We start from the raw sequence: 144,179 nt of genomic DNA, 5'->3' as shown, positions 1-144,179 counted from the left end.
TACGTTGTCTTCTTTGAGAACAATCAACTCCAATGGGCCCTCCTTTCAAGATTGAGTCCATAGGAATTCCCTTGGTTTCCTCCCCATTCAACCTAATAAACAAGTTTAAGAGCGTGTCCAGTTAAATATATTCTGCTAATGGTGCTGCCTGCTATGTTTCACATAGTTCTTGAATTGTTCCTGCTACTAGATATTTTTCAGATAATCTTAAAATAGCAGGAGCTTTCATCTTTCTATATCAATAAAAATCCTATTGACTTTCTCATTGATAAAGAAAAAATAAGAAGAAAACATTGATGTTGAACTTGTATGCACACCAAGAATGTAATATTACATCATGTGAAACGAAGAAGATTTCTTTAATTTTGCATTAAATTATTATAGAATTTGGAGTTTGGACCCAAATGCCTCAGAAAACATGAAACAAGTAATAAATATAAAGTGCAACAAAAGAATAATACAACTGCAATCAACTCTTCTGCTTTATTTGTTAAAATGTAGCAAGATTATGCAGAAACAAATGATCCAAACGATGAGATATTCTGGCATGGTGTTGAAAGGGACAATCTTATTTTTGTCCAAATAAATATTCAGTAATATGAAACTCAATTTCATTGTACTTCGTAATGAGCATGGGCTATTAAAGCCAAAGAAGCACCACCAAAGACTATATGATAGTGAATTGAAGTGAACCACTAGAAAGTAAAAAACGAGACAGAATCCATAGTTGAACAAATCAGCCTACCAAGATTAAACAGCAGTTTTCAAGTTCAATGACCAAAAAAATTTCAAGCTCAGGAATTTACTTCAACATAGCTGATTTTGAACTCAACTCAATAAAAATGATAATAACAAGTACAAAGTCCAGATTCTCCTAAAAGGAACCTAACCAAGACACTCAGGTTTAAAAAGTAAAGAATTTGTATTTGAAACTGGGAAAAAAACATATCTTTAACCATTGCAGACTAAAAATTAAGATTTAACATTCTTGTGAAGAGAACGGAAAAAAAGTGTACATCTCTTAGAGAAAACTTTGTAATTAACCATAGCAATTTTTGCCAGGCTGTGACAGAGATATCTGATAAAAATATGGAAGGAAATAGCAAGAAGTCATGCTCACACATTTAAAAATCAAATAAAAATGTATCAGAAGTTCGTATTTGAGAAAGTTTTAAAGATGTCATATGGAACTAAGTCAAAAAATAATGTATACATCAAATAGGGGAAACTTGAGTCCTCTTTTCGAAGAACAAGATAAAAAGACCACATAACAAGGATATATGTAAGACAAGAAGTACTTACTTAGCATCAGATGATATCTGAATGATAATGAGCCTCAAAAACACCCATTATGGCTATATGGAACCACAGTTCCTCATAAAGATGACTCCCTTGAATTGTTTGCAATAAGTAGTCAAGCAAGACATTCTTAGACTAAAAGTTCAGAAGTTGAGAAACTAGAGGAGTGACACCACCTGGCTGAGAAAGTGAGCATGCTCAAAAGGCATAAAACAATGCAAGTTAAACCACTTCCATACAAGTTCCAAGGACAACATATGAAGGCATCAGGGCACCAAACCCAAATTTCACTGCAATTTTAGCAATGCTCCATCCTAATGGAGCAAAACTAGTGGAAGGAAATGATTTCCCTAAAAATGGAATGGAACCAAAGATTCTTTTCATTCTCAAATATAGCTCTTTATTTTGCAATTTCAAATGAATCAGCGCGGGAAAACTTTGCCCTTCTGCCTGCATGTCAACATTAGAAAATCCACAAATATAAACTAATCTACATATTGTCTCCTGTGTCTAGTAATTCAATTGATGACAGGGTTGTTATGCTATGCAACATGGTGGAATCACCAAGTGTTGAAGACACAACCGCCTCTGGGCTGGTTGTTGTCTCCACCGAGCCATCTTCCATCTCTTTACATCCCAAAGGTACTGCTTGCCTTTCTATTACATCCTCCTCAGATTTACAAGATTGATGCATCAAATCAACAATTGAATGAACAGTAGCATGCCCTTCTGGTTCTGTTTCACAGTCCAACATAACAGTCTCATTAGGATCTGGAATAACCTCTGATTTCTGTTCCCCATTAACAGAATCTGGAATTTTATCTCCTTTCCACTCATTATTAACTGATTCAGACCCCTTTTCTGACTTATTCATGCACGCCAGCGTGAAGTTCTCTTTACTATCTGGAGATAGATCTATTTTCTGCTTCTTAAGAACAGGTTCATGCATGAAAGATGAACCTGGGAACTCTTCACATGAAGCTTTCTCCTTTTCAGCTTCCTCCCTTGGAAGGATGTCAATATCTGATACATCTTGAGCACAACCTTTCCCTGAATTAACCCCATCAATGGCCATATTTTGTCTATGTGGACAGTTAGGGGGGTTCCTCTTACGGCATTTATGGCATCTAAACCCAAGAAGACCATCAATTGTTTTGGCAGTAAGCCCAAATGCATCTGCATGAAACCAATCTGCACAATAGAAAAGAAGCATGTACTTTAGCAAATGAAAATCTTTAGTTACAAGGCCTTGGGAGAAAAAAAAAAAAAAGAAAAAAAAAAACTAAAGGTATTGAGGAACACCAAAAACTAGTACCTTCACAGTTTTCACAACCAACATAAGCCAAGGAAGGTGTATGTCCAGCCTCAAAACAAAGGCAGCATTTGGGTTGCACAAGAGTGTCACTTGAACTTTTGGATGGAAGAATAAGCTTTCTTTCTCTAAAAGGCAGCATGCGATCATCATTTGCTTTGCGAGAGAGATGCAGACCATTCAGCCAGTAAGTATGGTAAATTTTTGTTCTTTTCCTCTTGGGCCAACAAGTTTCCTTCTTAGACTTATTGGACATCCTCTTTTTTGTTTGACTTTTTTTCCCTTTCTTGTGTCTACCAATTTGTTTGCTTTGCAGAGACAAGTACTTCACTTTCTTGGTTAAACACTTTGGCTTTCCCTCTGCAGATGATTTCTTGCTGTTCAGTGCTCCTACCAGCTTTCCATTCTTGGAGGCTTTTCTACCATTTTGTGATCGTAATGGCTGTACCTCTGTAGAGACTTTCTTATTGAATCTAGATCGTAAAACCCGTCCTTCCATGGGGGGCTCCTTACTGACTTGTGTCTGTATTAGCCGTCCATGCATGGGGGTCTTCTTACTGGTTTGTGATTGTACTGGTCGTCTTTCCATGGAGATCTTCTTATTGGCTCGTAATCGTACTGAACGTCCTTCCGTGAGGACTTCCTTGCTAGACTGTAGTCGTCCTAGCTGCCCATCTGCAGAGGCTTTTTTGCTCTTCTTTGATTTTGTTTTTCCCCGGCGTGTTTTTCCCTTCATATGCTTAATATCCTGATTGATGCATTTGTGGCATGTATATATGCTTTCAGAAAAGGTGGTCCCTTTAGATTTCTTGACATGCCTTTTATGGAAAAAGCCTGAAAAAATGAATGTTTTAGAATAGAAATCAGACCAGGCCAATAATTGCAAAAGATTGGCAAATGTAACACCACAGAGAAGAATGCAAGATTATATCTCATGAATCATTTATATCAGTTTTTATGAAAGAGAACAAGGCTCCTTGTTCAATCTGCTTTGTATGACCAAACTTCTATGCATAAGTAGGCATTATCTGAATTCCAAAGTAGCCCTGCTATTTTAGAAAGATCAAATCAGTTCAGTTGAATTCCTCATGTTCCCACTAAGAACTAGCCACTGAAAAGGTTTAGATTCTAATATGAACATCACAAATTGCAAAATGCCAAATATCATTAACCACAAGGATATGTACCTTGATGTGAAACAACAAAGCAATCCAAAAATAATAATAACAAAAACAGAAGAGGTTTCCAATCCCAATCAGGAATTTCAGTGGCTCTTTCTTCATTTTTTCCTATGATACCAAGAGATTACTTGCCTATTTGATTTACTTAAGATAGTAAATTGATTTATTTTCAATTTCAAACTGCAGAATGGTCTATTTATGGTACATATCATGGCAAAGGTTCAATTTTGAATTTATTAAGTGTGTTGCATTTGTAATTTTATATTTCTATATAGGCAGTACTATTTTTCATTTGCCTGTCCAAAAAATGTACTTTATGTTTTTATCTTCTTCCAATGCTATAAGACAGATTTACTGTAGTAGTGTAATTCTCACTTATCAGGGAGATAAGAAAATTGGAGAGACAAAATAGTTATCTTTTTCAAAAAAAAAAGTTTTTCTTTTTTTACTCATAAAAAGAAAAAAAAAAAAAAAAACAGGGAAAAAAACATTCTTAACAGTTATCCTGGAACTACACTACAGCAGTAACAGGGAAATGTTTGATCTGGACAAACTGATTAGAAGGGGATTTGACATATCAAATGTTCCTTGGGCTCTTTGACAAGAGGTGACAGAGTCATCAAATCACTTGTTATGTTACTCATAACTGGAAATTTGGGGTGTTTGTATGAATATAGTTTCTACAGATTTTAGCAGTACAGCAATGCCTTCCAGACTCCTTTATTAGGCAAATTATATAGTCAGCAGATAAAAAGTTTAAAGGGACCAAGGCTCTATGGACATCTTTCCTTTTGCAATCTTTAGTTTCTGTTTGATATGGTAGAAACTTGCATATCTTTAAGCACCAAAAAATAGCAACAAAAAAGGCAAACACATGGTTTACCCATGGATATAGTGCTGCATGGGTACAAACATAGGAGTAGGAACCTGGAGTGAAACCAAAAGTCTGACTCAGCAAGCTAAAAATTTAAGAATTCAATTAACACACAAAAAAAAGTGTATGTGCATTATGTGTGTATATACTATACACATATAAGTACATAAGTATCAAAGTGTGTGTGTGTGTGTGTGTCTAAAGAAGGCTTTTTAAATATGCTTTGAACCAAAGAAAAAACAATGCTCTGGAGCTATAAAAATCAAATGATAAAAAGACCTTATAAAATTATTATAATTCCTTTACTTTGTTTTTCTTCATATAACACATCCATATAATAGAATCACAAATACCACTTTATGCATGTCACTTATACCATATTTTAGTAGTTATAAACCCTAACTATGTTGTACATTTGGTCACTGTTTGATGTAATGTGAAATAAATATTTTTCTTTAATTACAAAAAAAAATAGAACTGTTTCTTTTTACTTTTTCTATTTGTAGTATAAGAATATACATATAAAGTAAATTTAAGGCTGTATAATTAAGCATGTAATAAATTAATTGTTGATTCATCTACCATGTTATGAGTTAATGTGCCTCAGATATCAGATCAGAACAACATAGCAGGAGAGAAACATAAGGAGACAACAGGATTCCCATCAACCAAAATATAAAGATGATGAAAGAAATTCCATTGCACATTGATTGGATACAAACTTTGAACATCAACACATAATAGTTATGACATGATTTATCAAAAAGGTAATAGTTATCGCATGTTCATCTTGCCAATGATTTTTTTGGTCATTGAAGTTATTGTTTCCTAAGATGTTTAAGTTGGTTTCCTTTTTCAGTATACATTGTCAAATTTGTCAATTTTCAAAGCATTTAGAACTTCAGATTTTCCATTTGATACATACCGATGTTTCAGGACCATGCTATCTTCCAATTATCGGTGGTTATCAGTACTTTATCCTATTTACGGATGATTATTCTCATTTGATATGACTGCTTTCGTTACATTCTCATGATAAAGTATCTAAGATAATCAATAATTTTTATGCTAAGGTGAAAGTCCAATTTGAGAAAAAAATTAAAATATTTTGTTCTAATAATGCAAAAGAATTTTGAAAGAACCTTTCTTCTTTCCTTGAAAAGAAGGGGGTAATCTATCAAAGTTCATCTGTATATACTCCTCAACAAAATGGTATAGTAGAATGGAAAATCACCATTTTTTGGAAATTGCAAGAGCATTAATGTTGAGTCCCTACATCCCACTTCGGTTTTGTTGTGATATTTGGCAAACAACTGCTTGCCTTATTGACTGAATGCCATCCAGGTTCCTGCAATTTGCATCTTCTCATCAACTATTGTTTCATGATCAATCACCTTTTTCACTTCTTTTGAGAGTGTTCAATTATATTTGTTTTGTTCATGATTTGAGTCCAAGTCAGTCAAAATGTGATCCTAAAGCCGTAAAAGGGATTTTCTTGCAGTATTGATTTGTTTAAAAGCAGTACTATTGTGTTGACCCCACATCAAGGAAAAGATTTGTTATCAAAGATGCACCTTTCACTGAGTCCACACCATTCTTTTCTACTCATTTTTTCTTCAAGGGGAGAATAGTCATGAAGAGAGAATTCACTTTATCTCTTCCTATTGTTCCTGTTAATACTATTGATGCTCCTCTTGATGCTACTACTACTACTAAGTTGCCAAACAAGGGGTTGTAGGTATACTCTCATTAACTAAAGTAGATGGATTCCATTGCCATCTAAGACCTTAGACACAGCTTCCACTTCTACTATTATTCCTAAAGATATTCATTTATTTATTGTTGTATGAAAAGGTAGCAACAAAACTCAGTAAGGTTTTAAAAGGCTAAAAGCAGAGGCAAGGCAGTTCGGTGTCAGGCATAGACCCCTAGGAATTTTGAGGCATAAACTTCAAAGTGAGTGTGTGAAAACTCACTCATTCCAATACCACTTAGATTAAAAGGAAAATTGTATAAAACAGTTGTAAGGCCAGGTATGCTGTATGAAGCAGAGTGTTGGGCAGTCAAGAAACAATATGTTCAAAAACCGTAAGCGTGGCAGAAATGGGCATGCTGAGATCAATGAGTGGAAAACTAGAAAGGATATGATCAGAAATGAAGTCATTTAAAAATACCTAGGAAAAGCTCCAATAGGTGATAAAATGAGAAAAAGTAGACTAAGACGGTTTAGTCACATGCACATAAGACCATTAACAGCACCCATAAGAAAAGTGGTTTGTTGCAAGTTGAAGGGGCTGGGGTAGACAAGAAAGAACATGGATAGAAGTAGTAAGAAATAATTTAAGCACCAATAATTGAACAATGGATTTGGCATTAAACAGAATGGAATGGCAACAGAATCACGTAGCCAATCAAAACCCCCTTATACTTATTAACCCACAGGTGCTTCTTCACATTCGGGACAGAGTTGACAGACCACTACTCCCAACCCCAACTTCCCACATTTCACAGTTCAGGAGATAGATCTTCTCAATCAAGCTATGGCTCAATTGAAACATGCTTCATTTGCCAAGACAAGTATAGTCTCTGCCTTCAATATTTGTTTATTCCTCACCTCCTTGTTCCCGGTTTATTGACTTTGGGGCATCAGGACATATGTCAAGTGTGTCTTTTTTGTTTACATCATATCACCTCACTTCTGGTTAAGATAAAGTGGAAATTACTGAAAGCTCTATTTCCACCATTTCTAGGAAGGGAGACATTATCCTTGGAAAAGTCCTTACCTTAAAATCCATGCTACATGTTCCTAACTCTACCACAAAATCTATTGTCTGCATCTAAGATTACCAAGGATTTAAATTGTTGTGTAACCTTTTGTGTGTTTAAAGACCAGGTGATGAAACAAACGATTGGGAGTGGTCATGAAGCTAGAGGTCTCTACTTCTTGAGTTGTTGCTTTACAGGCGTCTAGTGGTGGTACTTTTGATAGTCAGAGTCAGTTACCAGAGTTCATTTGCGGCATGCTAGACTTGGCGATTTGTCTTTTCTTTCCTTGAAAAAATTTTTTGGGTAATATATTTATTAAAATAAAAAGGAAGATATACAAGGAGAGTGACCACAAGTCACGAGAGAGAGAGAGAGAGAGAGAGAAACAAAGCAAGCAACAGCTCCCAAAAAAGCCCATACTACAAACCCAAAAGGAACAAATCTGAGAAGACCAAAACCCAAAACACCAAGAAAAGAACTCGCTAAAACAAACAGGCCTGCAACATAAGACAAACAACCAAGCCCAAACACAGACTACAAGAAAAAAAAAAAAAAAAAAAACCTTCAACCCAATTCCACCCTAAGAAAACTACCCTTACAACTACGACCCAGTTCAACAATGACAAAAAAAGACACCCCAACAAAACACAACCAAGCCCTCCTTCTTTGATGCTCTCTTGAATTTTAACATTTTCTTATTTGGTCCAACCCCAAGAAGACCTCAGCCTAGCAAAAACTTTTGAGGCCAAGACATCTTTATGTTTCTTATGTTTTCTAAATCTTTTAACTGCTAGAGCGTCCCTTCCAGTTCCAAGACAGAATTTTTCTGAAAAAACCTAACACCATCATCCACTATACTTTTTTCGTTAACAACTTCTTTGAATCTATCTGCACATGAAAAATTATGAGCGTCATCAGGCACTAAGGGGCACTCAAAAGTATCCCCAATGTCCTCCCATGCAGGCATTGGAAAAATGTTTTCTAAGTCCTTGAACATCTTTCTAGTATAATCTTCTCCCCAACAAAACAAAAACACCCAATGCCTTCCCACTTCTAATCCTGTATTTAGGATCTTCTCTACATCTATTGATTTGTCAATAACATAAGTCTCATATATCGGAATTTTTTCATTCTCTAAAACTGAATCCTTTTCTTCCTTCTCCATTCTCCCTTTCTAGAGCATCTTCATCATCCTCTTGTAGTGGCTTTGTTCTATACTGTCTCTTTCTCTTGAAAACCTTTGAAGAGGGAATAATTAAAGCTTTCTCATTTTCCCCCTTCATTACTCTCCTCCCTTTCCAAGGAACCCGTAGTTGCATTTTCTACAATCTCCATCTCTAAGCAAACTCTTTCCTCTCCCCTACCTCTCCTTCTAGCTTATCCACCCCTTTCTTTTTCTTCCATATGTCGCTTCTACATTGGTTTCTTTCTAGAGCTCACCTTCTTCCTGCTGTGATATACAACCACAATCATAGTTGTCAAGGCGACACCTAGGCGACAACGTGCCCTTGGAGGCTCACCTCGCCCGGTAGCCAAGCTGTTTTGTGCACTGTGTTATAAAATACTTTAATATTTTTAATTTTTGACATTATAATTATAAAATAGACATTATTAAACTAGAATATTCATTTTATGTGTTTATATACTAATTTCTTTTTATTATTTTCCTATTTGTTAGGGTTTAATCAACACGAACATTACTAACTTCTGTATTTTTTTATAAATACATTGCTAACTTCTGTATTGAACCCATGGTTCAAAGTATTGATACACATGTGTATCGGCAAGGGTGTATCGGTACTTATAACAATACTCCCCCTATTTTTTTTTATTTCTTTGGTTTTCAATTTCATTTTTAAATATATATATATATATATATTATTTAAAAAAATGGGTCCCCGAAAACACCTGAATTTTGATCCTTGATTGAACCCTCAATGATTTCAAAACCTGAACCAATAAGCAAGGGAAGAACTTAAAATTTTGTCTAATCAACACATTTTCTTCTTCTTCCACTTTTTCTTTTCTTCTTTTCCTATAACAAGAGTAGGGGTTCAGCCCCTATATTTTTTGAAATTTCCTTCCTTTGTTCTTTTTTCATCCCATAAAATGTTGATTTTCTAGACTTAAACATGAAATTTATACTTCTCTTATGAAAATTATGGATAATTATTAAGGAAAGATGGTTATGGAACCTAGGGAACTATCCTAGGATATATGGTTTTACATAAAAAAAAAAAAAAAAAAAAATCCAACGCCTAGGCGACTAGGCAATAAAGCGCCCCCCTATCGCCTAGCCTCGCCTTGGTGCCTTGAAAACTATGACCATAATGAATAGATGAAGCAACAATCCCAGCTATAGCCACATCCTCTTTACTCTTGTAATGCCTCTCTTTTGTTGGCAACAACTTTTCTCTAGGTCGGAATTCAAGGCCTACATTTCCAATGCATAGACCTGAATCCCCACACCTCAAAGTTGGAGAAACCCCAATTTCATTATAGAAATATTTTGTAGTTCTCCAAAAAAAGTCGTCGGTGTCCTACACTTCTGTTCTTACTGTCGTAGTTTCAAATTTTCTTTTTAACTTAGATGGAGACGAAGACGGACCCATATTCAGGCCTGTCGACCACTCCTCCCTAAACGGGCCCACTTGCTTTGAAATCTTAAAAATGTCGATTCTAATAGTGCCAATCGAGCTAGCTTCTAAAGGCTTCACAAAAATATGCCCAAGATAGTTTAAATCCATCCTCCCTCACAAGATCCAAAGTATCGAAAACACCAAGTGTATTGGAAATGCAATTACAAGGAATGTATCAGGATACGCCTTGGATATTCATGTGTATCAAAGAAAAATGAAGATATGCATGGAAAAACTATAAATACTTCAATAAAACATAAAAATACATAGTTATTGGGTTTTAAGAAGAAATACATTGTAGTCAATTATAATTTTCATTAAAAAAACCCTATGCTTAACAATAATTTATAAATTATAATTATTGTTTTAAGGATGGGAAAAGCCCAACTATCCTATCCAACCATAAAACATGCATTGGCACAACTTCTAAGTGAAAATATAATTAATAATTATTTCTTATTAAAATAATTATTATCTATTTTTTAATTTCAAAAATTACAAAAATAAAAAATAAATAAACATTGCACAATATATTCAAAAAATAATTATTGAAGAAGAAATTTCAATTGCTTTATGAATTGCTCTAGCGCTGTTACAAGGTCTAAAACTCACTAAGCAAGCAAACTTTCAAAATTTGGAGGTAGAAGGGGATTCAAAATTGGTTATCTCTTGGACTACTACAAGGTGCAACAGTCCCTGGATATATAGAGACACACTAAGAGAGATAGAAAGTCTGGCAACGGAACTCAATGTTTCATTCACTTGGATCAGAAGGACTGCAAATGGAATGGCTGATTCATTAGTTAAGCAGGGGGTCCATAGGCAGCAGTTGTTTTGGGCACAACTGTAGTTTCTTTTGTCATTGATAATAAAATTAATTCTTTGCTGATCAAAAAAATACATTTTCAATTTTTTGTTATTTTATGTTTTTCCCAAATCTCTTTATAAAATTTCCATAGATCTACTCATAACACCAAAAAAAATTGTAATTTTCAACACAAGAAATGTAGATCAACATAGATTTAAACATTTTTAAGCGTTCAAGCAAAAAAACAAAGAAATCACAAGATATTATCAAAAAATTGAAAAAAAAAAAACTTACCTATTTTTGCAATATTTTTCAGAGCTTGGAAAACCTTCAAAAACCTTGATGGTTCACACTTGTTTCTTGTGTTTTATTGCATATCTAGCACTCTAGAAATGAGATTTGGAGTTTTAGAGTTATTTGGGGTGAAAAAAGGCCATTGATACACCACCTTTTTTACCCCCTTTTTTTCATTTCCTGCATGTATCTTTTTCGCAACATATCAACTGATATGCCATTGATACACCACCGATACATGTCCAATACAAGTACGATAAGATGGGAAAAGATGATACCACCTATTTCCCACCGTATCCCATATCAAGCTTTCAAAGATACAATACGATACACCCTGTACTAGGTGTATCGAGTCAAAATTTTAAAGTTAGTTGTTTGTTCTCAGATTCATCATTTCCATCTTCTCCTTTTGATCAGCCTTTCTGTCCTGATCATCCTCCTTGTTTTGATCCTCCTTGTCCAAATGATATCCCTACGACTCCTACTACCACTCATTCACTTGTACAAGATGGGAAAGCAAATGACATTGAGGTGAGTGTTTATACAAGAAAGACAAGGAGGGAAGTTTATCATCCCTTTGAAAGAGATCCTCTAGCTAAAGGCTATGACCAATCGAGTGTCTCTCAACCTGGCCAAGGTACTATTTCTCACCCTAACATGGATTTACCTATTACCTTGCTTAAGCCAATCCGCTCATGCACTTTGCATCCAATATCTAACTATCTATGTTTATCTCATACACTCACCTTTTTCCTACCTATTATTCTTTTGTGTCTACCTTGTCCTCTACTTCCACTCCCACTAGGTACTCAAAAGCTATTCTAGACCCAAAATGGAGAGAAGCAATGAATGAAAAAAATAAAAGCCTTATTAAAGGCAGGAACGTGGGAGTTAGTGCATCTACCAAATGGGAAGGAAACTATGGGTTGCAAGTGGATGTACACTATTAAACACAAAGCATATGGGTTTGTGGAAAGATATAAGCCAATGTTGATTGCTAAAGGTTTTATACAAAGGTAAGGCATTGACTATAAGGAGATGTTTGCTCCTATTGCAAAATTAAATACCATACATATCCTTCTCTCATTAGTTGTATTTTGTAAATTTCCCTTGGGAATTTCACCAATTAGATGTCAAGGAGATATTCTTAAATGGAGATCTTCAAGAAGGGGAAGTTTATATGGATCGTCTTCCTAGATATGACATGAAAGGGAAAGTGTACAGGTTAAAGAGAGCTCTATACAGCTTGAAGCAATCTCCAAGAGCATAGTTTGAAAGGTTGTGCAAGGCCATGAAGAATGTGGGATATAAGTAGAGCAATGTTGATCGCACACTATTCTGTAAGCAGGCAAATGATAAGCTAATGACATTGATTTTGTAATTTGATATGGTGATCACTGGAAATGGCTCAAAGAAAATTCAAAAGTTGAAGGATTGTTTTAGCACTAGAATTCGATATTAAAGACTTGGGTCTTCAAAGGTACTTCCTTAAAATAGAGGTTGTTAGGTATATAGTGAAGGGATATACATTTGTCAAAGGAAATATGCCTTAGACTTGCTGAATGAGACAAGAAAGCTGGGAAGTAGACCTACTAATATTCCTATTGAGTATAGCCATGGGCTACAGGAAAGTGATGATGATAAATTGTACACTAATAGAGAGAGGTATTTGTCCCTTACCAAACCTGATACTGCCTATGCAATACATATTGTAAGCCAATTTATGCATGAACCTAGAATCTCCCACATGAAAGCTATTGAACCACTTCTAAGATACCTTAACACATGCCCAAGAAAGGATTGGGCAGAGTATATTTGGGATAGGAGATCCACATTTGGATATTGTACTTTTGTTGATGGGAATTTGGTTACTTGGAGAAGCAAGAAGCTACCTGTTGTTGCTAGGTCCAGTGCTGAAGCCAAGTAAAGGGCAATGGCTCATGGTGTAGTTGAATTTTTATGGATTAGTATTCTGCTAAAGGAGTTAGGGATCCAGATTGATGGCCCCTTAAGGTTGTATTGACAATCAGGACACCTATGCATTCCCTACTTGCCTTCTGGAAAACAGCTAACTGATGTTTTTACCAAAGGATCACCAGAGACAATATTTCATGACTTGTTGGGCAAGTTGAGCATAATGGATATCTATGCTCAACTTTAGGGGGAGTGTTCTAAGACATAGTGCTATTAGGCTGCGCTCATCAGTATATTAGTTTTCTTATTTTGTTATTAGGGCTTGTGGGCCTAGGCTTACATGTTTTAAACATGTCATTTATACCTACCTACTGAGGGGTATTTTGTACTTGCACCTTTCTTTACAATTTAGTTTAAATACCAATTAGGGTTAGGCAGAAACTAAGTACTGCCACTCTTCTATTCTCTCTTCTCATCTCCTCTTTTCTCTATCTTTTTTCCTTTCTTTCTCAAAACCTTCAAGAAGCTTCAAGATCCATGTAAGTGGCTTAAAAATAATAAACTTGGGCTCATACATAATGCAGAAAAAATAGAAAAATTACTTTAAACCTAAAAAACAAGCCAAGCAAGAAGAATTTGAGTAAAAAATAAAAGTAATAAAGAAGATGGTCCATAACATTCATTGCCAAGAAAAAATTGCTAATTTGGTCAAGCAAACAAATAACAAATATTTCCTTCTACTCTATTGACCATGGAAAAAATTGTATCATCCCTCCCCCACCCCACCAAAAAAGGATTATCATAAAAACAAATGAAAGGAATAAAAGCAAACAATAAAGTATGACCAAACTATGAAAAATATCAGGTACTTGCCTTTGCAATGCTGACAGTCCACCGCTTCACTGCAAATAGAAAAGGGGAATTAATATGTAAATAGCATAATGTAACACAGTAAAGTCAACAAGAACATAAAAAGGTTAACAAGAGCATCATAAATTTGATATGCCATATGCTTTCCATAATCCAATTGCTAAAGTAATATGTAAATAGCATAATGTAACACAGTAGAAGTAAACAAGAGCATAAAAAGGTTAACAAGAGTACCAAAAATTTGACATGCCAAATGTTTTCCTTAATCCAATTGCTAAAGTGAATAAAAGCTAATCAAGAATTTTCCAATAGTTTGAAGTAACTCAGATGCAAGGGAAAAGAAACAATGATGCCAAAAACATAAAATGCTCCAAATGGAAACATAATTACAAGTTGTTAAATGTAATTACAAAAATGGAATAGAGTATAGGAAAATTATCCTTTAAAGGCATGTACGCATGTCCTCCCACCAAAGATTTAGTCCTATCCCAATATAGAGTGTTGTATCTAATGAAACATAAAAGCAAAAATCTATGATGCAAGAAAAGTGCAAGGGGCTTGTCGCACCCAAGGCACAAGACAAGGCAAGGCGGACTCCTTTTTGAAGCAAGGTGCGAAATTTTTAAAAACTCAAAAAATATTAAAAATATTAATTCAAAAAATGAAAAATTGAAAACTTAAATTTAAAAAAAAAAAGTGTTTTGAAAATGCTTATTGGATCAAATCAAAATGCATAAGAATAACAATTAAAACGTATTAAAAATGAAAAATGTAAAAAGAAAACCAAACATTTTCAAGCACGCAATAATTCAAGCATATGGAACTTTCAATCTGTTTATTTCTCTCCCAACTGCAGTACTTCAAGTAGCTAATGTGATGTCAACCATTTTGCATTCTTAATTCTACAAGCCGCCTTTGCACCAAGCCCCTTGAAGCAAGCCCAAACAAATTCAGACTTCAGAGAAGGGTCTTGAATTCTTTCCTCATATTGATATTAGTTTTGTAGTTTTAGTTGTAGTTCCTTATCATTTAGGATTATGAATCAAATGTTGTTTGATGAAGAATGTCTTGTATAAAGAAGAATAAGCAAATACTAGCAAACAAACAGAGCCCCTAGCACAACCACTATGCTTGAAAAGGTGCACAAATTGACTAAGGCACACACCTGGGCTGAGGCACAAGGCACACCAGATGCACACCATTTCAAAGGGCTGCACCTAGGCCTAGGTAAGGCGAATACCTTGAAATGCACCTCACCTATGGCCTAGGCACACCTTTTAAATCACCGGATAATAAAAAATATCCATTCTAACCACTGAACACAAGCATCTTAAAAAAGTAAGGAGAATAAGACTTCTAGAAAGCAATAGCCCGGACTAGATTAATTTACACACTACATTATGTATGTATGATCAGCAACAAACCTTTTTTTGAACCACTCAGCAACAACAATTAACATATATATGCATATTGTTTGATCATGTGCGTATGTTGACTGCACTAGTGACAAGGGTTAACTTGATGCAAGTATTAAGGCTCTAAAAGAGCAAGGGGATAGCAATGAAAATGCCAGCTAAGAATGGTAAGAAATTATATGATTCACAATTTGGCAAAATATTATATATATATATATATACATATATTTGTGTGTGTGTGTGTGTGGCTCTTGATAGAGTATAATGACAGGACAGAATTTGTGTATCCAACTCCAAATAGTTGGGGTTAACACTGGGCTGAGTTTAGTTAAGCACATTCATGCACAGTAAATGGATTGAATTTCTTAGAAGTTAATCAAATTGACCAGAACAATAGATTGAAAATTTCCACCATGGTACCTGACCAGCACGTCCTTGTTAGCAATGAAAATAGATTGAACAATAGATTGAATTTCTTAGCAATGAAAATGCGAGCTGAGAATGGTAAGAGTAGAAATCACTATTTGTAAATCAGGATGAATTCCTTGTAAAGAGAAAGAAGAAGAAGATGAAGAGTTTCAGCAGTAGAGAAGAAAAGAGAGGAAAGAAAGAGTGGGATGATAACCAGAATTGAATTAGTTCTGGCCGCCAACCCCTCATTATATTTTATATTTAACTTAAAAGAATGAAAGATTACAAGAATGCCCTTAGTAGGGTGGCTACTAAAGTAGCTGAACAGTCACAACTTTAAAAACATAAGCTAATGGGCCTAGAGCCCAACAACTTCTTAACTTAACAACTTAAAATAAGAACAAAACAACTGGGCCCAATAACTAGAAATTGGCCCAACTCAACAGTAAGAAATGATATGATTCACAATTTGGCAAAATATTTTATATGTGTGTATGTGTGTGTGTGTGGCTCTTGATAGAGTACAATAACAGGACAGGATTTGTGTATCCAACTCCAAATAGTTGGGTTAACACTGGACTGAGTTTAGTTAAGCACATTCATGCACAGTAAATGGATTGAATTTCTTAGAAGTTAATAAAATTGACCAGAACAATAGATTAAACATTTCCACCATGGTACCTGACCAGCACGTCCTTGTTACAGTGCCCACACTGGTAGTTCTCAGATTTTTCTCCTTTTGACATAAGGTAGGAAAGTCCAATTCTTCTGGAGTGATTCTTCAGGACTGTGACAACTGCATCCTGAAGCTTTGCAGAATTCTGCTTATTGGACGTTCGAGATAATTTCTTTTCTTCAAAGGCCTTCAAGATGTTCAAAGGAACATGAGACTCATCCAACCAATATTTCTTCCTTTCACTAGAGGACACTTCAAGCATGACCCCATGCTTGAGAACAGCATCTGGGATGGTTTTCCTCTTGCCAAAATCTAGAAGATACTTCACTTGAGCTCCTTCCATACATTTCCTCCTTATTGTCACCTTCTTGAATGGCCTCATTAATTTCCAAAGTTCCTTAGACATCTTAAACAAGAGCATATTGTTTTCCAGGTCATCCCACCGAATATTTGAGTCTAGCTCTCTAACCTGGAAAATATGACATCATAGAAGTTAAGGGGATTTTAATAACATGAGCCTTATCATTGGAGTAGTAAAGACAAAATTAGAAAAAGGATGGACCTTAGAAGATTAATACCTGAAAAGCAAGTTGTGGAACACTTATACACATCTCAAGTGCAGCTCGCCAGGCAATGTATTTACTTCTCTTAGCTAACTCTGATCCATCGGGATACAATATGCCAGGTATCTTTATGCATCCAGCTGCAGAAGATCAAGCTTAAAACATGTTTAGAACCATATTAATAAAACTAAAGCTACAAAATTTCATATATTACAATGAAACCAAAGAAAAAATGCCTACCTTGTCTGCCAGCTTTGTATGCCAAGGTGTGGGGTAGAAACATCCAATGGTATACTTGACGTGAAAGCCTTCCACCCCTCCACCAAAAGATACCTGAACCAGCAGTATTTGAAGAAAAACTGGAATCAGCATCTGAAAATCTGCCACGTTTCCTGCCAATCCCATGTTTTGAAGGCAGGTTTACGGAGGTGGTCAAGACATGAGAAGCTGATCCCATTGTAAAAACAGAATCCACCTGTTTCAACCATTCTTCTGAAAGTGCAATGCGGCGCAAACTCGACTCTAACTGTAAATTGTAGTTATATATGTAAATTAATCACATACAAAGCAGGAAAGGAAAAACAAAAGACCAACTTTTGACAAAATGACAATAGCTGTAATTCATAAGTTCAAAATGCAGGACTCCTTACAATGAGCAGCAGACGTTTTACTGATGCAATATCAGATGCTTTAAGGACACTTTTGCGCCACTGCATGCTATAAAGGGGATTCTGCCATGGACCAGAGAGAAGCCCAGACAAACGATGTTCAATGGAGAGAATATGATGTATAACATCAAAAAGATGGTTTTTCCTGTTCTTTTTAGAATGAAGGCCAACTGCACCACTTTTAGGACCTTCTGGAGGATGCTTCTTATTAAACATGTTAAATAAGCAATTCCCACTGTCAGTGGGATTTTTACATGAGAAGCACCACCCGCAATTTTCTTTCTGCAGATCCTTGTAAAGATTCTGAATATTTGACCAACAAAGCTTTGTTGACTTCTTAGAAATGACCTTTAGCTGTGCTGAGACTATCTCGTCAACAGATGAGTTAGGGTCTTCATTTATCCGTTCTGATGACTTGTGCAGTAACTCTTCTGCAACAGATGCCGCTGTCTGAGCAAAAATGTAACAATTAACATAAGAACCAGATTCAAACTGCATTGGAGATGGCACCACTCGTTTAGTATTATTTACTGGGGATGTATGAATGGGAACAGCAGGTGCTAAACCCTTTTCTTGTTTGTCATTTAAGTCAGCAGGTTTGGATAATTGCTCCCCAATGAAACCCTCTTCTTGTTTAACACCCAAGTCAGCAGGATTGGGTAAGTCCTCTCCAATGGCAGATTGGAGCTTCACAGGGATTTCAGAGTCCGCACTTTGAATTAATTTATTGGAACAATCAGCACCATTTTTCTGAGATGTTTGCTTGCCTGCATTGACCTGTGAGATATCAGCAGAGCCTTCAGAACTTGCAAGTGGGCTTGCCATCTCCATAAACTGGTTCACGGTTGCTGAGTTGAGCCTGCTAATAGAATCTGAAATCTTGCTGCTTTGATGGGCTAAACCTTCACTTATAACAGAACCTTCATTTGGCCTTCCTTCATTAATTGCCTCATTTTTAGCTTCACCCATCACTGAAAGTGGCACCATTGAAGAAGAAAGATGGACAATGGAGATTTGTCCTCCCAAATCTATGTCTTGGGATACAGTATGAGCATGAGACTCCAAATTACCTGCTCCAGTTGAATCACTAGAAATGCCCCAGTATGATGAGATTGTACTTATTATTTGACCATAGACAGTATCTGATGACTTTAGCACTTCCAGTACAGCATTCAAATCATCCTTGTGGTAACAGTAATAAGATGATTCTGAATCACATGAATCAGACCTGCAAATTCAGCAACATAATAAAAACTCGGGCAAATCAGAATCATAGTTGTTAAGGCAATGCCTAGGCAATAAGGTGCTCGTGGAGGATTGCCTTGCTTAATCACCAAGATATTGTTCACATGGTGCTCTTGGATACTTTTACATTCTTAATTTGAGATTATAATGATAAAATAGACCATTTAACTAAATTATTCAGTTTAAGTTAAAATACTAGTTTCTTTTTATTATTTTTCTCATTTGTTAGGATTCAATCAACATACATACTGCCTTCAATCCCCAAAGACTTCAAAACTAGAACTGATAATCATGGAAGAACTCAAAATTGTATCCAAATAACACATTTTTTTATAAATATCCAATCAACACATATCGATTCTTCTTCTTCACAATAAATAGAGGCTCAACCCCTCAATTTTCTAAAATTTCTTTTCTTAGGAAAAGAACACCCATCAACTAGGCAGACTAGGCGATAATTAACAGTGAAAGATGGGTTGTATTCAAAAGAAGTCACCTAGCCTCACCTTGACGCCTTGAAAACTATGCCTCTAGGGCCCACTGCCTTACTTTGACAATCAAGAAATACAAGGATAGCTTAACATGTGGAGCAATGAGTTTGTATGATGACAACACTTTCTTTTGACCCTCCAATAAAACATAACATGCTATCAACAAATCACCTAATGAATGCTTGCCTGGGTGATTTGGTTTTAATGTGTTCACATGGTCACTACACTTACTTGTGCTCCTCTAATAAAACACAGATATGTTATTAATCAAGTGAAAAATTAAATCATCCAGTGTGTGCATCCTTTTGTTGCTACCCCAAATGACACATTAACAACCCACTAACATATGAAGAAATAGAGATTGCCTCTAGGGTCTAATACCTTACTATGACAATTTAGAAATATCAAGGTAGCCTAACATGTTTTTTTTATAATTGAATAAGTATTTTATTAAATAGAGAAGAAACTTTACAAAGGGTAGCCTAACATTTTAAGCAATTAGCTCAAACAACCCCAAATCACCTAGTGAGTGCATGCCTAGGTAATTTGGTTTAGATGAGCTCACATGGTCACAACACCTTCTTGCAAACCTACAATAAAACACAAACATGATAACAATAAAATAAAAAATAAATCATCAAATGAGTGTATGCCTTTTTCCTACCCCAAATGATACAAAAATAACCCACTAACATATGAAAAAAATAGAGACTACCTCTAAGGTCTACTACCTTACTATGACAATCAAGAATTGCCAAGGTAGCTTAACTTGTATTGTGATGTGTTCACATGGTCACAATGCTTTCTTGTGACCTTCCAATAAGACATTAACATGCAATCAATCAAAGGAAAAACCAAATTACCCAATGAATGCATGCATGGGTGATTTGATTTGGATGAGTTCATGTAGTCACAACACTTTTCTTCTGACCCTCCATTGAGTCATGAATATGCTTATAATCAAATTTTAAACAAAATCACCTTGTAAATGCATGCCTAGGTGATTTGCTTTCAATTAGTCCACATGGTCACAACACTTTTTCAACCCTCCAATAAAACATAGATATTTTTTTGCTCAATAACTAGATAAATTCATTCGTTAAAAATTAAAAGAAGTACAAGGGAGAGATAAACTCTCTTAACTCTCCCCAGACAGCAAACAAGGTTACAACATAGCCCAGAAAATTTGATTCCTTCCTACCCCTTGTTTAGCCAATGTGTCTGCAAAGCCATTAGCTTCTCTTTTCACCTAAATCAGCTTCAGCTCCATACCTTGTGTTAGCCACTTAAACTTCCTATTTTCATAAATAGAATCCCACCAGCCCAGCTCCTCCTCCTTTTGAAGCCCAATAAAACATAGACATTTATCAATCAAATGAAAGACGATATTACATAGTGAGTGCATGCTTGTTGTTGCTACTCCAATGAATACACGAACTGGCCGCTATCATATGATAAAATGGAGACTACCTCTGAGATCTGCTACCTTAGTAGGAATATCAAGAAATACAAAGGTAGCCTCTAAGAAACCCCAAGCATGCTCTAAGTCAAAGGATAAGCCAAATCACCCAGTGACTGCATGCTTGGGTGATTTGGTTTTGATGAGTTTACATAGTCACAACAATTTCTTGCAACCATCCAATAAAGTACAAACATGCTACTATCAATCAAATGAAAAAACAAATAGCCCAGAAAAGATATGTCTAACATTGCTACACCAAATGATACAAGAACAGCCCGCTATCATATAAAAAAAATATTACCTCTATAAGATGCTACCTATGACAACTAGGTAATACCAAGGTAGCTTAACATAACAAGTAGAGAGATGCCTAGGCGATAATGCACTCATGGAGGGTCACCTCGCTTAATCACCAAGATATTTTTTACACAGTGCTCTTGGATACTTTTATACTCTTAACTACTTCTCAAAAAACAGATACTTTTATATTCTTAACTTTCCAAGATTATAATAATAAACAATACTTGGGAGAATTTACAAAAGAAAAGGCCTTTTGGTGTTAATCCCCAAACTAGTGTGTTTTGTGCAAATGTCACAGTGAGGACGGTTACCACTTACTAGTTTCTTGTTCCTTTGCTGCAGCTCACTGGGATTGGATATTTGTTTTTTGTTTTTTTTTTTTGATAGATAACAGAAACTTTTATTAATAAAGAGATTAAAAAGGAGGATACAACAGGAGGGAGGGGTAAAATCTCTTAACCCTCCCAAAAGTTTACTTCAGATTACAAAGTTGCCCAGAAAAAAATAGCTCTTCCCACCCCTTGCTTAGCCAAAGAATCTGCCAAGGAATTGGCACACCTTTTAGTCCACTGAAACTGAACTTCCATGTTTTGAATCAAATGCTTAATTCTCTTTTTCTCATTTAGGTATTTCCACAAACTGAAGTCATCCTTCTACAACCACCTAATAACCAGGCTCAAATCACCTTCCACCACCAGTTTTCTGATATTCAGCTGACGTGCTCTTTTAATCCCTTCCAAGACTGCCAGTATTTCAGCCCTCAGAGAATCCCCCATCCAATAGGCCCCGAATACATTCCAATAATTTGACCTTCTTCATCCCTGAAGAGCTCCACCCATACCTGAAGGACCTGGGTTTCCTCTGCTGCTTCCATCAAAGTTCAACTTAGTGTAGCCCAAGGGTGGAGGAACCCAAACTGGAGAAGGGGCAGTTCTCAGGGGAGCTGACCAAGCCACTTCCAACCAGTTCTTAATGATATCTCCTGCTGTGTAATCTTCAAAGAGCTTCAAGGTCTTAACCCAATGAACCACCCTAATGGAAATTACTTCAATGATAGCTTCCTTATTTCTTTCTTTCTCAAGGAATATTCTTTGATTTCTTTCCTCCCACACTGTCCAACATATTGCTGCTCTTACACATCTCCACAGAAATTTACCTCTCTTTTTTAACCCTCTCACTAACGAAATGTTAAACAACCTTTGCACACTTGGAGGAGAGGACCACCTGCAACCGAAGAGAGAAAAAAACCAGCACCAGATTTCTGATACAAAAGGACAGGAAACCATTAAGTGATAGCAGCTCTACCCATTCTCCTTACATAGGATACACCAGTGCGGGGACAAACACCAATTTGGCCTTTTCCTTTGAAGTACGTCACAAGTGTTGCACTTTTCCAAGAATGCTTCCCAGCAGAAAGCACCCACTCTGGGAGGAAATGGTATACCCCAAATTTCCAAGACTGGGAAAGGGTGTCCGAAAGCCGGTTGAGACTGGGTTAATTCTTCGAAAAAGGAAGAGCAAGTAACTACACCCGAGGAGGAAGGAACCCAAATCCTATTATCTCTTCTAGAGGGATCAATAACCACCTCATCTAGGATCTTAAGCAAATCAGAAATGGTGTTCAACTCAGAGTCTCTAAGAGCCCTTCTAAAACCCAAGTTCCAAATAGAAGCAGACAAAGTAGGGGATAGAAAGGTGGAAACAGGCTCATTTTTAAAACTCGATAGGGAGAACAACGCTGGAAATTGCACTTTCAGAGGTGAGTTTCCTACCCAAGTATGTTCCCAAAATTTCACAAAATTATCGGAACAAACGTCATACCTGATGAGTGGAAGGAATGAAGGTAAAATAGCATGGATGGACTTCCAAGGGGAAGCTCTTGTAGCCCTAGATGAGACTCCAGCATCCCAGACGTCCACTGCTTGCCCATGGATACTTAGAATTACTTGGATGTTTGTTTTGTTTGGATGTAGGTGAAATCATTCAATAGAGGTAAAATTATTGTTTTCCCCATCTACCTTTGTTTTCCCAACAAAAAGGAGCAGTATGTGGAGAGCAGCTACCTTATAGACAATTTGGTAAGAAATAAGTGCTAGAATTTTCCAAGATAAGGAGAGATCCTTTATAGAAGTGAAGGATTGTATTTTAACTAGGGCTATCCACTGGCTGAAATCCTGGGCTTCTTTGAAATCTTTCTCTTTTGATGATATTTGGAGGAATTGACTGCAGTAGCACACGCTTTGGTTAGGAAAAACAGAGCTGCAACAATTTGGGTAACTCCTCCAGAAGGGGTTATTAAATTGAATTTTAACGGAAGAAGTGAAGGCAACCCAAGACCGTCTGGTATAGGAGTCATGAGGAATGAGAATGGCAACATCATATCCTTATTCTCAAGCCCAGTGGGGAGAGGGGATTCCACAAGAGCCGAGTTGTAGGCTGCAGTACAAGGGATTCAGATCGCTAAGCAATTAGGAGTGGAGAACTTATTAATTCAAGGGGATTCTGAGGTGATTGTGGGATTCTAAAGTGTAGATTCCAATGGGTGGGTAGGGAGGCAAATGCCTTGGCTGATTCTCTTGCTAAACATGAAGGGATGAGAGATCCATCGTATGGACGCCCAAATCTTGCGGAATAAGGTGGGCGAATTTCAAAAAAATTTCTCTCCCTTTCAATTGGGAATCGAATTCCCTATTTAGAAAATCATATTTTCAATGATCAATCTTGAACCATAAACTGAACCAGATCTGAACAAAAGCAGTGGGAGAGAATTATACCTGATACGGAGAAGTAATATCTCCCAATGGAGGTGTTCACGCCCAATGAAAGATCCAAAGACTGCTCCCACTGAAAATGGCGTAGTGCAAGATGGAGCAGAATCAGCAGTGTTCTTCTCCAAGAACCTATTCCTTCGCAAGAAACAGTAGGATGGCACATGAGCACAGCTTCCTATCAGTCCTTTCACAAAAAACTGATATCAAGATCAAATCTTGACTTCTCCCTCAACTGGAGATCGAACTAGCAAGGTAGGCGACAAGAAGAAGGAGGCAGCAAAAAAGAATTCTGCAAAGTTGCTTAATTCTTTCTTCTGTGATTTCAGCTCTGAAGAGGATGTGAGTATGTGTCTTCTAAAGGCTGTCGCCCCTTCCTTCTTTTGTAACCCTAAAGGATCAGCTCCTAATCCAATTAGGAGTTGCTGATCCAAATCATATTTGGATCAGACATCCCTTTAGGTGATAAGGATAAACCCTTATCTTATCTGCAAATTAGATCAGCCTTCTCCTAATCTCATTAGGAGGTTTCTAGATCTGAATCACATTCAGATCTGGACTCTCTGAGTGGATAGGGTTAAGACCCTATCCTATCTGCTAATCCATCTCAGAATTCGCCCCATAATTAACTCATTAAATTAGCCCAGTTCGAAATGGGCTTAAGGCCCATTAAGGTTATGTGTTCACTTAGTCTTCCTATCTGTTGCCCTTGTATGGCGTGGGACCCAAGCATTGATCTACACATCAGCCACATGGGTTCGGCCCAGCCTTTATTACAAGGCCTGGCCGAATACACTGTTATGTACAGTGCACCCCCTGAAACCCATCGAATGGGCTCTATGGGCCCAACACTTACCCTAAGTGGTCCTTGGGCCAAGCCACCTTGTAACACCCAGGGACTGTGGGCAGATGCAAGATTAGCCAATCAGGTATTATCCTCAATGGTCTTACACTCAACCTCTCAGCCCATAATGATCAAACACTGCCCGACAAGAGAGGACCTCTCCCTCGGCTGCAAGAAACAGTGTTGCAATCTCTGCTTATATGGATCCCGGGAATTAAAACCTTTTGCAAACATTTTAGAAACCATAATATACATACTTTTATATCTCATATAAAATATACTTTGCAAAACAAATCTCAATGATTGAAATCGGTTGCCGGCAGTCTTGGTTTCTGATGAGGGCAGATTTGGCCCTCCAGTGAAATTGCGACACGTGGCACCTTGTGACAACTAGGCAAGCCCCCAGGCAACAACTTACCAAGTTGGTCCCCCCCCCGGGCACCGGTCTGGCTGGCCTGGCGCGACCTGCGCGGCCTAGCGCGGCCTGCGCGCGAACTGGCCCGACCTGCGCGACCTGGCCAGATCAACCTGCCACATGCGCCGACCTGGCAACCTGGCCCGGACACAGGCACCGACCTGGCAATCTGGCCCGAACACAGGCGCCGACCTGGCAATCTGGCCCGGACACAGGCGCCGACCTGACAACATGACCCGGACACAGGCGCCAACCTGATGACCTGACCCGGACACAGGCGTCGACCTGGCAACCTGGCCGGACACCGACCCGCCGACTGACACAGGCACCGACCTGGCAACCTGGCCCGGACACCGACCCGCCGACAGACACAGGCACCGGCCTGGCAACCTGGCCCGGACACCGGCCTGACAACCTGGCCCAGGCGCCGACCTGGCCGCCTGGCACAAGCGCCAGCCTGACAACCTCGAGGAGTTCATCACCGTACCCCGGTTCTGACGGGATATGACGTCTTACCATTTGAAGGCTTTTCACCCACCTAACCCGCGAGGGCATCACTATATAAGGACTCCGACCCCCAAAGCCAAGGGGAGAAAAAAAAGGGTATGGTAACCCCCGCTCTCTAGCTCTCTCATTTCTCTCCAAGCCCTCTGTAATCAGAATGCTAACTTAGGCATCGGAGAGTCCCTGCCGGGAAAATGCCCCCGGGTCCTCTGATTTAGTTCCCGCAGGTCCCTCAGCTCCCGCCGTCTACAAAGGAGAGAAAATCACCTCACGCGGGGGGTAGTCGGGTAGTGCTGCACCAGGGAGCTCCACCATCCTCTGAGTTGCAGACCGCCTAGGAGCTAGTCAAGTGACGAGTTCGCCACCAGGGAGCACTGCCGGGCAGTTCGCCACCAGGCAGTTCGCCATCAGGCAGTTCGTCACCAGGCAGTTCGCCATCAGGCAGCGCCACCAGGCAGTTCGCCGTCAGGCAGATCGCCACCAGGGAGCACTGCCGGGCAGTTCGCCATTAGGCAGTTCGCCACCAGGGAGCACTGCCGAGCAGTTCGTCGTCAGGCAGTTCGCCATCAGGCAGTTCGCCACCAGGGAGCACTGCCGGGCAGTTCGCCACCAGGCAGTTCGCCATCAGGCAGTTCGTCACCAGGCAGTTCGCCACCAGGGAGCACTGCCAGGCAGTTCGCCATCGGGCAGTTCGCCACCAGGGAGCACCCCTGGGCAGTTCGCCACCGGGTAGTTCGCCACCAGGCAGTTCGCCACCAGGCAGTTCGCCCCTAGGCAGTTCGCCACCAGGGAGCATCACCAGGCAGTTCGTCACCAAGTAGTTCTCCCCCAGGGAGTTCGCCACCAAGTAGCTCATCACCAAGGCACGTCACCACCAGGTCAAACACGAGGTACTTAGCCAAAAAAATTTATACATCACAAAAAATGGTACGTGACCAAAAACGGTTACATCAGTTTCCATCAGTGAGAGTGCATTCCCGATCATTACCTTTGTCCGACAAAGGGGCTGATCCTGTCATTATGATCACCCACTCAGATGAATTCTCAGACTGTCCCAACATACCCAGGTTTTGACCCCCGCTAAGGATCTCACTGATTGGTACATCAAAGACAGCCCAATCCGACACCTAGTGCAGTATCATAATCGAGTCTAGGGGTCGGGTGTAACTTTCCAGTTTTGCCCATTAATCTCCAAGGTCCAGGGCAATACTGGAAATCTGGTCCAGTTCAAAGATTCAATTAATCCTACACTGCATGTGCCTAGGGTCTCACCCTGGCAGCTGAGACAGGCCACCCAAACCGACTTGGCGGCACATCAGTGTCAGCCTTATCAGGATAGGTCTCCCCAGACCGACCCACTGGCTGTGAACATTCTAAACTAACACGACTCTCATTAAGTGTCCAGTTTAAGGGTATTACATAGAAACATACCAAGGGAACATGAATCAGATATGTACTTTTATTCATTTACAATAAACTCATAATGTACATCATTCTGATTGAAGCTAAGGGCATACAAAACTGTCTAACAAAACAGGGGTCCTCTAGGGATCAGTTATTTTGGGCAGCTTTGTAATTTTTTTCTGATCACTTGTAATGCTTAGGGGAGGGTGCATCTCATGCCTCTCCAAGGGTTGATTGTAAAGCTTTATTCTTCTTGTTTAATGAAACTAATTTTCAATTATCAAAAAAACATTATTAAATTAAATTGTTCAATTTCAATTAAAATACTAGTTTTTTTTATTTGTTAGGGTTGAATTAAGATGTATACTGTCTTGAACCATTGAAGACCTCAAAACCTAAACTAATAAGCATGGAAGAACTAAAAATTTTGTCATCCTTTCTTTTCTTTTCTTTTCTTCTTTCTTTTTTTTCTTCCATTTTTTTCATGATTATGTTGATTTACTTTGTTTTAGAAAAATTTTATACATTTTTTATGAAGATTATAAACAATTAATGGTGAAAAGTGGTTTAAAAATAGTAAAAGATGATTGCTGCTTACTGTGGAACCAAGGGAATTATCCCAGGATTCATGGTTTTATTCAAAAAAAAATCCCTTTGTCTAGGCAACAAAGTAATCACGTAGCCCCACCTCAGTGGTGAAAACTGTGATCAAAATCACATGAAAGGTCCAAATACAAATAGGAAAAGCATGTAAAGAAAAAAGTATGCTATCAAAAGACTACCAAAATGATGAGTTCAGAAAAAAGACAGACAATAAAATCATGAAAAATTATTGAGTTACTTTGCACAGGGCCATGCAACAGTTGGAACTTAGAAAATGTATTGAAAACTATTTATGATGAAGGCAACAGCTATGACATCACCATGTGCTTGTTTTGGACATACTAATGCATCATGCATGTCTTTGAGTGTGCTATTCTGAGAATAACAGTCCAATAGAATAGAGAATTGATGGTTGAATTAGAAAGAAAGTTTGAGGTCTAAGAAGTAAAAGATGTTGTATTTTCAATGGAAACATCTAAAGCCCCATGTCCAAATGGCTTCACAACGGCCTTTTACCAAGATCGTTGGGATATCAATAGGAGATGGCTTCGTGGAGGTGTTTACAGAACTCTTTGAGAGAGGAAAGATCAATTTGAGTGTTAATGCTACATTTATAGCTTTGATTTCTAAAAAGGTGGATGCAAGTCACCCAAAGGATTTTAGGCCCATAAGCCTAATTGGTAGTATGTATAAGGTAATCTCTAAGGTTTTAGCCTTGAGAATCAAAAAGGTACTACCATCCCTAATTTCTCCGAACAAATGAACCTTTGCATCTAGAAGACAAATTATTGATCAGATCCTTATTGCCAATGAGTGTGTGGATTACAGAAAATGACAAAGAAAAAGGGGCCAATTTGAAAAAGGCTTATGATTTGGTGGACTGGGGATTTTTGCTTGAAGTTCTGAGAAATAAAAGGTTTGGAGAGAGAGAGAAAGAGAGATGGTGTAAATGGGTCAAGGATTGTGTGTTTATTTGCCATTACTCCATTTTGGTTAATGAGGTAACTAGGGGCTTTTTCCCCGCAAAGAGAGGACTGAGACAAGGGGACCCTCTTCCCCCCTTCCTATTCACTTTAATAGCGAATATTATGAGTGTCCAGATTTCTAGAGCTGACTCCAAGAACTTAATTAGAGGGTGGAGAGTAGGGAGGGAAGAAGTAATTGTCACCCACCTACAAGTTGTAGATTATTCAATTCTTTTTCTAGGGAGAATAAGAGGAGATGGATAACCTAAAAGTTCTGGGAGAGAGTTTTGAAAGGGCCTCCAACTTGAGAGTAAATTGGAATAAAATGTAGCTGGGATTAATAGGCAAAAGAGGAGGTGGCTTCATTGGCTAGAACCCTAGGTTGTGAGATAAGTGAGTGGCCTTTAAAGTATTTAGGCTTACCGTTGGGAGGAAATCCAAAGTCAGAAAGTTTCTGGTACCCAGTGTTGGAGACATTTTCTAAGAGGTTAGCAGGGTGGAAAAGGAACTACAAATCACTAAGGGGTAAAATCACATTAATTAAGTCAACACTAGCAAATTTGCTAGTGTACTTCTTGTCTACCTTCAAATTGCTTGTTAAGATTGCAGATCAAATAGAAGAATTAATGAGAGACTTTCTTTTGGAACCTAGGGATTCTAAAAGGATCATCAGGTGAAGTGGGAAGTGGTTTCTAGAACAAAGGACAATGGGAGCTTAGGAATTGGAAATTTCAGACTAAGAAACATAGCATTGTTAGGTAAGTCATTGTGGAGATTTCCCAAGCAGCAAGAAAGTTTATAGCACAGGGTAATAGAAAGTATCAATGGATTGGTGGTGTTATCAGGCTTGTATTTAGTTAAATAAATAAAAGGAAACTTTTGGTATGAGCCTAGAAGCAGAAGAAGTCGAACAAAATAGGGCTAACCAGTCTCTAGAGAGAGAGAGAGAGAGAGAGAACTGCCACCCTGTATGTTTAATTCATAATGAAAAGTAAAATTACAATATTACCCCTATATACAGAGACTAAGAACAGAGACAAAACACTAATTTAAAGGAAAAGACTAAAATAACCCTAGAACAAAAACTATATTTTAACACTCCCCCTCAAGTTGAAGCATATATATCATACAACTCCAACTTGTTACAAATGTATTTCATCCAAGCACCACTCAAGCCTTTGGTAAATAAGTCAGCTAGTTGATCTTCAGACTTCACATATGGGGTAATGATTTCTCCACTAACCACCTTTTCTCTAACAAAGTGACAATCCACCTCTATGTGTTTGGTCCTCTCATAATACACTGAATTGAAGGAGATATGAATGGCTGGCCGGTTGTCACAAAATAGCTTCATGGGGGTTGTAACTAATATTCCCATCTCCTACAATAGTTGTTTCAACTGCACCAACTCACATGTAGTGTGGGCCATGGCTCTGTACTCGGCCTCAGCACTACTCCTAGCCACCATATTCTGCTTCTTGCTTTTCCAAGTAATCAAATTTCTTGCCAAAAATGTGCAATAACCGGTTGTTGATTTCTTGTTAGTAACCAACCCTGCCCAATCAACATTTGTGTACCCTTCCAAGGAAAGTTCTCTTCTTTCTTATACAACAACCCTTTACCTAGAGCACACTTCAAATAGCATAGAACTCTAACAATACCTTCCCAATGGGTTGTCCTTGGGTTCTGCATGAATTGGCTCAATAATCCAAGACTAAAGGAAATGTCTGGTCTTGCAATGGTTAAACAAATCAGTTTTCCAACTACTCTCCTATACCATTCAGGATCAGCTAAGGGCTCCCCCTCAGTACTAGATATCTTCACATCAGATCTATAGGGGTATCCACTGGCTTTGCCCCTAAAAGATCAGTTTCTTCCAACGAGTCAAGCACATACTTCCATTGTGGGAGAAAGATTCCCCACTTTGACCTTGCTACTTCTATGCCCAAAAAATATTTCAAGTGCCCCAAGTCCTTGGTCTAGAACTAGCTTTGTAAGAACCATTTGAGCTTTTCAATGCTATGTTCATCACTTCCTGTGATAATAATGTCATCAACATAGACTGCCAATACAATCTTCCCATAGGTAGTATCTCTGTTGAACACTAAATGATCAACCCTACATTGTGCCATCCCAAACTGTTGTACTACACTACTGAATCTCCCAAACCAGGCCCTCAAAGATTGCTTCAACCCATAAATTGCATTCTTCAAACGACACACCTTACCTTCCTCCCCCTAAGCAACATACCCTAGAGGTTGCTCCATATACACCTCCTCCTCTAGGTCACCGTGAAGAAATGTATTTTTAATATCCAACTGAAACAATGGCCAATCAAAGTGTGCAGCCAAGGAAATAAGCACCCGAACCAAACCAATTTTAGCTACAGGTGAAAAAGTATCAGTATAACCAACGCCATATATTTGTGCATACCCTTTGTCTACTAAGTGTGCTTTATATCTCTCCACACTACCACCAACAAGATGCTAACAGTGTAAACCCACCGACAACCAACTGCTTTCCTTCCATGGAGGCAAAGAAGTGAGGTCCCAAGTATGATTAGATCCTCATCCATGGCCCTCTTCCATTCCGAAGAGAGAAGAGCATCCTAAAGAGATCTAGGAACAAACACAGACGATAGAAGGGATACAAAATTCCAATATGATGGAGATAAATGGCGAACTGAAACATAACGTGATATAGGATGTTCAATACAAGCACGCTTACCTTCGCAGAGCACAATGGGGATATCGAAATGATATGGATCCGTCAACGGAGGAGCAGATGATGGCTGAGATGGAGCTGGAGAAGGCTGAAACACAATACCATGAGGGCAGCATACACTCGATGCATTGGAGGGTAACTAATATAAGAGTGATACATTGGTTGAAAACTTTGGATATGTTTGCAGATTTCTCAGAAGATGATTTGCTAAGGAAGTGAAAGGAAATTGCAACATCGGCCCCCACAAAGCAGGCCTTAAGTTCTTCTTAGATCCCTCTACCTCCCAATTTTAGTAAACTGAATTTTGATGGAAGTAGTATAGGCAATCCAGGGCCCTCCGGAATAGGGGGAGTTATAAGGGAATCTAATGGCCATGTTCTCTGGTCCAATCAGGGTGGGAGATTCCTCGAGGGCTGAGATACTTGCAGCTCTAGAAAGGGTACAAAGGGCTAAAGACATGAACATTAACAAACTGATCATAGGAGACTTTAAGATTGTGGTGGGCTGGCTGAAACAGGACAACACTAGGCTTTGGAACTACAACAATGAAAAGAGGAAATTTAAGTGGCTGACTAAGGACATTGAAGTTTATGCACTTAGGTAAAAAGAAGTGCAAACTCTTTTGCAGATGGACTAACTAGGCAAGGGGTGAACAGGAACTCTATTTTTTGGGCTCAGTTGTAAATGTTGTTATGATTTGGGTGCATGCTGGCTGATTCTAGGAGTTAAGATATTTTAGCGCCCTTCCTTTGTAATTTTCTTAATCAATTAATGAATATTTCTGTTATTGATCAAAAAAAGGGCAACACCTTAGCCAAGATTTTATAGATGCTAGTCACCAAACTAATCAGCCTAAACTCTTTAAGGTCTCACATCCATCTTCCTTGGGATCAATGCAATGAAAGTAGCATTGGCTCCAGGGCTCACTATATTTTTATCTGCAAATTCCTAAAACACCTCAAAAAGGTCATCTTTTACCACATCCCAATAATCCTAATAAAAAGCCACATCTGAGCCAGGTGCTTTAGATCTGTAAATTGAAAACACTGCCTGCCTTTCTCAAAATTCCTTTCTAACCAACTTACTTACTTACCTACTCCCAAACAAATTGAACTAATCAATTCCTTCCACCCTTAGCCTATTCTTCAATGGCTTTCTAAAGATTGATTTAAAAGGATCCACAAACATCTTGGCTATTTCATCTTGATCTGTAACTTCCTCTCCATCCACTTCTAGTTTGGCCACAAAGTTCTTTGTCCTCCTCCCATTGGCCAAGGCATGAAAAATTTAGTGTTCTCGTCCTCTTCCTTGATCCACTTATTCGCAAATTTTGCCTCCATGAAATCTCCTCTTTAAGGAGTACTTTAAATTTCTTCTCAATTCTCTTTCTTGCTCATTCATAGTCCTTTGAGATCCTTTAGAGTCTATTTCCTCAATCTTAGACAACAAGGTGGATTTTTGTTCCTCTATCCTTTTTATTTTTGATTGAAAACAGTAACTTTTATTAAGAATATTAAATAAACATCTTACATTGTCAACCACTCAGACAAAGAGTGTTGACCCCAAAATAACAACAAGAATTACAATACAACCCAAAATAAGTTTTCCCTGAAGGTCCCCTATCCTTCCAAAATGCTCCCTGCTCCACTCCTTCATTTTAGATCTCAATCTCTTCATCTTTTTGTGAAACCTAATTGCCTTCCATTGTGAAACCCCTCTCAACTCTTCAATCCACCATTCCCCAACCTTATGCACAAAGCCTAGGTGAGTTAACCACACTTCTCAAATCTAAGGGTCACTGTCCAAACCCTAGAGGTTCAGGGCCTAATTGGATGGGGCAATGGTCAGAAATAACTCTAAGTAGAGCTCTAGCCACAAAATCCCTCCAATGATTCTCCCACCCTACATTAAATAGGAATCTATCTAGTTTCAAACAAAGAGGGTTTTCCTAGAAGTTAGACCAAGTAAAATTACCTTGTAACAGAGGTATCTCCTTTAACTCACAAGTATTAATGAATTCATTGAACTTCCTCATGCTAGTTGTAACAATGCTTTGGGGGTTTTTAGATTCATTACAAAACCTAATTACATGAAATCCCCCCTCCACACCAAGGGCCATCCAAATAGCCTCGTATTCCATACAGCCCCTCCCACATCTCATTCATTTCTCTATAATTGTTTGGCCCATATATATTAATTAAGACCCATGCGAAACCACCCTCCAAATTTCTGGATTTTAAAGGCACATAAAACCTCCCTATGAGTTCCTCCACTGATTCTACAACATCCTCTCTCCATAAGGTAACCAAACCTCCAGAAGCTCCCCAAGAAAGAGTCAAGGTCCAACAGACTCCTCTTGATCTCCACACACTTCTCACCCATCTTCTATCCAATTCTCCCAACTTGTTTCCTGCAACATTACTATATCAGGTCTGTCTCTTCTTAACAAGTCTTTAATTACCCTTCTTTTTCTTGCACTCCCCAAACCTCTCACAGTCCAACTAATAATTTTCATTGGAACACACCCTTCAAAAGACCCTTACTGAGAGCCCCCTCCTTAACCAGGGACCTTCCTTCTCTCCCACTTCTGTTTTTTCACTCGAGATGCTGGAGCATTTGTTTCAAGCATAGAAAACACATCAGTAACCAAAACGGAATTGAAAAGAGTACCCATGTGGTTAGGGACCAAGGGGATTGCTTCAACAATAGGAGAACCAGCATCTGGAGTCAAGCCTAAGCATGTTTCCTACGTTCAAATTTGCATTAGATGTTTTTTAGTGGAAATCAAAACCAGTGTTTTTAGTGGTGGGTCAGCAGTTCAACCATCTAGGTCAAATGAGTCAACCATGGCATCATAAATTATAAACGAAAATATTAAAAATATAAAAAAATAGATAAAATGCAGCAATATATATATATATAGAGAGAGAGAGAGAGATGCTCACAAAAATATTGGTCCAAATTATTTGTTGCCAACCGTCAGCTTGAAATTCAAACTTAGTTGTATTATTGTGCTCATTTCATCAACAGAATGGACTAGTCAAAAACAGAAGGCAACAGATACAAAAAAAAACTTCTAAATGCCATAGTTTTTTTTTAAATAAGGCCACCCTATCATGCATATACCACATCTATGATAGAAAAAATATGCTTAAGACAATTCTCTAATAAACTGAAAGTGAAGATAAATCATGTAAGAAATAGAAGTAATAATAGCTGGAAAAACGGAGAAAAGTTGAAGGGACAAAAAAATCAACAATAGAAGCTTAATACTTAACCAAAAAAAGCATACTTACACCAGAAGATAACCAGAACTGCCAAAATATAGTCGCCCATAAGGATCAATTCCCAGAAGTTCTGCTCCTCGGACAGACTTCGTTGATTTCATCTGCATGTTATTTTTGTCTATTTCACATTCCGGGCAGTACCAATCGCCCTCTGGTAAAAGATCCTTGGAAATACCTACACATCTTGAATGATAAGCTGCTGGACAGCCATCACAACATATTAAGCTCCCATCCATCTTACAGAGACAGCATTCATCACTATTCCAATCAATGGTTTCATCAACAATCTCTTCAGTCAAGCAAGAACCGGCTGAGTCATCCATGGGATCCTTTTTCTTTTTGTAAATCTCCAAGTTTCCTATCTTATCGATATCCATGTCAAGGGCACGCATTCTTCTATTAAGCTCCAACCTTACAGCTTCCACCTCAATGACATCATCACATAGACATCGAAGTATCTCAACCTTTACAGTTACAGATTGTTTATAGTAATCGCCATCCAAAAGTTTCAACTGACTAAGATCGAAACCGGATTTCAATCCCGAACCACGAACAAGTAGGTACTCAACCAGAAAAACAGGCCATGTAATTGGATCCAACAACTGCCAGTTAAGAGTCCTACACCAACAAGTTAATCCAAAACCATGAATAACAAAAATGATCAGTATCTCAATGGCCCTAAGGAGCTTTGAAGAAACAAAAAAATAAAAAAAATAAATAAATAAAGCAAATTGTATACCTCGGGCAAGCAGAAGCAGATTGAGAGCCCTCATCAGAAAAGAATTCTAAATGCATCTTCAAAGTGCGCAAGATAGAGAAGTGTACGAAATCAATTAAAGAATTAGCAGACTTGCATTTCAATGCTACTACAAAAGCTTCCACACTAAAGGGACTTAAAAATAATAAAGTGCTGAAAGACCTTAAACAAGCATAAACAGAGAAGAGGTCAAAAATAGGAATCCCATCTAAATCCAGAGTTTTTGAAGAAGGGGGGAGGGCCAACTTCGAAGGACTACTTTCTTGCCCTTCAAATCCAACACAACCTGAGCCAATGGATTTCTCCTCTGATAGAGAATTAACTGCAGGGGATGTTGACACATTGTCAGCTGCAGAAGATTTCTCTGTGCTTGAGGTGTGACCCAAAGAAGATATTTGGGATGATGTTCTGCGAGCACTCCTCCTCAGCACTTTCTCCTTTGTAGATTTCAAATTGTCAGAAAGCCGCCTTCTTTTCTTACAACTATTTTCATCCTTATCTGGGGTTCCCATTTCAATTCCATTCCCCTTCACTGCAAAATCATCCTCATAATTGACTTCCTTCAACTGAAGCTCACCACAACTACCATCCTTAATGCAGGTAGCTCTTCCAACCTCAGGTAAAGCATTTCCCTGCAAATCTCCGCAAAGATCTCTCTCATCCTCTTGACTTTCTTCAACCATCCGTATACAAGCATTTCCCAGCTTGCCCTTACTAAAACCAGAACTATTCTCCTCTTGGGTGTATGTATTGGATACTGAAGTATCTTCCTTCAAGCTTCCATTTGAAATACCATCCTTTATTTGAGTTTCTTCAGCAACTCCAACAGTACACGTTATCTTAAAATCTCCATCAGAGCCGAATTCCTTGATCTGGGTTTCTTCATGCATTTTAAAAGGAGCACTTTCTATGAAATCTTCCCCAGAATGATCCTTCTTTACTCCTGCTTCTTCTTCGTGAATACTATAATTCAAAAGAACACCATATCGTTTCTCCGGACTTTCTTCAGCAGACCCAACACAATCATTTCCGTCCAAATCCCCATCAGAATCAGCATTTTTCTTCAAATTTTCGTCAACAGGAACATTTCTATTCAAATTAAACCCATCAGAACAACCATTTTCCCTTAAATACCTATTAACAGAGGCATTTCCCCTCAAATTCCTACCCAACTCACATTCCATCTCTAGGGTTTCCGAATATACTCCATCAGTCAAACCATCTTTCACTTGGGTTTCTTCATAGCCCTTTTCGAAACATAAATTGGTCATCACACAATCAGTAGACTTACCTGAATCACTGCGAATTTCCTGCTCTGGCTCTTCCAGGCGCCGCTTCTTCGGCTTCCGCCCATGGCTTTCCCTCTCGTTTAAATCAGCTGAACCAGGCTCCCCCTTTCCCTCCAAAATCGAAGCAACCTCGTCAAATTCAATCTCCTCCGAACCACCACCTTCGTAAGAGATCTTGAAAACCCCAGAAGACTCGTCGTACGATTCTACAACACCAGCTAAGTCCTGAACCCCTCGAAATTGCTTCTTCAGAGTCCTGCCCACGAACTCCATTACTTCGAGAGAAAACTCTCCAGAAGATGCGAAGAAGAACAGACCGTGATCTCTAGCATAACAGAGGAGAAAAGATTCTTCTATCCCCCAATAACGCTAATAGCATGAAAAATCGAAGCTGGACAGTGATTGTGTTGTGATATTTTGGGAAAGAAAAGTAAAAGGTGCTGCCAGAGTGCCAGAGAGAAAGAGAGAAATACTAGGGGTGCTCAGGATAATAAGATCAGGGATCGTAACGTCTGAGCTACGAATCTGAAAGAAATGGTAGTAGAAATGCAAAAGTTTAAACGGAAGAAGGTGGCAGTCAGCACCGGACGGCTCTGTTATTTTGGTTCGGGTTCGGGGATAGAAAGTTGAAATTTGCCGTTGTAAAATGCAGGCGGAAAATTGTTTCGTTCTTTTTCTTTTTTTGGTGTGTGGGGGGGGGGGGTGCTGAGGTCGTCGAAGGGTGCGTAGGATAAGGAAATGAATACAAGTACATGTATAAGTAGTAACCGTAGGATAAGATAACAGGTAGTACAGGTTAACCGCCTGATTACAATAGTAACATTTCTGTTGACTGTTCTTGGGAGGATGATATGACCCTTTTCTACCTGTTTTCTGCTGTTTACTCTTTTTTTGTTATTTTGATAACTGTTTTCTACACAAGTTCTTCTCCTATTCATATAAATTAAGATGATTAATATTGAGATTAATGATGATTTTGTTTGTTTGACTTGTTTGACTGATTACTTTGTATGTTTATTGATAATTAATGTTAATTTACAAACTCGCTTTTAAAATTCCTCAAGTCATATTTCTTTCATTAAACATTTTTTATTTTGTCGTAATTTATATTTAATATATCAAATGGTTAAGAAGTATGGAAATGTGTATGTTAAGATGGATGAAGAAATGAAGTTGGTCGAAAAGCCTATAAATCGATCAAATTGGTGATAAAATTAGGGAAACTTGCATGACTAAGTGGCAACGAGCCGAGTTCGGCTTGTGAAAAGCTTAGCTCGGCTCGGTTTCAATTGAGTTCGAGCTCGAGATCGAGCCCAATTTAGTGGCTTGATTATTAAACGAGCTAAGTTCGAGCCTATTTAGAGCTCGACTCGTGAGGCTCGCGAGCCAACTTATATATATATATATAATAAAAATATTATAACTATTAATTATTATAATTCTTAATTTTTTAAATATAAAATAAAAAATTATATATAATTTTTATTTTTATAAAATATTCTTTCTCAAAATCGAGTTCGAACCGAGCCAAGCCGAGCTCAAGCTTATGCATTTTTTACTCGAGCCAAGCTCAAGCTCAAGGTTCTGGCTCAAATTGAGCTCAAGCCTAGTACTATTCGACTCAGCTTGGCTCGAATCCACCCCGACTCTCCATCAATGTCCCACGTAAAGCACATATATTTTCTATACATCTATGGCTGGAATGTCTTATGGGTAGATGCGGGTAACAAATGTTCAATTGTTTGATTAAGACCACTTAAATCACTCACAAGTAGGGATGTGCATAAAAAATCAAAAAACCAAATAATCGAACCAAATCGAGAAAACCGAACTGAAAAATCTGATTAACCGAATTGATGAGTTCAATTTCAATTTGGGATTTTTGAAAAATTAAAGGACCGATTTGATTTTTGGTTAATCTAGGAAAAAATGATGGTTAACTGAATTGACCGATATATATATATAACATATGTCACATATTATCTATATAATATATATAAATATATATGCACTATATATATAATTATCTATTTATAAATATATTATATATTTTGTAATATTTATAATATATTATATTATTTATTATTTATAATATAGTATTATACATATATTTATATAATATATAAAAATCGAAGAACCAACTGATCAATTGGTGGTATTGATTTGGTCTCGGTTCAGAGAAATGGAAAAACCGATACTGGTTCGAACCGTGGACACCCTACTTACAAGGAAAGGTGATCAATTTCAAATTAAAGGGTTAAAAGGAATAATAGGGGCAGACGAGAAAGGACAAGTGTCAAAATTGTAGGAAATAATTTAAGTATTCATAATTCAAAAATGGATATGGCATTAAATAGAACCTAATGGCTCACGATTCATCTAATGCATTTGGTTAGGACTTAGACGATGATGATGATATCGAATATTTAATAAAGCTCTTTTGTGTACTGAATTCATTTATCTTAACAACAAAATTCAGTTATTACCAAGTAAAAGAATAGAAAAAATGGAATACCAAAAAAAAAAGTTATAAGGCTCAACCATGTCAATAAAATCATCACAATCATGGAAGCACAGTGAAGCTCGAGATGATTGAACATAGCTTAACATTCTGTAAGCACTTGGCCTAAACACAACTTAATAATAAAAAAAATAAAATAAAGCTTATTTTCTCAATGTTGATCCCAGGCGGCCAGATAGCTATAAGAGATTTTGGTCATTGGAAGGGGTGGAACAAATACAAACCTAACCTTCCAGATTTGTTTATTTTATTTTATTTTTATTTTTTGCACAAAGTGAATGTTCTAAGACTTGAAACCACATACTCATGCTCAATAGTATTCAATCTGATATATCTTTTATATATATATCAATGGAATCTAGTGATTATTACAGTAATTAATTACTGTAACTTAATAATTACCGATTCTTACAGTAATTTAATAAATATATAATTAGTGATTATAATTAATAATTACTGTTATTATAAATATTGTTAATAAATAGATATTTACTTTAATTTTACTTTAAAATAAATTATAAATATTGTTAATAAATTTAGTAATTGTTTTTGTATTAAAAATAATTAAAAATGTAATATGTTGTTGATAAGAAAAAGTGCCATGTGTTGTTTATGGGTCGGGTCGGGCTCATAATTCTAGTTAGTTCTTGTTTAAAATTTCAGTTATTAATAGAGACAAAATTGTAGAACTGGAACTGTTATAATTGGTTCGATCAGTTTGGATCCATTAGGTAGACCTAGACCTGTTCATGGGCCGGGCCATGCTTTGAATATATATCAACAGAATACACTCAAGCCTGAGCCCCAGCCCAGCCCGACCATCAGGCCCAAGTCTTAAGCCTGAGCTCGAGTCTGGGCAGAAAGTTTTTTTTTTCTTTTTTATTCAATAAAAAGTGTTTTATTTATATTAAAAACCTTTGAAACTCAAAAATAATAAACATCTCACTATTACTTAAAAAAAAGAATAAGAATAAAAAAAATATTATATATATTTATTTATTATTTAATATATAGTATCAAGTCGGACTCAGACTCGGATCAGACTTTTTTGAGAAAGCCCGAACCCTGGGGAGCCAATTCCAATTCTCATGCCCAGGAGTTGCAACTTCGATCATCCGGGCTTTGAATATCATGATTAATTCTACCAATTTTCAACATGCTAGACTTGCAGACACAGTGCAACCATGGGGAGAGTTAAAAATAAAACGTGTAATGCACTCCATGCTATCCGTTAAGTAAGCACATCCAATCAAATGAGTAATAGAAGTATATATAGCACACAAGTTGCTCATCAAAGCACACCAAAATGTTAATACTATAAGTTAGGACTGCTAGAAATTTTTGTCAATGCTCGGGGATGCCCCAACTCCCCACTCCATCCCGGGTTAGCAATGGACTGGTTAAACAGTTACTGGGCTCTATGTGATAGTATGTAAGAATAACAAATTCCTAAAAAGATGCAGAAGGTAAATGGACTTAGAAAAAATGCGGACGGAGTGAGAAGAGGGAAGAGGATAATTAATATGACTGAACCCTGAGACAAACAAGTTTTGCCATTCTGAATGTCGATAATTAATAACCATCTATGCTTTTAGTTTTTTTAATTGTAAAAAGAAAATGTTTGCACATTTGACATGTTGCATGGTCTTATTGTTGAGCCATCTCCAACTTTAAACTTTAATGTTCATTCTCCAACTTACTGGTATTTTAAACTTAAAGGGCTCTCTCTTGTATCCATTCTTTAACAAGTATGAATAAATTGAGTTATTTATCCCAAAAATGAGGTAGCACAGAATTAGTGTAAATTATTGAAGTTTGATTTTTAATTGAAAATTATATTAACTTTCTCTTTCATTTTTAATCTCCCAACTATTCAATAAAGAATTATTCGAAATTGTTTCCTTGCCTTCCCATTTACCCGTGCTTAGCACGGGCCCTTTCTGCTAGTATTTTATTATTACACCAGGTAAGATTTATTGGAAGTAAAATCCCTAGTATGCAACATACGTATCCAATCATACATTGGAATATCTTTTCATGAATTTAAGATGATGTACAGGAAATATTAATTCCTTATATATGTATGTTTGATCCATATTAAGACCAACATTATGATTGCTTCAGTTGGAATATCTTTTTGTTTTTTTACTGATAGCAGGCATGCACAAGCATCCCTATATAGAGAGAGATCACTTGAGTGCAATATACGGCTGGTGTTAAAAAGATGCCCACGTTACATTCAGTTTCTTAGTTGAATTGGTTGTGGGTGAAATTAATTAGCCAAATATTTATTTTTCATTTTAAAGTAAAAATAAAAAATAAAAACAACATATAACTTCATTTTAAGTGTATAAATAGCTTGGAGTTCATTATTTTAACTCATCATGCCACTTTTGCTCTTGTTGCCTTGTGGCATGGGAAGTGCTACAAGACAGGGGAGCTCAGTACTTAATAACTTAGTTAATTGAGTTTCCATGCAATTTGGGCTGAAAATGAATGGTCTGTGAATTCCATGTTCACATATGACCTAATAAAAAAGGACAGACTTGATGAATTAAGTAAAGAAAATTCTAAATTGAAATTTAACTATACTTGTACATAACAAACCCGGGTTTTTTATTCTAACTATCACATCCTTATTTTATTTATTCATTAACTTTTTTTCTTGTGCATCCCTTGAGTTTCATGAATGGTTTCAAAGTGAAAGGGAGTCATTTCTTGGTTTAATGGTAAAATTTCAGGCCAGCAATCATGAAAACATAGGTTCAAATAGGAGGGTGTACATTGTGTACAATAAATAAATAAATGTTTGGATCATATCCACTTTACCCCTCCCAAGACCCCATATATTGGGACTAACATTATACTATATAAAATAGATACTTACCTTGGGTTTTGTATAGGTGGTCATGAAAGTTAAGGTGGTGTTTGGTTCCATTATGTTTTTATTGTTTTCATTGCTTTTTTTCAATTTTTTTGCGATTTTGACTGAGCCACATCAACCATGCCACCATATTAGAAAACACTTTGAGAAAAGAAAAAACATAAAAAAAATGATGTTTTTGAGATGGCCATTTTTTGAGAAAACAAGAACCAAGCAGCATGTATATATGCAATTTTTTTGTTGCTATTGTTTATTTGAAATCTGATATACATGATGCGATTTTCTCAAAAAACGACAATAGAACCAAACACCATATATCATATACTATGTACATAGTATATATCATATACTTGCTCTTATACTAGTTTGAAGGGGATGAGAGATCCATCCTATGGACGCCCAAAGATTGCGGAATAAGGGGCGAATTTCAAAAATTTATCTCTCCCTTCAACTGGGAATCGTATTCCCTATTTAGAAAATCATATTTTCAATGATCAATCTTGAACCATAAACTGAACCAGATCTGAACCAAAAAGGAGTGGGAAGGATTATACCTGATACGGAGAAGTAATATCTCCCAACGAAGGTGTTCACGCCCAAGGAAGGATCCAAAGACTGCTCCCACTGAAGATGGCGCAGTGCAGGTGGAGCAGAATCAGCAGTGTTTTTCTCCAAGAACTCTGTCCTTCGCAAGAATCAGCAAGATGGTACGTGAGCACAGCTTCCTTTCAATCCTTTCTCAAATGACTGATGTCAAGATCCAATCTTGACTTCTCCCACAAGTGGAGATCGAACTGGCAAACAGGGCGGCAAGAACAGGGAGGCGGCAAGAGAGTATTTGCAGGGAGCAGAATTCTCTCTTCTTGATTTCAGCACTAAAGAAAACCTGATGATCTGTGTGTTTATGCTTTAGGCTGCCGCCCCCTTCTTCTTTTATAATCTTAAAGGGATCAGCTCCTAATCAGATTAGGAGTTGCTAATCCAAATCATATTTGGGTTAGAAGTCCCTTTAAGTGATAAGGGATAATCCTTATCTTATCTCGAGATCAAATTAGCCATCTCCTAATCTGATTATGAGGTTTCAAGATCTAAATCTTATTTAGATCTTGGACTCTCTAAGTGGATAGGGTCTAAGCCCAATCCTATTAGCTGATCCACTTCAAATTTCGCCCCTTTATTAACTAAATAAACAGCCCAGTTCGAAATGGGCTTTAGGCCCATTAAGCTTATGTGCTCACTTAACCCTCTTAACTGTTGCCCAGTTGGGCTTCCTTGTATGGCGTGGGACCCAAGCATTGATCTACACATCAGCCACATGGGTTCGGCCCAGCCTTTGTTACAAGGCCTGGCCGAATACACTGTTAAAGACAGTGCACCCCTTGAAACCCATCAAATGGGCTCTACGGGCCCAACACTTACCCTAAGAGGTCCCTGGGCCAAGCCACCTTGTAACACCCAGGGACTGTGGGCAGATGCAAGATTAGCCCATCAGGTATTATCCTCAATGGTCTTACACTTAACCTCTCAGCCCATAATGATCATACACTGCCCGACAAGAGAGGACCTCTCCCTCGGCTGCAAGGAACAGTATTGCACTCTCCACTCATATGGATCCCGGGAATTGAAACCTTTTGCAAACATTTTAGAAACCATATATATACTTTTATATCTTATATAAAATATATTTTGCAAAACAAATCTCAACGGTTGAAATCGGCTGCCGGCAGTCTTAGTTTCCATCAATGAGAGTGCATCCCCGATCATTACCTTTGTCCGACAAAGGGGCTGATCCTGTCACTATGATCACCCACTCAGATGAATTCTCGGACTGTCCCAACATACCTAGGTTTTGACCCCCGCTATGGATCTCACTGATTGGTACATCAAAGACAGCCCAATCCGACACCTAGTGCAGTATCATAATCGAGTCTAGGGGTCGGGTGTAACTTTCCAGTTTTGCCCATCAATCTCCAAGGTCCAGGGCAATACTGGAAATCTGGTCCAGTTCAAAGATTCAATCAATCCTACACTGTATGTGCCTAGGGTCTCACCCTGGCAGCTGAGACAGGCCACCCCAACCGACTTGGTGGCACCACAGTGTCAGCCTTGTCAGGATAGGTCTCCCCAGACTGATCCACTGGCTGTGAACATTCTAAACTAACACGAGTCTCATTAAGTGTCCAGTTTAAGGGTATTACATAGAAACATACCAAGGGAACATGAATCAAATATGTATCTTTATTCATTTACAATAAACTCATAAAGTACATCATTCTGATTGAAACTAAGGGCATACAAAACTGTCTAACATAATTTTCATAATGATATTTTGCAATGGTTTAGAAGTGGATGTTAGGCAATAAAAGTAAAATTGTTCCTCACTTATATCTCATTTTTGCCAAGCATATATTAAACAAGACGTCTCTTACATTGCAATCAGAGTTAACTAGGCAATTCCCCTATATGACATACTCTATTTATGACATATTAGGGATGATGTGGCAAATCCAATCCATTCACAGGGTAGAGCGACCGTCTGGTTTATCCTCTATACCTGGCCTGAATTGTTGGTTTCCCAATTAATAATTTCTATCCAAAGCCAATATAGAAAAGTTTCTCAAAAGTAATAACTTTATGGACACGTAGAAAATAAATATTTTTGGGTAATTTGTTCAACAAAATAGAATGGAGATGTCCAACTAAATTGTCAAGTGGAAGATCACCGGCTCATTTAAGACTTTTCGACTAAATTGTCAAAGGAGTGGGCCTCCTGGTTGGTGAACTTCCCTATGACCCACTTGAAAGTTTAAATTTAGGTGGGAGTCCAAAAGAGCCTTACATTTTTCATCGTAAAAATTTTAATTTGGAAACACTTGCCACGTGTTAAGTTTTACATTAAAAATTATGAATTTAAATGACGAGGAAATAACAATTTGGGGTAGAGTTTAGAGCTGATGCGGACCAAATGATTGAAGGAATACCTATCCAATCGAGGGAATTCACCACTTACAGTTGATGGGATGCCTTTTTTATTTTTTTTAATATACTCCAAGATGAGATATATCATGCAGAGCTGTAATATGGGTTGGGTCTGGTTCCGGACAGGGTGTATCAGTTCTCAACCAATTATTTATTGGGACAGTATTAGGGCTGATTATTCTTGGCCCGGCCCCGTATCATGTTCGGAAATTTTTGGGCCAGGATTAGGCCCAACACATCAATCCCGGCTTAGCCTGTACTATAATATAGTATAATATATATTTTTAAAAATATATTATAACACTATATTATATATTAAAAGATATAAATTTTTTAAAAGTTTATTTAGAATGTATTAAATAATTATTGAAATTTATTAGAGTATTTTGGAAATTTTAGGAAAAATTACTACATTTTGATAGATTCTGGAAAACTATTAAAAAATTATGTACTTTTCATTGTAAATTACTGAAATTATTAAAGATAAATGAATATGGGAAAGGGAAAATTGTAATTTTAACCAATAATTACACAAATTATTAAGATAAATTAGTATAATATTGGAAAAAGGAAATTATCGATTAGTTTATATTAGAAAATATAAGATAAATTAGTGTAATTTTGTAAGTGTACCATTTAAAAAGAAAATAAATTATTTAATAACAATTTAAAAATAAATTTGAATAAATTTTCAAAATTACACAAATATAATATATTTTCCAATATTTTTTCATAAAATTATATTTTTGAAAATTAAAGACAATTTAGTGTACTTTTAAACATTTACCATGTGGTTCATACTCAGTATATCAATTTTATCATTTTTATCATCAAATTGAATATTGGGTTAATGTGGAGTGGGTACCTTGCCTTGAACGTGCCTGACAATAGGGATGGGGCGGGGAAAATTTGAGGATTCCCCATCCTTGATAAGGAATGGATACCTTGCCCTGAACAGACTCGACACTTAGGACGAGATAGGGAAATTAGAGGATTAACGGGGAGTGGATGCCTTGCCCTGAACCCGCCTAACACTGGGGACGGGGCTAGGATGGGGTAGAGTGTCTTGACTACGGGGTGGGGACAAAGATAGGGGTGCCTCGCCCTAAACCCACCCCATTGTCATTTCTATACAATTGTTAATCATTAGTGAAATTAATAAAATGTTAGCATTTGTAATTATTTAAAGTCAATCAAAATTTCATTTAAAAATAATTAAAGTTATAGCAGTTATTAAAATTACTAAAAATGATTAATAAAATTAAATTTATTAAAAATTATTTGATTCGTATTAAATTAACAATCATTATTTTTTATAAATCAACATTAAATGTAAAATATAATTATTAAAATTTTAAATATTAACAATAATGTTGAATACTTTTAGTTAATTAACAATAATTTTATTTGTTAATTTATCAATTAATTAATATTAAATAAAATTATTATTCTTATATTTTCCCGTGCATCACACGGGTCCCTGCTAGTGTAATATATACAAGTATATTTTATTTTATACTAAATGTTTATTATTTTATAGAAGATATAAAAATTTTAAGTTCTAACATATAAATAAATATTAATTAGTTAACACATGTCAATACATGTGTGGACACTTGAGCCAACTCAAGCATGTAAATTGTCCTCTTAGGCAAGGCCTTCTATAGATGAAGGCAAAACCTTCACCCTCGTTTTCTAAGTAATGTGGGACTTAGACAAATGCCAAATGGTAGCACTCATTATTTGATGTTGTTTCAAGTCCCACGTTGCTCGAAATGGGAATAAAGGCCTTGTCTTCATCTATAAAAAGATAGATAAACCAAGACAAATCAACTCTAAGAATTAAATGAGGCCCATGCCTTTTTTGTACATAGGCCCAAAGTTTAGCCAAGCCCAATTTACTTTGGGCTTGTGCCATAATTTTTTGCATATATTATTATATTATATTATATTTAAGATTAAACAATTTAATAATTAAATTTTTATTATTAGATGTCATAGGCCTAGAAAGCCCATAAGCCCAATCTGGGTCCGTGTAGGGCAAGAATTGTGCTTGTAAACTAGGCTTGAGGTGTAGGCTGGGCGGGCCCAGGCCTTGGGGGGCCAAGGGCCCCCACCAATATACTTGGCTCCACCTCTATTTGTATTGTTGTCAAACAATTTTAATTGTGATAAGAATAAACATTAATCTCGATACTATAATCCACTTTTTTAAAATTAAACAACTTGAATGCGAAATTTTGCATCCATTTTCCAGATGCAAACTTTTGCTCTCATTTGAATGCAAACATGTCATGGAATTGAATTTACTGTCATTATAAATATACAAATATACACCTGCAAAATAAAACCATAGTGCATATATGCATTAAACCAACATCCACATTGATGCCTCCAAATAAAATCAAAACATTGTAAGTTGAGGAATAACTTTTTTTTTTTGTATTAAGTTGAATAGTAACTTTTTTGTTTATATTAAGTTGAAGAATAACTCTAGATGCCCCATCAATTGAGAATGAGTTATTTAAAGCCACATATGTTGTCACAAATAAAGGCCCCTTCATAATGTGACTTATCCTTAGAGATAACAAAAGGAGATTATCTTTGTTCATTAAGAAAATAAACAAGATTATCTTTCTTTTAGTGGAACTAGCCAATGTGCAACTTAATAATATGGTCTTTATATATCACAGGAAAAATAAAAGGACCATATTATAATTTGCAATGTTAATTTGATACTTAACTCATTATACAATGATTAGTGACACTAGACTCATGTAAGAGTGTCAATTGGATAGTATTTGGTCTAACCCGATCTAGTCCAATATGAATTCATTAAAAATGGACCATGTCCAATCCAATCCAATAAATACTTTGGACCATTAAGCCTATACTGGTCCAATTTAATTTGCTTTATTGGTCCAACCCAAAATTGGTCCTCTAGACTATTGTACCTTCTATCAAGACAAATAACCCATTCATTCGTGAGAAGGAGATTGTGGTATTTATCCATATACATGTCATGTGTATTATTAGACATTATTATTTAGTATCACTAGTAAGTGTTCATGTGCTTTACGCGTGGCAATTCTAAATAGCAAATTGAAAAATTCAAATATGATTACATAACACCTCATCCAAATATGTGATAAATGTTTTGAATTGTGAAGTTTTAAGTATCTTTGACAAGCCTATTTGCTTGGCGATACTCTTCTTTTTTGTAATGTTTTATCTTTTTGGTGTATCTTTTTTTTGTTATTTATAAAAAAATTATAAGAATTAAATAGAGGCAAATGAATGACTCAAAAATTAATGGTTCAATTTACAATTTAAACATTAGAATTAAATAGGGACTACATTCAAAAATGAGTATTTTAGTCAAAAAAAAGTTTCACAATCTTATTCATACCTTTAATAGAAGTGTAAATATAGAATTATAGATGCGTTCATTTTTTCTATAATTCCTCAACATTTCTATGAGTAAAAATAATTATAATATGTCACACTTACTTTTTGTTTAATAGGATAAATAAATGATATTATACATGTGCCTAAATGCTTTTTTATAAAATTTATGTATTTTTTAATTTTTATGTTTATATTTTATTAATTTTTATTATTTATTTATGACATTAAAGGTTAACACATTTGACCAAAAGTTGAACAATTGATCTTTTCCAAACAGTAAAATAATTTCATTTTTGGTTAATTCTAAATTATGTATTTCTTTTTCATTATCAATAAAAATAATTTTTGTTTATTGCACTTATTTGTTTTCTACATTTTTATAATTTTCTATATTTATTTTTATTTTAAGAATTTTATTACCTAACTATGACTTCATATGTTGATGAATTTGATTCAGATGGTTGAATTGGTTAACCACCACTTGGGTAAAGAATGGTTTTGTTTTTTGATCCAGTTTTAAAATATATGGGTTTATGTTGTTAAAAATATCGACATAGATCTAATTAGTAGCATTTATTAGTGAAAAATAACTTAAATATAGGATTTAATAAGAGAAAATGGGAGTTAATGCTACAAGACTTAATGAGAGGGGATTAAATTAGGTGGAAAGTAATAATTGAAGTTACATTTTCAACTCTTACAATTAGAGATGGATTAAATACACAAATATGGGCATTTTAGTAGCCATTAAAGCTAACATTAAAATTGTAATAAAGTGGCTTTTATTCCCTTTCTCAATCAAAGAAATAGAGGGTAATTTTAGCCTATAAAAACTTTCACTCTGCATCCACACTTTTATATATAGTATAGACTTAGGGTGCAATTACGTCGGGTTGGATTGGGTTGACCTAAGACTAAGGATGTTAGTTTTGGTTGGTTCATCCGCCTTGACCTAACCTTATTCGGTTGGTTAGTATTAGTTGTTTACTGGTCAGGATAAAGTTCAAGCTAACACGTGACACATGCTAAACCTAATACATGGCAACATTGAAAAATTATACATTAGCCTTTGCTAAGAATGTAAGGGTCTATTGCCATTTGGTGGTGGCTCGATCGGTAAATTTTTTGACTAATTGTAATGAAGACGTGAGATCAAATCCCTTTACCACCAAGGTTGAGGGCTTATGCCTTATGGGCATGGGATAGGCTACCCCATGTATATAAGAATAGGAAGAACATGATCTTTTCACATGGCATATATATCTGTGTGTGTGTGATACATATAATTACAAATAATATACACTTGGTTTTATATTAAATATTATACACATTAGGTATGCTATATATTAAACATACTATATTTAAAGGTGTAAGCCCAAAAGCTTTGCTCAACCCTAGTATGGATCTCTATATGGTGAAATTCGAGCCTTCAAGCTTAGGGTGTAGGCTAGGCTGGGCATGGGCTATGCTCCTTATCATAAACTACTAGCTTGACCTGGCTTACTTGTTTTTCCTTTCTGTTTTAACCTACTAAAGTGAAATTCATTTAAAAATGCTATCAGATTTGAAAAAAACCAAAGTACCATTGTACAGTCCAAGAGTATACATAGTAAGAAAAGTCAGAAAAAAACAACTAAGTCCCAACATGACATAAAGAGAGATAAGTGTTTTAAAAGTTCACCTAGATGCTAAACCATTTTTATCTTTGGGTTGTAGATCACCTGATTGACTATCTAGGTTGGATAGGTCAGACCCGGGTTACACATTGGCACTAAGTAAGCAGATCATCCCGGCAGGGCGGTTAGTAGCACCTTGCTTAAGGCCAACCTAAAGTACCTCGGCTTGGTCCACCTAAAGGACCTTTGTATAAGGAGCGACCTCCTTCGGGGACTAGCCAAGCTAAGTAAGGTACAAATGGTGACCTACAAGGCATGCTCGTTGACCTATTACATAGATCCGTTAACAAGACCGAGTTCTCCAGAGTAATAACGTTCGACTGCTAAGCCGACCTACTCACCTCATCCGCATTAGAGTCGACCGAAAGGACCTTAGTCCTCTGCACGGATTATGTAACCGATGGGATATTTTCTCCCAACTTAGCAGAAGCAGCTTCCTGGGAATCTCAAACCTATTACAAAGGGTCTCTAATCCCTTACACCTATATAAAGGCATCATTCTCCTAAGAGAAGGAATGCGCGATTAAGCTCTCACACACTCTCATCTTCTAAGTCGGTTGGGCGATGCCTTCCATTCTTCTAAGCCATAAAAAAGAACCAAGACTTTGAGTGGACTGAAGAATGCTAGCTCACCTTTGACGAGCGCAAAAAGTACCTCGGTTCGCCACCTATATTGACCAAGCCGGAGCCTAGGGCTTGGTCCTCATTAGAGAAGTAGAAAAAATTCAACGATTTATTTACTATGTAAGTAAAGTCATGCATGCTGCTGAGGCTAATTACCCGAACATTGAAAAGTTAGCCTTCTCGTTGGTGTTAGTAGCCCAAAAACTGAGACCTTATTTTCAGGACCACACTGTTGTAGTCTTGATTGACCGACCTCTGAGGCAGATTCTCCAAAAGTCCACAATCTCAGGGAGACTCACAAAATGGGCAGTCGTACTCAGCGAATATGATATCTGGTTTGAGCCGCAACTAGCAATCAAAGCATAGGTCCTGGAAGACTTTGTCGCCGAGTGTACGTTTAGCACGCCGACCCCTGAAGTTGCCGAGCTAGTAACCACTTTGAGGGCATCAACCAGTGTGGCACCCGTAATGGCCTGGGGCGAGGAGCCTTGGATCTTTCATGTGGATGACTCACCCAACCAATGCAAAAGCGGGGCTGGACAAATCCTCTACGGACTAAGCGAGGTAAAGCTGGAATACGCTCTTCGGTTCGCGTTCCGAGCTTTAAACAATGAAAGCTGAATATAAGGCACTGATAGCTGTGTAGCGACTCATAGCAGGTCGTCAATCAAGTGAATGGGCAGTATGAGGCTCAGGAGCCCACCATGTCGATCTATCTGGCTAAGGTTAGGGAGCTCCTACCCAACTTCCACTCTTGGTACATCCAATAGATCCCGAGGTCACAAAACACTGAAACCGATGCACTCTTAAAACTGGCCAGTGTAATAGACTCCATGAAAAGAATGATCTACATAAAAGACCTGCTACGCCCAACTATAGGAAGGGTGGCAGAAGAGGTCACCCTTGTTTTGGTAGTAGAGCTGAGCTGGATGGATCCATTTGTTGACTATCTGCACCACGGGACCATTCCAAAAGAACGTAATGCAACATGGAGGGTAGAGTGGTAGTCAGCTCGCTATGTAATCATAGGTAAGTAGTTGTACCGCAGGTCATTTTCGCTCCCCTACCTACGTTGCTTGCGCCGATCTGAAGCAGACCAAGTGCTGCAAGAGATTCATGAAGGTACAACCCATGGCCTTGGGGGCAGGGTGTTTGCCCAAAAAGCGTTGCGACAAGGCTACTATTGGCCTACATTGAAAGCGGATGCAATCGAATTGGTACAGAAGTGTGATAAGTGTCAGTGGCGCGCTAACATTCTATACTAACCCGTAGTCAACCGAAGATACCTTACTAGCCCATGGCCTTTCGCGCAATGGGGGATTGACATCCTTGGTCCCTTTCCACCCGCAACCGGGTAGAGGTTCTTAGTCGTGGTTGTTGATTACTTCACAAAATGGGTGGATACTGAGCCGCTGATATCCATCACAACTCGGAACGTGCTGAACTTCTTCTAGAGAAGCATCATCTGCAAATTTAGACTATCTAAGGTGTTGATCTCATACAACAGAATTTCATATCCCTAAGCAAACGGTCAGGTCGAAGTGGCAAACAGGGCAATACTTTGCCACCCTAGAGGTGTAAATCAGGCATGCAGGCAGCCCGTGCAAAGTGTGGGCTATCTTGGGCCGTACCCGTTCGGGCCAGGCTGGTCCGTGGGCCAAGCCTTGGGCCAGGTCGGGCTGTGGAATGGGCCAAAGCTATTTATCTAAAAAAATTAAAAAACTTAAAATTTTAATTTTATATGAATGTTGATAATGAAATAAATTAATATAATAAAATTGAAAACAATTGTTTATTTTATTAATATATTATTATATAATTATAATTTATATAAATATTATATATAATATAAATAATATATATGGATCGTGTTGGGCTGGGTTGTGGGCTTGGTCGTGCCGGCACGCGGGTCGCGGGTGACACTACCCACTTGGACGTGCCATGTCGGCCCAGCTTGCGAACCTAAAACCCCGGGCCCAATACGACCCACATGACCATGTTGGGCCTGGCACGACCCGTGTGTTGTCATGCTGGGCTGGGCCGCGGATGCCATAGACTGATTTACACCTTTGTGCTTTCAACCTAATGTACGAGACTGAGGTTGTAATTCCAATCGAGATAGGTCGACCATACGCTCCAAGGCCTATGAAGAAGAGACCAATGAAGACAAATCGTGGACTAACCTCGACCTGGTAGAAGGGGTTCACAACCTAGCTTACATTCGGACTACGACATACCAGCAGTAGGTAGCTCAGTACTATAATGCCCGATTTAAGAAACGCCAATTTAGAATTGGCGACCTGGTACTCAGGAAGGTTATGGTTGGTCTGAATTGGGAAGGTCCTTATAGAGTTTTTAAAGTGATCGGTGAAGGCACGTACGATATCGAAACAGTGGATGGGAAGCTGGTACCCCGTGCGTGAAATGTGGACAATTTAAGAAGGTATTACTTGTGAAGAAGTTAAGAAGTTTCGAGCTGCGTCCGCAAAGTTATAAAATCCTACTAAGTATGAATATAAGGTTATCTGCTCCAGCGACTTTGAGCCAACCTTCAAAAAGCTCGGCCAAAAGAAATTCAAGGGGAAGCCAAATCGGTTTTAGCACTATAGCCCCCCTAAGTTGACCTACGAGAAGCTCGTTGAAAATGATCTCAAGGGGAAGCCAAATTGCTTTTAGCACTAAGGCCCCCTAAGCCAACCTATGAGCAGGTTGGCCAAAATGAACTTAAGGAAAGCCAAATCGCTTTCAGCACTAAGGCCCCTTAAGCCGACCTACAAGCAGGTTGGGGAAAACGAACTTAAGGGATGCCAAACTGCTTTTACCTATAAGGGCCTTAAGTCGACCTACGAGCACCTTGACAGGTTTTGAACTTAATCAAAAATTAAAATTGAATTCATATGAAAAGAACGCAATATATACCAAAATATGGATTCATTATTTTCTACAAGAACATTGCCAAAAAAAAAAGATGAGTATAGATAGGGGCACGTAAGCCCCAAGAAATGACAAGTTCTGAAAGATTAATAGGAGAACATAGGCTCGAGGAAACAACAACATCCCATAAGTTTAAACCGGGCCAACCACTACTCATCATCGTCACCCTGCAGCTTGTCATCGACATCGTCTGCCTCCTCACCCTCTTCATTGCTGACCTCTCCTTTTTCTTCATTCGGAGTCAAGGGCTCCTAGTCAACCTGCATTGCCAACTCTTCTAGCACTAGCCTAATGGTTAGGTTGCCAAAGTCAAAATCGGGGTGTAGAGTCTTGAGATAGCATCGACAAAGCTTAAATCTCCTCTTCATTGAGGGAATGGCATTCTCAACTTGCTCCTGGGCATATTAGGGGGACAAACGGAAATGCTCGACAGCTGCGACCTCAACAGGACGGATATCCTTAGTGTACTTGGTCTGCCACTCCTCCAGTTGACGATCCTTTGTCCGCACTTCATCAGTTAAAGTGGAAATGGTCCCTCTCGCCTCCTCTAGCTCGTGCTGCATATCGGTGCTAAGCCTAATGAAACGCTGGCGATCCTCCTCGGCACTGAGCTGAACCCCCTACAGTTGGGCCTTCAAAGCCTGCATGCTTGCCTGCATCTCATGTTTCTCCTTCCGAGATGAGGTAACCTGATTCAGCAATACATTGTGTTTGCCCGCCAAAGAAGAAGAGAACAGTCGAAACGAGGATAATAGGAAAAGAGAACTAAAACATGAGAGAGCAAGAGACAAACTTGATGGATGCACCAAGTCATTCTAGCACCGACCTCAGAAGGGTCCATCCCACTGTAACATTGCACGTCTTCTGGAAGACATTGAGAAAACATTGTGCACTAGAAGAATGCCAATCTCAAAATCCAAAAATAGAATGCCCCTAGCTAGAAAATAAACCAACTTGCTAAGATAGAATAAAGAAAGCATTGAGCACTAGAAGAAAACAACTCATGAGACTTATACAAATGCAATTCTTCTCGAGACCAATCCAAAGTAGTGAAAGTTGTGATGTTGGTCCCAGTGCTCCTCATCATACACGTTATTACTCAAATTAAGACAGATGGCATCTGCTCTTGGTTCTTATTTGGGCTATGTTATTCCATTGTTCATCCCAGAAGGGATTTTAGGTGCAGCAAAGGAGATCAGACCTTTTCTCGCTCAACTTTGTTTTTTTAGGCATTTATCATTCTTTTTTTTTTTGAAGAGTAAAAGAAAACTAACATTAGATAAAGGATAAGGAAATACAGTCATCCACCCTGGGTATCCCTGGCAGATAGTTATAATGAACAAGAAAAGAGGATTCATGAATTTTAGCTACTTGGGATACCGCATGGGCCGACAGGTTATACTTTCTATTTACAAACAAAAAGGTAATAGAGTTCAAACTTCTTAGCTTAGAATGTACGAAAAGCCAGTGGCAATTCCACAGATATTCTTGAAGATCATTGTAGGAGCTGATCAACTGGTGCAAGTCTGAGCAGATATAAACTTTTCTAATAGTCCATTGTTGTAATTCAAATAACGCCTGCAAAACAACAAATAATTCAGCTTGTAATACAGAATTAACAGAAGAAGTACGCCCTCCCATGAGCTTGATAAAGGATAAGTTTTTGGATAAGATAATAACCGCAAAAGTATATAAGGAGTCTGAAATTTTTCCTGCATCTGCAAATATTATGTAGTCAGTATTGTGGGGTAGGGACAGATTCCATTTGGGATTAACAGAGGAATTTAATGGATTCGACTGTTGACTTTTGAAATTAGTTGAGAGCTGGTAAACACACCGAATAGACTTAGCTAGAGAGGAAGGATGAAAGCAATGCTTTGAAACAGATTTTCATTTCTAGTAAACCAAATATAATAACAGGCAATGGCCAACCAAGACAAAATCTGAATAAAAAGAGTTCTATCATTTAGACTATTGTACAGACATTTCAAACCCTAAGGCCAAGAGTCATGAATTAACTGCTGAAAATGTAAATTCCAGGGGTTCGTAAAAAGAACAGCCAGGGCAAAAGGACAATTGATAAATAAGTGAGGGATAAATTAAGTCTTAGCTTGAAAGGAGTATAAATACAAATATGTAAGGGTACTAAACCTTGTACTTTGTATTATTTTATATTTATTTGTATTTATATTCTTTCCAAACTGAGCCTTATATTTGAACATTTATGGAACATGATATTCCTAAATAAATATCAGACTGAATTGTGACTGTTTGGCCTTGATTTAATTCTATAAGCTTAGAATCCAGTATTAAATGTGTTTGTCTCCATTCTATGCAAATGGTTAGGTTATTTGTTTCACTCAGCTTGATTTTATTTGTTTTGCCTTGTATTGTGATTTGTGATTTCTAGTGTTGAATGATTTCATGTTTTATCAAAAAAAAAAAAAAGAAAAAAAAAGAAAAAAAAACAATGCCTTAGAGAGACAATTTTCCATATCAAACTCTTACACTTGGCAATTCCAAGCTCAAACTTCAAATCATAAATAGATGCAAGAGAAGGCCCTCCATCTTGCATTGCTTTAACCTGACCCATGATTACCCTCACCACACTGGCACGTAGCAATAGGCCCCATGTGCACTTTGTCACTAATCCCATTAACCCACTAGCAATGTCGATATATAGCAGCATCATAACCATTGTGGATTCAAAGTTAGAAATTACATCAGCCCCCACAAAGTCTCACAATACATTTCCACCGTGTATTGGAAACATCTCCCGATGATAATATCAGAAATGATGATGTCATCATCAAGAAATGTTCATGGAGATGTGGTGTGGGACGTTTGTGGGGGGTTGATTTGAACTCCAAAAGTTATATTAGGGTTATGTTTGGCATTAATGTATTTTATGAGCATTCCATCTTGCCAATTTGCCACATTAGAAAAGGTAGTTTGGAAGGAGTACAAATACAAATATGTAGAGTGTAAAATCCTGCATTTTATATTATTTTGTGTGTATTTGAACCGTACATATTTGTATTTGTACTCCTTCCAAACTGAGCCTAAATTGCATTTGATAAATTGGTTTGGAAAAAAATGGTATTGCAATGACTATGGGCATGTTTGGTATTGATGCCATTTCCCAGAAAAACCATGCCAACTTAGAGCCTTATTTGGTTCACACCATATATATATATATATTTTTTTTGCAAAAAATGGTTAATAAAGATGACAATTTCCCTAATCTTCGAGGGGACCTGTCCTTCATGGGGTGGGGATGGGGATGATTCCCCCTCCCTCCTAGCAGGGATGGAGAAAGCACTCCCTGCCCCACAAGGCTCCATCTTCTCTTAATAGTATATATTTGTGTTAATATTTTTAAAATATGGATGAACATGTTTGAATGTATTTAAATCTATTTCTGATTGGATTGTAAATTGTAGCTCTTTTAGTTAAGAAATAGAATGAGATAGAAATTAAAAAAATGAATTTAATGTCAGGAAAAATGTCAAGAACTAGCAATCAAGATCAAATCAGTCCCCACAGGATTGCCCTCCACAATGTCCCATAGCACATCCCCGTCATGTATTAAAAACATTTCCTAATGATAATACCAAAAATAATGATATCATCATTTCCCAATATACAACGGAGATATGATGTGAACATTGTGGGAGGATGATTTTAACTCCTGGGAAACGCCTACAAGGATTGGAAAACCCTGTCTCCTTTGGTGGGAGTAAGGATGAAAATTTTGAAGGGATGAGTATGGAAAGTAGCTCCCATCCCGCACCCACCCCGTTGACCTTTGCCATTCCTAATGAGAAGCAACTATGCCTCAAAATTTGAAACATGGTTTTTTCAAAAACATCGAAGTGACATTTCTTACCTTGACAATACGTTTCTGACCATATTTATTAACTTATCATAGTGTGGCACATGAAAAATGGTGAAAACCCTTTAATTGTTGGTAGCTTTGCCCTATTGATAGCAACAGTTCCAAACAAAAAAAGGCATAAGAAACCACTTTAGTCTTGAGCTGAGTCCATATCTCCTTCCAACAAAACACTTTCTAATACCCTTCCAACATAATTTGACATTGCACATTTTATACGTAGTGGGTCCAAATTTCATGATGAGAATTTAATGCATTAGAAACACATCCCATACTTGTCAAGGATAGATAATCCCAAGTTCCCAACACATGGTTGGGATGTGTGCATGTGGGGGTTTAAGAAAATAATGCATAATCAGGAGTGCAGTGTTCCTCATTCTTGGTGAAATTGAAATCATTGTGAAATGTAATGATTTAAAACAACCTCATTAAGATACAAAAAAGGTCAAGATCAACTTTGATACTTCAAGGATAGAAGATGGAAGATGTATGATTAGTATTGTAGCTTGTGATTATGCCCACAAAGTAATACTAATTTGCAGTTAGTAAGAGCGTTGGTATGTGTTGATTAATGTGGCGATTAGTATTGTAGTTTGTGATTATGCCCACAAAGTAATACTAATTTGCAGTTAGTAAGAGCGTTGGTATGTGTTGATTAATGTGGCACATGCCTGGGCAGCTCTTGGGCATATCTTGTTGCGGCTAGGTTTATAAGTTATTGCTTCATCATTGAAGGACACCAAGTGCGGTAATCAATAGAGTGAAACCTCGGATCAGTCTATCAAAGCTTCTTGGCTGGTTGATTGGGGAACTTGAGCCACACGTGTCACCAGAGAGTTGGGATCACCTGCCAGCTGATCGGAACTCGTCGCCAGATCACCAATAAACAAAATACATACCAACACCTATTTGAGTTTTATGATGAGATGTACAGTGTCAGATCATGTTGAGAGGATGTTATAACTTGTTTATTGGCAGGAGATTCCAACTCAGGTCACACCCTGAATATTTAGTGTAATGTTGTGTCTTTTTGATTTATGGGTCGAGTAAATTTGAATTTGCTCCTCACACCAACTTCAGGGTGCATCACAATGCATTGAGAACATCTTTGCATGAATGATAATATCAATTAAGGAGTTTAGATCTGTTCCTCAGAGAGTGTGTCTCACACCATCCTCACAGTGCATCACAATCATGCATTGGGAAGATCTTTCCACGAATGATAACATCATGTATGGGAGATATTCTCAATACACGGTTGTGGTGCACTATCAGATGCACTTTGTGAGGAGCAGATCTGATCTCTCAAGTAAGGTCTACACATATGCTGTGAGGTTGGTGTGATGTGCACTTTGTGAAAAGCAATTGCAATATGGAGTTGGACCGGTCATTTAGCCTTTACTCTTCGAATTGGGATTTGCTCCTCACACAAGCGCCTCACAACGATCACAAAGGCACATCCCACTGTGCATGGGAACATCTCCTGTTAATAATAACACACAAGTATGAAGATGTTCCTAATACACAATGGGATGTATCCGTGAGGTCGGTGTGAGGTGCCCTTTGTGAGAGCATATCCGTTCTCTTACTCTTCTTGTTATGAAAAATGAAAAGGTTAAGTGTCCCATAAAAAAAACATATAGGGGGTTGTGTCACACACCCTAAGGCATAGGGAGGTCTCTGTAATTTACTCTATTCAGCTTTCGAGTTTGTGAGGTCGAGGTCTCTAGTTGCTTTCAGAAATGGGATCTGCTCCTCACAAATGGGGACCTCACATGCATATCCACTTGCATTGAAAACATCTCTGAGACAGGATCTGTACTCACAAATGGGCGTCTCACATGCACATTCGCCGTGCATTGAAAACATCTCTGAGACAGGATCTGTACTCACAAATGGGCGTCTCACATGCACATTCGCCGTGCATTGAAAACATCTCCCCTAAATAATAATTATTAAGTATGGAGATGTTTTCAATGCATGATAGGATGTGTGCGTGTGAGGCGCCAGGTGTGAGGAGCAGATCTGGGGACAGCCGGACAGGACTGTTGACTGGACTGGATTTTTGGCTTTGAGGCAGTTGATTCTCCTTCGTATGTTCAAAAGAAATAAACAGTGCTTGTTGCTTGACGAAGATGAGATCGAAATGCAGGATTTGGTGGCCGAAGCAGCTCTCATCTTGCGAACCAAAACCCACCATTTGGTTTGGGTGGTTCGTCCATTCTTCTTGGACTTCTATCAACGTTGTTGTAGCTCTTGCAGCTTCTCCTAACGAGATATCGCGTTCCTGCTTCCAATCTGGGCTTCAGGTGGATTACCCATTTTAACTTCTCACGTTTTCCTTTTCCTCTTTATATTTTCCCAAAATCTGTTCATTTGGTTTTTGTGTTCTTAGTGTAGTGATGGATGCTTTCCTTCCGTTAAAGGTTGAATGATATGCAGAACTTCTGATGATTTAATTGTGGGTTTTATACGGGAATTTTCTAACTTTCGTAAATTGGTATTCTGTGCTTTTCTACTCACCATGTAGAGAAAACAATACAAGTATGTGAGTTTAGTATTTGGGAGTCTTTATGCTTGAATTACAAGGGATATAACTCAGGCGTTTAGTTGAAATTTGGTTGTTTGTGTTCTTCCCTGTAAAATTCTATGAAATAATTGGTTGCAGCTATTAAACAATAGATTTTTTTTTTTAATTAAAAAAAAGAACTCCAATACGACATTAATATTTCTTCCAAATCAGATTAAACAGAGCCCAGTTGTTGCCTCTGTTATCTATAAGTTCAAGGCTATAAGCTCAAAAAGTTTTAATGGATAAGAGTTTTAAATTGCATTTTATCTCAAGAAAGGATAATCGCTCTCATAAGGAGTGTTTTGTCTAGTCTGCCAACATATTATTTGTCTCTACTGGAAGTCCCAGCTGAAGTTGCCAAGAGGGTGGAGAGATTACAGAAGGATTTTCTATGGGAAGGGGTGGGAGGAGGGAGTTCCAAGAAATTCCATTTGGTCAAATGGGGTAAGGTATGTAGACCAAAGGAGGGAGGGGGTTTGGGGATTAGAAGAGTGAGAGTTTTTAATAAAGCATTACTCAGGAAGTAGCTGTGGAGGTTTGGGATGGAGAAGTTGACTCACTCATCATGGAGGAAGGGGGTGGTGGTGGAACATGTGGTGGTAAGGTTTGGTTAGGAATCGAGGGAGGTTAGTGCATCTTATGGGGTTTGTGTGTGAAGGGTATTATGAAATTTAATCAGCAGTTTAAGAATTTAGCTAGTTTTTCCTTTTGGGATGGGGAAAGGATAAGGTTTTGGGAGGATGATTAGAGTGAGGTGGGTAAGCTGATGGAGGTGTGCCCAAGGCTGTACAGATTCTCAGATCATGATTTAACCATTAGTCAATGTTTTAAGAGACATGGGGATCAGTGAGTCTGGTGTCCAAGGTTCAGGAGATATTTACTTGAAGGAGAGGAGGAATAATGTATTAACTTGCTGGAAAAGCTGGAGAGGGTAAAGGCTTCAGATCACTTGAGAGATGATCTATGGTGGAAGGAGTGCTCCAATAGTAAATTTACAGTTAAATCTTGCTAATCAGCCTTGTGCAGGAACCATTTGGAGTTTGATCAGGTGGTGGGCATTTGGGGCAATCCTGTGTCCACTAGGGTGGAAGCTGTAGCTTGGCTCATCTCTATGGATAGTGTGCTAACTGCAGATCATCTCAAGAGTAGAGGGTTCAGTCTAGCCAGTATGCTACTTAAGCAGAGAGCAAGAGGAATCTGTGAGTCACTTGTTCATATTGTGCAAGGTGAATGCCTTCATTTGGAAGTTGTTCTCAGCCTTGTTTGGGGTAAGGTATCTTCAGCCTGACTCCCCTGCACAGGTTTTCTCTATATGGCTGAGGATCAGAGGTAGTAAGAAGGCTAAAATGCTATGGATTTGTATTCCTTTTGTGGTTTTCTGGTGCATACGGAAGGAAAGGAATAGGAGGTGTTTTGAAGACAAATGCTGGAGTTTAAAAAGACTAGTGGTAGCTATTTGAAAGGCTTCTTCAGGTTGGGCGTTGGTGCATGTTATGCAGGAGAGAAGAAGAGAGGAAGAGAGAAGAGAGAACTGAGAGCCAAAAAGTGCTGCTGGCGGCGCCAGCTTTTGGTATATATACTAGGGCGACAGAATATAAAAAATAAAAGGAGAAAATTACAATAGTACCCCTGCGGTACTATACTAAGAGAAATAACAGCCTTTTAACACTCCCCCTCAAGTTGGGACATAGATGTCAATCATGCCCAACTTGATGGTGTAACTCTTTTGTAAAGATGTCTACAAGTTGATCTTCAGAGCTAACATAAGGAGTACACACTTCCCCTGTGACGACCTTTTCTCTGATAAAGTGTTTGTCGACTTCGATGTGTTTAGTTCTATCATGCAGCACTTGATTAGCAGCAATGTTTATGGCTGCTTTGTTATCACAGAATAGGGTCATAGGTCTGTCAACTGGAAAACCCAACTCACTCAACAAATTTTTTAGCCACATAATTTCAGCCACTCTATGAGACATTGCTGGATATCCCAGCTTCAGCACTAGATCTAGCTACCACATTCTGCTTTTTGCTTCTCCAGGTAACTAGATTACCTCCTATAAAGGTATAGTAGCCACTAGTTGACTTTCTGTCATTTAGGGATCCTGCCCAATCTGCATCAGTATACACTTCAACTTTCAAATGTCCATGCTTTTGAAACAACAAGCCTGCACCTGGGAACTTCTTAAGATATCTGAGAACTCTTTTTGTTGCTTCAAGATGGGTAGTCTTAGGGACATGCATGAATTGGCTAAGAACACCCATTGCATAAGCTATGTTTGGTCGAGTCATAGAAAGATATAACAATCTTCCTACAAGTCTCTGGAACTATTTCGCATCCTTAATGGGTTCACCTTGATAGTCACCTAGTTTGTGGTTAGGATCAATAGGGGAATCAACTGGCTTCACTCCCAATTTTTCTGTATCCAAGAGTAGATCTAGGACATACTTTATTTGGGAAATGAAGATACCCCTTTGTGAGTTGGCCACTTCAATCCCAAGGAAGTACCTTAGAGGACATAGATCCTTCACTTCAAATTGGGTAGCAAGAAAATTCTTCAACTTCTGAGTTTCATCATTCCAATTGTTAGAATGCTTGAGTGTGTTCGGCTGATAAGAATTTCTATTAGCCCATTCTTATGTTAAACTTATCTTGTAACTGGGCCTTTGCTAATGGGCCTAATCTTGTTTATGTCTTAAGTCTTCTGGGTGTCCCATCACTAATCAGGGGTATCCCAGTAATTTCTTGTACTTTGTACTTCACTTATATATAAATAAAGGCATGGTCGACTGCAAGTACAGTTCGACATTCTCTGCATCTTAGAAGTTTCATTCTCTTCTTTGCTACTTCGAGTTTAGCTTCTCAGTTTACATGGTACCAGAGCATTAGCTCCTTCCTGGTTTCAGCCGGTGCACTCTCTTCTCTTGCTGCCTTTTCATCTTCTCTTTTTCTTTTTCTGGGTTGCTGCAGCGAAGACCTAGGAGTGTAAGGGAACTCAACAAGTTCGAACCTAGGGTTTCTCTTGGTTGTAGGACTCAAGGGAAGTAAGACCCAGAAGTAGATGTCCTACTAGGTTTTTTTTCTAGCAAGTAGTAGCTATTTGGCTACTAAGAGAGGTCTGTACAAGACAGACCTAGTTGAGGACTGATTCCAGCAGTCCTAGCACTAGCCGAAAGGGGAAGTGCTTCCTCTACAACTAAAGCTTTGGTGCTCCAGCAAGACTTGCGTAGAACAGTGGTAAAGGCATAGCCTCCTCTACAGTTGTAGCTTCGGTGCATCAGCAAGACCTTTACAGAATTGTGGCGACTTCAGTTACAGATCATTTCCAGGTCGGTTACCAGCCCTACTCCAGCTCTGTGAACTGGTTCAGTTACAGACTTTTCCTTGCTGCTGTACCCGAACTGGTTTAGTCCAAGTGAAGCCTATCTGGTGTGCTACCAGCATTGTGAACTCTGTGACTACTTCGGCCAGCCCTAACCAGAACCACCCAACAGTACTGTGAACAACTCCTTGACCGAAGTTAGGATGTCATCACTATCCGGTGAAGTTTCTTCTAAAGATAACAGACCTGTTATAAGGTCCTCAAACCTGGAGAACCCTAATCTGCAAGCATAGCTTGCAGATTACAAGTGTGCTATTGGATGAGTATAACTTTAGAGAGTGGTCCGTCTCAGCAAGACTGTTCATTACCTCTCGTGACCTCACAGGCTATTTGGATGGAGATAAAAAGGAACCAGAAATCAACAGCCCTGAATACACTGTGTGGCGCAAGGAAAATGCCACAGTCATGTCTTGGTTGCTGGCCTCCATAACTCCACGGGTGGCCAGAACTGTTCATCATTTTCCTACAACCACTAAAATCTGGGAGAAAGTATCTAAGACATATGGCCAAAAGAAGAATAATGCTAGAATCTACAGGCTGAACCAAGACATTGCAGCCCTAAGGCAAGGAGACATGTCTGTGGCAACATACTTTGCAACACTGGAAGGTCTCTGGGAAGAGCTTGACCATCACATGATTTTGGATTGGGAAAATGCCAGGGATAAGGAGAGGCATGACAAGCAGATTGAGGAGGGCAGAACCTTCAAGTTCCTGGCAGGCTTAGACCCTATATATGAAGGTGTAAGGTCACATATTCTAGGGAGAGATGAATTACCTGAGCTTCATCATGTTTATTACCTGGTGAGGAATGAAGAAGGAGAAAGGAGATGCAGGTTGACTCCCAGACACAAGCAACAGAACTATCTGGAGAACATTCAGCTTTAGTCTCTACTAAGGGAAGCAGATTTTCAGACAAGAAGTCCCTCAAGTGCACCCATTGTGGTGGTGAGAAACACACAAAGGAGAAATGTTGGGTCTTGTACCCTCATCTGAAGCCAGCTGCTCTGAGAAAGGAAAAAAGGCAACATAAGCGCCACACAACAAGTGGGAATCTTGCCACCAACAACAGTAGTGACATCTCACAGAGTACTCAGCCAGTGTCCTCTTCCACCACAAAGTAGGTTGCTGATTCCTCTGGACCTAGTACCTTGGGCTTTACAGCTAGTGAGGTAGAGGTTCTCAGCCGGGCATTTGCCCGTCTGAAGAACAATCCTTTAGCTTCCACCTCTCTTGCCAAATCAGGTACAGCCTCTGCATTTAGTGTAACTAGTTCCATTAATTCTAGCTCTTGGGTGATTGACTCAGGAGCCACTGACCATATGACACATATGTCCTCGTTATTCTCCTCATATCATTTATTGTCTGGCCAGGATAAGATGAGAGTAGCTGATGGGTCCCTCTCCACCATCTCGGGAAAGGGAGTGGTTGACCTAAGCAAGGATCTCTCTCTTAAATCAGTCTTACATGTTCCTAGTCTTACATCAAATTTGTTGTCTGTTTCAAAACTTACAAGAAATTTGAACTGCAGTATAACCTTTTTTCCCTCTCATTGTGTTTTCCAGGACAGATTGATGAGGAGAACGATTGGGAGTGGTCATGAGTATGAGGGCCTCTACTATTTTGATGCAGATGTCAGTTCAGCACTACAAGCTTCTACTACTATTAGTCCAGAAAGTGTGGAGTCAAGAGCTAGGCTGCACTTGTGGCATGCTAGGCTAGGTCATTTGTCTTTTTCTTCTTTAGCAATGTTGTTTCCCGATTTATGTAAGGGCATTCCGAGTCAAAGTTTAGTTTGTGATGTGTATCAAATGTCAAAACAATGCAGATCAATGTATCCAATTTCTAGTAATGAAATTCAAGCCCCTTTTGATTTGGTCCATTCTGATGTTTGGGGTCCTTCACCCATTGTCTCCATTGATGGCTTCCGTTATTTTATCAGTTTTATTGACCATTATTCTCGGTGCACTTGGATTTATCTGTTAAAAGGACGTGAAGAAGTTCCACGGATAACTATGATGTTTTGCAAGATGGTTGAAACACAATTTGATAAGAAGATTAAACAATTCCGTTCAGACAATGCAGCTGAATATTTTGAAAGATCCCTGAACTCATTCATGGAAGACGAAGGCATGTTACATCAATCATCATATGCTTACACCCCTCAGCAAAATGGAGTTGCTGAGCGCAAGAATAGGCACCTAATGGAGACAGCTCGAGCTCTACTTTTCCAGCACAATGTGCCCAAGCAATATTGGTCTCAAGCTGTTCTCACTGCATCATACCTGATAAATTGGATGCCATCTAAGGTACTGGGTATGAAGACCCCTTTCTCTGTGTTGTGTCCCATTCTTCCAAAATTTCCTCTTCCCCCACGGGTTTTTGGATGTACATGCTTCATACATGTGAAGGATCCAAAGAAAACCAAGTTGGATCCTAAGGCTACAAAGGGAATTGTTTTGGGTTACTCTCCTACGCAAAAGGGGTATAAGTGTTATGATCCTGTCTCCAAGAAAAAATGTCACCAGAGATGTAGTTTTTTTTGAGTCTCAACCCTATTTCCAATCTTCTCAGAATCCTCTTCAGGGGGAGACTGGTGGGATGGAAGAGGATTCTCATTCTCCCTTCTTTTTTGTTCCCCTTTCATCACCTTCCACTACTCCTAGCTGTAACATTCCGGGTCGACCTAGTGAGACTCCCGCTGTGCCAGTTACATCTCCAGCTTCAACTGATGCTCCTGATGTTTCCAGCAGGCAAGAGAAAGAGATACTTACATACAGTAGAAGGAAGAAGGGCCCTCAACCTCATGATTGCAACCAGTTGGACTCAGATCAATCTGTCTCTGCAATCCAAGGTAATTCTGACTCTCTCAATTCAGATTTAGATCTTCCTATTGCTCTCTGTAAGCCTGTTCGTTCTTGTACCACTCGACATTCCATAGCTGATTATGTCTCTTATTCACATTTATCACCTGCCTATCATTCCTTTGTGTCTGCTCTTTCCTCTGTATGTGTCCCTTCCAGATATTCAGAGGCGGTATCTGATCCAAGATGGAAAGAAGCCATGAATGAAGAGATGAAAGCCCTAATGAAAGCAAGAACGTGGGAATTGGTGGAACTGCCAGAAGGCAAAGGCACTGTTGGGTGCAAGTGGGTATTCACAGTAAAGCACAGGGAAGATGGGTCAATTGAAAGATACAATGCCAGACTTGTGGCAAAGGGATTTACACAAAAGGAAGGAATTGACTACAAGGAAACCTTTGCCCCGGTAGCAAAGCTCAACACAATCAGGGTTCTACTATCATTAGCTACAAAATTCTCTTGGGAACTTCATCAGCTGGATGTGAAGAATGCTTTCCTAAATGGTGATCTACATGAAGAGGTATTCATGGAACCCCCACCTGAATATAATGTTGGAAAGAAGGTGTGTAAACTAAGGAAAGCTTTGTATGGCTTGAAGCAATCTCCCCGGGCATGGTTTGAGAGACTTTGTACGGCCATGAAGAAAGTGGGGTACACTCAGAGCAGTGCGGGTCATACATTGTTTACAAGGAGACAGGATGAAAAACTTACAGCTCTCATTGTTTATGTGGATGATATGGTGATTATTGGAAATGATGTGAAAGAGATGAAGAGGCTGAAGGAGTTCTTACCTTCAGAATTTGAGATCAAGGACCTGGGAAATCTGAGATATTTTCTCGGGATTGAAGTTGCTAGATCAAGAGAAGGAATCTACATATGTCAACGAAAATATGTGCTTGATCTCCTAGAAGAAACATGCATGATGGGGTGCAGGCCAGCAGACACACCAATAGAACCGAACCATGGATTACAAGAATCAATGGGTGAGGAATACTGTGATAAGGAAAGGTACCAAAAATTGGTAGGAAAACTGATATACCTATCCCTCACTCGGCCAGACATTGCCTATGCAGTGCATGTTGTTAGTCAATTCATGCACTCACCAAAGACTCCTCATATGAGAGCAGTGGAAAGAATTCTAAGATACTTGAAAACTTGCCCAGGGAAAGGAATTCTATTCAGGAAGAACAACAAACTTCGAATTGAAGCCTACACTGATGCTGATTGGGCTGGGTCTGTTGGAGAGAGAAAATCAACCTCAGGTTACTGTACATTCTTGGGAGGAAACCTAGTCACATGGCGCAGTAAGAAGCAGAATGTTGTGGCTAGATCAAGTGCAGAAGCAGAATACCGAGCTATGGCACACGGGGTTGCCGATAATCCAGTGCAACATGACAGGACAAAACATATTGAAATTGATCGACACTTTGTAAGAGAGAGAATTGTTTCAGGGGAACTCTGTGTGCCTTATACTCCACCAGAAATGCAGATTGCAGATGTATTAACAAAAGGGCTGGCAACTACAAAGTTCAAGGACATACTTGGCAAGCTAAACATGATTGATATCCATGTTTAGCTTGAGGGGGAGTGTTAGAATGCTTGAGTGTGTTCGGCTAATAAGAATTTCTATTAGCCCATTCTTATGTTAAACTTATCTTGTAGCTGGGCCTTTGCTAATGGGCCTAATCTTGTTTATGTCTTAAGTCTTTTGGGTGTCCCATCACTAATCAGGGGTATCCCAGTAATTTCTTATACTTTGTACTTCACTTATATATAAATAAAGGCATGGTCGACTGCAAGTACAGTTCGACATTCTCTGCATCTCAGAAGTTTCATTCTCTTCTTTGCTACTTCGAGTTCAGCTTCTCAGTTTACACCAATTACCAGTGATAACTATATCATCAACATATACTATTAGTGCTGCAATTTTCCCTTCCCCTCTTTTCACAAACAATGTGTGATCAGATTGACACTGCTTGTATCCTCTTTGCTGTATTGCTACATGGAATCTGCTGAACCAGGCTTTGGTGATTGTTTCAGCCCATATAATGATTTCTTTAACCTGCACACTTTCTATTCATTACCTTGAGCCCGAAAACTAGGGGGTTGTACCATGTATACTTTCTTTTCAAGGTCACCATTCAGAAAGGCATTCTTGATGTCAAGCTGATGAAGATCCTAGTCAAGATTAGCAACTAGGGAGAAAAGGACTCTAATGGAGTTCATCTTAGCAACAGGTGCAAATGTTTCTGCATAATCTACTCCATACACTTGTGTAAACCCCTTTGCCATTAAACGAGCATTATACCGTTCCACAGTGCCATCAACCCTGTGTTTAACTTTGAAAACCCATTTACATCCAACTGGATCCTTCCCTTCAGGAAGATCTACTAGTTCCCATGTGCCATTTTTATGTAACACATTTACCGAAAGAGCTTCTGCCACATTCTTAGGGATAGGAACACTGTCAATGGAAGAGAGAAAGGGCTGAATGGAGGGTGAAATGTTTTCACAAGAAACAAAGTGGGAAATGGGGTGTTTAGTGGTGCAAGATCTAACACCTTTTCGGTGAGTAATAGGAAGGTAAAGGTCATTAGCAACAAAAGTATCAATAGCAATAGGGTTAGGAATATCAACAGGAACCAATGTACCTGAATGGGTATGATCCGCCCCTGGAGAATCTGATGGCATTGTTGGTACAGTTTCTAGGTGTCCCACAACTCTTGAACATGGTTGGCCTTTGTGAGGACGAAAGAAGACACGAAAGGGATGAGGATCAGGAAGAGGAGGGAGCTGAACTCGTTTCTCCTCATTCCTACACTCCCCCCGAGGAGAAACAGGGAAGAAGGGTTCACTCTCAAAGGAGACATGCATAGAGACATAAAATTTCCGAGAAATATGATCAAAGCACTGGTATCCCTTCTGAGTGAAGGAGTACCCCAAGAAGATGCAATGAGTGGCACGAGGATCTAATTTTCCACGAGTGGGTGACAGATTTTGAACAAAACAATGACAACCAAACACACGAGGAGGAATAGAAAGAAGGGGAGCCTTAGGCAAAAGAAGCTGATGTGGGGCTTTGCATTCTAACCAACGAGGGGGCATGCGGTTGATGAGATAGGTAGCACAAAGGACAACCTCAAGCCAAAATCGTTTCGGGACATTCATATGAAAGAGTAATCTCCAGGCCACTTCAAGAAGGTGTCGGCTCTTTCTTTCAGCAACACCATTTTGTTGTGGAGTTTGGGCACAAGAGCTACGGTGAAGTGAGCCACGCAAAACAAAAAATTCTGTGAGATCACTATGAAAATATTCTTTGGCATTATCCGATTGAAAAATTTGGATTTCAGTTTGAAATTGGGTGAAGATCATCCTCTAAAAATCTTGGATAATTTTAAGTACTTCATCCTCGGTTCGCATGGGATATAACCATGTATATCTGGAGTAATCATCGATAAGGGTAAGAAAATACTTGTAGCCACTCTTAGATGGTAAAGTAATAGGGCCCCAAACATTAGAGTGGACAATGTGGAAAGGAAATTCAGATTTATTATTCATTGAAGAGAAATGAGTTCTACACCGCTTACTCAATTGACAAGTTTGACAAATAAATTCTAACACTGATATTGACTTAAACAACTTTGGAAACACAATTTTTAAAGACTCAAAAGATAATGACCAAGACGACTATGCCATATATAGACCTGGCTCTTACAAGACTAACTCTTAGACTCTGTGACTTGAAGACCAGCCTTATTCTCCAGCATGTAAAGCCCATCCACCATACATCCTCCACCAATCATCTTCCTCGAGGCCAGATCCTAGATCACACAGTAAGAAGGGCAAAAGGTCACTGAGCAGTTTAAGGAATTAGTAATACTACTAACAGAGAACAAATTAATGGAAAATTTTGGGACATGTAAAACATTAGACAGGGTAAGGCCAAAGGGAAGAGAAATGGTTCCTTGACCAGCTATGGTAGAGTATGATCCATCATCTAGTCTCACCTTGTCTCTTCCAGAAAGGAGGTGATAGGTTTGGAAAGTAAGAGGACTTACTAGTCATGTGTATAGACGCTCCAAAATCAATGATCCAAGGGGTGTCAGGGGTATGAGATGCTACATGGAAAGCTGTGGTAGAGTTACTTGATGTAGACGCAAATGAAGTTGAGGGAGGAATATCCATCTGACGAATTGCTCTACCATAGAGCTCTAAATGGTCACAGAAGGAATTAATAATATCCTCTTTTGGGTCGGATCCAGAGGCATGTGTCCGAGTCACAATAGTAACGGGGGGCGGATTCTCCTGAGTAGCCATATTTGCCATAGTATGCTTTCTTGTACCTTGCTGTCTTGACTTTTTATTCAGGTCTGAACCTTGCTTCTTACTCAGATCTTGAACCCATTTCGGCTCCCCATGAAGATCCCAGCATGTGTCTCGGGGTTTCTAGCAATGAGTACACCACAATTTGTCATTGTCATCCACCTTTTTTTGAAAATCCCCCTTCTTAAAGGTATTTCCCCCACCGGTAGTAACACTCTCGCCCCCAACACGACTACATCCTCTCCAAAATTGTTCATCAAATTTCTTCTGATTGTACAAGAGCATAAACTTCTTGGACGGATGGAAGATCCTTGCTACCTAGGATCTAGACTCTGATAGATTCATATGCAGGGTTCAAGCCATGTAGGAAAGCAAACACTCTCTGCTGGTAAACAAGTTTTTTGTACAATTTTGCATCTTCATCACACTTCCAGTCCACACTCTGATAATGGTCTAACTCCTTCCAGACAGAGGTCAAGTCTGAATAGTACACAGACAAACACTTCTCCCCTTGTTTACAAGTGGACGATTCTGCTTGTAACTGGTAGATTTTGCATAGTGACGCAGCTCAGAATAGGTTGATTTTGCTTGTTCCTAGATCTGATTTACCGTTTCAGCCCACATAAAATTCTTTCTTATTTGAGGTTGCATAGACACTAAAAGCCAGGACATGACCATGCTGTTTTCTTGGTTCCATCTGTCATATTTAGCACTCCCAGAATTGGGTTCTTTGATTTCCCATTTATATAACCTATCTTTCCCCTTGCAGTGATGTACAGCTTGATCTCTCTTGTCCATTCTAAATAATTTAAGCCATCGAGAGGAATAACAGCCATGGGAAAGGATAGGCCCACACCCCCACTCATTCCATTTTGCATTGAGGAAACACTGGATGTAGCAGAATCATGATTACAGATTAAAAAACACTCTTAAAGTGGGTACAATACCTAAAAAAAATGTCTAACACCGAGGGAGAAAGGAAACCCCTTTTTTCTTCAGAAACACAACTCTTTTCTGTAAAACAGAGGTGCTGTTACAGCACTAACAGGTCATCCCTTGACCTACAGAATCAAAACAGGTGCTGTCACAGTGCATACAGGTCATCTCTTGACCTACGCATCAACGGAAAAGCTGTTACAGCAAGTACAGGTCACTCTCTGACCTTAAGTCCCCCATAAAAGCTGCTATTGCAGCACACAAAAGGTCTTCATGACCTACAGTTTATACAGGGGTCAGTCGACTCCACAAAAAAAGGAAAGAAAGAGGTGCTGATCACCTCACATCCAACCAGCAGACCTAGTACAGGTTCTGCCCTGACACACGACCAGAAAAAAAGGAGGAGAGAAATTACTTTAGTGCATGAGAAAACCTTGATCTTCAATCAGCTGAACAATAGATGAGGGTGGCAGATCTGGAAATCTGGTGCAAAGAAAACTGTTCACTCAACCTCTCCTTTCAGATCTGATAGTCCCGCTCTGATATCATGTTATGCAGGAGAGAAGAGAGGACGAGAGAAGAGAGAGAAGAGAGAACTGAGAGCCAAAAAGTACTGCTGGCGGCGCCAGCTTTTGGTATATATACTAGGGTGGCAGAATATAAAAAATAAAAGGAGAAAATTACAATAGTACCCCTGCGGTACTATACTAAGAGAAATAACAGCCTTTTAACAGTGCACCCAGAATTTGCTCAGATTAAAAAGGAAGATTTAAGGGGAAAGATTTTGGGAGGTGCTAGAATTACAAAACAATGACATTGATAGCTTTTTCTGTTGATGTATTGTTTTCTGAAAAGTTTTATAGTGTAGTGTATGAGTGGGTGTTGCCTTGACATCCTATCTGGATGCACTTTCTTTTGTTTTGTTTTAATGAAAAATTTCTATTTACTTATCAAAAAAAAAAAAAAAAAACAAATTAGTATGCAACTTGGCTGCAAACTGGTATATTTGATCTAATTTCTTGTTCAATCTTTTATTTGACGGGTTATCCAGAATTATTAGGGATGAAGAAAGAAAACATGTTATTGTTCTAATTTTGTGTGAAAATACCTAATTTAGCTACAGAAAAACTAAAACTACTAAAGCAAACTTAATCTATTTCCACTATCAATACCATGTTTATTTTTTTCCTTTTTGATAATTGAAAGAATTTTATTAGTCACAAGGATAAGAAAGTACAAGCTCCCCAAGGAGAGGCATGAGATGCGACCTCTCCATACTAGTTAAGAACAGCTTTCCAAATCACTAAAACAAGTTACAAGGTAGCACAAAAAAGATCTTCCTTGGAAACCCCAAGTTTGGCCAAAGAATCATCCATAGTATTTGCTGACCTGCTCACCCATTTAACATCCACTCTCATATTACTAGTTAGCCACTTTACTTTTTTGAGGAGGTCTCTGTACCCCCAAATGACAACATCTGGATTCTGGGTTTGAAAGCCAGCTTATTACCACCTCAGAATCCCCTTCAATTAGCAAATGTTCCACCCCAAGCTGGTTGGCAATTTGGATTCCTTGTACAGCCACTGGTACTTCTGCCTTTGTAGAATCTCCTACTCCCACTGATCTTGAGAATAAGGAGATAATGTTGTTATCTTTATTCCCCAGCACACCCCCTACGCCTGAAGGCCCGGAGTTACCTTGGCTGCTCCCATCAAAGTTTAATTTGATGACACCTTTCGGAGGAGGTTCCCATTCTATCACACTTCTATTCTTCTTAGTAGAGGTATTAGCAATTGCTGACCAATTCCTCTAAAGGTCATCAAAAGAAAAATCAGCAAAGATATCCAAGGTCTTCAACCAATGGATTGCTCTTGTAAAAACACAGTCCTTCACTTCAGCCAAGCTTTTTTCCTTCTCTAGGAATATTGTAGCATTCCTTTCCTCCCAAATAGTCCATAAGGTAGCTGCCCTAAGACATTTCCACATGATTTTACCTCTTCTCATATGCCACCTGAAAATAGATGGATTAAATAGCAAACTTACATCAGATGGCTGGATCCACCTACAACCAAAAAGACTAAAGCTCCAACTCCATAAGGCTGCAGCAAGGGAACATGATATCAGTAAACGGAAACAGTCCTCACTTTGGGCTTTTTTCCTTCTCTAGGAATATTGTAGCATTCCTTTCCTCCCAAATAGTCCATAAGGTAGCTGCCCTAAGACGTTTCTACATGATTTTACCTCTTCTCATATGCCACCTGAAAATAGATGGATTAAATAGCAAACTTACATCAGATGGCTGGATCCACCTACAACCAAAAAGACTAAAGCTCCAACTCCATAAGGCTGCAGCAAGGGAACATGATATCAGTAAACGGAAACAGTCCTCACTTTGGGCCTTACATAGGGAACACCAGTTCGGGGAAAGACAAGGAAGAGGTCTCTTTTTTTTTTGCAAGTTTTCCAAAGTGTTGATTTTCTCATAGTAAACTTCCCAGCAGAACACAACAATTTTTTTTGGGGAATAGGTTTTACCCAAACTTCTTTGACAGGAAAAACTTTGGGGTTGGGGCTGAAATTGAGGGATTTTAGAAATGAAGCACAAGTAAAGGTACCTTTAGGTAGGGGAGTCCAGACTCTTGATCAGGTTATGTGGGGTCCAAACAAACTGGCTCAAGTAAATGATGCAACCCAGTAACACAAGTAAGCTCACTATCCCTTAAACCCTTTTGAAAACCAAAGTCACAGTTTGAAGACAAGGGAAGCAATGTATCCGGAAGACATTTTGAAATTGGCTCATTTTTGTAAAGGGAAAGGGAGTATAAGGAAGGGAATCGGTCCTTGAGGGGTTGTTTACCCACCCAAATATACTCCCAGAACGAATAGAATCACCAGAGCAAGTATCATACCTGGAAAACCTGAGGAAGCGAGGGAGAATACCATGTATGGCCTTCCAAAGTGTTATGTGGGTAGCCCGACAAGATATCCCAACATCCCAACCATTTCTTGAGTATCCATGAATACTTGACACCACCTCATGCCAAAGTCTCTCTCTCTCTCTTCCGAGGCCATCTCCATAACCACTTCGCTAGGAGGGCTTCATTATATCAATACCATGTTCAATGCATGTGTTTCCCCATTAGTATGGATAATGTAAATATGTTGAGCTCCTCTGCATTATCTCAAATGTGGTGATGGCTGTTCCTAAAATCTTAGCAATTGGCACAGTAAACGATGTTTGAAAGTCTCCTCTTAGTGACATTGCCCTGTAGAAACAAGAAGACTGGCATTTTTTTTTGTCTTTCCAAAATAACTACTGTATAAGCTTTGTTGGATTCCTTGCAAGTCAGTGGTCTAGAAGAAAATTTCAAGCATTGAAGCTGCACCCAATGCCCTCCTAACAGTGGACTCCAATGATCTAATATTTTGCTTGTTAGTTAAAGGATAAAATTTGCTGAACCTTCTTCTGTGGTGGTGTTTGACCCATGGCTAAATTTAATCCTCCATACTGATGCTGTTTTAATGTTGTGAAACCTTCTTCTAAAGCTTTTGCAGCTAACCTCTCATTGCCATGCAAAACTTGTCTATATCTGTCTTTCCTTAACATCAAGTTAACAAATGAATGTGGATTTCTTGGGCAGTTGCCTAGTTAGCTGAACAGTGTTTGTATTTATCAAGAATCACTTGTAATGTTGACATAATTTTATTTTGTTCTTTTACATAGGAAATTCTTCATTACACAAATTCGAGGATGCCTCTATCTCTACAGGAAAAATCAACATTTTCTATTTTGGGATACTGTGCTATGGATTGTAGCTTTAGTGAGCAACTTCAAGGTATTGAAATAGAAGACGTTGGCACAAAATCCAACAATTGCGAAAAGTTGTACCCAGAGAAAAGTCAAGATTTATTTGGAGAAAATCATGGACGAAGTTCTTGTGAATGCCACAAGTATAGATTCTTTGAACAAAGCAACATGGTTTCTATTGGAATCAATAATTGGATCCAGCTCTCCTATGATTCTCATGAATATCATTGTAGAAAGATCCATGGGATTCCTAAGTTGCATCACATACACTGGAGTAAAAGAATAGTGTATAACTGTGATCTTCACGTATGTAAGTTAGGGTTATCCTCTTGTTTCTTGTTCCAATCTTAATCCAGTTATTTTCTTTAAGCTCTTTTCTTTTGATTGAATAATTCAGGTAATAATTTATGACCCACCAAATTTTGGCATACACCATTTCTTGATGAGTTCTTGTGTTTCTTCTGAGCAAGTTGAGATGCAGTCCAAGAGGCCCAAGTGTATTGATGAACTTTGTCAGAAACAAGCACTCCCTGACCTGGTAATGTACTGTTTGATGGACCTTGAATTGTTGGTGTTTTAATCTCTTCTCAACTATCTACTTATTTCTATACTTTTAAATCTGGAGTATAGGATATAGTTGTCTTGGCAATCAACTGTGCAACTGCTGCTAATAACTCATTTGAGAGATGTATGGGCTGCAAAACTCCATTGAATTGGTACCCATTGTCTCTATTGTTTCTTTTTTTGATGAATACATTTCCTCTATTGTTTCTTTATTCTTTCTCATTTGTTTTGCAGTATTTGATTTCATATCCTTCTTTATTCAGGTTGTTTGCAATGACATGCAGCTCAATAGCCATGTTTGTAGCTTCATTCTTCACTCTTTTCTACACCATTCTTCAGATCTTTCATGCTTTTCTCAGTTATGGATCGCATTCATTGATCTACAAGATATTAGCAAAGGTATTTAGTCATACATGGAAGAATGTCCATATTCGCAGCTGTCAGTTACTATATTGGCCAATATTCCTTCAAGAAGGTGGTTTCAGGTAATGTAACAAATTGTATGACACTTGGGAATATCTAGGTTAGGGTGTCAACTTCGAAAATTCCATTTGGTTCTGCATGGGATCGAAACATGGTTGACTTGAAGAAGTCATCTCACCATGGTCTAGTTCCTACCTCCTGTATATGAGATTTGCAGGCCAAAGACATGGTAGGTGTAGCCTTTCATGGAGAGAGAGAGAGAGACGAGAGAGAAGAGAAGAGAGAAGAGAAGAGAAAGGAGAGAGAGATACGATTGAGAGTCTCAAAACTGTAGCTGGTGACACCCAGCTTATTATTTATATTAACTTAATACAAAAGAATGAGAGATTACAATTATGCCCATGGCGGCACTCCCTAGTAACAAGCTAATAACGAAGAAAGAAATAAACTGGCTGACAACATACTAACGACAATTGTAAAATAACAAATAAATAATCCTCACAATACTCCCCCTCAAGTTAGGCTGAATATGTCTATCATGCCCAGGTTGTCACATATAACTCATTGTGCTGTGAGTATGGAAGTCCTTTTGTGAGGACATCGGCAAGTTTTTCCTTGTAGTTGACAAAAGGGATGCAAATTTCCCTTTTTTCCAATTTTTCCCTTATGAAGTGTTTGTCCACTTCAATGTGCTTGGTCCTTTCATGTACGACAGGATTGATGGCGATGTTTATGGCTGCCTTGTTGTCACAGTAAAGAGACATAGGATTATGAACAACAACTCCTATCTCCCCTAGAAGGTTTTTTAGCCAAAGAACTTCAGCCACCTCATGTGCTATAGCTCTATATTCCGCTTTAGCACTTGACCTTGCTACCACACTTTGTTTCTTGCTTTTCTAGGTCACTAGGTTTCCTCCCACAAATGTGCAATACCCACTTGTGGACTTTCTGTCATCCACAATACCTGCCCAATCAACATCTGTAAAGACTTCCACCTTTAGATGATTATGCTTACTGAATAGTAGACTTGTTCCTGGATACTTTTTTAAGTATCTAAGAACTCTCTCTACTGCCTCCATGTGTGGTTTCTTAGGAGAGTGCATGAATTGGCTTAGGACCCTAACTGAATAGGCAATGTCTGGACAGGTCATGGACAAATAAACCAACTTTCCCACTAACATTTGGAATTGTTTCACATCTTTCAGAGGTTCACCATCATAGTCACCCAATTTATGATCAACATCCATGGGAGTATCTACTAGCCTTGCGCCTAACTTACCTGTGTCTTGCAACAGATCAAGGGTGTACTTCCTTTGAGAAATGAAGATGCCCATTTTTTAATGGGCGACTCCAATTCCAAGAAAATACTTTAGGGGACCTAGATCTTTCACTTCAAATTTAGATGCAAGAAATTGTTTCAACTTTTGTATTTCTGAACTCCAATTTCCTGTAATGATGATATCATCCACATGCACTATCAATACAGTAACTTGTTCCTGACATCTCTTCACAAAGAGTGTGTGATTAGACTGACATTGCTTGAACCCTACTTACTGAATTGCCATGTGAAACTTACTGAACCAAGCCCTAGGAGATTGTTTTAAATCATAAAAAGACTTTCTCAGTTTGCACACCTTATTTTCACTTCCCTTGGCACAGAATCCAGGGGTTGAACCATGTACACCTCCTCCTCTAGGTCACCATTTAAAAAGCCATTATTTATGTCCAATTGATGCAATTCCCAGTCAAGGTTAGCAACTAATGACAGGACTCTAATTGAGTTCATCTTAGCTACTGGAGCAAAAGTAGTCTCATCATAGTCAACCCCGTACACTTGAGTGTACCCCTTGGCTACTAATCTTGCTTTGTATCTTTCAACTGTCCCCTCCGCTTGTGTCTAATTGTAAGCAACCACTTACACCCCACTGGGTCTTTCCCCCTTGGAAGATCCACCAATTCCCTAGTTTGATCTTTATGGAGGGCATTAATCTCCTCCTTTATAGCATCTGTCCATTCAGGGCATTTTAAGGCTTCTGCAACATTTCTGGGTACAGGGATGCAATCAACTACAGATAGGAAGGCTCAGTATGAGGGGGAAATGTGATCATAGGAGACATACTGGGTAATGGGGTGTTTGGTAGTGCATGACCTGACTCCCTTTTGATCAATAGGAATGTCAAGGTCATCCACAGTAGGAGCAGGGGTATCAATAGGTGCAATAGGGTTTGGACTTACCTCTTGGGAGTTTGACGGTGTTGGTTGCTCAATGTTTGGCTACTCCACATCTTTGTCACATTGTTGATCTCTACAGTGCGTACGTTGGAAGACACGAAAGGGGGCCAGGTTCGGAATAGAAGGAAGAGAGACTTGGCGGACTTGAACCTGCTTCTCCTCTTCCACACTACTCCCCCATGAGGAGAAGTAGGGAAGAACGGTTTAGACTCAAAGGACACATCCATAGACACAAAAAACTTATGACTAACGAGATCAAAGCACCAATACCTTTTTTGAAAGGAGAGATACCCCAAAAAGATACAAGGAATGGACCGAGGGTCGAACTTACCTTGAGACGGAGACAAATCATGGACAAAGGCACAACACCAAATACTCTCATGGGAATGGAAAATAAAGGGGACAGAGGGAACAACAACTGATGGGGGGCCATGTAGTTGAGCACTCTGGAGGGCATGCGATTGATGACATAAGCAGCTGCAAGTATAACATCCATCCAAAACCTTTTTGGGATATTCATGTGTAACATCATCCCTCAAGCTACCTCAAGGAGGTTTCTGTTTTTTCTTTCTGCAACACCATTTTGTTGTGGTGTTCTTGCGCATGAGCTCCTATGAATAGATCCATGGGAGGCAAAGAACTCATTGAGCTCACCATGGAAATATTCCTTTGCATTATCTGATTGAAAGGTCTGTATTTCAACATGGAACTGCGTAAACACCATCCTCTGGAAGTCTTTCACAATCTTTGGAACTTCATCTCTACTACGCATGGGGAATACCCATTTATAGCGGGAAAAATCATTGATCAATGTGATAAAGTACTTATACATGCCCTCAGATATTATAGTAGTAGGCCCCTATACATCAGAATACACAATATGAAAAGGAAAACATGATCTTTTATTATTTGAATGAAAAGTTGTTCTACATTGTTTGCTCAACTGACATGTTTGGCACCGGAAATCTGACACTGAACATGACTTAAATAAAACCGGAAACAAAGACTTTACTATTTCAAATGAAATATGACCTAACCGACTATGCCACAGAAAAATTTGACTCTTATTTGGTTGACTATATGACTCTGAGGATGACACCGAGAGATCAGCTTTGTTGTTGAGAATGTAGAGACCATCCACTAGATTCTCTCTACCAATCGTCATCCCAGAAGTTAGATCCTAAAAAACACATGAACCAGGGAAAAATGTTACACTACAATTTAAAGAGTTTGTGATACTACTGATTGAAAGCAAATTTATAGGAAGTTGAGGGACATGCAATACACAATTCAGGTTAAGGCCATGGGGAAGAGATATTGATCCTCGGCCTGCAATGGAGGAGAATGATCCATTTGCAAGCCTCACTTTATCCCTTCCTGACAAAAGGCTATAAGTTTGAAACAAGTTTGGCTTACCGGTCATGTGGTTAGAGGCCCCTGAGTCAATGATCAAGGGGAGTCAGTGGTAGTGGTGACATGGAATGCAGAGGCCGCATTACCTGATGTAGACACAAATGAAGTAGAAGGAGTACCAGTAACTAAACTATCCATCTGTCGCAAAGTCCTACAATATGACTCCAAGTGATGTCTGAAGGAATTCATGATATCTTCCTTGGGGTCAGAACTAGTAAAGTGGTCCCATGTAGTACCAGCAAACTGAGCATCTTGGGTTACCACATGTGCTGCATTATGTGCTGTATTTGGCTTCTTCTGACCTTGTACTTTACCTTGTTCTTGGTTCTTCACTGCCCACTTCGGCTTCCCGTGAATCTCCCAACATGTGTCATGTGTATGTCTCGAGCGTCGACAGTGGGTACAAAACAACTTGTCTTTATCATCAGCCTTCTTGGAGTCAGTTTTCTTTCCCATATTGTTACTACCCATTGCAGCCAATGCTACCTGTTGCATACACCTCTTGAACCGAGGGAAACTCTTTACTTCGTAAGATCTGAACTCTCAAGGGTTCATAAGCAGAGTTTAGTCCCAACAAGAGTGCAAAAACTCGCTGCTAAGAAACCAGCTTCTTATAGGCCTAGCATCATCATCATGTTTCCATTCTATAGCCTGATAGTGATCCAATTCTTTCCATACTGAAGTAAGGGCTGAATAATAGGCAGACAAACTACAATTCCCCTGTTTACAAGAGGGTAAAGCTTGCAACTGGTAAATCTTGGCATAATGCCTTTGCTCAGAATAGGTGGTTTTGGCATGTTCCCAAATCTCACTAGAAGTGTCTGCCCACATAAAGTTCTTCTTCACATCAGGTTCCATGGCTGCAAGGCGCCAAGACATCACCATACTGTTTTCTTGGTCCCACCTATCATGTTCAGCTGTCTCACTCTTGGGTTCTTTCACTCTTCCATTTATGTAACTAGCTTTTCCCCTTGCTGTTACATAAAGTTTTACACTTTTAGTCCACTCTAGGTAGTTTAGGCCATTTAAAGGGGTAATTGGCATGGAAAACATCATGTTTTCACCTCTCATACCAGTTGTGCTACGGGTTGGTGTAACCCCAGATGAAGCTGAATCATAGTTTGCCATTGAGGGAGAGAATCTACACTACAAGAACCAGAATTACAAGTGTACCAGACCAGATCCCACACAACTACAACACAGCCACAATCAGAATGCTAAACCCCCAAGAATTTTACTTCTGGAATGAGAAAAAAAAAACTGCTGAAATCATCCCAGTACTAGTTTGGCCATTAGAACAGCCCAGTAATCAGTCCAGCAACCAGTCATTAAAACAGTCTACTAGCAGTTCGACTACAACACATGCTTACTAATAGTCCAACGTCTGTACGAAGGTGTAAACCCAAAAAGCAAGGCTTCACACCATTGGCCACAGAAAAAAAAAGGACCACAGAAATCAATTTTCACAGCATCGAACAAAGAGAAGAGAGGCTTTTCAGCATTGTTCCTCTTCTACTAGGGTTTCCTTGGTGTTACGACCAAGGAAGAACCCAAAGAAAGTAGCCGAAAGTGACCTGACCAGTCCGATTAGGTTTCTCTGTCTTCCATGTCCAAGAGATCAAGAGAGAAAAAAAGAAACTGAGAATAGGGCTTGGTTCAGATGAGAGAAACGGTTCTTTATAGCCCAGAATTATGCTCTGATACCATGTAATCTTTCATGGAGAGAGAGAGAGAGACGAGAGAGGAGAGAAGAGAAGAGAGAGGAGAAGAGAAGGGAGAGAGAGATACGATTGAGAGTCTCAAAACTGTAGCTGGTGGTGCCCAGCTTGTTATTTATATTAACTTAATATAAAGGAATGAGAGATTACAAGTATGCCCCTGGCGGCACTCCCTAGTAACAAGCTAATAAGAAAGAAAGAAATAAACTGGCTGACAGCATACTAACAACAACTGTAAAATAACAAATAAATAATCCTCACAACAGTAGGATCACTGAAATTTTGTTGGGCTCACATTCATTTATGTGGCTAGAAAATTTGTTGGAGCTTAGAACTATATGATTATGATAATCTCATTAGGATGATTGTTGGCCTAAGATCTAGTTCTGATCCATCAGATGGTGGACAATGACAAATCCATCTTTCTATGGGGCAGATGTAAGAAGGTCATGATCTGGGTATTTATGTCTTGTAGTTTTTGAAAGTTGACATCTTTATATATTGCCTCAAGCCTTTAAATGTCATCTTTTTGTAGGTCTCAATCAAATGTGCAATATGCAGAGAGATATTCCTTACGTAAGCATTCAATGTGGTCAAGCATAGCTATTGATCTTCTTTTGGGGAATATGGTTGGTGTGGCATTGTTAATACATGCAGAAGCTGTATCTTTATGGGTTTCCAACCTTGTACACAACATAACAAATACTGTGCTGCGTTTGGGTTGTGTATGGCTGATGGGGGTCCCAGCAGGTTTCAAACTGAATATGGAGCTAGCAAGAGGTCTTGGCTTGATCTCACTTAATGTGATTCATATGTGGTCTACCCTCTGGTTCTTTGTTGGTTTCTTCTTCAGTTATTTTCTTAAAGTACTTTCTATTTCTGGGATCATTTTGGGCACAACTGTATCGGCTTCTCTGATCAAAGACATGATTGTGATGGCAACTTCACATGTCTCAACTCTTCATTGGTTGATTTCACTTCTATATTCGCAACAGATCCAAGCTTTGGCAGCCTTATGGCGTCTTTTTAGGTAAAAATTGTTTTTCTTTTGGATTTAATGATCAAAATATTTTCCTACAATTCCTCATTGCAATTGCATTCCATTGACATCTTTATTATCTGATAATCTCTTACTGCAAAATATGAAAATTTGTGTGTGTTGATCCCAACTTTAGTGGTACCTTGCTTCTTAACCATGTTATGGTACCGTTCATATTGTTGGGCGTTTTTTTTTTTTTTTTTTGGTAGGAAGAAAGATAGAACTAGGGGCTACACAAGATGGTGAGTGCCCTTCCCCAAATCACTAAAACAAATATAACTAAATATCCGATCCTTTAAACCATAATTGGTCACCAGTCTGGTATGTCCAAGATTAGCCAACCAGTTGCTAGTGCAATTTGCCTCCCTAAAAACATGCACGTAAGAGGCTGCTAGAGCTCTGATGTGGCACACTTCATAGAACTCATCCGAAATCAGCTTGAGGGATTCATATTGTTGGTATGATCCATCCAATCTCTACATAAAAAATAAAACAATATAAGAATAATGTGCATGAAGCTGAGAATTCTATTAATAATCCATTCTAGTAAGATTAATAACATTTCTTTTTTATAAGAGGTGCCCCACTGCTTCCAGCTCTAGAATGTTGGCATGAGATGGCTTTTCCTTTCTAATAGAAGAAAACCAGCCTTTTGAGAAGAAAGGCCTGTTTAGAAAGATGCAAAAAATCAAAAGAAAGTAGCAGAAATCTGAGTTCAAGAGGAGAGAAGATGAAGAAGAAGGTGGCGGCAACTTGGGTTCATAGAGAGAGATTTTCGAACATAATCTCTTCTCTTACACCCTTAATTCTATTTTTTTAAGTTAAAACTTTGGTAATTTACAGAGAAGCCCTTAGTTGGGCAGAAAATTAAAAAGACATAACATAAGAAAGAATAAGCCCAGATTAAGGCCCATTACAACAAAGAATAAACAGCCTATGGGCCATTCGGCCCATCTTCTCTACACGCCCCTTCAAGCTGAGCATAGATGTCAATCATGCCAAGCTTGCCAGTATCATGCTGAAGTTTAGCCTCGGGAATGCCCTTGGTGAGGAAATCTGCTAACTGTCCTTCAGAGGTGATGAAAGGTAGGCACACTTCTCCAGAAGCCACTCTTTCTCGAATGAAGTGTCTGTCAACTTCAATATGCTTAGTTCTGTCATGTTGCATTGGGTTGTGAGCAATGTTGATGGCGGCCTGATTATCACAATATAACATCATTGGCTTATCATGCTCAATACCCAGTTCCTTCATCAAGGATTTAAGCCACAATAGTTCAGAAACTCCATGAGCCATAGGTTCAGAAACTCCATCAAGGATTTTCCACCATCTTCCTTACCATCTAAATAGTCATTGGAATGGATGACAAATAGGTTCAAAGCTCTATATCTCCCTTAGAGATCACAAACAACTCGAGGGCAGCCAATGCTTGTTTTACTGCAGATCCTTCTAGCTCCACCACTGTCTTCACTCTCCACTTCTGCAACCACTCCAGACTTTGTTGCCATGTGTTGGTTGCATTTTGCAAAGGCAATAATGTGGGTCTATTGTAGGCACACACCTTATGGATCTTTTAGAAATCCCATCACCTGCTCATTGCCAATGAGGGGCACACATGTATTGGCTTCCATCATCTGACAAATTTGGCAGAAGAGTGTTCAAGCAGGTGACGAGCTGAAAGTTGAGCACTGTTAGCGATAGTGCTACCACTGGTGGAGGTAGTGTGGCTTCTGGCGAGGATTTTGGTACTCAGGCAGATGTGGGTTCCTAATGTGGGTCCAACTAGGGTGGTGGGAAATGTTGTATGATTGGATATTGCAAGAAGGAAATTGCCAATGTGTGAAGCTTTGGAAGGTAGGAGATGACTATCCAGATTCTAAATGTGGTCAGGAGGATGGTTGAGTTAAAGTGGATGGGTTAGGCTAGGTTACAACCCATATACATTTTGGACAAAATGGTCATTGATGAATGTGGGTGGGTTGGCCTTCAACTCACATCCAACCAACACAATTACCACCCAAGCTAAGCATTCACCAATATTGTAAGGCTAATACTTGTTTTGAAGTTAAGGACGGCCATATCATGTGACGTAGAGCCCCCTTTTGGAGGCTCTTGCTCCCAAGAGTCATAGAGAAATGTAAGAGAGAGCATGAAACTTTCATGAAGAATTTAGAGGACACCATGATAAATCCCTCCAAAGATTGGCGTACCTGTGGAGTACCTTCATTGATGGTTCTCATATTCTTGATGGAGTTCTACTTGTAGGGGTGTGCTTGAATTCATGGTTCACAATTTCAATATCAATGGACATTTCACCATACAGCAATGAGGGAAATTTGGGTATATTTTGCTAATTTTGTTCAGATATTTAGAAAAATTAGAAATCTGAGGAATTATATAAAAACATGGAATTACTTAATAAACTTTAAATCGTTGGAAGAAGTATAATTGCATATGTAGTGCTTCAAAAACTATAGCAAGCAACTGCATAAATCAAATAAGAGAAGATTAAGAGACATGAATAGGTATCATTCTCGTTGTCTCCCTTGTAATCTTTTAGACATCTTCTTTTCATTATGTAAGTCGTTTACTTGCCATTTTTGATTTTTAGTCTTTTTGGTTACTATATGTTTTGATTAAGATGGGAATTCTCTTTTGTAGTTGTGATCCATTTTTCTTTTTCTTTTCAATTATAGTGACATGAATTGAATCATATCAAAATAGTTAGCCAATCATTCAATTGCCAAGTCCTTAATGGGTCTTTAGGTGACTCATGTATGATCTCAAGAGGTCTTTGACGAGGACCCTTTCTCTTTATCTTGGTAATGGAGGCTATAGGCAAGATGATGCTTAGGGATGAAGACCTTAGCTTGATTTCTGGTTTCAAGGTTAAAGAGCAATCTTCAATTCTGTGTGTGAAACAAACCTGGTAGTGGAGAGCTTTTGCTCTTCTATTTGATCCTCAGAGACAATATGGCATGAAGCAATTCAAAAGAGTCACAGAGACGGATGTTAGCAATAGGATTGAAACCTTTCGATCTAGTTTCTTCCTTAGGAATTGAAGGAGAGTTGATAATCGCCAAACATAGTAGAGGAGCCTGGACGAGGATCTCCCTAAAGGAGAACGAAGTAAACTGGACTGTATTTCATTTACAGAAGGTATTAGAGGAGTGGAAGCTTCCTTTAAACCCAAAAAGTTTGCTAACAGAGGAAGTGTAACCATATTTCAAGTAAAAGAAAACAGATGGAGAAGATTTATCAGATTAAGCCACTGGGAAGGAGCAAGTAAAACAAGAAGCATCTGCGTTCCAGAAGAAGCAAGCAAAAATGGTTGGTTAGTATTTTTACAGAGTTTGGGGTCATTTATTGACAGCAAAATGAATCCAAACCATGGATTCCCACCACAGGGAAACTTTCCAGCATTAGAGAGAAACAACAGTAGAGTGGTAGCAATAGGAGGTTCAGCCTTTATCTCCGTTGTACATCAAAAGGGGCCATTCGGAGTCTGTATAGAGGTGGAGTTGGGTTTGTCCGCAAACCTCCACTCCATTGACTTGTTGAACCTAAATCCAATAGACGATTACAGAGCTGTGGGTTTTGCTCCATTGGAAGAGATAGTTGTCGCTTGGACCAGTTTAGGAGCTCTCTCCATCTATGGCAAATGGGTCTTGATTGACCACTGGTGGCCAACATTAAATGCAGTACCAGCGAAACTAAGATTTGATGGCTGGTTACTGATTCATGGTCTTCTCCTTCATCTCTGGAAGGAAGAGGTTTTCTCTCTGATTGGAAGCCTCTGTGGAGGTCTTGAGAAAGTAGATCCTAAAACAAAGGAGTTGTTGGATTTGCGAAGTGCCAGGATAAAGGTAAAAGGAAGAGGGGTGTATGCAGTTCCGCGTTCAGTGCCAGTTCTTGATAGAGGGGTGTGGTTCTACTGTGCCATCGAAGTGGAGAAGAAGAATGAGTCACAACATGAGGGAACCGAGTCGACTCGACAACAAGGTATGAACACGCGTGACGCGATTGAGGATAATACGACATCTGCCAATAAAAAGCTTGCAAGTGTGAGACATTTTTCGAAAAATCCAGAAGGTAATTTATCTGCAGAAGGAAACTTCCTTTCTAAGAAAGACTAGAATGGCAAAAACAACGAGAGATTAAAGGAAAGTAGACGGGAGAAAGGAAAAATAATTCAAAATTTAAATACAAAATCAACAACTGCAGTAAAATCGGCTGAAACAAGGCCCACTAAAGCTCCTAGGCTGTGGATTAACCCAAATACCCGGTCACCAGAGGTTTTATTGTCCAGGCCCCAAAATCTGGGCCGAGTAAAGACGAAATCAGCTTAGATGTCCCCAGGCCAGCAAAGTCAGACCATGTTAGCCTCAGTCCACCAGCCACTCCGATGTTTGAAAATGGAGAGATTCCAATCACCCCCCCCCCCCAATCTGTAGATAGTTGCGCAATAGACATTAATCATCCTCCAACACCAAACTATAGCTCGTTGGTGGAATCGGTGGAAGATCAGGAGGAAGACTTAGTCAGACCTAAGCTCATATGAATTAGAGGAAGAGATAGTTGGTCACACAGTGGCTCTGGAAAGAGCTAAATTCCTGTTCAAAAGAGAACATTGGAGAAGTGTAGACATTCTGCAGCCCATGCAGTTAATGGACCCTGATTATGGTCTCTCCGACCCTGAATGCCCTGAAAAAGGAAGGAGTTCTAATCTCCAAACAACTCCAATTTCTTGTATTACAGGAAAATCTCTGAATCTTCTTCCTTCAAGATCTCTCTGTTCTCTTTCTTCGTCACCCAATCCAACCCCCTTTTTCCTGTCATAAAGGGAACCTCTAGACACCGAAATTGTTTAGAAGAACAAGCAGTGAAGTTTCCAGGCCAGAGAACAGTGGGACGAAGATAATGGATACAGAGGGATGTATGGAGGTGGCTCAAAAGCTTGGGATTACCTTTCCCGAAAGCAATGAAGAGTCCAACAAGCTCTCTGGAGCATCAGATAAGGATTGAGAAAAGTCGGGTGAGAAGAGACTAGGAGGGAAGACAAAAAAAAGGTGCAAACAGGGAGCTAAAATGACTCCAATGGGGTTTAGTCAACCAAGGAGCCTCTTATGCTAACAATGAAGATAGAAGGACAAGTAAGGGCAAGGCTATTTCAGATCCTCAATGAAGTTACTTAGTTGGAATATGAGGGGGTTGGGTGGGAATTTAAAGAGGTGTCTAGTAAATGATACCCTAAGCAGGGAGAATCTTGATATTGTGATAATCTAGGAATCAAAAAAAAGGAAGAGGTGGATAGGAAATTGATTAAATCAATCTGGGGAATACGGGGCAGAAAGTGGGTAGCTCTCCCAGCAATTGGAACGGCAGGTGGAATTATCATTGTATGGAAAGAAGAGGTGGTTTCAGATGTGGAAGTAGATAAATGTGACTTCTCTATTTCAGTTCTGTTCACAAATATGTGTAATGGGTTCAACTGGATTCTTACAGGAGTCTATGGTCCTAACTCTCCTACAGAAAGGAACAGATTCTGGGAAGAATTGGACCCTCTTCACGAGGGTAGAGATATACCTTGGTGTATTGGTGGAGATTTCAATGTTACAAGATTTCACAATGAGAATTCTAAGTGTAGGAGACTAACCAGGAGAATGAAGGACTTCTCCAAGTTCATAGCGAGACACAATCTTCGGGATTACCCTATCCATAATGGGACCTACATCTGGTCTAACATGCAGGAAAATGCCATCAGATATAGGATAGAAGATTTCTGATGACGATTGACTGGGAACACCATTTTCCAAAACTTTTCTAGAAAATCAGTCCAAGATGTGTTTTGGATCATTGGCTTATCAGTCTTCAAACGGAAGTTTCGAGAAAAAGGAAGACCCCATTCAGAATGGAAAAGATCTGGACAGTGAAGGGATGAGAGATCCATCCCATGGACGCCCAAAGATTGCGGATTAAGGGGCGAATTTCAAAAATTTTTCTCTCCCTTCAACTGGGAATCACATTCCCTATTTAGAAAATCATATTTTCAAGGATCATTCTTGAACCTTAAACTGAATCAGATCTGAACCAAAAGGAGCAGGAGAGAATTATACCTGATACGGAGAAGTAGTATCTCCCAACGAAGGTGTTCACGCCCAAGGAAGGAACCAAAGACTGCTCCCAATGAAGATGGCGCAGTGCAGGTGGAGCAGAATCAACAGTGTTCTTCTCCAAGAACTCTGTCCTTCGCAAGGATCAGCAAGATGGTACGTGAGCACAACTTCCTTTCAATCCTTTCTCAAAGAACTGATGTCAAGATTGGATCTTGACTTCTCCCACAACTGGAGATCGAACTGGCAAACAGGGCAGCAAGAATAGGGAGACGGCAAGAGAGTATTCGTAGGGAGCAGAGTTCTCTCTTCTTGATTTTGCATTAGAGGAAATCTGTTGTCTGTCTAAAGGCTGCCGCCCCCTTCTTCTTTTGTAATCTTAAAGGGATCAGCTCCTAATCAGATTAGGAGTTGCTAATCCAAATCATATTTGGGTTAGAAGTCCCTTTAAGTGATAAGGGATAATCCTTATCTTATCTGCAGATCAGATCAGCCATCTCCTAATCTGATTAGGAGGTTTCCAGATCTAAATCTCATTTAGATCTTGGACTCTCTAAGTGGATAGGGTCTAAGCCCAATCCTATTAGCTGATCCACTTCAGAATTCGCCCCTTTATTAACTAAATAATCAGCCCAGTTCGAAATGGGCTTTAGGCCCTGTTGAAGTTTGACCTGCCATAGAATTCTGTCTTGTTCGTTGACTGTAGAGTAAAGTAGACAGCAAGAAGTAGGAGAGGAAAGAAGAAAAGAGAGAAGAGAGAAAAGAGAGAAAGGCTGGTTCGAATTAGGGAAAAAAGTTAATCCCTTGATTCGGCCAGACCTATTATTATATTATTGACTTATTGAAAAAGACTTGAGTGCCCTTCTTTAAGTAAGAGGACTCGAACTAACATAACAGTACACATCAGCACACTCAACAAGTACAAAGACTGAAATACCCCTTTACTAACACCACTAACACTCCCCCTCAAGCTGATGAGTATATATCATATAATCCCAGCTTGTTACATATGTAGTCCACTCTCCCCCGACTCAAGCCTTTTGTAAACAAGTCTGCCCACTGGTTTCCCGTACTAACATATGCAGTTTCTATCACCCCATTCAGCACCTTCTCTCTCACAAAATGACAGTCAACTTCGATGTGCTTGGTTCTTTCATGAAACACTGGATTGGAAGAGATATGAACCGCTGCCTGATTGTCACAGTAGAGCTTCATTGGAGTACTGATGTCATATCCTATCTCCTGTAGAAGGTTCCTCAGCCACACTAGTTCACAAGCAGTATGTGCCATGGCCCTATATTCCGCTTCTGCACTGCTTCTTGCCACAACTGTTTGCTTCTTACTTTTCCATGTTACCAGGTTACCCCCCAGAAAGGTGCAATAGCCTGTGGTAGATCGTCTATCAGACATAGAACCTGCCCAATCAGCATCGGTGTATCCTTCTACTACCAGTTTTCCACCACTTCTGTACAGCAAACCACGACCAGGAGCTCCTTTCAGATACCTCACAATCCTTAGCACTGCATTCCAATGTGGGACCAAAGGTTTCTGCATGAACTGACTCACCACACTAACCGCAAATGAAATATCTGGCCGAGTAATGGTTAGATAGTTTAGTTTGCCTACAAGTCGTCGGTATCTGCCAGGCTCTTCAAACACTTCACCTATATCACTGCTCAGCCTCGTATTTGTTTCCATAGGTGTCTCAGCCGGTTTAGTACTCAACAATCCTGTTTCTTCCAGTAAATCAAGCACATATTTCCTCTGGCACAAATTAATGCCATGCTTAGATCTTGCTACCTCTATGCCCAAAAAGTATTTCAACTTGCCAAGGTCCTTTGTCTGAAAGTGTTCCTGTAGGAATGCCTTCAATCTGTCAATGCCCATTTTATCATTCCCAGTCACAACGATATCATCCACATACACCACCAATATTATTTTACCTGCCGAAGAGTCAAGACTGAAGACAGAGTGATCAACTTGGCACTGTTTCAGACCAAACTTCTTGACCACCTCACTGAACCTACCAAACCATGCTCGAGGGGACTGTTTAAGTCCATAAATAGCCTTCTTAAGTCTACATACCTTACCATCCTCCCCCTGAGCAACAAACCCAGGTGGTTGCTCCATGTAGACCTCCTCGAGCAAATCCCCATGCAAAAAGGCATTTTTGATATCGAGCTGATGGAGAGGCCAACCAGACATAGCTGCAAGAGAGATGACGACACGAACTGACCCTATCTTAGCAACCGGGGAGAACGTCTCCGTGTAGTCAATGCCATAGGTTTGGGAGTACCCTTTGGCAACCAGCCGCGCCTTCAGGCGCTCAACACGACCATCTGGCAAGTACTTAACACTATACACCCACTTACAACCGACAGCCTGCTTCCCAGGAGGAAGAGCGGTGAGATCCCAAGTGTGATTATGATGCAAAGCAGAGAGCTCTTCTTCCATAGCACGGCACCACTCTGGAGAGGTAAGGGCTTCCTGGACATCCTTAGGAACAACCACGGAGGATAACAAAGATATGAACTGGCGATGGGAAGCGGAGAGGTGGGTAAGTGAAACAAAATTGGAAATAGGGTGAAGGGTGCAAGTACGCTTACCTTTCCGTAAGGCAATAGGAAGATCTAGGTCGGAGGCTGGTGTCGAAGCTGGAGCTGGATCTGTCGACGGTGATGAAGCTGGAGGAGCTGCAGCCGGTACACGTGGGCGATGTGTATACACGTGACGGATGGGTGGACGGTCAACCAATGGTGGCACCGGAGGCAAGGACGTAGGCATGACTGGAACCAAAGGAGGTGGATCAGCCACAGGAAGAGGAAGAGGAGGTGGTGATGTGGGGGAAGCAGCAGCACCGGACCCCACGAAGAACGGAGTAGACTCAAAGAATGTAACATCAGCACATACCAAGGAACGACGAGAACTAGGATGATAACACTTGTACCCTTTCTGAGTTCGGGAATAACCAAGGAAGATACACTTCATGGAACGTGCATCTAACTTGTCAGTCCCGGGACTCAGATTATGAACGAAGCAGACACACCCAAATACCCGAGGAGAAAGCGGAAACGGAGACATGTTGGGGAATAAGACACTAAAAGGAGAACGACCATCAAGGATAGACGTGGGCATCCGATTAATTAAGAAACAAGAGGTGAGCATTGCATCGCTCCAAAAAGTTTTGGGAACATTCATGTGGTGCATGAGGGAGCGTGCCGTTTCTACAAGATGGCGGTTCTTTCTCTCAGCAACCCCATTTTGTTGCGGAGTATAGGTACATGAAGTTTGGTGTATAATGCCATGTTGGTCCAAGTATTCTCGAAAAGATGAAGACAAGTATTCACGACCATTATCAGAACGGAAAATTTTGATGTGAACACCAAATTGATTGCGGATCTCAGCATAAAATTTCTGGAAGATGGAAAATAATTCACTTCTTTCTTTCATTAAATAGAGCCACGTCATTCTTGAACAGTCATCAACAAAAATAACAAAATATCGGTATCCATTATATGACATCACTTTATAAGGACCCCAAACATCTGAATGAATTAAAGAAAAAAGACTCGACACACGGTTATCGACCCTAGAACGAAAGGGAACACGATGGTGTTTCCCAAATTGACAAGACTCACAATCTAAAACAGAAAGTTGACTCAATGAAGGGACTAAGGACTGCAACACTTTCAGCGAAGGATGACCAAATCTACAGTGCCACTGGAGAGGAGAAATGGATGACTGAAGAGCCGTTGACGTTCGTCCACCACCATCAAGATAATACAGTCCACCGGCTTCATGCCCTCCACCAATCTTCATCCCCGTCTTGAGATCCTGAAAAACACACATAGAAGGGTAAAAAGTGATGGAGCACTTAAGTGACTTGGTCAGCTTACTAACAGACATAAGATTAAATGGAAGCTTAGGTACATATAAAACAGAGGATAGGGATACAGGGTCTAGGTCAACAGTACCAACACCACAGATAGATGACGTGGAGCCATTAGCAAGGGTAACAGATTGTGATATTGAGCAATGAGTGAGAGATGAAAACACACCTGGAGTTCCCGTCATGTGATCGGAGGCTCCAGAGTCAATAATCCAGGGGTTGGGTGTGGATGCCAAACAAGCCATACCTGAGTGTGCAAAGGAAGCTGTGTTCTGCTGCGACTTGGATTGAACAAACCTCTCATACTCATCACGAGGAACACTCACCATCTCCTTGCCTGGACCATCTGAGGGAGTAGAAGGCATCGGGTCAGCTGACCGTTTCTCCTGTGTAGGGCTGAAACTGGTGTCACTAGTCATGGCATGGTTGGCCCACGTCGAGGGAGGACCATGTAAGTCATAGCAGTAGTTAATGGTATGTCCATCCAAACCACAGTGAGTACACTTCCGTGGACCCGAGCCACGTCCTCTACCACGAGCTCCCCCTGAATCTCTGCCTCCAGTACGACCACCACCACGGATATGTGTAGATCCACCACTACCACTCCTGCCAGGCTGGGTTCCTCGAGTCCCACTTCTGCCACCTCGGCCTCTTGACACTGCAAATGCTGATTTATCGGAGACATTAGAGTCCATAGATCCAATGGAAGCCCTCCGAAGACGAGCAAACACCTCCTCTAAAGATGGAAGAGCAGATCCCCCTAGTATCTGGGCTCGTACTGGTTCATACTCAGACTTCAGCCCCACCAGAAACCGTGTTACATCAAGCTGCTCTCGCTGTTGCTGTTGAACTTTGACATCTGAAGTGAGAGGATGATAGACATTTAACTCATTACGGATATTCCTCACATTGGCATAGTACTCCTCAAGGCTCTGATTTCCCTGTTGCAGATTGATGTATTCCTGATACAGTTGATATACCCTAGTGGTATTATCCTGACCTGAATACAGTTTCTTGGCATGATCCCACACCTCTTTGGCTGTGTCAAGAAACATGAAGTTCACACTGATTTTGGGTTCCATACTGTTCCACAACCATGTAATGATCTGTGCATCTTCCTGTTCCCAGTCTTCATACTCCTGAGAATTAGCGGGGGGTTTCTCCTCTCTTATATGCTTCACTTTCTTCTTCGCCTTCAGAAAAACCTCTACAGACTTGGCCCAAGGGACATAATTCTCTCCATTCAGTTTAATGGAGGTCATTTGGACATTCAGGTAGTCAGTAGATATCATGACACTAGGTTTACTATCACTGTTATCTGCCATTGCCGAACTCCCTTAATTCTGAGCACTGAATTAGGAGCACTACACACTGCACACTACACACAGACACTTCATCGAAATCTGCACACTGATTTCAACAGCTGAGAACTGCAACACCACAAACCCTACTCACCGAAGTCTGTACACTGATTTCAGCAGTATTAAATGTTGAAAACTACAACACCACAACCCCTACTCACCGAGGTCTACACACTGATTTCAGCGATATCAAAAGCTGAAAACCACACTTGTAACACCACCAACATTAATCCACAACTATAGGAAGCTTCACCATTAAGTAGACACTATTGCCATTCGAATCACACACAAACCAGAATAAACCCTAGCATAAACCCTAGCATACTGCAATCTGAGAACCCATCATGCGAACTGTACTACACCTCTCATGTATTCCATAACAAAAAAAATATATAAAAAAAACTTTACCTCATCGCCTGAAGGCCAACCATACGAAGGGCTGAGACACCACTGCACCACACGTACCAGCCCTAACTAGGGCTTAGAAACCACAGCAACCAATCACCAACGACACAATCGGAGGCATAGAGACCTCCTAGGGAAGAGGGCGATCACTCCTTTTCAGCCCTTTTTCCCAGTCTCCAACTCACAACTAAGAACCCCAAGTGAAACCCTAATTCGAATGCGCAGAAGGCAGAATTCTAGCAAGTCTGATTTGGTGAACCTAGCTCTGATACCATGTTGAAGTTTGACCTGCCATAGAATTCTGTCTTGTTCGTTGACTGTAGAGTAAAGTAGACAGCAAGAAGTAGGAGAGGAAAGAAGAAAAGAGAGAAGAGAGAAAAGAGAGAAAGGCTGGTTCGAATTAGGGAAAAAAGTTAATCCCTTGATTCGGCCAGACCTATTATTATATTATTGACTTATTGAAAAAGACTTGAGTGCCCTTCTTTAAGTAAGAGGACTCAAACTAACATAACAGTACACATCAGCACACTCAACAAGTACAAAGACTGAAATACCCCTTTACTAACACCACTAACAGGCCCATTAAGCTTATGTGCTCACTTAACCTTCCTAACTGCTGCCCAGTTGGGCTTCCTTGTATGGCGTGGGACCCAAGCATTGATCTACACATCAGCCACATGGGTTCGGCCCAGCCTTTGTTACAAGGCCTGGCCGAATACACCGTTAAAGACAGTGCACCCCCTGAAACCCATCGAATGGGCTCTATGGGCCCAACACTTACCCTAAGTGGTCCCTGGGCCAAGTTACCTTGTAACACCCAGGGACTGTGGGCAGATGCAAGATTAGCCCATCAGGTATTATCCTCAATGGTCTTACACTTAACCTCTCAGCCCATAATGATCATACACTGCCCGACAAGAGAGGACCTCTCCCTTGGCTGCAAGGAACAGTGTTGCACTCTCCACTTTTATGGATCCCGGGAATTAAAACCTTTTGCAAACATTTTAGAAACCATAATGTATATACTTTTATATCTCATATAAAATATACTTTGCAAAACAAATCTCAACGGTTGAAATCGGCTGCCTGCAGTCTTGGTTTCCATCAGTGAGAGCGCATCCCCGATCATTACCTTTGTCCGACAAAGGGGCTGATCCTGTCACTATGATCACCCACTCAGATGAATTCTCGGACTGTCCCAACATACCCAGGTTTTGACCCCCGCTAAGGATCTCACTGATTGGCATATCAAAGATAGCCCAATCCGACACCTAGTGCAGCATCATAATCGAGTCTAGGGGTCGGGTGTAACTTTCCAGTTTTGCCCATCAATCTCCAAGGTCCAGGGCAATACTGGAAATCTGGTCCAGTTCAAAGATTCAATCAATCCTACACTGTATGTGCCTAGGGTCTCACCCTGGCAGCTGAGACAGGCCACCCCAACCGACTTGGTGGCACCACAGTGTCAGCCTTGTCAGGATAGGTCTCCCCAGACCGATCCACTGGCTGTGAACATTCTAAACTAACACGAGTCTCATTAAGTGTCCAGTTTAAGGGTATTACACAGAAACATACCAAGGGAACATGAATCAAATATGTATCTTTATTCATTTACAATAAACTCATAAAGTACATCATTCTGATTGAAGCTAAGGGCATACAAAACTGTCTAACAGACAGATCATAAAGATTTTCAGCAAAAAGTGGCAGATTGGTGGAGGAATGTAGATTTGAAGTGTGGGCTAGATTCCGTTTTCAACAAAAGCTGAAACATCTGAAAAAAAATTTAAAAGTTTGCAGTAGGGAGGAATTTGGGGCTTTTGGAGAAGATAAAATTAAATTAATTAAAGATTTGGAAGTTTTTGATATCCAAGAACAAGAAGAAAGATTGAATGGAGAGGGAAGAGATTAGGAAAGAGTGGGAAAAGACAATAAAAAGGGAAGAGATTTTCTGGAGATAGAGATCTAGAGTGAGATGGTTAAAAGAAGGTGACAACACAAGGTTTTTCCACAACTATGCCTCAGGGAGGCGAAGAAAAAACCACATTTTCAAACTGAAGGTAGGTCAAAATGAAGTAGAAGGGGAAATAGTAGATGCACTTCTAAATCATTTTAAAGAAGTGTATTTTAATTCAGCAAGTAGAAGAGCTATTTTGAACAACTGGACTGGCTCTACCTTGCCAGAAGATAAGCAGAATTAGTTAGAGAAGGAATTTGAGGAGCAAGAAATTAAAGATGCAAATTTTAACTTGGGTGGAGATTGAGCCCCAGGTTTGGACGGGTTCCCTATTTTGTTTTACCAATTATTCTGGGATATAGTAAAAAAGGATGTATTGGAGGTTTTCTTACAGACTTTTACCACTCAGCAATAGTCAATAAAGGAACCAACTTGACCTTCATTGCCTTAATTCCAAAGAAGACGGGCACTTTGCAAGCAAAGGATTTCAGGCCAATTAGTTTGACTGGAAGCTTGTATAAAATTTTAGCAAAAGTTTTGGCGACCAGACTGAAAGAGGTTCTAGGAGATCTGATTTTAATATAGAAGAAATTTACAATGGAGAGCAGCCTCGGCTACCCTACAAACAGGAGAAAAACAGAAAGACAAAACCAGAAATAGCTATTTAAATTACAACCATGCCTAGAAAGTCTGTTCTCTTATAACCCTTTGTTTTGCTAATTGATCTGCTAACTTGTTTGCCAATCTTGGAGCCCAATGGATTGAAATCTGCATATCGTTGGATAGACTTCTGAATTTTTTGATCTCATTTATGAACCAGAAAGGGTTCTTATCCTCTCCACTCAACCAGCTTAGGATCACTTTAGAGTCCCCTTCGATTATCAACTTCTGAATGCCCAACTCCATTGCTTTTTGGGAAGATATTTGGGTGAGCACTCAACCCCTAAAAGACCACTTTCCTTCTTTCTAGTCCATCTCCCTCTTTAAAAAGAAACCAATTTCATGGTTTCTTTCCCCCCCTGGTTCGCCCTTTGGATTTAAACTGGAATTTTGGGTTTCGAAGAGGGTTAAGGGATGAAGAACTTCTTTGTGTTTCAGAGCTCTTGTTGCTTCTAGACTTAGTGTGCCTGGACCCCCTAACCTGGACAAAAGGGTTTGGTCTCTAACCTCGGTTGGCTCCTTCACTTGTGCTTCTTTCTTTAAAGCCCTCTGCTCCAATCCCTCCTCTCAGGTGTTATCTGTTAAAGAGGTCTGGTCAAGGCCTATTCCTCCTAAAATAGCAGTGTTCTGTTGGGTAGCCTACTTGGGTAAGATCAATACGGTGGAAAACTTGCAAAAGAAGAAACCTTACTTGTGTTTGTCCCCAAATTGGTGCTTCTTGTGTAAACTGAAGGGTGAGGACTGTAACCATTTACTGATATTGTGCTCTTTTGTTGCCAATATTTGGAACTGGGTTGTTGCACTATTTGTTGCCAATATCGTGCTCTTTTGCCCTCCGAAGTAAAGCTGCTGTTCATTCCGGTTGCCTTTGGGAGATTGACAAAAAGAGGGAAACTAATGTGGAAATGTATCAGAGTCGCTACCTTGTGGACTTTATGGGAGGAGAGAAATGCTAGAATATTTCAAGAAAAGGAAAGAAGTCTTGCTGAAATTAAGGAATGCATAATGACAAGGACAGTCTCGTGGCTAAAATCTTCACACTTGTTGTCAGATTACTCCTTTGATGACTTAAGGAGAAATTGGGCAGCAGTGGCTTCTACAGTCTCCACAAAGAACAAATCACAAGCTGAATGGGAATCCCCACTGGATGGAGTGGTAAAACTGAATTTTGATGGTAGCTGCCAAGGTAACCCAGGGCCATCTGGAATAGGAGGGATTCTGAGAGACAAAGATAGCAACATGTTGTCTTTATTTTCAGGACCAGTGGGTGTTGGTGATTCTGTAAGGGCAGAGATACTAGCAGCGGTACAAGGTATACAGATGGCCAGTCAACTTGGAGTGAATAATTTGATAGTAGAAGGGGATTCCAAGGTAGTAGTGGGCTGGTTGACAAGTCCAGAGACAGCTTGTTGGGACTACAGGGATCTGTTAAAGAAAGTTAAATGGCTGACAAGGAATATGTCAGTCAGGTTTCAGTGGGTCAGCAGATCAGCAAATGCAATGGCTGATTCTTTGGCCAAGCAAGGGGTGTCAAGGGGAGATCTGTTTTGGGCCACTTTGTAACTGTGTTTCAGGCTTGTGTTTGTTTAGTGTGTATGACTCAGTCCTAGGGGGAGGTAACACCTCGTGCCTCTTCCTAGGCTGAATGTACTACTATTTTTTGAATTAATAAAACTACTCTCATTTATCTAAAAAAAAAAACTCTATTGTTTTTTGTAAATCAGACAGAACTGCCTCCCGCTCAGCTTTCACTTCCCCAATTGGTCCTGAGAACAACCTCAAGATTTCTCCCTTCTCATTTCTTAACACTCCTATTCCAGAAGGGCTTGGGTTACCAACACTCCTGTCAACATTCAGCTTAAGGAAATCAGTAGATGGTGGATCCCACTGATGCAAAAGTTTTTTCTTGGAGGAGGAGGACCCAACCATCACTCTCCAGTTTCTGAGTAAATCATCAGCAGTAAATTCAGAGAATAAGTTCACCGTTTTTACCCAATGCACTACTTACACCAATACACAGTCAAGCACAAACTCTGCACTTCTTTCCTTATCTTTGAGTATTCTGAGGTTTCTTTCTTCCCAAATCGTCCATATTACAGCAGCCCTTGCGCACCTCCACATCATCCTCCCCCTTTTTCTTGGCCACCTAGAGGTAAATGGACCAAAAAGCCTATCCAAGCTTCTCGGAGAAGTTCACCTGCAACCAAAAAGAGCAAAAATTCAATCCCAAATATAACCTGCAAAGGGACAAGAAATGAAAAAAGTGAAAAGTAGATTCATTGTCTAAATTGCACAAGATACACCTATTTGAAGAGAGGCACCAACCAGGTCTTTTCCTTTTGTAGCATGTCGCAAGTGTTAATTGCACCATGGTAAACTTCCTAGCAAAAAGCACCTACTTTGGAGGGGGCAGGACGGTTCTAGACTTCCTTAACTGGGAAAGAGACTGAAGGGGATTTTGGGGCAACCAAGGCATCAAAAAGGACGAGACACTAAAGACCCTTGAAGGATAACCAGTCCACACCCGAGAGTCTCCTCGACTACCGTGAAGGTACATCCCATCCAACAAGAGAAGGAGATTAGAAACATGAATCAATTCTGAGTCTCTAACATTTCTCTGAAAACCCAAATTCCACCCAAACCCCGAAAGCGAGGGAGAAGGAATTAAGAAGTCACAAATAGGTTTACCCTTGAGAGAAGATAAAGCAAACAAAGAGGGAAAAGAGAATTTCAATGGATTTTCACCCACCCAAAGATCTTCCCAAAATCTTACTTTATTTCCTAAGTTTTGGTCATACCTGGTGTGATTGAGGAAAAGCAAAAGGACCTTGTGGATTGATTTCCAAGGTGCAACTCTGGGTGCTCTACTAGAAACCCCAACATCGAATCCATTCTTAGAGAGCCCATGAATTCTAGCCACCACTTTTGCCCAAAGTCTATCTATTTCTTGCGGGAATCTCCATAGCCATTTCCCTAACAACGCCACATTTTTCTCCTTAATCCTTCCCAATCCCAAACCGCCATTCTTCTTCCCTCTACACACAATATCCCATATTCTAATCTTTTGATCCCTCTTCTCTTCCCCTGGTCCCCACAAAAAATCCCTTATGATCTTCTCTAATCTTTTGACAATGGGCCGATGCATATCAAACACTGAGAGAAAATAAACCGAAAGGTTTGCTAAAGTGGATTTAATAAGATTTATCCTACCCCCTAAGGAAATGTAGTTCCTCTTCCAAGTAGACAACTTCTCAAATATTTCCACTACTGGATCCTAGAAATTCAAAGATCTAGGATTAGCACCAAGAGGGAGACCTAAGTATTTCAAAGGCCAGTCGCTTGACCCACACCCTAGTTCTCTAGCCCAAATGTATATCTCCTCTTGACTCATGTTGATCCCTGCCACCACACTTTTGCTTAAGTTTACCTTTAAGCCTGTCACATTCTCAAAAAGCTTGACTAAAAGCCTTAGGTCTCTGGCACTTTGATCTCCCTCAGTTTCACAATTATCACTTGCAAACTGTAAATGGGCGACCACCACTTCCTCTTTTCCTATTCTCCATCCCTTGATTAACACCATCTCATCAGATTTTTAAACCATTCTACTAAAAACCTCAGCAATGAAGGTGAAGAGAAAAAGTGACAGCGGATCTCCTTGCCTTATACTCCTTAGAGCCCCAAAAACTCTGACTACCCCATTTACCACAATTGAAAACTAGCAAGACTGTAGGCAGCCTTTTATCCAGTTGCCCCATCTCCTTCCAAACCCACATTTCTCCATCACTTATATCAAAATCTCTTAGTCCACACAATCATAGGCTTTTTCTAGATCCAGTTTGCACACAATCCCCTTTTCTTCTAGATTTTCTGAAGTCCTCATGCACTCGTTTGCAATAAGTATCTGATTTGCAATTTGCCTTTCTTGAATGAAGGCCCCTTGGAAGTGTGAGATAATCGATGGGAGGGCCTTTTTCAAATGGAGGGATAGGACTTTGGCTAAAATCTTATATTGACTTGTCACCAAACTAATTGGCCTAAAGTCCTTGGGGTGGCACGCATCCGCTTTTTTTGGAATCAAAGCAATAAAAGTAGCATTTACTCCCCTACTAACACACCTCTCATGAGGTCTCATCCAAACTAGTTCGCATTTGTGAAAGGGAGGCAAATTATTGACAGCATTTTAATAGCAAATGAATGCGTGGAGGAAAGAAAACAAAAAGGCAAGTTTGGAGTAATAGTAAAGCTTGATTTGGAGAAGGCTTATGACAAAGTAAACTGGGACTGTCTCCCAGAAATATTATATTGGAAAGGTTTTGGTAAAAGATGGTTGAGCTGGATCAAAGGTTGCAACTTGCATTAGTTCTGATTGGTTCTCACTTTTGGTAAATGGCGAATCAAAAGGTTATTTCAAGGCTATAGAGAAGATGGGCTGAAAGGCCCATAGGCTGTTTGTCTTTTTTATCTTTTATGTTCTTTGCTGTAATGGGCCTTAATTTGGGCTTTTTTCTTTCTTATGTTATGTTTTTTAATTTTCTACCCAACTAGGGGCCTCTCTGTAAATTACTAAAGTTTAACTTAATGAAATGGAATTAGGGGTGTAAGAGAGGAGGTTATGTTCGAAAATCTCTCTCTCTGAACCCCAGTTGCTGCCACCTTCTTCTTCTTCTTCTTCTTCTTCTTCTTCTTCTCTCGCAACCTGATTTCTGCTACTTTCTTTTGATTTTCTGCAACTTTTTAAACAGTCATTTCCTTTCAAAAGGCTGTTTTTCTTCTTGGTATCAGAGCAGGCTCGACTTTTCCCTCTTTTCACCTCTTTTTTCCCATACACAGTGTGTATGGAGAACTGAATCGTATGAATAGTTAAAGAAACCTATTTCAGCCCAGTTGTTAGTGGTTTCTAGAGAGAAGGGGACTGGTTTTGTCATCCTCCTGACAGATTCAGGTGTGTTGCCCGAAACCCTAATTTTCTGGAGAAATCTGATTGCAGGCCCCATAGGGAGTTTGACCTAGGCACTTAGTGACTGAGGGTCTTCTCATCCTTCATCTTGAAGATCGAATCAAGTGGATTGGTGTTCTGTGAAGCCTACAAGGAGCGGCTGAGATTTCTCTGTTTCTCTCGGCTTCTAGGTGTGACGCATTTGTTGTTATTCGAAGTTGTTAGAAGTTATTTTCGAAGTATTTAAGAAGATGAACCCTTCAGAAGTTGAAAACAAGCATGTTGCTGAATCTGGATAGGTTCCGGGAGCCTCTGTAGACTCTCTACTGGCTGTGATCACAGTCAAGTTGGATGGAACTAATTATCTAGCTTGGTCACAATCAGTAAAAATTCATATCTGCAGTAGAGGCAAATGGGGTTTTATCTTCGGGAGCAAGAAGGTTCCTTTGGAAGATGATCCATCATATGAAAAGTGGATGTAGGAAAATTATACGGTTATTGGATGGCTTGTGAACTCAATGCAACCGTAGATTAGTCAGCACTATTTGTGGATGAATTCAGCAAAGGAAATTTGGGATAGTGTTGCTGAAACCTATTCCCAGAAATTAAATGTGGCTAGGGTTTACAAGCTGAGAAGTGATGTGACGAATTTGAGACAAGGGGAGAAACCATTAGCTGTGTATTTCTCAATACTGAAGTCTTTATGGCAAGAAATTGCTTTGATAGAAGCTGTAGCCTGGGACACCACTATGCTAAGACCTACAGGAAACTTATTGAGAGAAATAGGGTGTTTGAGTTTTTGATAGGGCTGAATCTAGAGTATGACTTCACAAAGCAAAATATTTTATCAAAGGATAGTGTTTCACTGTCTCAAGCCTATGCCTTGGTAAGTAGTGAAGAAAGCAGGAGACTTGTCCAGGTCTAAGGGGCTGGTCTAAATGATCACTTTGCTAATATGGGAGTGAAACCCAAGGAAGTTGCATGGACTCCAAGTAGCTCAGGGAAGAAAGAAATTATTTGTGAGTACTGTAAGAAGCCAAAACACACTAAAGACAAGTTTTGGAAATTGCATCCTGAGCTTCTTCCTCTTTGGTTTCAAAAGAAGACTGACAATATGAAGACAGGGAGTGTCAATATTGCTGCTGGTCCAGATAGTGACAGATACCAAACTGAAGAGATGACTGCTAGTGAGCAGTTAGCAGCTATGAAGGCGGAATATGAGAAGTTTGGGAGGATGACCAGTCACCTAGAGGGTGTGGCCTCTTCTTCCAACCCTCTAGGAAATTCAGTCTCTTCTGCATTTGCTCATTCAGGTATACGGGCTTCTGCCAATCATGCAACTATTTCAGGTAATTGTAGGATCCCTTGGATTATTGATTCTGGTCCTTCTGATCATATGACCAGCCTTTTTACTTTGTTTGTTTCTGATGATTTACTTCCTGGCCGTGACAAAATCACCCTAGTCGATGGCTCTCTTGCCCCTATCTCCGGCAAGGGAACCATCAAGGCTACAGATTCCTTGTACTTCCTTCTGCTCTTCATGTACCCAAGCTAAATACAAATTTGTTATCTGTAAGTAGCTTAACTAAGTCATTGAACTGCTGTGTAACCTTCTTTCCTTCCTACTGTGTTTTTCAGGATTTGGAGTCTCAGAAAGTGATTGGGAGTGGCCATGAAGCGAATGAAATATATCTGCTGGACACTCCTAGACAGAGCCATGAACAACCTGAAAAAGCTGCTTTTGGGTCTACATCTATAGAGTCCATCAGTCGAGTCATGTTATGTCATTTTCGTTTGGGTCATCTTTCTTTTTTCTGCATTAAGTCATTTATTCCCAAAACTGTTTAAGGGAATTAGTCTGTCCAGTCTTCATTGTGAGTCGTGTGAATTGTCAAAACATTGTAGAAGTAGTTATCCTTTGAGTAATAAAAGATCTTCTTCTCCTTTTCATATTGTGCACTCTGATGTGTGGGGGCCTTACCACTTATCTTCTATGGGTGGCTACAAATATTTTATCTTGTTCATTGATGACTTTTCTTGGTTCACTTGGATATTTTTGATGAAGTCTCGTGATGAAGTTCCCAGACTTGTGAGGCAATTCCATGAATTTGTCCTAACCCAGTTTAATACCAGAATTAAAATTTTCAGATCTGACAATGCAAAAGAATATTTTGAGAAAAACCTGACCTGCTATCTTACTGATTTGGGGGTTATTCACCAAATCTTCTGTGTTAGGACCCTAGAACAGAATGGAGTTGCTGAAAGAAAAAATAGGCATATTGTTGAAGTTGCAAGAAGTATTCTATTTGCCTCACATGTCCCTACAAAATTTTGGGGTGATGCTGTTCTCACTGCAACCTACCTAATCAATCGTATGCCATCTAGGGTTTTAGGGTTTAAGTCTCCCTTTAGTCTTCTTCATCTGGGCAAGGATCTTTTTCCTATTCCTCTTCGTATCTTTGGCTGCACTTGTTATGTACATATCTCAAGTGTCCAGAGACAAATTTGAACCAAAAGCTCACAAGTGTATCTTCCTTGGTTATTCTCCCACACAAAAGGGTTACTGTTGTTTTGATCCGAAGACTGGAACTCAGTATGTCTCCATGGATGTTACTTTTGATGAGCTCTCTTCCTTTTATGATTCTTCTCAGGAGAGGCAATGTCCAAAGGGGGAGAATTTGTCACAGTTGTTTGCTCTTCCCCTTCCTGTCCTAGTTGAGTCTTCTGTTGAGACTCTTCCTCCTTCAAATGAGTCAAGGGAGGATCAGTCATTTCATTCTCATTCCAGTGTTTCTATCCCTCCTCCTTTACCTCCTCGTCCTCTTTTTAATCCCAGGTTGTACCAAAGGCAGAGAACCAGAAATAAGCAGATTGTTTCCCCTACAGCACATGAGCCTCCTGCACTTCTAGTCACAGAAGAGACAACAGGTACTGATACAACCCCTTTGGAGTCATCCTTCCCAGACCTTGATGTCCCCATTGCTATTAGGAAAGGAAAAAGGAAGTGTACTGCACATTGCATTTCCAAACACCTTTCTTATATTTGCTCTCTCATTCATATTTTGCCTACCTTTCTTTTGTTGCTTCAAACCCAATTCCCAGGTCTATGTTAGAAGCTCTTACTATTCCAGAATGGAGGGATGCTATGAGAACAGAAATTGATGCCCTGCACAAGAATGAAACTTGGAAAGTGGTTGATTTTCCTGAAGGGAAGGATCTAATAGGTTGTAAGTGGGTTTTTACTATTAAATATCATGCTGATGGCACCATTGAAAGGTACAAGGCTAGGCTGGTTGCTAAAGGTTATACTCAGACATATGGGATTGATTATCTGGAGACCTTTTCTCCTATTGCCAAGATGACTTCTGTGAGAGTTCTGTTATCTCTGGCTGCACACTCAGACTGACCACTTTATCACTTGGATGTAAAGAATGCTTTTCTGAATGGAGAGTTACATGAGGAGGTCTATATGTCTCTTCCTCTAGGGATGTATGAAACATATATGAAAGGGAAGGTTTGCAGGCTGAAGAAATCTCTTTATGGACTTAAACAGTTCCCTAGTGCATGGTTTGAAAGGTTTAGGGCTGCCCTTGTTAGCTTTGGCTATGTACAAACACAGTCTGATCTTACCCTCTTTGTAAAGAGGAGAGGATCCTTAGCCGTTTACCTGATTGTGTATGTTGATGATATTGTTGTGACTGGTAATGATGTATCAGGGATTAATGATCTCAAATCCTTCCTTCATACAGAGTTTGAGATCAAAGATCTGGGGGAATTGAGATACTTTCTTGGCATAGAAGTTGCTAGATCCAAGGATGGGATCCTTATCTCTCAAAGAAAGTATGTACTTGATTTACTCTCTGAAACAAGAAAGATGGGTGCTAGACTAGTTGCTACTCCTATTGAGATGAGTCATAAACTCTCTGCCTCAGATGGAATATTGTTGGAAGATAAGGGAGTCTTCCAGAGACTACTTGTAAAACTTCTCTATCTATGGATGACTCAACCAGACATTGCATATGCTGTCAGTTGCATTAGTCAGTTTATGCATGCTCCTAGGGATACTCACATGGCAGCAGCAGAGCGAATTCTGTGTTATTTGAAGGGTTCCCCTGGAAAGGGAATTCTATTTGCTAAGCATGGGTATATGAAACTTGAAGCGTACACAGATGTTGATTGGGCCGGAAACATTGATGACAAAAGATCTACCTCTGGGTACTATAGCTTGGTGGTAGGTAATATTGTTTCTTGGAGAAGCAAGAAACAATCAGTTATTGCTCGGTCTTCAGCCGAAGCTGAATACAGAGCCATGGCTCATGGAGTTTCTGAACTATTATGGCATAGATCCTTGATAGAGGAACTGGGTATTGAGCATGATAAGCCAATGGTGTTATACTGTGATAATCAGGTTGCCATCAACATTGCTCACAATCCAGTACAACATGACAGAACTAAACATATTGAAGTTGACAGACACTTCATTAGAGAAAGAGTAGCTTCTGGAGAGGTGTGTCTACCTTTCATCACTTTTGAAGGACAGTTAGCTGATTTCCTCACCAAGGGCATTCCCAAAGCTAAACTTCAGCATGATACTGGCAAGCTTGGCATGATTGACATCTATGCTCAGCTTGAGGGGGAGTGTAGAGAAGATGGGCCGAATGTACTATAGGCTGTTTATCTTTTTTATCTTTTATGTTCTTTGCTGTAATGGGCCTTAATCTGTGCTTTATTCTTTCTTATCTTATGTTTTTTAATTTTCTGCCCAACTAGGGGCCTCTCTGTAAATTACTAAAGTTTAACTTAATGAAATGGAATTAGGGGTGTAAGAGAGGAGGTTATGTTCGAAAATCTCTCTCTGAACCCCAATTGCCGCCACCTTCTTCTTCTTCTTCTCTCTTCTTGCAACCTGATTTCTGCTATTTTCTTTTGATTTTCTGCAACTTATTTAAACAGTCCTTTCCTTTCAAAAGGCTGTTCTTCTTAGTAGAGGATTAAGGCAGGGGTGTCCTCTCTTCCCCCTACTTTTTACATTTGTAGTTGATATTTTCAGTTTCTTATTGGAGAAGGCAAAGGGACAGTCTTTGCTTAAAGGTTTTGGAGTAGGGAGAGAAGAGGCCCAAGTTTCCAATCTGATGTTCGCAGATGACATCATTCTTTTCTTTGAAGCAGATGACTACAACATACACAACTTGAAGTGGGTGATTATTTGTTTCAAAGAGGTGACAGGGCTGAAGGTAAATTTGGCAAGAAGCAGTTTGGTAGGCCTGAATGCAAATGATGAAATTCTAAAAAGTTTCAAGGAAGTATTAGGCTTCAAATTGGAAAAGTTACCAATATCATATCTAGGGATGCCTCTTGGAGGAAACCTGAGAAGCCATTTTTTTTGGGATCTGGTGATTAAGAAATGTGAAAAAAGACACTACTTGGAAAAATGTTGTCTCTTAAAAGGTGATAGGATTACCATTATAAAAACATCTCTGGCTAATTTGCCAACATACTTCCTATCTGTTTTTAGTGTCCCAATTAAAATAAAAAACAAGATAGAGAAACTCCAGCAAGATTTCTTATAGGATGGTGGAAATGAAAAGTCTTGCCATTTAGTAAAGTGGAATCAGGTTTGTAAAACCAAGGAAGGTGGAAGACTAGGAATTGGTCATATCAAAGAGAGGAATGAAGCCTTACTTGGGAAATGGCTTTGGAGATTTCCTACTGAAACAGGAACCACTTGGACTTCCATTATCAGCAGCAAGTACGGGAGAATCTCAAATGAATGGGATAGCAAAGTCCACTTGAACCGAATGACAGCAAACAATCCCTGGAAAGGTATTTCTTCAGCTTTTTATTTATTCATTCCTTTTATTAGATATAAAGTGGGAAATGGAAATCGGATTAAATTTTGGACTGACCTTTGGTGGGGAGACAGAACCTTAGCTAGTGCTTTTTCAACCTTTCTCGTTCCAAAGAAGACACAATTTCCTCTTGCCTCATTCCTTCTTCTTCTGGATTTAACTGGAACCTAAACCTAAGAAGACATCTGAGAGAAGTAGAAGTAGATGAGCTCAGAAACCTCTTGCATCACCTTAGAGAGGTCTTTCTCCAACTACCCCTGACCAAAGAGTTTGGTCCCTTAACCCTGCTGGAAAGTTCATCCCGAGTTCCTTTTTCAAGGCTCTAGTGTCAAGTGTATGTGACCCTAACTTCCTCTTCCAAGAATCTGTGGTGTTCCAGTGTCCCCTCAAAATTGTTGTGTGGGAGGCTTGCCTAAAGAAAATAAACACCTATGATACCTTACAGAAAAAAATTCAAAGGCAAGTGGTGCATTTCCCCACATGCTTGTCCTCTGTGCCTAAATGACAGAATCAGCAAATCACCTTCTTCTACACTGTACTGTAACCAAGAAGATTTGGTACCATTTCATCAGAATGGTTGATATCAAGTGGGTTTTTCCCCACATGCTTGTCCTCTGTGCCTAAATGATGGAGAATCAGCAAATCACCTTCTTCTACACTGTACTGTAACCAAGAAGATTTGGTACCATTTCCTCAGAATGGTTGATATCAAGTGGGTTTTTCCTAAACAGGTAGTGGAGGCAATGTGGCAATGGAAAGGTACAAGTTTAGGTACAAGAGGAAATCTGTATTGGAGATTGGTAGTTCATGCTGTCATGTGGGGTGTTTGGGAAGAAAGAAACAACAGGGTGTTTGAGAATAAAGCCAAAACTGTAGAAGATCTGATCTCCTCTATTACTTTCCACTACAATCCTTGGGCTGTAAATTCTGGAGATTTTGCTGGACTTTTTTGGATGATCTCCTGCAAAATCTAAAGGAAATCCTTGTCATCCCCAAGACAGGATATTCTCATCTTTGTTTTAAAAGGAAGGAAAGGATGGCGAGATTAAGTTTTGACAGGAGTGCTCAAGGTTCTTCTAGTGTAGCAGGGGTTGGAGGTATAGTCCAGGATAGAGACGGGAACATATGTTGGGCTTTTAGTGGACCGATTGGTTGTGCTAATTATACAAAGGCAGAAATAGTAGCAGCCCTCATGGGACTTCAGTATGCTAAAATGTTATGAATTTCCTCCCTACCTATTGAAGGTGATTCATCCAATACGATAAGATGGCTAAAAGAAAAAGACAGCGGGCCTTGGAGTTTGGCTCATTTCTTGGCAGAAGCTAGAGACATCTTGGATTCAATGCAGGTTAAATTTAACTGGATTCCCAGGTGTGAATAAACCTAGTTGTTTCTAGGTCAAAGTAGAGAAGAAAGAAGAAAGAAGAAAGAAAAGAGAAAGAAGAAGGAGAGGAGAAAAGTATTCGGCCAGACTAGAAGAGAGGATGTACAAAAGTACCTCTCCTAGCCGACCCACTTGACTTTTATTCATGAAAACTTGAGTTACAAGAAAGACAATTTTGTCCCTCATAGAAGATGGGACACATAACTTAAACTCAGATACAATAGACATTTCACTTTCAATAAGATACACCAGAATGACCAAAATACCCCTGACTCGAGCATTCTAACACTCCCCCTCAAGCTGGAGAGTATATATCATATAGTCCCAGCTTGTTACAAATGTAATCTATTCTTCCCCGAGATAATCCTTTTGTGAAGATATCTGCCCACTGATTTCCTGAGCTCACATGAGATGTAGTTATTACCCCACTTATCACTTTCTCTCTCACAAAGTGACAATCCACCTCAATATGTTTAGTTCTTTCATGGAAGACCGGATTGGATGAGATGTGAACAGCAGCTTGGTTATCACAGTATAGTTTCATGGGTTTGTTAATTGAGAAACCCATCTCCTGTAGTAGGTTCTTCAGCCATACTAGTTCACATGTGGTATGGGCCATAGCCCTGTACTCTGCTTCCGCACTACTTCTTGCCACCACTGTTTGCTTCTTGCTCTTTCAAGTTACAAGATTGCCACCAAGGAAGGTACAATACCCAGTGGTTGACCTCCTGTCTGATATAGAGCCAGCCCAATCAGCATCTGTGTACCCTACTATCTCAAGAGGTCCTCCTTTTTGGTATAACAGACCACGACCTGGAGCACCCTTTAGGTACCTAACAATTCTCAGAACAGCTTCCCAGTGAGGAACCCGGGGATGTTGCATAAACTGACTCACCACACTCACAGCAAATGATATATCTGGTCGGGTAATGGTCAGGTAGTTCAACTTTCCCACCAACCTTCTGTATCTTCCAGGATTATCAAACTCATCACCTACATCCACACTTAACTTGGCATTGAGTTCCATAGGAGTCTCTGCTGGTTTAGCACCTAACAACCCTGTTTCTTCAAGTAGATCAAGAACATATTTCCTCTGGCATAGGTTGATCCCCTGTTTTGACCTCACAACTTCTATTCCTAAGAAATACTTTAGCTTCCCCAGATCTTTCGTATTGAAGTGGTCCTGTAAGAATTTTTTTAGCCTGTCAATTCGATTGTTGTCACTTCCAGTTATGACAATATCATCCACATACACGACTAGATTTTTCCATCTTTCGAGTTATAGATAAACACGGAATGATCAACCTGACACTGTTTCATCCCAAAGGCCTTCACCACTTCACTGAACCTGCCGAACCATGCATGTGGAGATTGTTTCAGTCTATAGATTGCCTTTTTGAGCCTGCACACCTTACCAGCCTCCCCCTGAGCAACAAACCCTGGTGGTTGCTCCATATACACCTCCTCAACAAGATCACCATGTAGGAAGGCATTTTTGATGTCAAGTTGTAGGAGAGGCCAATCATACATAGTAGCCAATGAGATCAACACCCGAACTGAACCAATTTTAGCCACAGGAGAGAATGTCTCCATATAGTCCACACCATATAACTAAGAATAGCCCTTGGCCACTAGCCGTGCCTTCAATCGTTCCACACTGCCATCAGGAAGATGCTTCACTGTATAGACCCATTTACACCCAACAGTGTGCTTACCAGGAGGAAGGATGGTGAGTTCCCACGTATGATTATGTTGTAGAGCAGAGAGTTCTTCTTCCATGGCTTGTCGCCACCCTGGAGAGGCAAGGGCTTCCTGTACAGTCTTGGGAATGGGAACTGAAGAGAGTAATGATATAAACTTGCAATGGGAAGCAGAAAGGTGAGCAGTGGAAACATAGTCTGAAATGGGATGAGAAGTACAAGTACGTTTACCTTTCCGCAAAGCAATAGGGAGATGAAGATCTGAGGGAGGAGCAGTAGCAGGATCTGTCGACGGGTGCTGAAGTGGAGGAGGAGCCGAAGCACTTCTGCGAGTATACACTTGAGTAATTGGCGGCCTCTCTGTAGTAACCGGCATATGATGTGCATCTGCAGTAGGAGTGGGAGCTACGGGAAGGGGGTCCACAACCGGAATAGGAAGAGGAACCACAGAGGGAGAAGAAGAGACCCTGACATTGGAGAAAAAAGGAACTGATTCAAAGAAGGTGACATCCGGGCACACAAACGATTTATGAAACTTAGGGTTATAACACTTGTACCCTTTCTGAGTCCTTGAGTAGCCAAGAAAAATACACTTCGTAGCCCGAGCATCTAGCTTGTCTACACGAGGCCCCAATTGCTGAACAAAACAAACACAACCAAAGACTCTTGGGGTGAGAGGAAAGGGAGACAAAGTGGGAAACAACACGGAGAAAGGGGATTGACTTCCAAGGATTGACATGGGCATCCGATTTATCAAAAAACAGGATGTAAGAACAACATCACTCCAAAAGTGCTTTGGGACATGCATATTGATCATCAAGGACCGAGCAGTTTCAAGAAGATGTCTATTTTTCCGTTCAGCTACACCGTTTTGTTGTGGGGTGTAGGCACAAGAAGTTTGATGAATTATTCCATGATGTTCTAGGTATTGCTGAAATGATGAGGAGATGTATTCTTTGGCATTATCGGAGCGAAGTATTTTCATATTAACACCAAACTGAGTGCGTATTTCAGCATGAAATTTCTGAAAAATAGAGAACAATTCACTACGGTCTTTCATAAGATAGATCCATGTCATCCTTGAAAAGTCATCAACAAAGATTACAAAATACTTAAACCCATTGTATGACACCACTTTAACTGAACCCCATACATCAGAATGAACTAAAGCAAAAGGACTTGAGACACGACTATCAATTCTTGGACTAAATTAGACTCGATGATGTTTTCCCAACTGACATGACTCACAATCTAATGATGAAAGATGACTCAAGGAAGGAACTAGCAGCTTCAAAGCCTTGAGAGAGGGATGACCAAGTCTGCAGTGCCATTAGAGAGGAGTAAGAGACGACTGAAAAGCCAATGGAGGGCCACCACCATCAAGGTAATACAAACCACCGCTTCATGCCCTCCACCAATCTTCGTCCCCATCTTGAGATCCTGAAACACACAAGAAGAAGGATAGAAGGTTACAGAACAATTAAGGGACTTGGTTAATCTACTAACAGACATAAGGTCAAAAGGGAACTTAGGAACATATAAAACAGATGCTAAAGACAATGAGAAGAGATCAACATCACCAACACCACAAATAGGAGATGTAGAGCCATTAGCAAGTGTAGCTGTCTGAGATGTGGAGGTGCGAGAAAGGGAAGAAAATACATCAGGAGTCCCAGACATATGGTCTGAGGTGCCAGAATCAATGATCTAGGGTGAGGCTTTGGAAGCTAAACAAGTCATACCTAAATGGGAAAGTGTAGCTGTGTTCTGCTGAGATGTTTGAAGGAACTGCTCATATATTGCCCGTGGTACACTCACCATTTCCTGCCCGGAAGCACAAGTGGGTGTGGAGGGGGTTGGTGCAGTTTGCTGGCTTTCAGTAATTGTGCTACTACTTTTAGATGTAACATGGTTAGCCCAAGTGTTAGGTGGACCACGCAAATCATAACAGAAATTAATTGTGTGCCCCTCTAAGCCACAATGTGTACATTTTCTCTGAGCATTACCCCTTCCTTTTCCACGGCCTCCCCCTGACTCACGGCCTCCAGTCCGGCCACTGGCCCAGTTAAACATGTGTCCACCACGGTTGCTTGGAGGGCCACTGATGTCACCACCACTTCTACTTCCACGACTACTCCCTTTAGTCACTACCAAACCAGATCTATCAGAGAAGGAAGAATGTTCCACTGGATCAATGGATGTCCTCTTAAGACGAGCAAAAACTTCTTCAAGTGAGGGGAGAGCTGATCCCCCCAATATCTGTGCTCTGACAAGCTCATACTCAGCCTTCAAGCCCACAAGAAACCTAGTCACATCAAGTTGTTCATGTTGCTGCTGTTGGATCTGGACATCTGGTGTGAGAGGGTGATACACATTTAGCTCATTGCGGATGTTTCTCAAACTTGCATAATACTCTTCTAAGCTTTGACTTTCTTGCTTCAAATTGAAGTACTCTTGGTATAACTGATATACCCTAGTTGTGTTGTCTTGTCCAGAGTACAACTTTTTAGCATGATCCCAGATCTCTTTGGCTGTATCTAGGAACATGAAGTTCACACTAATCTTTGGTTCCATGCTGTTCCAAAGCCATGTCATTATCTGTGCATCATCTTGTTCCCAATCACTGAACCCAGGAGAATCAGAGGAAGGTTTCTCTTCCCTCACATGTTTTACTTTCCTCTTGGCCTTCAAGAACACCTCCACAGATTTTGCCCATGGTATATAGTCCTCACCATTCAACTTGATGGATGTCATTTGAACACTTAGATAATCTGAAGAGAGCATGATGCCTGTTTTGTTGTCATTCCCAACAACAGTTGAAGCCATCTCAATTATGTCTCCTCTGAATATACACCACAATTTCACACTTGTCACAAGACTTATCTCACTTACAATACCACCAACCCACTTTCTTCAACTGCACATTACACACTACACTCTAAAGCTGAAATCATTCAGTCAACACATCAAACACTTGGACTGCACACTGCAGGACCATTTACCACCAACACACCACTACTGAAATTACTCAGTCATTTCATCGAACACTTGTTCTGCAAACTGCAGAACTGATTACACACAAGGTCTAGGGGTTCACTTTTAAGCATTTAAAAAAAAAAAAACATAGATATGCCAGCCACCACAACACAATCAACACCACACCACTGCTGTCGTGGACATCAGCAGTCTACCACTCTTCTTTCAGCACACATGTGAGCAAGAAAACACAAAAAAACATGACTGATATGTGTATCAGTTTCACCCAGCACCACAGCAACTAACTTTCGATGCACACAAAAAAAATCAGCATTCACAATCCATTTCTGAACACACGACAGCAGTGTCCATACCTGTATACGACTAGCCCTCTTCGTACACTGAATAGAGGGTCTAGTATACCACTTCAACGACCACCACAGCACCGGCCAGAGGCATTCTCACCTCCAGGCCCTCAAAACGACAACTCCTTTTCAGCCCTTTATCGAGTCTTCAATCAGATCAGCTGTAGGATGAAAAAACCTACTGTGAAGCTGGCGGCGAACCCAGGAAGAAGACAGCAGCAAGAAAAAAAAAAAAAAAAACGAACACCAGACCTTAATGCTTTGATACCATGTGAATAAACCCTAGTTGTTTCTAGGTCAAAGTAGAGAAGAAGAAAGAAGAAAGAAAAGAGAAAGAAGAAGAAGAAGGAGAGGAGAAAAGTATTCGGCCAGACTAGAAGAGAGGATGTACAAAAGTACCTCTCCTAGCCGACCCACTTGACTTTTATTCATGAAAACTTGAGTTACAAGAAAGACAATTTTGTCCCTCATAGAAGATGGGACACAACTTAAACTCAGATACAATAGACATTTCACTTTCAATAAGATACACCAGAATGACCAAAATACCCCTGAATCGAGCATTCTAACACTAGGGAACTGAACACTGTAGCAGATGGGTTAGCTAAATTTGATGCTCATAGAGATTACTTTTTTAGTGATAGTGTTCTACCTTTTTAATCTTTATCTGCTTTGCTTTGGTGTACATTTTCTCATGTACCACCTTTCATTGCACCCTTATTTTATTTGATCTTTCTATTTCACAAGTTAGAAATTTGAGAGCAATTTTCTGTTGTTTTGAAGGTGCTCCTTCAGCTTTTCATGTTTGTTGAGTTTTGGGTTGATATAACATGTTTTTTATTTACATAGTATAGTTAGTGAGTTATTGGGCCTTAGGCCCATTAGTTTATGTTTTAAGTTAAGAGTGTTTTTAAGTTCTCACAAGTAACTGACTTACTAAGGGCATACTTGTCTTTGTACTCTCTTTTATTTATGAGTATATAATCTAATGAAAGGGGTGGTCGGACCTAATTCTGAGCTTGTCCCATTCTCTTCTATCTCTCTTCTCTCTCTTTCTCAGTTGAATCTTTTCATCTCTTTCTTTTCTTCTTTATTTTACATTTTTTATATCAAAACAGGTTGTCCAAACTTTTCTACTATGTCGATCTCTATAAGAGCACTTTGTTTGGTGCTGAGACTTGAGACCAACAATTTTTTTTTTTTTTTTTAATTTCTTGTGTTGAGTTCTTGGGCTGTTTTATTGACATTTCCCTCATTCTTATCTGAGTTTTGTGTTGGATATTAGGCAGTTTTTTTGCCTTAATCGAGAGGTTGGATAGGAGATTTGTGGGTTGGAAAAATCACTTCCTTTGATTAGGTAGTGGCGTCACATGTGCAAATTAAGATGCCAGCTTTGATAGAGAAGAGGTTGTAGAAAATTTGAAGAGCTATTTTGTGGAATAGGAGGGAAGACAAGAGGAAGTTCCATCTTGTTAAATTGTCTTGAGTCTATCAGCCAAAAGTAGGAGGGTTGGGTTTTAGGAATGTGGGTCTCACAGAGAAAGCATTTCATGGTAAGCGGTTATAGAGGAGTTTGAATCTGCCCCCCACCGAATTGCACTGCAAAAACGTCCCACATCATTAGAAGACGCCGCGTGTCCACCCACACGCATGCGCCTCAACCTCGTGAGGAGCTAATGGGACGGCCGTTAGCACCTTCACCCAAAAAAGTGAGTTTCCTTCTTTCGAGTTTGAATCTCAATCTTTCACTCCTATTGACCTGCCCTCTGAAACTCAGACCGCTCCATCTCCTCCTCCGCCGGATCTTTTCAAGAAATCCAATGCCGACGATCATTCCACCAGATACACCAGAACTCCCCATCCCTCTTATCTCAGATATTCTCAGATATGTTTTTTCTTTTAGTTTTTTAACTTGTTTTTGCAATAGAAAAAACGCAGAAGGAAGAATCGCCGGCAGATATTCTCGAATATGTTCTCTTCCTCCTGCAATATTCCACACTAAATTCACTGATTTGAGTTTAACCATGGAATGTCTCTGATTGGGTTGACACGCAGTGCAAAGACGAGCAAATTTCATGGTTATTTAAACCATAATAATTGTGTGAGTCAGACAGAGCACAATCGTTTTCGTGAGGGTTGGCTCTCTCAAAAAAAAAAAAAAAACAAAGATTAGAGGGTTGGCACTGAAGACCTCATAAACAAGTTCAAAACTTGATTTTGAGCCATGATGTGTTTCTGTACTTTAAAGGGAAATCAAGATTAGTTGGAGGTTGAGTTGCTTAAATTAATTCAGTTTGGCTTCCGTCAAGAAAAATGATGAATCCTTTTCCTATAGTTGTCCTTGTTGCTGATAATTTAGAGATAGAAACAAGCAGTTGGTTTGTCGAACTTAAAAGTTGCATTATCAAGACAAAGCGCTTTCTAGGGATGACATAAAAAGACATTGTTGTCATTGTTTCAAGCCTTTGAGTCCTAACCAGAGCCAATACCTGTATCTGTTGCAATTCTTCCCTTCTGCGTTTTTTCTATTGCAAAAAAAAATGTTAAAAAAACTGAGAAAAATATATTTGAGAATATCTGAGATGAGAGGGACGGGGAGTGTGTACCTCCGGTGTATCTACCGGAACGATCGTTGGCGTTGGATTTCTCGGCAAAATCCGACGGGGAAGGAGATGCAGTGGTCTGGGTTTCAGAGGGCAAGTTGATAGGAGTGAGAGACTGAGATTCGAACTTGAAAGAGAGAAACTCTCTTTTTTGGGTGAAATGGGAGATAACAGCTGTCCCATTAGCTCTGCACGAGGCTGAGGTGCATGCGTGTGGGAGGACACGTGGTGTCTTTTAATGGTGTGGGACGATTTTGGGGCACAAGTCGATGGGGGGGCAGATTCGAACTTGTTATAGAAGTTGCCTAGAGAGGAATCTGCCAAGTAGAGAAGAATTATAATGGTGAAATATATTGAAACTCTTTTTTAGTGGTCTTATTCGGTGGTTAACTCATCATATGGGTTTAGCTTTTGGAGATGTATTTTGAAGATATTTAGCAAGTATGGTCCACTCACAGGATGCAAAGTTGGGGATGGTGCTAAATCAGATTTCAGAAATATGTTGGAGTGATTTTGGTAAATACTGTGAGCATTGTCCAAGACTGCATTTGGTTTCTCCTCTGGTGAGGACAACCATAAAGATCTTTACTCTTTATGAGGTGGTTCAATGTTCTGGTTCCCCGTTTTCTGGATAGGGGAATAACCATGTGTTTCAACCTTCTTCAAAATCTCGATTGGACTCTTAATCCCTTATCATATAGGGGGGCTGTGCTTACTTGAAAAGAACATGATGGAAAGTGCACAGTTCACTTGTTTCATGCGGCCCTTGCTTGGGGTACTTAGTTCTTTGATGCCAACTGCATATTAGAGAGGTTTTTTCCTCCCAAGTCCAAAGATTGAAGCATTTATAAGGATGTTGTTCCTTCTTTTCATTTTTTTCTTTTTGATCAATAATTCCTTCTTTTCATTTTCACTCACACTTGTTCTGTTTCATGCTAGTTTTTGGCATTTTGGTTGCTTTTGGATATGGGGGACTTCTTACATTTTTTGACATAAGAATGGCCGTGTTATTTCTTTTTATTTGTTCCTGTATTTTTCTTGTTGAAAATATATGCAAGGTTCTTATGTTCAATTACATACAAATTATTATTTTTCAACATTTTTTTTTGCTTCATGGGGTTATACAATGGAGGGTAGCCTGTCCCCTATACCCATAACCTCCCAACCCTGGTGAAGTGGGAACCAGCCAGAGAACTTACCCACCGAGCCACCATCAGTTGGTTATTCTTTTTTAACATTATATAGATCATTTAATCATTCATTTGTGGAGAACTTTATATTTCTAAATAAGTATAAATGTTAAGAAAAGAAGCCAAGTCCTTGGCAGTAAGCCACCAGGGGGCTAAGTTTGTTCCAGTATTGCCTATTATGTGAGGCTAGCTCATGAGCTACACAATTTTCCAGATATTTCCACATACCTAAATCTAATCATATAAAAAAGAACCAAGTAAACTAGAAGTGTGCTTGAAATGAGGTTGTTTCAGTTGGCTCAATGGTCAACAATTGGAAGGGCTGATTCTTTGGCAAGATTAGGGGAAAATGGGCAGCAACTTTTTTGAGCTCAAATGTAAGGTTAATCTAAGAAAAGGGATAGGTAACGTACTTCCAGTCTATATATTGGGATGCATTATACTTTGTACATATTTGATTTTTTTTTTTATAAAAAAGAATAACACACTTCCAGTTAGGCAGTTACCTATAAAAAAGGGTCTGCTTAATGCCAGAATGAGTTGTCCCTTGCAAAAGACTACACAACAGTCTGCACATATCCTTCCACCAAGCTGTTTGATGTTTAGCTGAAAGGCCCTCCAAAGCCCATAAATAACTATCTGAAGCTCTGCTTCTTCACCTGCTGTAGAAACTCTTTGTCCTTTGTGGGGAACTTGAATAAACGTGTTGGCTTTTTATTGGATGATGCCACACACGGTTATCCTATGACATGGGAAATTCAAAGGTAGTAGGGTGAAATAGCTATGCTGTCATTGTTAAATGGTTTCTGTAATTCAGCTATAAAGGCACTGATGGTTTCTGAACTATTGGCAGGGGCCGAAAATGGAACCCACTTCGACGGAGGTTGGATAGTTATGACTACACTGTTGAGCAACATATAGTTGGATCTCTTCTTTTTACCCCCCTACTACTTTTACTACCTACAACTTCTGTTTTCTACATTTTTTTCACAATTATGAATACAACATCTAGTTGCATCTGTATATTGATTGAGGTCATTGTGTCAATCCTTCATGCTACACCTTATGCTAAAATTTTCATCTGGATGGTAAGACCAAGAAGATTTCCGTGCGGAATATGGTTCGAAATATTAACTGATCCAGGTAGTAAGGTGCTTGGTCATCCAGAGGTTGGATATATTGATGAAGACCATCCAGGATGTGGGAAGACTCCAGAAGACGGGACAAAACAGGAAGATGAAAAAAGATATGCAATTATGATTTCATTTCTTCGCAGCAACTTTTCAAATATAGGTACCGGTATTATTCTTAACATGGCTTGGTTGGGGAATCATGACAGGGCTTGTTCAAATAATTTTAAAGTATCTGTCATTTTTTGCCAAACACATGCATTTAATAGTGGGATCCTTTGTTTTGTCTAGAACATGTTAACACCTTAACTTGGGTTAGCATATTTCACTCTTTTGGGGTTAGATGCACCTTTCAGCATTCTGTCACTGTGGCTTTAATACTAATCAGAGTGGAAGTTTATTTCAGGACAAATCATTCTACCACACTACAGAGTTTTGTTTCATGGGGTTTCTCTGTCATCTGGTGCTTCACCTGCCTATGGACTTTTCACCGGAAGAAGGTAGGCTGCGTATCTTTTCAATTGTTTGTGCATCATCCAGAGTCCAGACTGCTTAGTTTGTTTCCCTATTAGATATGATTATAAGTTTAAACATTTCATCTTCTGTTACAGAATTCCTTCTGCTCTGGGAATTTCTCTCCCTCCATCAATGCCATGGATGTCTGTCACCTGTAGGGAGTATTGGCGACTATGCCATGACACAATAATTGCATGCATGATAGATGACTTCTGACAGATTCTGCTAACCTAATATCACATTCCACTTTTTCCAACTCAATTCTTTGTTTCCACTTACTGCTAATTGGTTCTCTTTCTTTTATTATTATTTTTGATGAGGATGTGTGCTCTGCTTTCATACTGTGGGGGGATGAGGTAAAAGTTATCTCACGTGGCTCACTTGGCAAAAGATTATAGCCACAGGAACTGAGGAGAGTTTCTTCTTTACCATTTGATGAGTGTGCTTTTGGTCCATCCTGTTGGAGACCAGCATTTGTTGTTGTTGTCGTCATCGTCGTCGTCGTTGTTGTTTCCTCTTTTTTTTTTTAATTTTATTTAGTTACTGTGCTTATGCTAGCCATAGACCTTAGGTACCAAATCTGTTAAATCTAAAAGGTTCCGTGATAGAGTAGAAGGTTCACAAATTTGTTTAGCTTACTTTTTTCTTTTTTTTGATTTCTCATTTCTGTAAATTATATTGATGTAAAAGCCTGACTTTCATATACAAAAAGCTTTACAAATACCTTAATCAAGTAACATATGAAGTGCATAAGGTGTTATCACAGACTATACCCTCCTTTATATTCAAGAGTTCTTTTTAAAGACGGCCAGTGAAACAGATACTTTTCTCTGTTAGTCATTCCATGAAGTGTGTGCATTGTGATCCTCCAGTGGACCATATTACACAATGAAAGAACTTCTTTTGAACAGCTTTAGCACCGCCTGTCCATTTCCAAAAAAAAAAAAAAAAAGGAAAATCAATCACATCTTAATCATGATAATCTTTGGAACAGATGCTTTTCAAAAATCTTCGGAACATTTACTTATCAAAAGATTAAATCAATCTTAGAAGGTAATTTTTACCCAAATAGGCTTCTCCAGTACCAAGTTGTTTTCAATGTTACAAGTGTTAATATTGGATAATATGGTTTGTTCCTCCAAACCCTACAATAGTTGATGTTGGCTACCTGTAGGAATGAATGTGACTAATTTTTCAATATATCAGCAACTGGGAATTCATCTGAACTCTGTATCATGGTTTTCAAAATCAGACCGGACCGGAAAAACCGGGAACAGGTCACCTGAATGGTTCCATTTTCCCCCAAAACCGTTTTTTTCCCCAAAACTGTTGATTTTGGTCAGCAAACCGCTGAATCGGACGGTTAACCATTCGAACCGTTCGAATGGTTTTGACCGTTTTCCAATTTTATTTTATTTTTTTGTCAGAATGGGCCGACCGTTTGGGTTGAACGGTCGGACCGTTCGAACCGGTAACCTGACCCCTGACCGGTTCAGTTTTAAAAACCATGCTCTGTATGTTCTATTTGAGTACATTCAAATCCCTGCAGATGACACAACATTCCTACTAGATTCATGCAAGACTGCAAATTTTTAGAAATGCTGGCACGTTAGTGTATCATTCCTTTTCCAATTATCTAACTTTGCAATTAGGTGGTGTACTCTCTTACTATTTCATTTAATGCCCTCTTTGATCTTCTGCTGATCTCCCAAAAAGTTTCATTTTTTTTCTAAACATAATTTTGCGGGTGGTGGGGACTCAACTCTATGTAATCTTGGTTTATGTTCCTAGAGTTTTTCTTTGATAATTAAGTAAATAATTTATGTGATTCTATAGAGAATGCCTTATTTGTTGAAAGTACTTAATGATGACTCATTTTTTTTATTCCTTATGATTTGAAATAGCCATTAGTTTCACCATTCAAAATTGTAAGCCAACAATTGCAGAAGCACCACTTCATTTAGGTCCAATTATTTGAAAAGTCAAACCTTAAGAAAGCTTCTGGAAATTTTGACTGTTCCAAATGATCATAAGTTTTTCCCTTGCCAAGCTTCATGATGACATTGTTATCTCAAGCTTTGTTAGATATGTCGTGGAAAAGTTCCTGAGCCATGATTTTATGTAGTGATACTTCTGCTATTGTCAAAAGTACCCTACTCTGAGATAATAAAGCATATGCTATACCAACCTTGTTAGCCATGCTTTTAAGATTATCTTGTAAGAGAAATGCTAATGGGTTTCAATTTTGCATTAGAGTGGGCTTATCCAACTTAGATATTAGAATGATAATAGGGAGGATGGAGATTCCTGCTTCAAAGGATTCACAGCCCTAAAGATATCTTCATCAACTACAGCTCTGCAATGGCAAAAGCATTGATCTAGAAAGTCAAGACAAAGTCATTGTCACTAAAGATACTGAAAATGGATGTTTTATTGTATTATCTGCCAGAATCTTGATTAATATTTAGTTCTCTTCAGAATGAGATGATGAATACACTGAACAGGAACCTAAACTTGAAGGATGATCTTCCAATCAAGTTAGGCATATTCTGAAATTAGGGACACTAGTGTCCCTATCTTCGCGAATAACTTCTTTCTAATAAGTCCAGAATTTACTGAAACCATGCTTCCATTGGTGTATGAGCAAGTCCCACAAATCTCCTCTATTACATCAATATTTGATATTTCGTCCAGGTTAAGATGATCAATATAATCCTATGCTACCAGTCTACGATGGAAGTTGAAGTACCAGTCCTTTAGGGAATAATGTACATGACAAGAACTGATGATTTCAATAAATTACACATTGCTGAAGGAAAACATTATAATCCTCAAAATATAGTCTATATGAGATGAATGGCACATATTTCTTTTGCTGTGAACCGTACATGTAAGATTCATTGTCTTGTAACGACTGTGCTTATTTTGTTGAAAATCCAAATTGTGTTTTCTACTCTAAATAGTTCAGTGCAAATTGAAATTTAGTGGTCAATGTTTATTTGCGGACCCTAGTTACACAACTTCATGCTTTTAGAGAGCAAATAATTGGTTTCAATAATCTGTTAAGTGTTCTAGATCCTTCTCTTTGCAAGCTGAAGGAAGTTCCCATAAAAGAAGTTGGAGAAAAAGTTGTGCAAGTTACTACCTGCATTTAAATGGTACCCATAATTGTGCATTGTTTAGGTTGACAAAATGTATCCAACTATATGATTAACCCTTAGTAAAACTTTCCTCTAGATTGTTTTTGTTTCCCCGTTGTTGTTGCTGTTGCTAAGAAAGTTCTTGTATATTGTCTGTCGAGAAAGTAATCCTACTAGTTTGGTGGTTACGACCACCAAATTGATCCTTCAGGTTGTCAAGGTAATACACTATTACACCCACCTGGCCATGCCATTCAAATTATTGTAGTTTCATCAGGAATATCTGCTGTTTATTTCTTCTTTTATCTTATTTTTTTCCCTAAATATAACTGCTTCCAGATCATTACTTGGTAATGTGACAGATAATGGCCTGGATGACTATCAAGAGGATTTGTCACATCCCTGAATTTACAGAACCTAATTACTGAAATCAGAAACCTGGTGGATGAAAATCACGAGAATGCAACATTAGCCGGGTACCCAAGTGGAAGAACTAGTTTACCCTTTAGGCCAGTGATGTCATGAGGGTGGCAGGTTCCCTCATTACAAGTTCTCTAACATATAAGGTCCCTCGAGCCATGTTCTGTAAAGGTAGCTCAATCAAAAGGGTTCTACCTAATCCGGCTAAAAACAAGCCATGATCAAATGATAATTTTGCCTAGGCGATATGTTAGGCTGGACCCATCAATGGTGGGTCCTGATATTCTGTCATAATGACAAGTACCTATAGGAAATATGTTAGGTAGAACCCATCAACGGTGGGTCCCGGTATTCTGTCCCAAAATGACAAGTGGCTATTACATGAGGGGACCTCGTGTTATATGTTCTTATTAAACAGGTCACGAGAAACACAAAGAAAGATAGGCTTGCGTTAAACCTATCCCCTATAGATTATGAAGAAAACAGACAAAGCAGAGGAAGAGGACAACCAACGGCTGCCTTGTCACTGGACTCACTACACTCCACCAATCGTTGAATAGTGACTAGTGAGCGTATGGATCGTAAGCGTTTGTTGCACTCTTTTAGGTTGTGGTTCCTTCTGTTGAGAAGAAAAGGTCCCATGCATACCAAGAGGGCACATGTGAACCCTCTGCTATCACTTTCATGTTTGCACTGCACATGGATGAAGAGAGAGAAAGCTCTTGGAATTAGAAATCCTTCTGATTTTGACATTTTCTCTCCAGTTACAAAATTGCCCTTTATGCCTTGAAGACCGATACCCACTTTATTGAATTAAGCGTCCTCATTCCTCAGTGGTTTATCATTCCACAGACCAGATTAACGAGGCAACCAATGATTCAACGTTTAATTTTGTTTCACTGTTTTGTGATACTTTTGTCAGGTTTTCCGAACATTGATAGCTCTCAAATAAAGACTAGAACAGACCAGCTTATAGGGCTAAGTTAAGTTTAATCCGGAGAGGTTTGGGTTGGCAACAATCCATCTGAATTTCCGATTCATTCCGGGAGGAAGACAAGGAAGAATTTGTTATTGTATATTTAGAGTTAAAGGGTTGAAATGGTCATTTATCATGAAAACAGCCATGTCTCCACTCCTGTCCAGCCAAATAAAAGGGTGTTACTGTCAGTTGCAAAATCGTGAGTCTACTTTGTCCCCTTCTCAAACTGTATAATTGGCGTCAACTGTCAAGGTTGCATGCATTGAGATATCCACATGGCATCCTTTTGCCTTGTAAATATGAAAATATAGTGACCCAACCACACTATATATATACCCTCAAAGCTACTAACCCTTCATCACTACTCACCACAAAATTCTTTTCAGTTCCCCACTCACCTCTTAATTTCCATCCTGGTTTATTTCCCAGCTCCCTTAGTAGGGTTTCCTGTCTTCCAAACTCAGCAATGGCAAGGAAACCAAGCACACTGATGCTATGTGTTCTGACCATCTTGCTAGTTTTACTCAGAGAAATTCAGGTAAGCCACAACTGGCCTTTGAGGACTTTTATCTCTTTCCTTTACATTAACTTGACTAATCTGTCTTCATTGGGGTGTCCAGGGTAGCATTATTGCTACTAAGACAGAAGCTCCGGCTGCAGAACCACAGCCAGCAACCCTTAACATGGTGAGACTAGCTAGTAGCTATGACCAGCGATTAGCTTCAATTCCTGTAGAAAACTTTTGATTTTCTCCCTCTATTATGTTCTAGCCTTTGTAACTCTTCTGGTTTTCTTGGAATTGCAGTATGGTGCTACTCAAGGCAGCCTTCACCCGCAAGGTCATTTACCCACTTTAGTGTATGGGAATATGCGCTTATGGTGGTTGTTTGGTTTGAGAGATTGTGATTGAATTGTGTGGTTTTTCATTTTTGTGCAGAGTGTGCGCCTCGTTGCACTGCAAGATGCTCAGCAACAGCTTACAAGAAGCCCTGCATGTTCTTCTGCCAAAAGTGCTGTGCTGAGTGCCTGTGTGTGCCTCCTGGGACATATGGGAACAAGCAGTTCTGCCCTTGCTACAATAACTGGAAGACCAAAAGAGGAGGACCCAAATGTCCATGAACCATGATGTATCTTCCAAAGTCTAACTATACAAACCTGTGAATTAGTCATTCACTTGTCACGCCTTACCTAGTGTCAACTAAGTCTCTTGGATCATCTTATATTACATATTATGCCCCTACTGAACTGATAAAAATGAAAGAGCTAGCTTCTCTAACAATGTGCTGCTGCTTTAGCCTTCACAAGGCCTTTGAATTGATTGTATCGTTCCAATTTACTGTGAACTACACATGTTGGTTATGGTAATCAGTGGCACTTTTAAATCAAAGAGATATCATCTATGAAGAGAGAGAGAGAGAGAGAGAGAGAGAGAGAGAGCAATAATTCGGTCGTTCACAAGCTGCAAAATCAGAACTCTTGTTTTGGGAGGGCAGGACTAGTAGATCAAACAAACCAACCTTATTCAAAAGATGGACATCAACAGTGCAGGAGGCCTTGCAAATATATGGCATAGCCGCACGGGCAAGATGTCTGGCTATTAAGTGGCTTATTCTTATCTGAATGACCCTGTCTTTACCTGAAAAAAGATATTGATGGTTGATTAATTGTCATGTACAGATTTGGGCTTTTCTCGAGTATAATCAGAAAACAATCTACAATAATGTTGTGTTTGATTTGATGGAAAATAAGAAAGAAGTAGAAAGTTGGGGAAAGTTCTTAATAAATTTGATGAATTCCTTAGACTCGGTTTGGGTTTGGGAAGAGTACAATTACAAATATGTACGAGTAAATATTTGTATTTGTACTCTTCCCAAATTGTGCCTAATTTTCCTCAACTTTGTTTCTCTAGTTTCTATCAAACCAAATTAAAGCTCAGCAGCCTTTGTTAAATTTGTTTTAACAGGTTAACAGGTAGGACGTTCCAAGCATTATATACTACTTTCAACCTTTTAAAATTCAATTGCATGCTTTACACATTAAATTGAAGATTTTCTATACTCTGCGTGATGAAAAAGAGAAAAGAAAAAAAAAAGAAAAGGTTACCAGGACCACAAGCCACAAGGAAAGTGTTGTATTTGTATATACTATCATCTTGCTAGAAGGCGGTGGCTTGGGTGAGACATGACTCACTTTACAAAAATGAAGAGAGTTCTGTGTTCTGTTTGTTTGCATTGCGAAATTTATTTGCACAGGAATGCAAATGGGCTGTATAAATTATGCACTGCTATAATTTATAAACCTGTTTGGTTATCAAACCCTTTGAATCTTGTCCCCGGTTAGGGATGGGGATTGAGGTCCCCGCCCTGCCCCGATCTTGGTTATATATATATATATAATGTTATTTATATTAAATATATTATTATATTATATATATATATATCAAAATATATTTAAATTATTATTTATAATTTATAATATTTATTTATTTCAAGTAAATTTATTTAAAAAAATACTGTTATCTAGAAACATTTTGGGGATTTGGGTCCCTACGGGGGGAATTCATCCCCGTCGCGGATTAGGGATGGAGGACAGATTTTATCCGATAGGGATCGGGTACAGGAATGGAAGTTAATTTCAGAATCGAGGTCGGAAACGGGGAATATGATCCCTGCCCCAAACCCACACCGTTGCCATTCCTATTGGGAATTTAAAAGAATTTATGAATATATTTTTGGGCTTTATAACCCAATTCAAGAAAACAATTAATTGAAAATTTATAGATAGGCATACTTTATATATACACGCGCACGCATATAATTAGAAAAATGTTTAATATTTTTAGATAAATAAAATCATGTATGTATTTGTTTGGATGAATTTGATTTGGGTTGGACCTAAATTGGCTCAAATTGGACACGGGCTATGATAAAAAACCCAAAATTGACCCGATAATCTATACCTAAAATGCATGCATAGACCAGATCCGATCATTAATTAATAATTGGGTCGGTTCTACGTCTGCAATAATCGAGACTGATTCTGCACATTTATTTATTGGGCAGGGACCGGGTCTACCCAGATCCAGACCAGATCCAACCCATTGACAGGACTAATATGGACAGATCTATTTTGAAAGAGGGACTCAAAGTCAAAAATCAATACTTCCATTTCCATAGGCCTTGAGGGCTTGAAAGGTCATGACGAGACCTTTTGGACACAATTGTAATGCCTTTGTACACTAGAGCCCATACTAGTGTAGCCCCTTTTGGCAATCCGATCCGTTTATAGCATGGTTGGGCCAGTCAAGACCTATATGCCTAATGTTGAGCGGCTGGCCCAGCCCAGCCCTGCAAATGCCGAAAGAAGTTGGCACCAACAATGGACCTCGTGAGTGTTAAAAGTTAGATTAAAACTTCAAAGCAATCAATCAGATGGGCCAAATGCAACTGCAAGGTGGGGCCTGATGTCAAGTAGATGCCAATCTGACATCACTAACATACCTGTCATACAAGATTCCCTCAAAATCAAAGCCTTCGATGTATTATTATGGCGGTATGGCCCACCTTGATTCACGGTTTAAAGCGTGCTGGTGCTGCGCTATATCCATGTTGTTGCTCGCAAAAGTGAGTTCGCATTATCCATCCATCCTTTCAAAATCTTTTCGTCCAATTCTAAACCGGACCATTTATCCGTACGTTTCGATTCAAACCGGACCTTGTGTCACTCTATAAATTTTCCACTATTTTAGGGTTTTCCTTTCTTACCGACCAAGTCACCCGCCATTTCTCTTTTCCACGTTTTCGGTTGGTTTCTATTTCCACTGTTCAGCCTTCACAGTCGCAGAGCTTCAGCTTCAAATCAATGGTGAGAGCATTGTAGTACATACTCAATCCTTCTTCGTTATCATCTAAGTTCAGCTAGTCTAGCTTTTAGTGTATGCGACCTGACAACGTTAACATCTTCTTAATTAGTTTCAGGGGACAAACAAGGAGATGTATCAGTATAACCATACCCCTCCATCACCTCCTAAGCCCGACAATATCATACGCGGCGCTGATAAACTGAAAAAGGTTTGCATTCCTTAAGAGACAACACCCCAGATCAATTTGGTTTTCAGAAATCTGTCTTTATGGGCTTTTTTTTCTATTGTTTTATTGTTCTTGGAATTTGCTACATACTTGAGTGGTACTATATTGTTATTCTAACTGAAAGTCCGAAACCCACTGAAACCTACATTCTTAAAGAGAGGAGCTGCAGCACAAATCTCTTCTGTTCATTCTAAGATGGCTAAACCCAAGTTGTAAGAAAGAAAAATTACAGAATCCGGGTACCAGAAGATTTATTTTATTGGTTTTATATTCTTTTGCCGTTTTGCTCTATAGCTCCTTTGTACATTTGTTTTCAATAAAAATGGGGTGCATGTGGTTACTTATTATCTTTTGTTTACGTGCTTGATGACACAGAAATGGGTTATATCTAAGAAGAAGACGAAGGTGAATAATATGTGTATCTTCGGTCAGGAAACCTACAACCGAGTGATGCGTGAACTCTCCAATCACCGGATTGTTACCCCATCTATTCTCTCTGTCGAATATGGGGTAATCTGCCAATCTTCTTTCATCATTCAACTTTGCTTAAGCATTAATATATGTGTCGTACGTCACTGCAACCTATTGGGTAACTCTTTTTTTTGGTAAATAGAAGATTTCATTGAAACAAAGAAACAGGGATACAAAGCTAATCAAAGGAGAGAAAAAAACTAGGATCAAACCATGCATGTTTAACCAAATCCAGAAGATTTGAATGATTAAGGTTTGTTTTCCAACATGTTTTTTATTTATTTATTTCTAGAAAGCTGGGTTTCGCTTCGCCAATGGTTCAAAAAAGCTTCATTATATGGTGTGTTCTGAAACCAGAAATATGTTTTTGAGTTTATGGTTTTAAGAAAACATGCATGGATTTATGAAACGTCATGTCTCATATAAAGCACTCTATAAGAGATTTTGGTGTCCGCAACACTCCAAATCATGGTTTTAAAAACTGGACCGGACTGGAAAAACCGGGAATCATTTAGTTTGAACGGTCGGACGATTTGACCCGGTAACCGGGACCCCTAGCTGGTTCGGTCTCCGGGTCGATTTTAAAAACCATGCACCAAATAGTGTAAGCTACATCAAGAAAGACAACATGTTTATGCTGGAAAACACCCCCTAAATGGTTGATGATTTATACACCAAACTGACAAATTTTGATCAGTGTTTTTGATTCTTCATACATGAGCCATTAATTTATGGGATGTGCTCTAAAAACATCAGAAAATGGTAAAAGAAAATAGTAGCAGCTGAGAAGAATAGTCTGCACGCAAGTGTTAGGACTTAAATGTCAGATGTTTCAATGCCTTGAGAAGAACTGAACACTGCTGTGCTTATAAGTAGGATTGACACTCTTGGGCAACACATGGATCTAGTTTTTAATTAGATCTGTTGTCATGTTTTTGTGTTGTGCCTTGTGACATAGCATAGTCATCAGTACTCCATGTTTTTTTTTTTTTTCTTCAAGTATTAATGTAGTTTCTGTTTGTCTTTCATTTATTCTTGTTTCCGCGCATAGATAAGTGTTTCATTGGCTCGTAAGGCAATTAAAGAAGCGGAGGAAAACGCAATCATCAGGATGCTGAGTGGGGACTCAACCCTGAAAATTTACACTCCGGAGAGGAATGTCTAGTGTCTCATTTTCTAGTTTGTCACGCACTCACGCCCATGAAAACAGTTCTGAGTTGAGAAAACCATTCTCTTAATTCTTACAGTTGTGAAGCAGATACCTTGTTATATTGATAATTTCCACTAGTATACCAGTTTATCAATGGATGGTTTTGTTGGTGGAAATTTTTTATTTCATGGTATTGGCTCATAGAAAATCTACTAATTAAATCTACGTGCATGGCGATAATGCAACTAATTTTTGATGGTATTCACAAAATCAACTCAATCAAATTATCTTATTTGCCTGGTTTCTAGATATGCTGGGAAATTTTACGCCATTAGAAGAAGCTAGGCGATTAATTAATGAAGTTAGAATTCTTCTTTGGCTATTAATGAATAAGGTAGGTTTGAACTTTGAAGTGTAGATACTGCTGGTTCTATGAATAATTCATCCGATTATCTTCTTTGGGGCTATTAAATATTAATAGAGTTTACTTCTTAGAACCTCGCATATTATTCCTACTCCCTCTGGTTGCTGGAGCTGAAATTCATTAGATTTAGAACTCGTCTTCATAATTCATCAGATGTTCATCACGATACATGCAACAGCTTGAAAGAGTTCTTTCTGTACATTTGCTTAGTTATCATCCTCTGATACAGTGTTATGGTATTTCCGAAAAATGCAACATTTTTTTTTCTTTTGCTTTGAATTTGATGATCTAATAATTGCGAGTAGAACTGGATAGGGATTTGTATACACTGTTGCACACATTTTTTTGTGGGTAGATTTGGAGTCACCAATACAGGGGTGATCATTTCAAACCCGGCCCGGCCCAGCCCAGCCCAAAATATATGTAAGGGTAGTAAGTAAGGCTGTGTTTGGTTGCCTTGTAATTGTAAATATGTACTCTGTATAAATATCTTCTTTTCGGTTTAAGTATGTAAAGTGTAACCTGTTTTTTGTATTCTTATTTGTTTGAAATCGGTGTAAAACATAGGCCCCATCATTCAATGTCTTAAACACCAGAATATATAAATACCCTTATTTGGTATTTGCATCGCAAACAAATGCAGCATAAGGTTCAAAGTATGGATTGGGTCAAGTTGAGGGTCAATAAAGGTTAGGGGTGAAAAAAAAAACTGAAAAATCGAACTGACCAAAACCGATCTGAAAATTTGGTTAAACAAACCAATTGGTTTGGTTTCGATTAACTAAAATAGAAAATCGGTGGTTAAACGAACCAACCGGTGTACATATATTTATATGGGCAATTTCCTTAAATTACCTCCTATTATTTGCGAAATTGTCTAATTCTACCCTTAGTGTTTACATACTATTTTAAAGTACTTTTAATTTTTCTAATAATCGTCTAAAACCTTCTTGCTGTTAACTTTCCATGTGACGTCACGTGACTGATGTATTTTTTAAAAATTCCTAAAGTACCCATTATTAGCATCTTCTCGAAAGAAATTTTTTATCCCAATTTCTCCAAAAAGTTCCGAATACAGATTTCTCAGGGAAAAGCGATGCATTACAACGATATAAGGAATCCATAACGATTCTCTCACGATTGTTGTGCAGGGTAAACATTTATTGGCAATAAAATCCATTGCTCCGAGCACAGGTTTATTGGATGAGAAATGTAGAGGGAAGGAGGATCTGACGGGCTCCTATTACTATAATCACTCAGGCTGGTGAGTGTGAGAGTGAATTAAGACATGGTCATTGACTGACCGGCTCTAATTGAGTTTCGGTAAGTTGGTTACCATTACCGGTTAATGTTAGTGCCAAATAACTGTAGATGGATAAGATGAGCGGGCAAGGTATTCATGCATATTTTGGACAAACCAGAATCAAACAACCCGCTTTTCTTTTCTTTCCCCCTCCATCATCACCGTTGGTGAGCCCAAAAAAGTAATTTCCACTGGGCAGAATCACGCTCACATTGCCAACAAAATGAAACACTAGTTTAGGCACCTTGGGGAACTTGTCAATCAAGTCATCGTAGATTTGTAGTAATAACACGGACCAAGTCTCGTCTGATCCTCAGCGGTCGAATTCGGTTACCACTGTTTTATACAACCCGGTTAGGAATATAGTAAACGTCATTCCAGAGTCAATCACCATTCTGCCATATTTGCATTTGGAAAAAATGGAAATCAGAGGTTTTGCATCAGTTGGGTTTTATTGTGAAAATTTAATGAATGTAAAGGGCAAATTCAATATTTCATTTTTTCTGTTAGTGTTTACCGGTGTGTCAGAATTATTAGAAAACTCAAGACAATGTATAATTAACAGTAAGGGTAGAGTTAGTTGATTTCACAAACAGTAGGGGTAGTTTAAGAAAATTGCCCTATTTATATATATATTTTATGTATATTTATATATATTTTATATTTTCTATATATTATAAATTAATAAATATGCATTATATATTTATAATATATAATATATTATTTATTATTTAAAATATAATATTATATATATTTCTAGTATTTTATTGTATATTCATATATTTTTCTATAATAAATATTGTAAATAATAAAAAACCAAAAAATCGATGAACTGAACTGATGGCTAACTGATCAGTTTCGTTTAAAAAATCGACAACTCCAGTTCAGTTTCAAAAATTAACCCATGATTTGGTTAACCGAACCATGAGCACCCCTAATAAAGGCCCATCGCTAAAGGTACATACCTCAGCTCTGGTTTGGCCCAAGCTTAAACCAACACAACTCAGGTTGGGCCAAATTCGGGCTTGGGTTGGGTCCGGCCAGGCTTAGTAAGGTTTTGGTGAATTGGCCTGTGTTGATTGTTGAGCTCGGGCCAAAAAAATTCTATTTCTGTTCCAATACCTAACCAAAAAAGGAAGAGTAGCAGAAGGTTGTGAAGTGGGAAGCTTTTAACTTGTAGATTACATAGATTTCTCATCTGATGTACGAGAAGAAATCGAACGTGGACCGGGAAATATAGTATCCAAATCCTGAACCATCACTGTTATCTATATTACTTCGCCAACTTCTGTCACCCTAAAACTCATCTCTGACCTCTATACATACCCTCCAAAAGCATCCCGTGCTCTGCATCCTATTTCTCACATCTCCGGTGTCCAGTCCAGACGTACTTCGGCTGTACGAGTGACTATTAGCTACAATGGTAAGATTACTTTTTAGCTTCTACCTACATATTTAACAGAGCTATTAACTTGATTTTTCTTTGTATTTTTCAGGGAGGGAACAAAGGAGAAGCAGGCTAATTGTCACGACTCGACTGGTTAAGTTGTATGGCACTTGCCCTCCAAGCAAATCAGCCAAACTGCATGCCCAAAATCCTTCTTGTTAAGTTGTTTAAGTGGTAAGGACACTCACCAAGACATACAATAACACACCAAGTGTTAAGAGGAAGAGACAATATTAAAACTATAGAAATTGATGAACTATAGAAACCTAGGAACATAGTAAACGTCATTCCAAAGTCAATCACCATTCTGCCATATTTGCATTTGGAAAAAATTGGAAATAAGAGATTTTCATCAGTTCGGTTTTATTTTGAAAACTTGATGAATAGTGAAGGGCAAATTCGATATTTCATTTTTTTCTGTTAGTGTTTATCGGCATGTCAATTATTAGAAAACTTAAGGGTACTTTAAGACAATATATAAACAGTAAGGGTAGAGTCAGTTGATTTCGCAAACAGTAGGGGTAATTTAAGAAAATTGCCCTATTTATATATATTTTATGTATTTATATAAATTTTATATTTTCTATATATTATAAATTAATAAATATGTATTATATATAAATATATATTTATAATATATAATATATTATTTATTATTTAAAATATAATATTATATATATTTCTAGTATTTTATTATATATTCATATATTTTTCTATAATTAATATTGTAAATAATAAAAAACCAAAAACCGATGGTTAACTGATCAGTTTCGGATTCAAAAACCGATAACCCCAATTCAGTCTCTCATCTTATGTAAAGCAGAAGGCTGTGAAGTGGGAAGATTTTAACTGATAGATTACATAGATTCTCATCTGATGTATGAGAAGAAATCGAATGTGGACCGGGAAATATAATATCCAAATCCTGAACCATCACTGTTATCTGAATTCGACTTGTCAGGGCAATTCGGTGCTCACACAGTTTGAACAGCCTCTTATAACCTTGCATTGGAAATATCTCCCCTGAAATAAATCACATAATTACGGAGATATTCCCAGCATAAAGCTTTAAAGCTTGTTGGAATGAGCATTGCCCCGAAGCCGGATATTACTTCGTCAACTTTTGTCACTCTAAAACTCAACTCTGACCTCTATATATACCCCCCAAAAGCATCCCGTGACCTCTATATATACCCCCCAAAAGCATCCCGTGGTCTGCATCCTGTTTCTCACATCTCCGGTGTCCAGTCCAGACGTACTTCGGCTGTACAAGTGATTATTAGCTACAATGGTAATAATACATTTTAGCTTTTACCTACAAATTTAAGTTAACAGAGGTATTGACTTGATTTTTCTTTGTATTTTTCAGGGAACAAAGGAGAAGCAGGCTAACACTCCATCTTCTAAAGCTAAATTTTCCGGCGGCAAAGATAAGAAGAAGTTCAAAAAAAACCCTCTGTTTTTTATTAAACTTTGGAGTTTCATATGCATTGTTTCTTCTTGATTAATGTAATATTTTGAGTTATTAATTGGATAAATTTCTTAAATTACCTTGTTTAACTAATTAACTAAATGTATCCTTATTGTTTGAAATTGAACCACACTAATCCTATTGTTTCTGACAATTGACTAATACTTCCTTTACCATTAGTATTCCTTAATATTAGTTAATAAAAAGACATAAAAGACTCCTTTACTCTTTATTCTTCTTCAAATTTTCACCTTTCACCAGACATATAAGGCCTGGGGGATTTTCACCAGTGAAGGTCTCGGTTCGTCATCACAAAAAGAACCATTGGATTGAAAAACAGTACCTGGCATTTGCAGCTGTAGCGGCAATTACCGGTATCCTCCCATGCCCGGAGATCTCCGTCTTATAGTTATAAAGGCTGTTCCCCGATGACGAGGAGCTGGAATCTGGCCCCAACCTCGTACGTCCACCTGGCACTGAACTGACCAGAATCCCGTCCATCACTAGCACGTCCTCTTCAACTTTAACCGGCATGGTGAAGATCAGCGGCAACCTCGACAGCGGAGTCTCCAGGTTTTCTATTGACAACAGAGGGGAAGGCCAAGAGCCACGAGGCGATATGTTGGAGCGATGGAGGAGTGAGGAGAGAAACGTAGTCTAGTGGAGTTGATTTGTTATTTATTTGTTGTTTTCTGGTAAGCTGTTATTTTGATGGGAATTTTCTGTTTCTTAGTTTTGGTTTCATGGCGGTGAGTTATGCAAGCAGTGTTGGCTGGTTGCAATGTGATCGATGGGTTGAACGGAAATAAGAAAAAGATTTGATATTTTTTTCAGACGTCTTTGCCATTTCTAGTTATTATGGACAGGACGAATTGAATATCCAAAATTGGGGTTATTATGAACCCCAACACCTTAAAGGGCACCTTGGTCTGCAGCTCATGTTGACTATAGTAAGGCCTTCTTCGCTGTACGTGATTCTGCGGCAATAATGATTAGTTCAAATGAAGCTTTTGTTAAATGTCTATGTGAATCCAATGTGATACAGTTTTTCAGAAAAATGGCCTTGCTTCCAAATTAATGCAGCCATGACAGAGATTTTTGGATGGTTTAGATGATAAAAGCTATATGTGCAAGTTGGGTAGGCTTGAGTTGAATAGTTATTAAAATTTTGCTTCTCTTAATAATTAATAATAATATTAATAGTAGAATCACGCAAGCAAGAAGAACAAACATAAAAAACAGCTTCATTGTTTGATTCTACAAGCACCTTCGATCAAGTTTTTAAATTCAATTCATCAATTAGTATGATACGGAAAAGATATGGTATGGAAAGAGTTTTCATCAATCAAAACCCATTCATGAATTTTGATAAAATTTCATTGTTGATTCAAACCACCTATAACCTGAGTCAAATGATTTTATTGTTTGGTTCAAATGGATGGTTCGTTTTAACCTTACAAAAATAAAATATATATATATATATAATGACAAAAGACTATTATCTGGATTGATGGATTAATGGTTCAATTGGTAGTTAACCAAATTAATAATTTTTGGCAAAAAACGATTTTAAGATAAAATGGAATGGAATACCTGACCAATTCACAGTCAACCGATCCAACCATACGATCCGGTCTGCTTTTCAAAATCATGATGGGACACATTGTCTTGTTAACTTATCTTTGCTCAGACCTTGTACTTGGTCGGTTGCTCTTTCCTTTCTACCTGTATCCTTGAAAGATTTGGTGCGGCGAATTTGCTTATGGGCTTAGAAAAAGGAAAAAAAATCCATTAGATTAGAAATGCCATATGTGTAAGTTATTAATGGTTTCTACAAGTTATATTAGCCGTTCAAAGTTTTAATTTTTAATATAAATTTTGCTTAAAGAAATAAGCTTTTTTAACACTGAAAAGTCGTTTTGGGCCAAAATTTATCTGTGAATTTGGAGACTGTGTTGACTGCCTGAGTTCCAAGGTAATTTTCCATAGGTATGCCACTGATTTAGAATGAATTAAACCAAACTTTGAATACTTAAGAAATAAAAAAGATACTTGCTACTTAATCTTTTCCTTAGCGCGCGTGTAACCATTAAAAATGTGAGGCCAAATCAGTTGAACCTGATGACATAATCAGATTTGGAGTTCTTTTTCTATCTATATGGATGAAGTGGCAAAACTGGTGTTATGTTAGGCTATTAGCATTATAGTGTTCAAGCATATTTTCAGCGTTTTTAACTGCTGTTGACCTTGATGGTAGAATCCTGAAATCATTATCGTTCATCTTAGAGATGATAATTTTTTTCATTTTCTTGATATTAATAAGTCAAATTTGAATCGAATATCAAATATTTAATCGAATTTAAATTTGAGCATTAATATATATCAAATTTTCTAATCAGATTTGAATTCAGATATTGTTTGATTCAATTTGAATTCATTCCGTTTACATCCCTATTAACCACAACAAATGGTGAGTGAGGCTTTATCATCCAAGGTTGAAGACTACAGTCTTGTATGTTCAAGTGGGGTGGCAAATGGATGGATTGGGTAAGAGTTGAATACCAACCCACCCGTATTGACCCACTAACCGACCATGGCCCATCATCAATCCTTGTTAAAGGGTCATATCCCACCCTGATGCACTTATATTGACCCACTTGACCCATCCATATTGATCCTAAATCACGCTCACTCATACTAATCCACATACCCTCACTTATAAATACAAAAAGGGGTTAGGATGGCCCATATACCCAAAATAATAATTTTTGAGAGAATAATCTCTTTCAAGACAAACACATGATAAAAATAAGTCAGGTCAACTCGTATACCCAGAAATGCAAAAATTGTAGATAAATATAGAAAATAATAGAAAAAATGCAGAAAATACAAAAAATTGCAGAAAATTCAAACTTTTGCAGAAAAATCAGAAAATATGCAAAAAAAAACTAGAAAATTACAGGAAATGCATGGAAAACACCAGAAAAATGCAAAAATTATGCAAAAAAGCACCAAAAAATTGTAAAAAATGGAGAAAAATACCAAAAAGTTGAAAACAAATGTAGAAAAATACCAAAAATTATAGAAAATGCAACAAATGCAAAAAAAAAGCTAAACTTGTATAAAAGTGTTTTTGTAAAAGTTATTTCACAAAAGTAATTTTATAAAAGTGCTTTCGTAAGCCCTTTTACAAAAGTACTTCTATAAAAGTACTTCCATAAAAGTGTTTTCTTGTAAAAGTACTTTCATAAAAATACTTTTGTAAAAGTGCTTTCGTAAAATTACTTTTATAAAAGTGCTTTCATAAAAGTACTTTTATAAAAGTTCTTTTATGCTTACATAAAAATGTTTTCGTAAAAGCACTTTCATAAAAGTGATTTCATGAAAAGTACTTTTGTAAAAATGCTTTTGTGTAAAATTGAATATAAACACAAAAATTAATAAAATCTATTTTATTTCACTTTTAATTCCAAAATGACATGTGGCATGGTGGTTTGGAATTTTAGTCCCATCTTGACCCTAATGGGTACCCTCGACCCAACCCACCTTGACTCTTTTTTATGAATGATATATCAAATCCATTAATCCATCGACAATTTATGTGAAAAAAAAATAATGTTTTGAATTTTTTTCATAATTTATAGAAATAAAAATGCTAAAAACAATCATTATTTTTGTAATTAAAATTTATGAATTACATATAATATGATATGAATTCTAATGGATCAGATATATTTTAAATTAAAATTATATATTTCTGTAAATTATTATTTAATAATTTGATTTACACTAGTTTATGTCATATTTATTATTTATAGAAACAAAAATGTATCATTTACCAAATTAACATAACTTACATTAATAATTTTTACGAAGTTACATACCCATTAGAAAAAATAATGAAATATAAATAATTGAATTAGCAACTAAAATATATTAGTTGAATATGATTTGTTTCTTGGACGCTTGGATGTATGGATCTTCTACATTCTCATGGATCCCATATATTTTGTAAATTAATTATATATTTATATCTTTATTAATTAATGATTTAATTTGAATAAGTAATAATATATTAATGGATTCATACATGTTGTAAAGCTGTTATATGATATTTACATATTCCTGGAAGGAGTACAAGTACAAATATGTAGAGTGCAAAACCTTATATTTTGTATTAGTTTGTATGCATTTGCACTGTGCATATTTATATTTGTACCATGGTTTTTAAAAACGAATTAGTGATCGAATCGTTTAGGGGTCCGGTTATTGGTTCAAACAGTCTGATCGTTCGATTCGAACGGCCGGCCCGTTCTGACAAAAAAAATAAAAATAAAAAAAAATAAAAATTTGAAAAACGGTCAAAACCGTTCGAACGGTTCAAAGGTTAACCGGCCAATTCAGTGGTTTGCTGACCAAAATCAACAATTTTGGGGGAAAACAAAACCGATCAAGTGACCGATTCCCGATTTTTCCAGTCCGACCGTCCTGTCTGGTCCGGTTTTGAAAACCATGATTTATACTTTTTCTAAACTGAAGCTTATATCTTTTTATAATTTTACAGTATTTGTTGTTTATGTGTGTAAGCCAATCAGGTAAGATTGGTTTGTGGGTTCTAAAAGTTGGATTCAAATGCTGATGGAAACGGTTGCAGAGCATCAAATGAGGGTGAAAATGTTTTTGAAAGGACCCCCTCAAGGGGACCAAATCCCCTATTTAGAAGGATTACTTCTAGAATATCCTAAGGAAATTGTTAGTTTTATTTTTCATTGGCAAGGTCCAGGCGCCTCTTTGGGTATACTCTGTGCATACTTTTTTTCTTTTATTTTCTTAATAAAGTTATCTTATCTCTTTCCATAATAATAATGATAATAATAATATCAAAAAAACATGATACCCAGAAAAACTTGAAATCAATCAATCAGTATAAGCCCAACTAATCTGAAGTTGTCAACTGTCTCACTGGCTCATTGATAAGGTCTACTTGGATGTAGTGGAGACTTGGGTTCCTAATGCATTGGGGATGGGCTGTGGGGCACCTGGGGAGTCCATCCAAACTCACCGTCTTCTTCACTGCAGTTTAATATTCTCATTATCCTTCCTTGATTATCTTTTATCTTCTCTTGGTTTGCAGAAAATTAAATGCTAGTGCGATATATAATTATATATAGAGCAATGTAGATGAAAGGACCAATTTTGACACTGAATTCACATTGATTCTCCATTAGAATGTATCTTACTGAACATCCCAACCATGAGAACATCTCTCCATGACAAATACATAAGATATTTCCAATGCATATTGTGATGTGCATATGGGATACACTACTCTGTAGGGAGCCCACCTCAACTCAGATGGAATCAGAACACCATAATCTGCTCCAGTAACGAGAAATTTGTTTAAGTAAATGCGTTTCCAAAATTTGCATCAAGTGAAAAAGGCATAAATTAATTAAAAGAGGTATTAAATTGAATTGCCATTTTTCATTTTGGCAGGAAAAACGGTATAAGGGGCCAAGATGGAGTATTGCCCAATCAATTATTAATCAGTTATATAAAGTAGACCCAGAATGAAACTAATTGTTAATTTGGACATTTGGGGCTAACCCAATTATATTTGACATAAATAATTATTTTGAACTCCAATTTTGATAATATAATTTTAATAAAAATAACAGTGAATGGTTGAACTGAATTGCATATAACACATGCACTCGCTCATAGTTGTAGTCCCATCCATACAAATGAAACTGCAATGCTAACAAATGAAGCAGTAATAAAAAAATTTATGTAATATCATCGATGTATAGTTGAGAAGGTTCATTGATGACCGATTTGGTTTTCAATACAACATTTATTCATTTATGGATTAGTTAGGGCGACCTATCATTTGTTTTTGTCTGGTCATTTTTCGTCATGGGACGGTGTAACCTGAAATAGAAAAATAGCAAATTAAAATAATGAGCAACAACTAATTTTAACGCATGTACAAGATAAAATAAGTAAAATTAAAATTGAATAAGTCTTAAAAGAATATCATATTTAACAAATAGAAAAATGCCTATATATCAAGATATAACCTAAGGTTATGTTTGGTTTAAAAAAAAAAAGTAGGGAAAGGAAAGACAAAAAAACCGATATAAGATTTAAAAGTTTTTTTACCTTTTCCTTCTTTTTCCTATTTTTTTCCTTCAAACCAAACGTAGCCTAAGTGTTACCTAGGCAGCCTGTGCCCTTTGCTGGATGTTTCTAGGCGCCTTGATATCATATTTAACAAATAAAAAAAATATCTATATATCCACTATCTCCTGTGCACGTCTACCCACAATACACTATCCCCTGTGAATTGGGAATATCTCCCCTGCATAATACTATGCAGAGGATGAGGTATTCTCCATGTATAGCGGCGATAAATGTGAGCAGAGTTCTGGTGGAGAGGAAATCCAGAATCATCATATATACACACAGAGTCTGACTATGATACCGAAAAAATATGATGGTTATAACCTTTGATACCATGCATACTTACTTCCACATTTGGTACCATGGGGAACTGGGTTGCCGCACATATATGCCACATAGATCAACTTCTCCATGCTAATGTGAGACTCTTCTTGCTCGGTAACACTTGCACACACACAGGGCATGTTGGCATTCCTCACAATACCACAACACCCCTGTGATGGTGGAGTCTTGGGCCCCGGATACTGAATGTAATTCCAACAGTTGTATCCTATAGACAGAATATCGCCATCACACGCAGCATTTTCCTTGATGGGAACCTGGTGGCTGGAGACTACAACTCCGCCAATCAACCAGGTTGCTAATAATAAGACGACCAAGTAACAAATGTTAGAAGCTACCATCTCGATCGATCTCTCCTTTGTCCTTGCTTCTCTGTTTTGGATGTTTGCTTGGTGAGGCAAGTTCAGCAATAAGGAGAATAGGTCTGTAACTAATTTATATTCACACCTTGCTTTTCAATTTGCTTAAATCTCGAGACATTTGCACCCCTTGCATGCATACGTTTTGGAATATGAAGTGAAACGCAAAACAGAGTTGTAAATAGAGTTGGTTGGGCGTTAATTGCTACCATTAATTGTAGACAAAATAGAGAATTGAATTGTAATTGGAGTCGATTACTCTACTCTGGTATATTAATTAATGAGCTGGTTTTGGGAGTTAGGTCATTCTGAATGGCAATGCTTGTAAAAAAGAAATAGGGTTATAACCGATAAGGGGAACTTTTTGCTTTTAATATCAACTAAAGTAACACTTTTGGAAGAATTACAACGTAAAGGTAACTTTTTTCGAAAAATATCATTTAGGAATTTGGAGCAGTGACATTTGAAGAAAAGTGAGGACACCTTATAGTATATAAATTGAAACTTTCTCTCATTTGTCTTTCTTTCTCTCTCCCTCTGTTGAAGCTTCAAGAATAGGAGTCGGTGTCGGTTTCTGATTCGAAAACTTTCCACTAGGATACACAGGGACACACTAGGTAATGGCTCCCTCTCAAGTGGAGGAAAATTCTGAGAAGCACAGATCAAAGCAGGCAACACCCCACCAAACAACGCAGACCTCGATGCTTTACCAAACCTTGACGCATCTGGAGGAACCCGCTGGTGGTGGCACCAGTAATGACAGAGTTCCAAGGGTCTTCTTTTTGTTGGATATAGACCATGGTGCAACTGAAGATGGACAAGAACCGCCCCAGCCGGTGAAGCTGCCACCGATAAGGGGAGCGTTCATGTGACCGGATTGAGAACCGCCGGTTAGATGCCCGCCTTTTGGGGGAGTTGTAGACGTCTTTGATTATGTGGAAGAATGAGCTGCCAACGACACCCATGCCGAAAGCACCGCTGACATCGTCTAGGATTCAGTTCGGGTCAGGACTCTCGAGAAGTCTCGGATGTCCCCATCTGATAAGTAGAAATCTTTCTTTGAAGAGTTAACAAAAGAGAACAAGGTCTCTGTTTTTCTCCAGTACAGATAGAGAGAGATGGTCTCTGTTTTTGTTTTTCTCCAAAACACAGAGAGAGAAAGAGAGAGAGAGAGAGAGTTGGTCTCAGTTTTTGTTTTTCTATAGAACACAGAGAGAGAGAGAGATATGGTCTCTGTTTTTTGTTTTCTCCAGAACAGAGAGAGAGAGAGATGAATGATGGCCAAGGTCATCTCATTTTAATCGAGTGAAAGAAAGACAAAGAGGGAGAGCGTTTCGAATGAGAAGAATAATTTTGTCCAAAAAATACGAATACAATTTGTATCGCATACACATAAAGACGTTGTATTTAAATGCTCTTATTTGATATTTTTCAGAAAAAGCTGTCTCGAAATTGTAATTTTTCTAAAAGTGTTATTTTTATTGCTATTAGAGGCAAAAAGTTGCTTTTATTTGTTAGAACCCCCATTTTTGAAAATTCTCAACATCAAGAAACACAGTAGACTATTGAATTACAGATCTCAACATCAACATCAAGAAACACATCGAAGCTCTAGCTTTCCTTGAGGGCATCAAGTTGACCATTGAATTACAGATCTCTTCTATCGTTTTAGAAGGAGATGAGCAGAAGATAGTTTCTCTCCTGTTGAATCCCTCCTTAGTGATTCTCTTGTGCATTCACCACTTGATAGTTGAGTGTGGGAGTCTTTTGCGAATGTTCTCTCTTTTTTATGTCTCATTAGTCTATGTACGTGTAATTGTGTGGCTCATTCGATTGCTAAAAGGGCTTGTTTTTTGTCTAGGACAAAGACTTGGTCTACCCCACCCTAATTTTCTACCACCGATGATTCAGCCTACAGGCTTTTCAAAAAAAAAAAAAAGACTTTATCATCCATGATTGCCAATCAGGATACGCTCGCTCAGATCCAGGAAAAAAAGACGTCTAGAAAGCTATTTCTGGTCTAAGATTAATTGCCAAATGGGAATTATTAGATTGGCCTCAATAAAATTCTTGAGATATTGCACTGGAAAAGGGATCTTAAAATTTTTTGTAATTCAAAAATTTTAATATATGATATATATGTATCTTAAAAATTCCAAGGGATCTGATATATTTTAAATTAGAATTATATATTTCTATAAATTATTATTTAACATTTTTATTTACACTAATTAATGACATATTTATTATTTATGGAAACAAAAATCATTTGCAAAATTAACGGTACTTAGATTAATATTTTTTTTAAGAAGTTAGGTACATACCCATTAGCAAAAATAGTGAAATATAAATGATTGATTTAGTAACTAAAATATATTAATTGAATATGATATGTTTCTTGGACGCTTGGATGTATGGATCGTCAACATTCTCAT

At 38.9% G+C, this 144,179-nt stretch overlaps 3 protein-coding genes and 1 pseudogene across 11 annotated transcripts; 2 read left to right on the top strand and 2 right to left on the bottom strand.

The window, feature by feature from the left end:
* Positions 1 to 1,476: 1,476 nt before the first annotated feature.
* LOC104608880 (PHD-finger and DNA binding domain-containing protein) lies at positions 1,477 to 37,423 on the bottom strand. 2 transcript variants are annotated; one of them, XM_088891299.1, is made up of 10 exons: positions 35,442 to 37,423; positions 34,712 to 35,320; positions 18,761 to 18,918; positions 17,673 to 18,661; positions 17,263 to 17,548; positions 17,038 to 17,162; positions 16,465 to 16,928; positions 13,961 to 13,989; positions 2,615 to 3,445; positions 1,477 to 2,490 (listed from the first exon to the last, which is right to left on the bottom strand). In XM_088891299.1, exons 1-10 carry the CDS (start codon positions 37,019 to 37,021, stop codon positions 1,790 to 1,792), a joined length of 5,772 nt encoding a protein of 1,923 aa, XP_088747425.1. In that variant the 5' UTR covers positions 37,022 to 37,423; the 3' UTR covers positions 1,477 to 1,789. The 2 variants fall into 2 exon arrangements, with proteins under 2 accessions (XP_088747425.1, XP_010273302.1); XM_010275000.3 differs by having other exon boundaries at positions 17,673 to 18,918.
* Positions 37,424 to 59,655: 22,232 nt separating this feature from the next.
* On the top strand, positions 59,656 to 122,588 carry LOC104608881 (uncharacterized). 8 transcript variants are annotated; one of them, XM_088891672.1, is made up of 9 exons: positions 59,657 to 59,978; positions 75,463 to 75,852; positions 75,944 to 76,084; positions 76,177 to 76,262; positions 76,374 to 76,595; positions 82,432 to 82,926; positions 119,175 to 119,620; positions 119,858 to 119,951; positions 122,222 to 122,588. In XM_088891672.1, the coding sequence occupies exons 1-9, from the start codon at positions 59,805 to 59,807 to the stop codon at positions 122,298 to 122,300; spliced, it is 2,127 nt and encodes a 708-aa protein (XP_088747798.1). In that variant the 5' UTR covers positions 59,657 to 59,804; the 3' UTR covers positions 122,301 to 122,588. The 8 variants fall into 8 exon arrangements, with proteins under 8 accessions (XP_088747803.1, XP_088747798.1, XP_088747800.1 ...); XM_088891674.1 differs by having other exon boundaries at positions 75,463 to 75,856; positions 76,017 to 76,084; positions 120,063 to 122,588; XM_088891673.1 differs by having other exon boundaries at positions 59,658 to 59,978; positions 119,175 to 119,614.
* A 143-nt stretch (positions 122,589 to 122,731) lies between these two features.
* LOC148790152 (protein GAST1-like) lies at positions 122,732 to 125,893 on the top strand. The gene is made up of 4 exons (XM_088891678.1): positions 122,732 to 125,044; positions 125,127 to 125,192; positions 125,312 to 125,345; positions 125,444 to 125,893. Exons 1-4 carry the CDS (start codon positions 124,973 to 124,975, stop codon positions 125,623 to 125,625), a joined length of 354 nt encoding a protein of 117 aa, XP_088747804.1. The 5' UTR covers positions 122,732 to 124,972; the 3' UTR covers positions 125,626 to 125,893.
* Positions 125,894 to 142,193: 16,300 nt separating this feature from the next.
* Positions 142,194 to 143,432, bottom strand: LOC148790151 (mitochondrial import inner membrane translocase subunit TIM17-2 pseudogene; annotated as a pseudogene).
* Between the last annotated feature and the right edge of the window lie 747 nt (positions 143,433 to 144,179).

The sequence above is a fragment of the Nelumbo nucifera genome, chromosome 7 (assembly GCF_055504915.1).
Source record: "Nelumbo nucifera cultivar China Antique chromosome 7, China Antique-T2T, whole genome shotgun sequence".
NCBI lineage: Eukaryota > Viridiplantae > Streptophyta > Magnoliopsida > Proteales > Nelumbonaceae > Nelumbo > Nelumbo nucifera.
Note: the sequence above shows the minus strand (reverse complement) of the source record. Positions and strands in the feature narration are given on the sequence as shown.

Coding starts and splice junctions, on each gene's coding strand:
- LOC148790152 (XM_088891678.1), top strand. CDS start 124,973: ATGGCAAGGAAACCAAGCACACTGATGCTATGTGTTCTGACCATCTTG. Junction 125,045..125,126: donor TTTTACTCAGAGAAATTCAG/GTAAGCCACAAC, acceptor TGGGGTGTCCAG/GGTAGCATTATTGCTACTAA. Junction 125,193..125,311: donor AGCCAGCAACCCTTAACATG/GTGAGACTAGCT, acceptor TTGGAATTGCAG/TATGGTGCTACTCAAGGCAG.
- LOC104608881 (XM_088891671.1), top strand. CDS start 59,805: ATGAGATCGAAATGCAGGATTTGGTGGCCGAAGCAGCTCTCATCTTGC. Junction 59,979..75,462: donor GCTTCCAATCTGGGCTTCAG/GTGGATTACCCA, acceptor TCTTTTACATAG/GAAATTCTTCATTACACAAA. Junction 76,263..76,373: donor TGCAAAACTCCATTGAATTG/GTACCCATTGTC, acceptor TTCTTTATTCAG/GTTGTTTGCAATGACATGCA.
- LOC104608880 (XM_010275000.3), bottom strand. CDS start 37,021: ATGGAGTTCGTGGGCAGGACTCTGAAGAAGCAATTTCGAGGGGTTCAG. Junction 17,549..17,672: donor TAAAACGTCTGCTGCTCATT/GTAAGGAGTCCT, acceptor TACAATTTACAG/TTAGAGTCGAGTTTGCGCCG. Junction 3,446..13,960: donor GGACTGTCAGCATTGCAAAG/GCAAGTACCTGA, acceptor TCATTTTTTCAG/GCTTTTTCCATAAAAGGCAT.